Source organism: Pelecanus crispus, chromosome Z (genome assembly GCF_030463565.1).
Source record: "Pelecanus crispus isolate bPelCri1 chromosome Z, bPelCri1.pri, whole genome shotgun sequence".
NCBI classification, from domain to species: domain Eukaryota; kingdom Metazoa; phylum Chordata; class Aves; order Pelecaniformes; family Pelecanidae; genus Pelecanus; species Pelecanus crispus.
In genome coordinates this window covers 66411130-66555308 of record NC_134676.1, presented here as the reverse complement: position 1 = coordinate 66555308, position 144179 = coordinate 66411130, and the positions used below count along the sequence as shown (strand labels likewise).

Sequence of the window (144179 nt, the reverse complement as noted above, 5' to 3'; positions counted from 1 at the left end):
CCCAGACCCAGGGCACCAGTGGTGTCTTCACACTGCAAGAGTGGCATATATTTGCTGCTACAGCAGCAGGCAAAAACTTATCCAAAACAGCCCCGGGGAGACCTGGCAAGGGGCTCTGCTCAATGCTGCAGAGGAAGGAAAAAAAACCAAAACCCTGGGGACCAGTGCCAATCTGCCTGGGGCGGTGGCTGGGGGAAAATCTTTCCTGACCGGAGACCCAGGGCACCAGTGGCGTCCTGGTGCTGCAAGAGCAGCAGGCAGTCACTTACCCAAAATGTCCCAGAGGAGCCCTGGCAAGAGGCCGTGCTTAATGCTGCAGAGGAAGGCAAAAAACCCCCGGGGACCAGCGCCAATCTGCCCCGGGGGGAAAAATTCCTTCCTGACCCCAGAGCTGGCGATCGGCTGTTCCCTGAGCATGCGAGCAAGACCTGCCTCCCGGCCCCGCGGGGTGGTCACACCTACCAGGGACGCCACCGCTGCCCGACCCCTTCCCTCCCGCAGCCCAGATCCACCTCGGGGGCTTCCGAGAGTGGCCAAAAGCCCCCAGACAGATCAGCCTTGGGGGCGAGAGTCCTTCCCGTGCCCAGCAGGACACCAGCGCACGCTCCAAAGCACTGGGGAAGGTGCTGGCTCCGACACCCCTTGCAACACCTTTGCAGCCCATTCCTTAGTGCCGCTGCCACTGGCTCCGCAGGGGACGAGGACGGCGAGCTCTGCAGGGCTCCTCAAGCACCGAGAATGCATTCCCATGGTCCTGGCAGGCCACCGAGCCAACCTTTGCCACGGCTATCCAGCTGAAAAGGCCTGACAGCCGTGGGCACCTCCAGGCATTTGTGGCGCTTCTCCTCTCCCCGGGAGCTTGTCTCCATTCCCCGAAGGAAGGATGAAGCAGGATTTCCATCCAGCAGATGCAGCTTTGAACGGGGCCCTGCCAGGAGCTGGGATTGCGGCAGAGACCCTCCAGCAGCCTCGTCCAGCCTCGAGTCTTCCCCCCTCAGCCTCTCCAGTTGATCCCACTGGCCCCTCTCAGAGACACCCTCCCCCATGCCGCGGGGTGGCCCCCGGCCAGCTCTGCCCCGATGGCACGGCCTGGCAGGCTGGCAGTGGGGCGCAGGGGGATGCCCCTGTTATCCTGCCCGGCCACGTGACGCTGCGTTGCTGCGTTGCCGGGTGGAGGCTCTGTGACGTGGAGGTGGCGGGCCCCCCGTGTCACAGGGGAGGGCTGCACGGGAGGAAGGCCTTTGGGGCGCTGGCCCCGAGGCGGTCCCCGTGCCCAGGGCTGGGGGCTGTCCCTGCCCTTGGTGGCCATGCCCTGGGCACAGCTGGGACAGCCTGCTGGGCTCCCTCCCTGTGCCCCTCTGCAGCAGGCTCCCGGCGTCACCACGGCAGGGCCAAGGGTCAGGTCACGGCCTGGGCCTGGCCAGGGCACAGGGCTTGGACACTCCTGCAAGCCACGCTCCCTCCCAGGGCTGCTGTGAGCAGAGGGCCTCATCCAAGGGCTTGCTGTGACCATGAGTGCTGTTCAAAATTGTAGTGGCTGGACATGGGAGCCTGGGAAACACCCTGTCATGCCTCACCAATGCCTGTCTGCCCTGGGGGAAAAAATTCCTCCTTGACCCCAAACCCAGGGCACCTGGGGCTCTTGGGTGCTGCAAGAGCAGCGGGCAGCCACTTAGCCACCATGGCCCAGAGGACTATTCCTGTTTCTGTGTTATTATTATATAGTCCATGTATTTAGTAGCCAGGTTAGTGTTCACTACATTAATTGATTTCTTTCTACCATACTGAACAGTCTCCAAATTAGACTTTAAAGTCTAATTTTCTTTAAATGCTTTAAAGCATTTAAATGCTTTAAAGAAGTATTCCACATGTACACTATCTAACAAGAAGTTAGGTTTTTTGTAGTTCTGTCCTCAGGTTTATGATACACAATGTCTGAATCGCTCACGAAGGGATACACTCAGGAAAGGTCCTTTTCTCAACACTGGTATTTTAAAATCAAATATTAATGTTATTGTATAAAAAGTAGACAGCTAAGAGAAAGTTGTCAATATAGATATCTTTAATTTACTACTTTAGGTATTAAAGAGATCTATAAATAGTGTGAAATATGGACTGGATTTGGCATTCTTAACCAAAAGCTGTGTTAAATTATTAAGATTATTGATTAATATATTTTACAGTATATAACAGTAATTCCTCAGTCTATGATTTTGAAGAGCAGGATGAAGGTAATTAATGCGTAGTTTGCTAATGATTGAGCAAACCATAAAACATTACTGCAGCCCCATTGATTCTGACAAGGTTGAGGTGAATTTGGGGTCAGGAGTTTAAGATGAGTTCATGATAAATTCTAAAGCATTAACAGATGTTAAAGGTGAATTATTTTAAAGAGAATTGAAAAAAAAGAAGTGCTCTCTTTGCATTAACACATGCATATGTCTCAGTTCCTGGTTTTGTTTGTATGAAATTATAAAACACATATTTTGCCCTGAAGTGGCCCAACCAGTTTATTAGTATTATATTTTTGTGCTGGAAACATTTTTTTTCTGTTAGGATCTTATGCAGTTTGTTATTATACTCTTCCAAAGCCTCCTGGCATCACAAGAATGGTGTAGAGGGGAAGAATCACCACTGTCAGCCTGCTGGCCACACTTCTTTTGATGCAGCCCAGGATATGGTTGGCTTTCTGGGTGGCAAGCACACATTGCCATCTCATGTCCAATTTTTCATCCACTGGTATCCCCAAGTCTGTCCCCACACAGCTGCTCTCAATCCATTCTTTCCCCTGTCTGTAGTGATACCGGGGGTTGCCCCAACCCCGGTTCAGGACCTTGCACTTGGCCTTGCTGAACCTCATGAGGTTTACATGGGCCCACTCTTCAAGGCTGTCAGGGTCCCTCTGGATGGCATCCCTTCCCCCAGGCAAATCAGCTGCACCACTTAGCTTGGTGTGATCCACAGATTTGCTGAGGGTGCACTCAATCCCACTGTCTATGTCATTAATAGAGACTTAACAGTTCTCATCCAAATATGGACCCCTGAGGGAGACCACTTGTTCCTGATCTCCACTTGGATATGCTGCCATTGACTGCAATGCTTCGGATGTGTCCATCCAAACAATTCCTTCTCTGTTGAATAGTCCATCCATCAAACACATATCTCTCCAAATTAGTGACAAGGATGTTTTGTGGGACCGTGTCAAAGGCCTTACAGAAGTCAAGGCAGATGACATCAGTTGCTTCCCTCATCCACCAGTGCAGTCACTCCATCATAGAAGGCCAATAGATTAGTCAGGCATGATTTGCTCTTGGTGAAGCTATTGGCTGTCTCTAAGGTCCTCCTGTCATCTATATGCCTTGACATAGCTTCCAGGAGGATCAGTTCCATCTTCCCCAGGTCATCTGTTTTGCCCATGATGGTAATTGGTAAGTGATCTCCCTGTCTTTATCTCAACCCACGAGCTTTTCTGTCTTATTTTTTTCCCCTGTCCTGGTGAGAAGGGGGAGTGAGAGAGCAGCTAGGTGGGCATCTGGCAGCCAACCAAGTTTAACCCACCACAGCACCATGTTACAGAAGAATAAGGATTTTATTCATCACTTGAGAATTAAGTAATGGAGAAACGGCTGTTTATTTTTGCAACTTTTTAGCATAATGAAAGCATAGAAAATTAATGTACAAGAAATGTATTTTGTGCCATAGTTTCAGTTTGGTAATTCAGTGTCTGTGAGACAAAACCACAGGAACCCAGTACTTATTTCTATTAATGCCATCAGTACAGACTCTAGTGGTTTAAACTGGAACTGTTTCCATTTTAGCTCCAGCTTTAAGGCTGAACTTTCTGGAGCACAGCTTGCATCATATATGGACACATTTTCAGAAATGGCATACTTAGTGCATCTTGCTTTCTGGGTATCTAATTTAAAATACATTATTAATGATTTTTCAGTAGTATTGCAAACTCACAACTATCATTGATTTCAGTTGGAATTGTTCAACTATCCACAAGGCAGAAACTTTTGAAAATACATGCCTGAATTGCCTCACCTTTAAAAAGGAAACAAAATTAGGTAACTACCCACATGGTACAGGTTATTATTCATAAATTGACTAGAAGATATTATAAATATTATTTTTCACTGGTTTGGTATTGCATTTTTTCCTAACGCCCTCTTGGATTTCTCATTTTCATATTTTGTATCAAGCCATCTTGCACTACATCAGTGATATTGCTGGAAGGATCTATTCCCAGTAATCTTAAACGAAGGTTTCTAAAGTTCTGCTCTAACTTTAGTTAAATTTGTAGGAATTGTTCCAGGCCAACTGTATTCTACTCAGAATAAGACTGTCCCATAATTATTTTACACATATTTAAAAGTCATTCTGCATTTTTAAAATATTTGTGAGGTATAAATGCATTAATTTTTTTTAATGTCTGTTATTAACTTCTCCTGGATGTTTAATGATAAAAGACCAATTCAGGTTTAATGGAATCACTAATTTTGGAAAAAACAGGTATGATTTCAAGGGAAAACTGTTAAAACATTGTCAATCAGTTCTCAAGAAATACATTTTCTAAAGCAGTGGAACCATGACTTCTGCTGTTATTCCTTTATTTTTTGCAGATACTATAAAGCAAGAAAGCACAGGCTATCTTCAGGTCTGTTTGAGACTGGAAATGAAGACACACCTGTGCTTAAATGTACACTATATGGCTTGTGTGTATGATAGTCTTTTCTGATAGGCCTTACATAAATTATCACATCTGGCAGCACATTACAATGTAACACACAATTTGCATTCAGGAATCTTCACCAAGTGCTGTCATACTACTAGATGCATTGTGAAAATGAGAAGCAATTCAACAACAGTCATGAACATTACAAAACAATTTGGGATGTGAAATTAATACCTTCCTGATTAGCACTGCAGAGAGAATTTTAGTGAGCCATAAAGTTTGCAACGCAAATGACATAATAAGCCAAGCAAATGACATAATAAGTAGTATATTATAACTATTTTTTTTATTTAATAAAAAAATACTTTTCATAACTGTTTGGAAAATAATTTTTCATTTTCAGCAAAGTAGCATTTTGCTAGAAATTCCCTATTAGCTCTATAGATTTTGTGAAAGGTTCCCAAATACTATTAGTGACTACTAATAGGCTTAATTTGATTTTACATGTTATTCTAAGAACGTAACACAACATAATATCCAAATACTTTTATACTATCACCCACGCTAGGTGTTGCATCATAGCACTAGTTATAAAATCATAGAATCATAGAATCTTTTAGGTTGGAAAAGACCTTTAAGATCATCCAGTCCAACCATTAACCTAACATTACCAAGTCCACCACTAAGTCAATTAAGGGTAGAGTAGCAATTTCATGTTTCCTGGCTTGGTGGCTGGATTATTTATAATGAAAGTAAAAACTAGGAATCATTAAGGTTAGAACGGACCGCTAAGATCATCAGTCCAATCATCAACCCAACACCACCATGCCCACTAAACCATGTCCCAGAGTGCCATGTCTACCTGTTTTTTGAACACTTCCAGGGATGGTGACTCCACCACCTCTCTGGGCAGCCTGTTCCAATGCCTGACCACTCTTTCCATGAAGAAATTTTTCCTAATATCTGATCCAAACCTCCCCTGGTGCAGCTTGAGCCCATTTCCTCTCGTCCTATCGCTAACTACTTGGGAGAAGAGACCAACACCCACCTCACTACAACCTCCTTTCAGGTAGTTGTAGAGAGCGATAAGGTCTCCCCTCAGCCTCCTCTTCTCTAGGCTAAACAACCCCAGTTCCCTCAGCTGCTCCTCATAAGGCCTGTGCTCCAGACCCTTCACCAGCTTCATTGCCCTTTTCTGGACACGCTCCAGCACCTCAATTCAGAGGGGAGAGAATACCACATAATGAATAACCATTAATATATCATCTCGTGTTCACATTTTTCTGACATGTTTAAAAAAATCTGGCAATATGATCCTGCATGAGGCTGAAAACATCCATGAAAACATTCTGTGGGGGCCACTGGAAGCTGTGTGCTATGTGGGTTCTCAGCTTTATAACTCAAACTTGTGGAGAAAAAAGTATTTTATCTTGCTTGCCTCATCCATTGAGCTTTTTATATTTCTGTATGGTGTGCTCTAAAGGTATAAATCCTCTATGTGCATATTAATTTCACCACCATCCCGAGAAGTTTTGCACATCTTCCCTTACCAGTAAGGCAGAATCAGAGGCTTTCACTCCATTGAGGGACATGGATTGAAAACCCCCATGAAATACCCAAGGAGGAAAATTGATCTTGTTCCTGCCCTTGACTTTGGAGCTCAACACATTTGTGTTCAATGAAGCCAGTCGATAAGGACACAGAAACTAGAAGCTTGACTCAGTTGCCCACTTAGACATCTCTCAAAGGCTCCTTATCATATTGATGCGAATTAGAAGAAGAGTGGAAGTGCAACAGAATATATAGCAATGAAACCACTGTTTTCTTTTTAACAAGCTAAATCACTTTTGAAATTCTGTGTAGTGTGTAAAAATGAAATGCAGAAAAGGCTAAATTATGTGCTGCATTGCATGACCAGCTTTTTATCAATTTTCAGTACAGTGGTCCAAAGCTGGCTGCAGATTAGTTTGTACACTGGATGCAAGCATATGTTCCTTTTATGACACTGGAAAGTTCACCAGCTTGACAGTGCCAGAGATGCTACCGATATTTAAAGTCATTATGAAAAAGAACTGCAGACAAGACACAATGTGGACACACATTTTTTTTTTTTCCTAGGCTTGTTACAAAAAGATCCCTTTTGATTTTTCATGAGGGTGGAGTATTTTGGAAAAAAATCATAGCTGTCCCTCATGAGTTGGCAGCTATAAATTCTGCTTAGGTAAATGTGCCATATATAGCCTTCCACTTTGATTCTTCCTGAGAGTTATGCTCAGTAGTGTTCTCTGTGAAAAGCTTTTCAGCTGGCTTTAGGATTTCTGACAATGGATTACAATACTTCTCAGAAGGAAACAAAGGAGCTTATCTTTACTTTTTTACATTGTTTTTAATATTATTTCTGGTAATAATTAGAATTTCATCATCCACTCAGTCTTGGAGAAATCTTACAGGAAACAAACAAAAGAATAAAAACACAGCTCTTTATTTTCAGTGATCTTCATGCAATTGTAAAATGTGCATCTATAGTATCTTGTCTCTTAGTGTCTGTCAGATATGTTATTTCCCATATAGTTAATATAAGATGAGACAGATTTGCAGTGAAAGATTAGTTTTTACAAATATGATATCAGCTTCTGGACTTGTCAGCTACATCTGTAGTGTATACACACAAGAGATGGTGTATGTGGATGTTCAGTTGATTTAATCCTATTGATAGTTTAGGACTTCAAAAGGGATCTGGATGTATCTGGTTTTACATTTGGGCTAGAGGGTCAGAGAGGAAATGTAAACAAATTTTTCAGCATAGTTTTTAAATGGGCATAGTAAGAGTTGTACCTCCTAAGTACCAGAAGAAAACAAGCAACTTTCATAACATACGTTATAGCCTGCACTGTGTTTGAACTGTTGTTAAAATTGTTATGGGTGTGAGCGCTTTCCTCCACTCATCAGAACACTAATTTTCTTCTTTAAGTATGTATTTATAGGAACTGCAATACCATTAACAGTTGCTGAATCCAGTGGCCAATCTTCACCTGTTTCATTTCAGTAAACTAGAATTATTGTTCTCTAGACTACTAGTAGCACTCAGTGGGGTGAAAAAAGGATATATTTTAGGGATAATTAGGTTTAAATTAACTAATTTAATCTTACTTCATTATACCATGCCGATTTAAGGCAATATTATTAATTAAAAAAACCCTAATAAATAAGTTCACACTACATGTGAGCCATTCTGAGATTTTTTTCGAACAAATTCTCTAATGCATAAAGTGACACTGAACCATACTGCAAATGGCTTCTGCTAAATAGATTTTTCATATGAAAAATAAAATCCAGGTAAACTGCTTAGATTAAATGCCTGGTCTGAAAACATGGAATGTTTCTGTAGGTATAATATAATTTATCCAAAGTTTGCATTCTCTGCATATGTATTACTACAAACTACAGAGGTGCTAGTTCAATTACTTTTTTGTCTGAGGCCTCCTTCTTTCACCATTGTTAGAAAGCAAATACCATTATTATTGGAAATATATGAGATGGAAGTGTAAAATGTGGCCATTGTAATTATTATTCATTATAAAATGGCCATGAATATTAACTGTTTAAATATTTACAGTGTTGAACAGCATCTAATATAGCATGAGAATGCACAGACTCAGGCTACTGTAGAACTATTGTAAATCAACCATAGTTATTTTTTACTGGTACTATTCCTAGATGCTCCAAAGAAGGATCAAGGTTCCTTTGTACAAAATATTGAGATATATTACATGAAAAAAATGCCTCTTGCTCTCTTCTTTACTACCAAGGTAAATCAGTTATCAACTGTCTGTCAGGCATAGCACTCTTCTGACAAGAATCCTCACTTAGCCGTAAGCATACGATAAGTGTTGGAGACTACTTAATGCAAATGGCAGTGTTTAATTTTATATTATTATGGAATGTTATGTTACTGAATATCCTGCATGTTGCATATTTTTCCCCACTCTGAAGAATTTACACTTGAAAACCTAAGAAGTTTGTTTTGCTAGTGCATTCTAATGCTTTTAAAGTGATCTAGCCTAGATTCTTCCCTTCTACTCTTGCTTTCATAGCAGTATCAGAGAAACATTTTAAAGTCTTAAATCCTATACTTAAATTGGGCAGTGTCCAAAGACTAAACAAGGTATAATTTATTTTGGAATATTTTACTTTTTTTTCTGCCTCTTTAGTACACTACTGACACAAGGGATTTTAGTTTTGCCACTGCCTTCAATCTAAATGCTATTAGGTTTTAAAAGTGATGTGTAAAAATCAATAATACTCGCTTACAGTTCCAGATAAGCAGAATTTAGCAGTGCCTGTATTTTTTCATTTGTGTCCTCTAAATAACCCTGAAAAAATTAGAATGAATCAATTGGGATTATCCTGGAATGCAACCAGAATAACCACATTGCAAAGGACACTGCCCAAGACATACATTTTTAGTAATATACAGAGTTGTAAGAATACAACTTCCATATCATTCCACCTCTGGGGTGAATAAATATACTGTATAAATTCACATACCTTTTGCTGTATGTTAATATTTCCAAGCCCCAAAAGTCTCTCTGCAGAAAATCAGTAAGGCCTTAGTGTATTAAAAAAAGTATTTATCTAAGAATTTAATATATTTATTTCAAATGCTAGAAGCTTCCATTAGTTGCTAATTCAGAAAGTATTTCTAGGATATTCTGGTACTTGTCCTTTTCTTGGATAAGATTTTAATGGTAAAATGTTAATGAATGATCTAGCAGTGTAAATTCAAATAACATCTAAAAGCATGTTCTAAAGTGATTGAAAACTTTACCTGTATTACTGGATTGAGAGAGTGTTAAGTCACAGAAGCAAATGTCTTTCCAGGGGTTCTTTTTTTTAAATTGGCAGGTTTAGATTTATAGCAATCCACGGAAAACACTGAAATGGTACTAGAAATATTTTTTTAAAAAGACAGGAATTTTGCAGATTGATTTGTCTTCTTCATAGTTTATTCATCCAAAGAATGTGATGAAAACTGTTTTACTGGTGCTATGTATTATGAAGAAAAGCATGGAGCATTACAGAGTATCAGTACCATGTACTTTTGCTTTATCTGTTTTAAAATGTCAATCACCCTCACATTAAGGATGGATCTCTTGAATATAATAAATTGCCTTTTACTTGCATGTAACCAGGACTCCAAATAGGAGTTCCTGGGACTGAAGCCAAGGGCACAATTCCTATTGGCACTGATGGGTGGTGGACTCCACCTGAGGCATTATGCAAGATCACATGAACACCTCAGAATCAAAGGCTGAAGTGTATGTTAGTGAGAAGCATGCTTTGACAACGAAAGATACACTGGGAAGATCATGGAACAGATCCTCCTAGATACACTGGGAAGATCATGGAACAGATACTCCTAGAAGCTATGCTCAAGCACATGGAGGACAGGGAGGTGATTTGAGACAGCCAGCACGGCTTCACCAAGGGCAAGTCCTGCCTGACCAACCTAGTGGCTTTCTATGAAGGAGTGACTGCATCAGTGGACAAGGGAAAAGCAATGGATGTCATCTATCTGGACTTCTGTAAAGCCTTCGACACAGTGCCCCACAACATCCTTCTCTCTAAATTGGGGAGATGTGGATTTGATGGGTGGACTGTTCGGTGGATAAGGAACTGATTGGATGGTCGCATCCAGAGGGTAGTAGTCAACGGCTCGATGTCCAAATGGAGACCAGTGACAAGTGGTGTCCCTCAAGGGTCCATACTGGGACCAGTGCTGTTTAACATCTTCATCAATGATGTAGACAGTGGGATTGAGTGCACCCTCAGCAAGTTTGCAGATGACACCAAGCTGAGTGGTGCTGTTGACACACCAGGAGGACGAGATGTCATCCAAAGGGACCTGGACAAGCTGGAGAGGTGGGCCTCTGTGAACCTCATGAGGTTCAACAAGGCCAAGTGCAAGGTCCTGCACCTGGGATGGGGCAACCCCCAATATCAATACAGGCGGGGGGATGAAGGGATTGAGAGCAGCCCTGAGGAGAAGGACTTGGGGGTACTGGTGGATGAAAAGCTGGACATGAGCCAACAATGTGCGCTTGCAGCCCAGAAAGCCAACCGTATCCTGGGCTGCATCATAGGAAGCGTGGCCAGCAGGTCGAGGGAGGTGATTCTGCCCCTCTGCTCTGCTCTGGTGAGACCTCACCTGGAGCACTGCGTCCAGCTCTGGAGCCTTCAGCACAAGAAGGACACGGAACTCTTGGAGTGGGTCCAGAAGAGGGCCACAAAAATGATCCGAGGGCTGGAGCACCTCTCTTGTGAGGACAGGCTGAGGGAGTTGGGGTTGTTCAGCCTGGAGAAGGCTGCGGGGAGACCCTAGTGCAGCCTTTCCGTACTAAAAAGGGGCCTATAGGAAGGATGGGGACAATCTTTTTAGCAATGCCTATTGTGACAGGACAAGGAGTAATGGTTTTAAACTACAGGAGGGTAGATTTAGGCTGGATATAAGGAAGAAATTTTTTACAATGAGGGTGGTGAAGCACTGGACCAGGTTGCCCAGAGAGGCAATGGAGGCCCCATCCCTAGAAACCTTCAAGGTCAGGCTGGACGGGGCTCTGAGCAACCTGATCTGGTTAAAGCTGTCCCTGCTCACTGCAGGGGGATTGGGCTAGATGATCTCTAAAGGTCCCTTCCAACCCAAAGCATTCTATGATTCTGTCAAATAATTGAGAATTCACTGTATGGAAATAGAATTTATGTAGAGTATATGGAAGTTTATATAATTATACTAATAATAGCAGAAATGCTATCAGGATAAATGTAAAATATAGATTTATTAATATACAATGTAGCATATACAACGAACAGTGCTACAGCCTATGGCTTGATAGGAACATGTAATAAATTTTATATAGATTCCAAATTATATCTCTACAAGGCTCTAGTCCATGAAATTACTGTAATAGAAATAGCAGTAGAGAAATTACAGTGGAAAGATAACTCAGCACATTTAAATTGATATTGCTGAAAAATACAGCATTATTGACTGATAATTATAAATGTTACTAAAACTACAATGGGAAGGAAAATTGTGAAATTATTTCTGCAGGATTTATGTTAGGAATCAAGAGCCATAAAGAGGATCAGAATATAAAACTTGGAGGATGTCACTCCCCAGGAGAGAACTACGCAAATGCATACTGGAAAGATTAGAAAATATTAAAATAGAAGGATGTTATCTGTGACACCTTTTCAAGTCTCCAGGTGGTTCTTTAAAGTCATTCCACTCTTTTTCCTTTGACATCTGTTTTCAGCTACAGATATGTCCTGATAGAATCCAAGCCTTCTTCTTCATTACATTTCTTCTGGAGTCTGGAAGGATTGTTCAGGCATAAGGATAGTTCATTATGTTTAATTCAGGAGCGTACAGTATTCAGTCTAGCCTACGTGGTTATTCATATAGTTCCTTGATTAGATTTTGTGAACTTCAGTGATGCCTTTGGTAACTCAGAACCTTACACTTCTTTTTTTTCCCCCTTCTGGCATTTCTGATTCTTGGGGAAAGAAGTAGAATGTATACGTTTCATACTGTCAGAGCTTTTATTAACTACACTAAGAACAGATGAGCCATGCTTTTCTCACAACAAAAGTATGTTTGTCCAGACCCCTTAAAGCATTTCCTTCCTCCCCTCCCTCTCTCCTCCTAGCAGAAAATACTTCCTATATTTTCTTTGTCCTAACACTTATTTTCATTATCCCTCAAGTTCAACAACTTAAAAAACCTTAGGGAGCCACATCCTGCTAGATAGCTTCTATGTTCTACTGTCCATGAAGTGGACATTCATACTCTTGTTTGCAGCTTAAGGTGTGTAGTGGAACTGGGATTAAATGCCTTTGCACAGTGTGGATTGTATGTAAAACTACACCGTGGGGTATTCTTTTGCCACATGGAACAACAAAGATATGGACGGCCAATTTGAATGGAAAAAAAAACCTTCAGTGCTGTGTTTTGAAAAGAATGAACTGCTTACTTTTTGAAAAGGGTATATTTTTTTGAGTCCGATGCGCAGAGATATACCTTCAGTGCTATGTTGGCTTCCTGTACCAAACTTAATATGAAGGAATTTCCAATTTTCTTAAGATAAATGTCTTGTCATTCACTGTTTCATCTTATAACGACACTTTACTTTTTGAAAACAAAAGATAACTACAAACCCTAGATTGATCTGTTTTAAATGTAACTTAGAAATGTGTACCAATCTGATTTCTTAGATGATCTACTGATAAAACTTCCTGGACAACACTGCACCTTATAAGACCAAATCACATAGCAGTTGAAATGCCAGATGAACTTCAAGACAGACAAACGTAAGGTGATGGACGTGGGGAAAAACAGTCCTAGCTTCACATATAAAATAGTGGGCTGATCATAATTATGCAGCAGCTGGACCTTAGTTTATGAACATCTGTGCAGAACTTCAGCCTAATGCTCTATAGAGACCAAAAAAGAAAATCAGATGTTAGGAATTATTTGAAAAGCAGTATGAAATAAACCAGGGGGATCATTCTGATCCCCTCATCTCAGAAAAGATGTTTTGGAACTAGAAAATATTCAGAGAAGGATAACAAGGATGACCAAAGCATGGAACAGCTTCTTTACAAGAAACTGAACAAGGTAGGATTTTTCAGTTTGGAAAAAAAAGGCACTTTAGTAGGGGTTATGGCAGAGGTTGCAAAATCACTGGTGGCATAAATTCATGTCCTGGTTTCAGCTGGGATAGAGTTAATTTTCTTCCTAGTAGCAGGCACAGTGCTGTGTTTTGGATTTAATAGGAGAAGAATGTTGATATCACGCTGATGTTTTTAGTTGTTGCTGAGTACTGCTTATGCTAGTCAAGGACTTTCCAGCTTCCCATGCTCTGCCAGGTACACAAGAAACTGGGAGGGGGCACAGCCAGAATAGTTGATCCAAACTGACCAAAGGGCTATTCCATACCATATGACCTCATGCTCAGTATAGAAACTGGGAGGGTTGGCCGGGGGGCAGCAATCGCTGCTCGGGAACTGTCTGGGTATCGGTCAGCGGGTGGTGAGCAATTGCATTGTGCATCACTTGCTTTGTATATTATTATTACTATTATTATTATATTGTTATTATTATTATTTTACTTTATTTTATTTAAATTATTAAACTGTTCTTATCTCAACCCAGGAGTGTTTCTTACTCTTACTCCTCCAATTCTCTCCCCCATCCCATTGGGGTAGGGGGAGTGAGCGAGTGGCTGCGTGGTGCTGAGTTGCTGGCTGGGGCTAAACCACGACAATTCAGCAGAACTTCTAAAAAAGAGCCAAGGCCAGGAGGAGCCAAGTTCAAACCAAGCAAAACTCTTCAGACAGCAGCTAAGTCTTCTCTGAATCTCCTCACTACAGGATGTTGTCAATGCAAAAACTTGACATTAGTTCACGTGGAGCCTGGACTAGTATTGTAAAGGAAATCTATTGAGGGTTCCTAAATAGAAAAAGCAAAGGAATTCCCTGACCTGAAAGAAATCAGTGGCTAAGAAAGTACATGGGGGCAGTCTCATATGTGATTGCTATGTTCTTACTAATCCCTGCTCACTGCAGGGGGGTTGGGCTAGATGACCTCTAAAGGTCCCTTCCAACCCAAAGCATTCTATGATTCTATGATTTATGGTTCAGGTCCTTTGAACAAATATAAAGGTAGCAGTGGGATGCTGGTTGCGTTTGTTCTCATGTAAAGGCCAAGGGCCTGTTTCCAGAGATGCTGCAGGCTTCCAGTCTTGCTGGTTGCAGTGGAAATCCCTCAGTATGTCTTTAAGTCAGCCTGGTGTTACCTTTTGGTTAGTGTTTCTTCAGATGGGATTGCTATGAATACAAAGCAGTTGACATGTATCTTATCAAAGTAATTTTCCTAGCAGAATGAGGAAGTTTTTTTAAACGTGAATTTTTTTTTTTTCCGGATGAAAATGGGAAGCATGTGATGATACCTTCAGGCAGTGATACATCTTTGTCTTCAGAAAGCAAAAGGAGGGAAAATTAAGAAATATATGAGCTAGTCAATTCAGGGATCCACTAGTTGCTTCAAGCTAGTTACATTCTAATGCCTCATTTGCTCATATAGGAATATAAATCAGGATATATTTTACCTTTGCAACCTTTAGAGACAGAATATAACTAAGGATAAAATGTGATCCATAGAACTAGAAATTTGCTTATGCGATTTTGGATTCACAAAAATTTCTCTCTTTAATTGATTAAAGTAATACCTAAATTCCTGGGACACCCCCCCCCCCCATTTTTGTTTTAATAGAATGTGTAATAATTTATGTATTGCAACCTAGTTATAAAAAAAGGCTCACCTTGTATTTATCACTGTCCTGGTTTCAGACAGTGTTGGAGTTAATTTTCTTCCTAGTAGCGGGCAAAGTGCTGTGTCTTGGATTTAGGATGAGAAGAATGTTGATAACACGCTGATGTTGCAGTTGTTGCTAAGTACTGCTTATGCTAGTCAAGGACTTTGCAGCTTCCCATGCTCTGGCAGGTGCACAAGACACTGGGAGGGGGCATAGCCAGAACAGCTGACCCAAACTGGCCAAAGGGGTATTCCATACCATATGACATCATGATCAGTATATAAATTGGGAGGGATTGGCAGAGGGGCAGGGATCAGTGCTAGGGGACTGGCTGGGCATCAGTTAGCAGGTGGTGAGCAATTATATCACTTGTTTTTCCTGGGTTTTGTTTCTCTCTCTCACTCTCTCATGGTTTTCCTTTTCCTTGCCATTTTAAAAATTATTATTATTATTATCATTATATTTTATTTCAATTATTAACCTGTGTTTATCTCAACCCATGAGTTTTCTTACTTTTGCTCTTCCGATTCTCTTCCCAGTCCCACCGGGGCAGGAGGGTGAGTGAGCGGCTGTGTGGTGCTTAGTTGGCCACTGGGGCTAAACTACAATACATTCTATCCTTCCCACACAATCCAATTCTTTTATATAGCAGCTGCCAGAATTTGTAGATTACAAATGCAAGGATTTTCACAGAAAAGAAGTTCACAGAAATGTCCTTGATCTTGTCATAGTAATCATCATCCCCTGAGCTTAGCATTTTACTTACGATACTATTACTTTTCATGAATAAAAAAGACAAGTTCTGTGGAAATAGTCATGTTTTCAGCACATTATTAGTGAGTTTCAGGAGAAAATTATATAATAGTGGTAACAAAGCATAAGGAGCCCTTAAAAACAGACTTACTGAATTAATGAAAATTAATGAAAATTAATTAATGAAAAGGCAATAATGTTAAGGAAGCCAAGCAGTTAGTACCTCATCCCTTATGATCCACCTGATGGTGTAAATGGTTGCTATTTCTGGATGGAGCAGGAAATCTTATTTTGCCCTCCAAATCCATGTGAATCCAATTTCCAGAAATTTAATACCCATATCTTAAAAAGATTCATAGGGCTTTAGGGTTAATGCTCAAATGAAATAAAAGTTCAAAGCTTTCTAATTGATAACTACTGGAAGAAACTCTTAAGAAATCAACAGCATAGACAGAAACATAAATAAAGCCGAGAGAATCTCCTTTTGAATGCAAGTTAGCAGCAAAGTTATTTTTTTAGGGCCAGGTTCTGCCTTGATTTCCCATCTGTGAAATATAGCTCATTGATCTCAACTTTCAGAGAAAACATAAAATACAGTGATCAATCCAGTGCAATATTTATATCTGGAAAACCAAACAAAAGCAGTACAAATCTGAATATGAATTTTACTACTGTAAAACTCATTATTTCCAATAGGAAAGCAAGACTTAGGTGATGATGGATATGATTTGCTTCTTTTAACATTTTAATGAAAAATAATGCATTCCCAATCATTTTCTCAAGAGCCAGTGTAAATGGGACACAAATCTTCAATGAATTCTCTAACTTCTACTATACAAAAAACCGCTTGGTCTATGTAGCACAGCCATAATTCTGCCATGTAGCTCTGTCGCTGATCAATTCCTCAATTTCAGGAAAAATTTTTAGGGTCAATGGGCAGAATGCTATTGATTGGGTGGACAACTAGAAAACCAAACAAAAAGGGGAAAATGGAAAACCTGTAGAATCTGGTCTGCTTGTTTAGTACAGTGACAGACTTGAGCACCTTCATCATCTTCCATTAATCAAACAACAGGTCTGTTGGGCAACATGGAAATGTACTTACTTGCTGTAGAACAAGGTTGGAAAATGACTCCTAGAATGCAAATAAGGAAGACAAATTGCATAGGTTTTGGTATGTAAATGCAAAGGACAAAAGGGACCCTTGTGATTTTGGATAGTCAAAATTAGGGTATACACAGAATTAATGGCAGATACAGACTCCAAATGATTCCTAAAGAAAGGTGTCACGCAGGAGGCTTTTGTGTTGAAATGGAGGGAGCCCTTGACGTGTGCAAGAAATCTGGCTTAGAGAGATTACAGAATATATGATCTCCTAATAAGTAACCGGATATTCTTGATAATGTTATATGACACTGAAAGAAAAATAATTGGCTTTGGGAAAGAGCTGCAGTGATTCAGCAAGCTAATTAATGAGTCCCCTCATCTGAGCACAGTTCTGGTCCTCCCCACACTTTTCATTTAAATGATCTCCTAATACATTTGGTGACCTTTGACCATACGCAATACAATAGCACACAAATTAACTTGGTGCTATTATGAAACATTTTGTCTCATCTCTCAGGTGGAGAGTTTCATGGGAAGCGGACAGAATAGACAGTGGTGGCATTTCCTTTGGAAAACACTGAAGGCCGTCATCTGACATGTGGGAAAGAGCAACAGCTCTAAGGGATGATGGGAGGGAGGGAGGGAGAGAGGGAGAAGTGTCTACAGAAAAAAAGTTTATTCTGCATTTTTACCAGCTGCTTCTAATAAACTTTCCTTTTTTTGCTTTGTTGTTCACATAACCTACTCTGGAAATGATTAGGGGGCAGAGTGGGTGAGTCAGTTACTGGGGAACAGCAGTTAGAACAATGGTTGGAAAATGTAAATTTTGCATTGCAGAAGAATTGCCTTGTTAGTACTCTTTGTGCGCTAATAATTAGTGCTTTGTGACTAATTCACTATTGATTTTCTAAGATAGAATTTAAATAATTTATGAACTAGAGAACAGGATTTGAGGGCAGGGCATTGGGGGTAAGAAGGGTAAAAATCTAGATCCAGGCAAAGGACTATTCATTGCTCCTCTTCAAGGGAGAGGGTTAGGAAAAACTACAAATATTGGTGAAGCCAGATTGTGAATCGTTTAGCAGCTGGCATAAAAAACAAGTACAATTTATAGTGTAGTTTGTGATATATTAGCAAATACAGCATTTTAAAAACCCTGGAGCTTGACTAATTGCTGTTATGAAGGAAGTGAAAATATTGTGGAATAGCTTAAAACACATAAATACTTTATTTGTACTCCTTGACTGTTACATTAAGAGAGGAAAATAAACGCTAAGATGCAATGCTTGAAAAATATTGAAAATGTTTACATCATAGCAGTATTTCTTCTTGGTTTTTTTTTTTAATTCAACTTGTAGAGTTATGCAGACATTTCTAAAATATACTGAAACCAGAAAAAGAGAATATAAGGAAGTTTAGGCTACTGAAAAAAAAGTTACTCTAAAAAAAGCCCTTTATATTAATAAAAGAAAGCTCCATTTATAAAAGTCTGTATCTGCTTTAAATTAAATTAATTACACTTGGAATCATAGAATGAAAATAAACAAGTAGCTTTATAATAAAATCAATAATATTATTTCTAAATATTCTAACAGAAGGATCTAGTGTTATTTTCAACAGTTACTGAGAAGCTTAACTTTGAAAGTGCTTATGGGGCAGAAAACCTTTTCAAATACCTCTTAAAAATTTTGCAGAAATCTTTCTATCCATTTTTCTTCTCCCTAAACTTCAAGCTTGGACTATCACTTTTACCTAAATGAAAAAAATACTTAACTTCCGTTCAACCACTTTTATAAATGACAAAGTGATTACTATTGGTTGAAGCAGGTCTATGATTGAATGCTTAATACAAACAAAATCCTCTCTGTACATGAAACAGCCTTAGAAAAACAATCAGATCACTTTTCACTATCTCAAACTTGAGAATTCTAACATTTTGCCAAAGTGCCTGTGTTTCTGTACCTCATCACATGGTTCCCATGCATGTGGCCTTTTCAGTCCTTTCACTTGACATGCCTCATAATTTTTTCATTATACAATTTAATGGACTAATTCCTCAGCTGCACTAAAATAGATTTTGATGCAGTTGAGGCATGACACCAGTGAAGATCTTCATGTCCTCTTTCTGCTTTTTTTGTGCAACTCTGATTTCCACCAGCTTTTAAAAGCTGATTGTTGTCCATTAGTTTGGAAGGTATCAGCAGGGGCACGGTACTTTTTCACTTCTCTCCCTCCTGTAAGAGTACTCCCACCAAGGTTATAGGGAGTTCTTCTGAAGAAAAATTGAGAACAGCAAACTGCTGAGAAGTCAGCTCAATGAACAGCTTCAGGATTATGGAGAGAAAGTGTAACATTGGTATGTGGTTCAGATGACATAAACATCCGAAGCCTGGTTTTGCTTTTTTATTTAAGGGAAAAACATTCTGTCAAGTGCTTAATGTCGTATGATGTATGAGGATGATGTATTACAGGGATTCTCAAACTTGGCATGCATTTTGCCACCGTCATTAGCAATGACAGCACTGCATCAGCAATCGCACGAGTTCCTGCTTCTTTGCTGGGTCCCAGTCATGCCCAGCAGAAGGCAAGCCCCACCTTTCTCTCACATGGTGCTAACAAGCATAGGCTCCTTGCCGTGCTCTCTACATTCAGAAGAGGACTATAAAAGGCTCCCTGCGGTCCTGAAATTTTGGAACCTACAAACGTACCTCAACCCCAGTTTGCAATGCACATGCTAAGTCCAGCCAGGTAAGGCTTTCTTCTTCACAAACAGCGAGTGCTGCCAAACTGCGTGAACTTTAGAACAAATGAAAAGTACCCGGTGTTGTTTGTTTTCTCTGTTTGCAGGCACATATTTACAGCAGCCAGGAACAGATTCCCTCCACTGCCTCTCCACATGGGGCTAAAAGTTGGCTAAGTGCTGGCTCATGACTGTAGTTTACTATGTTGCAGTAATTTTTGTATCACACACCGGGAACTCAATCTAGAACAGAAAACTTAAGCTAAATGTTAGTCAAACAGAATGTAGGTGATCCATAAGAAAGAAGTAATTTACTGCAGCAGCTTACTTTACTGCCTGTTAAGCTCTATTTTTAGGTGTTGAGATCTTCTTAGGTACATGGATTAAGTTACAGGATCGTGAATGGCAGAAATTTGAAAGGACTGTGATCGAGATACCACAATGAAAGCAGTCACTCTGAATGAGCTTGACTGGCCCAAGTTGCATGACAGTGGAAAAAAGACCAATATTTAGAACTGAATACGAGCTTAAAACATTGGATGGAAGGAAGAACCATATGATTATTTCTTCCCAATGTGTGAAAAGAACAAAGATCTTAACAAACTGGAAGAGCTGTGGTTAACGGAAATCTGAACTGTAATACTTAAATGCCAGAAGTTATGCCTGTGGTTTTTTTTTTAGTGCAAGTTCTTAACTTACTAGTTATATTTATTATATTACTGTATTTATTTTAAAATATTTAATTACTAGATCAAGACCTGTCAGAAGCTTCAACACTTAACCTTTGTATCCTCTCTCCTGCATTTTTATGAGTGTAAAATAAGCTGTTAATAAACTTTTAAAGCTATTTTTAAGTTTTCAAATAAAAAAAAAATCCTTCTACTTAAAACCATAGACCTCCAGTGGCCTAAATGCTATTCTCCCCCGACTGGAGAACAAGAAGAGGGCCTAAAGATCTTTTCTTTTGCACAAGTGCTGGCATGAAGTCTATTAGATAGCATTTATAAGTCTATTATTTAACGTTTACATGGTAGTCCCTGCAGGCATCGAGAGTGGGGTTGTGATTTCCCCGTTGCCCGCACAGGGAACGCCCGAGTGAAGCTAGCAGTGCGCAACCTCACACATCGGGAACTGCAGTGCCCAACACGCGGTGTTACCCCTGTCAGACATGGGCGCTACAAGACAGGCAATAGCATTTTGGAGCAGCTAGCAAACGTGAGCAGGCCGGCGTGAAAGGATACGGGGGACCGGTGCCCAGCAGAGGCTGAAGGAGAGCTGTGCTTCCAGGCGCGCCGCAGCCGCGCCCGGCCACAGGGCAATCCCTGGAAGCCAGCCCTTTCCATTTTCAGCAGCTACCTTTGCCCCTGGCGCCTCAGCTCGCCGAGGCTGGAGGCGAGGGAGGCGAGCAGCTGAGGCGGAGCGGCTCACGGCACGCCGGGCGCAGCCCGCCGCCGCCTTTGAGCCGGATCTCTTAAGTTTTGCGGCGAAGCAGCGGCGCTGGCGCGGCCGGGGATGGGCAGCCAGGCGCTTCCCGCTGCCCAGGCGCCGACCCCAGCCGCACCCCCGGGCGCTGCCGCCCGCCCCGCCCGCCGCGGGGTGCCGGCCCTCCGAGCCTCAGCGCCGAGGCGGGACCGCGCGGCAGCCGGCCCCTCGGCCCGCGCCGCCGCTCAGCCCCGCCCCCCTTCCCCATTGGCTGGCTCCTCTGCCCACCAGCGAGCCCCGCCCCCTCCCCAGGCCTGGCGTTCGCTTCTCGTCTCCCGAGTGGCCGGCGGCGCCTGTCAATCTCCCGTGGCCGGGCGCTCCTCGTCTCCCCTCTCCGGGAGGCCCCGCCCACGCGCCCCCTCCTCATCCGGGCGGAGGCGCGGCCGGCCCGCCGCCCGGGGCGTCTGCCGCGCTGGGGAGGGGCGGGCGTGCCGTGCCGTGCCGTGCCGTGCCGTGCCGCCGCCGCCGCTTCCCCTCCGCCTCGGGGCACCTCCCCGGCTGCGCCCTCCCCGGCTTTCCCCGTCTCTCAGCTCCCGCGGCAGGGCAGGGGCAGGGAGCAGTGCCCAGAAGCGAAGGGCTCGCCGCCGACTTTGCCGGCCGGGCGCCCGGAGCCTCCCTCCCCGTCACACGGCGGAGCCGGCCCCCTTCAGCCCCTCCGCAGCGGCTCCGGCTGCTCCGCGGAGCCGGTAGGTAGCTGTCCCTCGCCGCCTCTCGGAGGGGCGGCGGCCGCAGCACCCCCTTCGGCCGAGGCCTTTGGCCGGATCCCTCCGCCTTCTCCGGTGGCCGCGGGCGGGGGCAGAGCCCCCTGCCTGCGAGCGCGCGCGGCGGCGGTTGCCGGTGGCGGTTGGGGGGCCCGGGCCGCCGGGGCCGGGGCCGGGAGGAGGCAGCGCCCGCCCGCCCGCAGCCGCGGCGCGTCCGCTCTGCGCCCCTGCCTGCAGGTGGGCGGCCGGAGGGCGCCGGCCCCTCCGCGGCGTGGGCCGGGCGGGAGTTCACGCCCCGTGGTGCGGGCCGCGGCGGTACCGGCAGCGCGGAGCCGGGGGACGCGGGGCGACCCGCGGCTGGCGGTGGAAGGGCCCCTCGCGTTCCTGTGGCTTCTCTTCTGGGTGGCAAAAGCTGTCGCTGTGAGACCTGCGGCTGATGGCTCCTTCTGAAGAAGTGTTGCTGCCGGCTTGTTTGGGTTCCTAAGTGTTCGCCGATTTCGGGGGTGCGGGCGGTGGCTAGCCCGACCGAGCACGGAGCTGGTTTTGTAGGAACAAGTGAGTAAGTTTCGTTTTCCTCTTCTATAGAAGCAGGTGGCTGGAGTGTATTTCTACTGGCTTGGTTAGCAGATTAGAGGCAAACTGAGCTGCCAGAACTTTTTTTTTTTTTTTAAAAAGTTATTTACAAACACTCTAGATATAGTGGTTTTAAGTTTGATTCATCAAAATAGACCAAGAGTGGTATTTCAGGTGATTTGCTGTGAAACTTTTCCAGAGCTTATTTTCAGGCTTCCCTGTTGACTTTGCTGACAAACCCTTAATGGGTGTTAAAGTGACATGCTGTGTCTAAAAGGAGTTAAAATATAATTAAAGACTCTTTTTCTTTTTTGTTTTGTATTTCATTTTGTATGTAAGATCTCTTGTAAGTACATACGTAGTTACATACTGTGCAAAATTATCCTTTATTTTGCATGTTCTTAAGCATGATCATAAGTGGAGCACACTGTTGAGTGTATTAAGTGTTGTTACCAGGGTTGTGACTACTTGTAGGGATAAACAACTTACCTGCACTGTACACTCACACCTTTCTGAACACTAATAAATGTCTAGCACATTCATTTTATCCTGAGCTGCACTGCGATGTTGAAATCCAAGGTGGGAGCAATGCAATTTTCCTTTCGGAGGGAAAAGTTGAGATAGAGGTTTCTTTGTTAACTATATCTTAGGAGATGTGTTCTACTGACCTCAACATCCTTTTGTCAGTTTCTTTTGAATGAAGAAGTTTCAACAAGTGAAACAGTATTGGCAATGGAAATAAGTGGTATGTTATTGTGCTAGCCTGAAGTAGAGAAATTACCTGGCAAACAACAGACTAGTTCATCAGCTGAGAATAACTTTCAGCTAATGAAATTAATGTTTTTGTCTTGCTTCTGTAGTTTTGAAACAAATAGATGTATTTGCTTATAAAGTGTAGATGAGTTTCAGAATCTAGAATACTAGTTCTGATACAATGATACATTGTGTTTTCTGTAGATTTTTTTTCTGCGTGATCAAGATAAAGATATTCAAGGTTACTTAGGAGATTGAACCTGTTAGTTTGGAAGACTTGGAGGCCCTGTCTTAACCTTTCTAAAGCTGTTCTTCCCTAAAAAAAAAAAGTCACTGAACCTGCAAAAGAGTTTTTCCTCATCCAGTTTACTTATGTACAATTAACAAGACTGAATTTACTTCCTCTGGTAATTTTTCTCTTTGTAATAGTCTCATAACTAGATTAAATACGTTTTTAAAGCTGATGGAATGTATCAAAACTTAGTGTCCCAACTGCATCCTCAAGGTGTGTCCTATGAAAATAGGATTGTTTATGCTTCAATAGTGACTATGTTAAGTTGTCCTGTGATTAGAAGTATCAAAGTTACGTGTATTTGTAATATCTTTCCTTTTGTCTAAAAATAGTGTTTTAAGAAAATATTAGGAAGTCTTCTGGAGTTTGAGATTAATTTAGTTACAACTTTGAGGCCAAAATAGATCAAATGTGAGGAATAGGGAAGTGGCAGTGGTTACTTTTCTCCAGTATCTTGTAATTACAAAAAACTTTCTAAAGAACAGGGTACTGATCAGCTGTATTAACTATCTGTAACTTTTCTTAGTAAGTCATACCAGCTAAACAGTTTTTCTCAGTTGTAAACAAAACATGTAGCTGCTACTTGTTCCCTCAGTTTTTCTTTTAACTGATTGTTTTGGAATGGCATACACAAAACTGATGATGCAATTAAAGGCAGACATGAACCACAGGAAGAATAAAGTCGTAAAGGAGTTTGGGGTGCTGCTTCTTCAGTTTTAAGGTCACTGATTCAACTGGAAACTAACTGCAAGAGTGTTCACTCAATATTACATACCCCACCCACAGCTATATAAGCAAAAGAGCTGATACAGCGGTTAGAGGAAGAGCGGGACAATGCTTTTCAGCAGCAGAGTGTGGTTAGATGATCTTAAACCGATCATACCTGGGGGTTATTTAGCAATGCAAATGTGATGGTATATTCCCAAGGAGCACCTAATGTACCCTGCAAGAGTAGGCAAAAGCATAAGAATTATAACATGTTGTTTGCTTTGCTTCTGGGCCTTCAACATTCTTTCAAAATTGTTTTCAGGCTTCTACAGAATTGTTTTCCCTGATCTATTAAAAGGTAAAAAAAGTAACTTTTCTCTAATGGTCTTATACTTTCTGGCAGTCCTTTTTTTTTTTTTTTTTTTTTTTGCTATGCAGGCATTTTAATGCTTCCTCAATGCTGCTGCAGAACCAATGCAGTGAAATCAAGCCTGCTGCTGCTGAGCTTGTTTTTCTGAGTATAGTTCTGAGTAGCCTCCTAGATGTTGTCAGTGGGGCTCTAGGGTTTTGTGGGCCACAGCCGAAATAGTTCAGTGAAGAAAAAATGTGTGTGTTTAAGCTAAATAGTTGTGTAAATAAAAGCAGACTAGTAAGAAAGTAGTTAAAAGCTAGGCTGACGATCACAGAAAAAGATAGTGACTAGAACATCTGTCTCCCTGTGACCGTAGGTAGGTCACTTATAATTTAATGTCCCCTCTTTGGCATAGGGAGAATGTAGAAGAGGAGACATTTTACACCAGTCTGTGCTGTAGAATTTGTTTGGAGTTTGCTTTAGAAGAGTTCCAGTAGCTTAAAATGAAGTAGATAATTAATTTCAGATGATATTGTTGATGTCAGTTAAATGTAGATAATGTCCATATAAATACAGATATCTTAAATTCTGCAGTAATCTTGGGAAGATGGAGAATATTGTAGAGATTGCAGTGAGGGACCTAATTGCTCTAAGGGTCATGGGAGATGTTTCACTCTAACCTCGACCAGTAGTATTTTCTTACTTATGCCTTGCAAATGCTGTCTTCTGAAAACAAAGAAGTTCAGCACAAAAAGTTCTTCCTTTCTCTTTCTGTGGAAGATTGCCTCAAACAACTGCTACTCATTCATTTCTTACACTATTCCAGGAGCAGGTTGCTCAATGTATCAGGTTATGAAAGTTTTTACTTCTGTTTAACATTTGCTGCCAGTATGCTGAGGCATCTGTAAATCTGCAGAGATAACAAACAGTGAAACTTCAATTTACAGATAACAGTAAACAGGCAGAGAAGAATTTTACCAACAGACAACAGGAAGACAGAATGGCTAAATTTACTTTTAAGCTTTTGCCAGACTGAGAGAAATGTCTTTGCCTTCCAGAAAAGGTCTTTTAATGTTTGCTTTTAATTTTCTGACTTTGAGAGCTAAGTAAAATCTGTTGATTGTACTTGGAATTTTCTTCTTCTAAAAAAAAAAAAAAGAAATATCTTTTAAGGATATAAGGTATTTTTGATCTGCAGTTCTCTTGTCTGCTGCCTATTCAAATGTGGACTTGTTGGACAGTTTTAACCAAGCATCAATTTTTATGCCTCTGAAAATACGTTCCTATAAACTTCATAAAACCCAATTTAGATGGAGTAGGTATTTGTTAACTATCCACAGTGAAGGAGGGATGTTACCTGTTCTGTGTGGTAGTAGCTTGAGAGCTGTTCAGCTTGCAACTTGTAGTACAGGGCAAGCAACAGTACATCTTTCCTCTTACCTGAGTGAGAAGTGAAGGTTAAGAGTTTTATTGTGGGAAGAAACTAGGGGTTTTGTAAAAAAGAGAGCTCAAGATGTAACAGAGGGAGGCCTGGGAATACTATGGAAACATGGAAGACATCCAACAAGCTGAAGTTACTGCAATGAGGCTGCGTGGGCGTTGAACACTAATCTGTAGAGAGCTAGTTTAGCTAACATTGCTTTTGAGGAACAATTTGCTTAGTCTGAATCTATCTCGGTCTCCCTAGGTAGTAAAATAAGAGTTTATTACACAGTGCGCCCATCAAGATACTGACATTTTCTCATTTTAGTGCATGAGAATGTTGTTTTAAGTTAAAATTGGTGTAGTTAGTTAATTGCCATCAGACCTTGGCAAAACTGATGTCCGTAGCATACAGGTTATTTTGTTCTCAGAACTTTTAATTTACACCAGATGATTTCATATTCAGTATTATCTGGTTTTGTAGAAAACTTTGTGAGACTACTTGTTTTTTCCACTGAGTTTCATAGGAAGTCATTGGTTTAAGTATGTTTTATATTAGATGACTAATAAATTTAAGATCTTTATTGGCTAATTTTTTTTCGCTAAATTCATGTCCCTGTGCATCGTATGTGTTCAATATGAAGGTGGCAAGCATGATTCTAATTGGTGTGGTGCCTGAGGCTTTCTTATCTGTAACATTTTATTCCATATTAAACTTATAAAGCAAGAAGAAAACTTTATAGAAGCTTTTTTGAGAATGTAAGGCTGTAGTTTCATTTTAATAAAGACATTTTAGATAGACATTGCAGTGCAAGCCATGCATGTGAGGGAAGAGCTGCAAGTATATTTAATAATAAAGTACTTGGAATTCATTGCTATAGAGGGTAACTGTCTAATATATGGAGACTGTTAAAACAGCAGAATCATTTGATTGCCATATCATTTGTTATCGTCAGAAAACCTTGACAGATTCATAGCTGCAAAACCTACTCTGGAGATATTTTCCTTTACTGTGGGTTATCCATTTCCTTATGTGCAGAGTTGGCAGGAATGTCTATGGTTAACATCTGTTGTAAGGTGGTGTATTTTCAGTGGCAAAAACATTGTCAAATTAAGCCTGAAGTCTTTCATACTAGTTTCTGCCTCAAACAGAAATAGGAATAGTTTGGATTAAATGACTTGGCTGGTTTAGAAAATAAACATAGGGAAAGACCTACCTTTATGGGGGGAGAAAACAAAAAAAAAACTAAAGAAAAACTCTTACCCAACTAACCAACTTGCTGACAAGTTCTGGTACTGTTAAGTTAAAGTGTATACTGGAGTTGTGATGGCGTGCTTTATCAGTTTCTTCATTGTTACTCAGGTTTTGCTGAGGTCTAAGGCTTTGGGAAATACCATTGATGACAGTCCAACAGAGCTGACAGTTTGGAAGAAATTCTACAAGAATTAATTCCTGACCATGTTAAAATCTGGGCTGCATGAATGGAATAAAACTTCTCTCGAACCTGCTCTGTTATGTTGATCGGAGCTCTCTGTGCTGCCAGGCACTGGAATTTAACACAAAGTGACTTTGCAGCTTGTGATTTCTGTGTTTTCTTTGCTTTTACCCAGGAAAAGGATGAAACACATGACTTCAACAGCAAGTGGGTGACTAGGGCTGTGACTTGGGTTTTGTCTGAGTTGGGGGATAAAGAGAGTATTTCCCACCTCCCAGATCCCAGTGCATGTGTCCATACTGGTCATGTATGGAAGAACACGCTTTGAGCTGCGGTTCAGTACGGGGGTAGTTACACTAAAGTAGAAGGAGAGCTATAGGGGAAAAAAACCCCAAGTGATTCAGGAACACTGGAGAGGGCAAATTAATTTTGTTAAGGTCAGAATGAGGAAAGGCAGAGGTACTAAAACAAATTCTCAGTAATTCTGTGTTGTCAAGTACATTACAAACTTAAGTACATGCGTCTGGAGGTCTGGCCTCATAAAAAGGAATAATGTTCAATACAATATGCACTGAACAGAAAATAGCAGTCTTCAGTTGTTCATTTTAAGTTTACAGAGATGAAGAGATTGCTTTGGGATCTTAATTATTATGTAGTTAGTCCAGTCTGTCATTTTGGGAAGAATTGTATTGAGTTAAGGTGGCCCTGAGTACTGTACGTGTCTTCTGATATGACAGTATTTTGACCAGAATTGGCAATTGAGTGGTGAAGGCTGTGTTACTGTTGGTTAGCTAGTAGGCTTTCAAGTGACAAAATTAAATGTACAGATCAGATGCTAAAGTTTGGATATTGATGGCCCTCAGATCTCTTCATGTGACTTTAAACCTTGGTCCAGGAAAAATTACAGTAGCTTAATTAGAATGGATGTTTTAAATGAGCATATCTGCTTTTACCTTTTAAAGATAAGGTATATTTTTGGTTAGTTTTTGTATGGAGGAAGATTTAGTTAAATGTGTTAATAAATAAAGCTGGTTTCTGTTAGATTTTGTGTATTAAAGAAGGATTATATGTGGCTATATGTCGTTTGCTGATGAACTTTTTCTAGGGAAATAGCTTGTATTGGGTTTGCATGGCAAGGTTTTGGTAGCAGGGGGCTATAGGGGTGGCTTCTGTGAGATGCTGCTAGAAGCTTCCCCTATGTCCAATAGAGCCAATGCCAGCCGGCTCCAAGACGGACTGACTGCTGGCCAAGGCCGAGTCCATCAGCAATGGTGGTAGCACCTCTGGGATAACATACCCTGTTGTATTAGTGGCAGGGGTGGAAACTGTGCAACACCAGCAGCAGTCAGAAGAAAGGAGTGAGAATATGCAAGAGAAACAGCCCTGCAGTCACCAAGGTCAGTGCAGAAGGAGAGGGAGGAGGTGCTGCAGGCAGGGGAGCAGAGATTCCCCTGCAGCCCGTGGTGAAGCCCATGGTGAGTCAGGCTGTCCCCCTGCAGCCCATGGAGGTCCATGGTGGAGCAGATATCCACCTGCAGCCCGGGGACAACCCCACGCCAGAGCAGGTGGATGTGCCCAAAGGAGGCTGTGACCCTGTGGGAAGCCTGTGCTGGAGCGGCTCCTGGCAGGACCTGTGGACCTGTGGAGGGGGAGGAGCCCACACTGGAGCAGTTTGCTGGCAGGGCTTGTGACCCCATGGGGGACCCACACCGGAGCAGCCTGCTCCTGAAGGACTGCACCCTGTGGAAGGGACCCACGCTGGAGCAGTTCGTGAAGAACTGCAGCCTGCGGAAAGGACCCACGTGGGAGAAGTTCATGGAGGGCTGTCTCCCATGGGAGGGACCCCATACTGGAGCAGGGGAAGAGTGTGAGGAGTCCTCCCCTGAGGAGGAAGGAGCAGCAGAGACAACGTATGATGGACTGACAGCAACCCCCATTCCCTGTGCCCCTGTGCTCCTCAGGGGGAGGAGGCAGGGAAAATCAGGGGTGAAGTTGAGCCTGGGAAGAAAGGAGGTGTGGGGGGGGGAAGGTGTTTTAAGATTTAGTTTTTATTTCTCATTACCCTACTCTGTTTTGATTGGTGATAAATTAAACTAATTTCCCCAAGTCAAGTCTGTTTTGTCCATGATAGTAATTGCTGAGTGATCTCTCCCCATCCTTATCTTGACCCACAAGCTTGTTAGATTTTCTCTCCCCTGTCCAGCTGAGGAGGGGGGTAATAGAGCAACTTTGGTGGGCACCTGGCGTTCAGCCACGGTCAACCCACCACACAGCTATATATGTGCAAATTTAAAACCTCATTCTAGAATCTGGAACTAACTATTTACTGAAAATAACGTGTGGCGTTGATACTGTAAGAGGGAAATGGAATTTTTGATTTTTTTTTATATATATATATATATGCAACTTGACAGGAAAACCTGTCTTTTTTAGAAGGCTTGACTGCAAATTTTTAGTCATGAGAACGCCACTCGGATTCACCTTGACTTTTTCAATTAGGCTGCTTATTGAGTGAATCTTGTTTGTATGTGTTTGTAGACTGAGACTGCGTTTATGTAGACTTGCATTCAGTTACATAAAACTTAATGGTATGGGGAGAATCTTAGAAATGTGTAATAGTAAACAAATAGATTTCTTAAATTCATTGTTTTCAGGAATGCTGATAATCCCATTTGCATGCCAAAATTCATAAATTCTGTTCTTGTTTTGCTTTGCAAAACTGTTCTGTTGAACTAGAGTGGGTTGATATTACAGAAGGTGGAAACAGAATATGACTGGATGCTGCCTGAACAGTACAGTTGTCTGAGGTAGACATGGAAAGTGAGCAGAAGAATCTGTGGGAAACTTAAGAGTTTTAAGTAAAAAAGACAGAAGTGGTAATGTAGAAGTTACTGGAGCTACAAACACCGCATTATTGGAAGTACTGGTAATGCAAACAAAAATTAAGTGTACTTGTGGTGTGCTAGCTGCCTTGAAGTGCTGAAGAGCACAAATCAAAATAAAAATGTTTTGAGGCTGTGTATGCTGAGAAACAAATTGCACAGCTGAGCTCCTGCATGATCTGTTTGCTATAAGGAGATTTCATTTGCCTTTGAAATTAGGGTATTATGTTTGCTTTCTTAAATAAACACATGTATCTTCTGAAGTATGAAGAGTGTGATCTGCATGTGATCAAGAAGTAGTAGTTGCTTTGCTCGTTTTCCCTCTTTACTGCTGAAACTCTAGGAAGGTTTTCCAACTCATTAATATATTGCATACTTTTTTCTTGTGGAGTAAATGTAGCAAATATGGGATCTGGTCTCAGTATTTTGAAAGGCAAGCTGGCTAGGAAGGAATGTGAACAGTGTTTTTTGGTGGCCTGAATGTGGCTGCTGCTGAAGATCTGATTCAGGTGCATCTTCACTTCTTGTGTGTTCAATATGTTTCTCATATTATTCATGTAGAGATACCAGTCCTCTTATGTGAAACTGAAAAAGTTCATCCCTGTTTCTCAGATAATGTTACAGCTGCTGCAAAATATTACTGTTTTTTTGGGAGGAGAATCGTGTTGTTTCAGTGGATTTGCATGTTCCTTTTACAGTGCTTCCAAGGTAGTTGTCTGGCTGAAGTCAGAATGATAAGTACCTAAGAAATGGGAGAGTAAAACATCTGAAAGTACGATGAATCTTGAAGTGTGCTAGAAATGGTAGAAAGGAAAGAGCAGGTAATGTGAAGCTGTATTTTGTTTTTTATGTTAAAAGATTTAAAAAACTAGAAAATTAGGCTGCATTAGGCTTGCAAAAGTTAGACTGAAATACCCCATATATAACAAGTGGATTACATTGTTGTGAACGAAATGAGCTACTGATGAATGGGTTTCATTATGTTGAGGTTACATTTAGGGAACACCTTCTAAGAAATGTAACATGAAACAGTAATGAGGAATTTCAGTACAGGTTATTGACAGCTGGAGAGAGAAATTGTGTCAGCAGAAATTTGTTTGGAAATGTTTTTTTGTTTTTCAAAGCTCGTGTCATGATTATGTAGCATCTGTGGAAGTTCTATGCACTGAATATTTCAGTGCTCTCATTTTGTCTTTAGTTTTGACTGAGATGATAATGATTTTGCCTTTTTTCTGCTTCTGAAATCTGGAAAATGATGAAATAATACTCTTAAGTCAAAATCAGATTGGTTATGTTTGAGTTATGCAATGAACCTTTTAACATCTGTTTTTATTTTGGAGTTTGTATATGAAAATATTTTTCGGGCTCAAATTAGCAATAAAAGGAAACAACCATCAAAGTGGTGTGATCCCAATACTATAAGCATCTATTTGTGCTGAAAATAAAGCTATAGACAAATTTATTTGTAATACAAATTGTTGGAATAGCAACTCTACTTTTTTGGGTCCCATGAAGATCATGTGAAGGTTTGAATTTCTCTCATTGGACTAAATTGAAAATAATTAAATATTTAACAAGTGGCTTTATTTTTCATTTTAAGTAAACAATGAATCTTACTAAATCATATATAAATTTAGAATTTAAATTAGAAAATATCTCTATCCCAAGAATTTTTCGAGGTTAGAAACTGCTGTCCTAAAGTTTCAAGGGCTCTTCAGTTGTGAACCTTTTTGCTGTGGATTTGAGAATTCACAGCTGTCCTCTGTTGCATGGAGACGTGTATAAAAATGAATGAAAATGATGCAGTCATCTTAGAGCTAGGCTAAAAAGAATAGCTTCAGCTTTCCATGAGGCATACAAACAATACCAGAATAGTTGATTAGATATTTGAATTGTGTATTGATTACCTCACACAAAGCTCTCATTCTGAGCTTGATTTCAAATTCCTAATATGAATTGCAGTTTTTCTACTGTTAAATACTTCTAAAGGAGTTTTGCTGAATAAAATTCCATGTTACTCTGTCTATGGTCCAAATGTGTTGGTAAGATTCAAATGAGTATTGGAAATTGAACGTGACTGAAATAAGGGCTACTTAGTAGGTGAATTATTCCATAAAAACTATGTGTTATGTTAGAGGAAGGCTCTTTGAAATCTGTGGCAGAGGCACTAGAAACTTTCTCTGCAATCCTCGAGAAGGTGTGAGGAGAAGCTTTGCTGCTAGATTGCCAGTGCCAAAAACCATGAGACCTTGGGAGTAGAAGTATGTGGACAAAGAAACTTGAGGGGTGAGAAAAACTGAAGATGTGTGAAAGTGGTAGGAGACTGGGTGAATTTTTAAATGCTTTGTGCTTAAACCAGAGATGTTTCTTTACCATCTTTCCTTTTGTTTCATGGAATCTTTTCTTTTCCTCCCTAGCTCTTGTGCTACTCTATGCTTTTTCTAAAACTAGAGAAAAATGTTAGTATACTGATACTAGCAGTGATATAGGATCTTGTAATTAAACTCTGAAAGGTAATGCATATGATACCAAAGGGAGGAGTTAATGGTTGCATGTTTCATTTAACTTTCTCACTTCCGGGCAGTGGAATGTTTTATTTAGCAGCTTTAATATGCTCTTAATAGGCTTATTTAAGAGTAAATCTGGAATATGAAAAAGGGATTGAAGTAGCTAGTAAGTTTTTATTTTAAAGGTGACTTGCACATTTGAATGTGAACATTGTTATGACATACACCTCGGAATATGTAAACTTGCATGTAATTACAGTGGTGCTGCTGCTGCAGGCTCAGCCATTTGAGAAATGTATAATAAAGGTGCTTAAATGAGTTAGTCTTTTACCCTGCCCTATATAGGGTCCTAGAAGGTCTCTATTGCTGCAGAGTAGGGTTCTTGTTATGTGGCATAGAGTCTTTGGTAGTGTTAATTGGGACATTTTCAACTGAGATTGAGATGTGTAGATATGTATCTCTGTAATCTAGGGATGTCTAAAATGTTTTCTAGGTGTCACTTCTTCCTGTGTGCCAGTCCCTGTATTAGAATTTGAATTGTAGTAGCCTGCCACTTTCTGGCAGTAATTTGACTTTGACCCTCAAGCAAACTTTGAATGGGATGCTCTTATGTGAGTGTGGCTGTGCAAGAAATTAGAAATACTTGTGTGATAATAAAACTCAACGGTGCTTTAAAATTGCCAGCCCAACTGGGGCTTTGAGATGTTTTTCACCAGTAGATGTGAAAGAAATTGTGTTTGAGTGGGTGTGTATGATCTTTGGTAATGAGAGTGGCAGTTGTTTCCAGGGCACTTGAAAAAGGAGAACTTTAATACAAACACGGTTAGAAGATTAGATAAAAGTTTTGTGACCTTGTGTAATTATCCTCTTATAGCTGACGTTGCACTGTTCTGTCAGGTTTTGAATACTGAATCAAGGAGGAAAAGATTTAAGAGGATTTAAAGGAAAATTTCTCCAGTATAGGTTTAGGTGAAGATTGTTTGGCTTCACAGATTTTCTGTAGCAACATATATTTGATTAATATATAATTTGTTCTTTTGGGTGATATGTGAACTTGGAACAACAACAGCAAAGCTGTTGAGTATACTGACTGTATAATGGAACAGAAGACAGAATAGAGCCTGAATATGTTTTTTCTAACTCACCCACTTACTCACCATGTATATAACATTACAGTGTTTTTCTTGAGTGCCTTTAAATAGTTTTCTTTAGATGTTTAGGCAAATATTCTTTAAGTATAAGTCATTCATAATCTGTTTGTTAGGGGAGAAAAGTACTGATGTTTTCCCACAGTGAATTGAAGGATCATTTTTGTTTACACACCTGTATAGCTCCATTAAAACTCTTCAGTTGTTCTCTGATTAGAATGCAAACCAACCATTTCAAACAAGCCGTATTTTCCAACTTGGAATCTCTTTGTCTATTAAGTAAGCAAGCTTTGTATGTGAATTATCCATGTGTAAAGCATGTTCTGTAGAGTAAAAATGTCCCTTCAAGGAAATAGTTGTCTGTCTGTCCTCTTCAAATATCCCAACATTGCTCATCTGACCTTTAGACAGTAGAGGCCTTTATGGAGTGGTCCATTTAGTCCTTGCCTTGACTTTGTTGAAGAAGTATTTAATTACCTGTTGTGATTCTGAAAGAACATTACTGAAGTCGTGAGGTCAAGTGCAGAGAAGTTTGAAAGTGATAGTGCATGTAGGTGAATTATGGCATGTTCATTTAATGGAGCAGAGAACTGAGCAAACCCTCCTGAGCTTGGAGTAACTACTGTAGTTCCAGAGTTAGCAGTTTAGCTACACTAAGGTGTTGGTGAATCCAAGCTATGAAGTTTTGCCTTTGACTTCTTACATCAAATATGGTAAATCCAGTACTGGCAGAAATAGTTAATTCTCTATGGACCCAACAAATGCAGTTGTCCTCATGTGCTGCTGCTTTGCAAATTGGGATTTTGTTTTGGGATGGTACTACTATAGTCTTGTGGCTAAGTTCATATTTATTTGGTTAATTTGACTGTATGTTCCATATTTAAGTCATGCTGACACAGACCAGTAGTCTGGCTGTCTTTTGCCATGGATTTTAATTTATGTTTCTAAAACTGATCCTGAGATTCCTTTTACTCTTCTTCAGGTGTTAGGTGTATGACTGCTGTCAGTCAACTGAAACATGTATCTAGCTATTGTCTTAACTATTCTTGCTTGCCTTTACCACTTCTCTCCTTGCTTTTCTCTAACAGTGCCTGGGAATGTCTATTAAATTCCATCAAATAAATAAAAGCTGTATTAGTTGGTGTTAGTTTTGCATCTCAGTTACTCTGACTGCTTCCTTACAGGTCTCCCAGTCTCATTTCACCTTTTATCCTCAATCTATATGGATTATAGATCTAATTTCTAATTAAGACCTAATTACTTTTCCTGCTATGTAATACATTTTGACCTTTTTTCCATAGCTTCCTTTGCCTTTTCTTCTTCGTATTTCAACATAGTCATTTCACTCCTGTGACATTGCTTTGTTAACTTGGCTTTGGTGGTGTGTTTGCTATTATACTGATATTTAACCATATATTTTTGAGCAAGAAAGCTTATTTAAATCCTAACAATATTCCCGGATGTCTGGCTGAAGCTTATGGGTCAAGTGTGCTCATTTATGTAGGCAGAGGTGAAAAGTGAAAATTAAACAGAAAATCAAGCTGTGAAATGAGGACAGCACATTTTTCACGCAGATTGCATGGGAGGAGCACATAGCCCATATAACTAGCACATAGCAAGAAAAGGGTTATGCAAATAATTTGGAATGCTTACACTGTATGTGTTGTTTTTTCCCTGTAGATGATGCACATTTTTGAATGGTGTCTGACTTCTGACTCCTACAAATTATGTTGAGTCTTCGAAAAAAAAAAAATCTGTTGGATCATCCTTAATAGTCTAGGAAAACTAATGCAATTCCCATAACTTGTAATTTACTTGCATTCTGCATCAGAAGTTTTTGCATGCTCAAGTAATTGCAAATACTACATATCTATCTTTCTATCTATCTATCTATCTTTGCCTTTTAGTGCTTTCCTCTAGAATGTGAGCATTATGGTGAAAACAAGATATTGCCATCAAACATATAACTCTGTCATAGGTAAGTGCAGTGTAAATAAACAAAACCTTTATTTTGTATTTCTAAGGTAAATACTTCATAAAATGTTGTATGGGAACTTCAATATGAAGAAAGTCTGTGCTCTCCTTATCTCGGATTAGCTGTAGATTATTTTATTAGGAAGTGTTGTAACAGCACACTTGTGTCCTGGAGAAACTCTGACAGGAATGCTTGTATGTCTTCCCTTCTGACATGGAGCATGTAGAAAAATGTGCAGGGCTTCTACTGTTTGTTTAGCAGGAATCTGATAAAAGGTGCTAATTCCAGTTTACACAAAAAAGCATACCCGTAATGTAGCTGGAATATCTGTTGGTTCAACAGCAGAAGGAGGGAAGGGCGTAAGTTACTATACAATAGATTTGTCCACATAATAGACGGATTTTTGGAAACTGAAATTTCTGTTGTTAATAATGTATTTGGTTTCATGCATTGTTGCTGTAAATTTCAGTAAAACACTCAATAAGGCATTGCTCAAACATTATGAGAAAATATTTTTTTAGGAAGGAACTCAGTAATCAGTTTATTTACTTTGCAGTATTTCATTGGGGTTTTTTTTTTCTTTGTGATTTGCTCTCAAAATGCTAGTACCATTTACAAAACTAATCTATTTGATAAATACTGAAGCTTATACTCAAGCTTATCTTTATCCTTTGAATCCATTGTAGCTTATTTTTTCTATGACTGCATTCTCAGTTTTTAAAATGACATCTGGCAGACAGCCTGTGGTGGGGTCTGTGTGTGGACACAAAAGTTTTGGATGCAGTGGTTTCTTAAATTGGAAAGTCTGTGGTAGACTGTTTCTCCTCGAAGCACTTTCTGCTTTAAAAAAAGCAGTTACTCAGCTATAGTGTTTGGAATTTCACCAATTTGAAAGAGATGAGTGTTGCTTTTGTAAGTGCACTGGGTGGCTGTGCCCACGTGCTGCCAGGGGGCCTGCAGGAGCTGCTGTGAGGAGAGGCGAGGGCTGCCCTGTGCTGGACACACCGCAGGGCACAGCTGAGCCCAGCAGTGAAGATGGTGGCGCCTCCAGGAAAATGTATTTAAGAAGGTGTTAAAAAAGCTGCACAGACGCTGTGAGAGAGGACTGAGACAGCCCTGCAGTCACCAAGGTCAGTGCAGAAGGAGGGGGAGGAGATGCTGCAGGCACGGGAGCAGAGATTCCCCTGCAGCCCGTGGTGCAGCCCATGGTGAGGCAGGCTGTGCCCTTGCAGCCCATGGAGGTCCATGCTGGAGCAGATATCCACCTGCAGCCTGTGGAGGACCCCATGCTAGAGCAGGCGGGTATGCCCTGAAGGAAGCTGCAGCCTGTGGAGAGCCCACACCACAGCAAGCTCCTGGCAGGAACTGCAGGCTGTGGAGAAGAGCCCATGCTGGAGCAGGTTTTCTGGCTGGACCTGTGACCCATGGGGGACCCATGCTGGAGCAGTCTGCTCCTGAAGGACTGCACCCTGTGGTGAGGACCCATGCTGGAGCAGTTTTTGAAGGACTGTCTCCTGTGAGAGGGACCCCACGCTGGAACAGGGGAGCAGTGTGAGGAGCAAGGAGCAGCAGAGAGGAGCTGCTATGGGCTGACCCCAGCCCCCTTTCCCTGTCTGTCCCCCTGTGCTGCTTGGGCGAGGGGACGAGGTAGAGGAGTGGGAAGTGAAGGAGTGAAGTTGAGCCCCTGAAGAAGAAGGGTGGGGGAAAGGTGTTTTTAGCTTTGTCTGTTTCTGACCATCTTACCCTATTTTAATTGGTGATAAATTAATCTTGCCCAAGTCAAGTCTGTTTTGCCTGTGACCATAATTGGTGAGTGATCTCCATGTCTTGATCTTGACCCATGAGCTTTTTCATCTTACTTTGTTCCCACTGTCCTTTTGAGGAGGGGGAGTGAAAGAGTGGCTGGGTGGGCATCTCACAGAAGACTTCTTAAAAAAAAAAAAAGGCAAAAAGATTTCTCATAAACTAGCTCAGTTTTTGAAACTAATTAAAACTTAACTGCTGTAACTTAGTGAAGACTGGAATTAAAAAATACTGGCAATAGTTTCTTTGATAGGATTCTATTCCAAATTGGCTGTCTCAACTTACAAATTGCTTAAAAGAGCATCTGATTTGATATTTGTGCTCAGTGTTGTGTAATGAGACATTTTCAGTGTCTGAGGCTGTGTTTGTATTGAGTAATCAGGAAAATGTTCTCTTGATGAAGACTGTAGTATTAGTATGAACTGACTTGAGAAAGTCTGTTGCCGTTGGTGCCTAATAAACTGGTATGTAAAATATTAGACTGTTAAATTGCGGGAAAAGGTATTTGGGTGTGCTGATACGGTATTTTTTAAAATGAAGATTGTAAATGTGTTGCAAGTCTTCATCTCTGGTAACTTAATACTCTTAAGGGGTGGGCTTGGTTATTATTTGGACTTTCCAAATTAAAGATGTGCCTATGATTATAGGTGGGTTAAAAAATGTGTTGTGCAAATTAGTTTCTCACTGACAAAGCTGCAGTGTCTTTATGAAGCTTCATCTGGACAGGCATGCACACAGAGCAGCTAATATGCTTTGCATAAATACTAAATAATCTGTCCTTGAGCTCCTAGCTTGGCTTCTCCGGTACTGTTTTATTGCTACATGAGCTGAAACAGTGTGAGACTGGAACCTTTTCTGGTGGATGGACTTTCTTTGGCTCACAACTGCTTTCTTAGATATACCCATTGCCTTAGTACTGCTACTGAATTTCTGGTGCCCTTTGTCCTCATGTTGCCTGCTTGTTATTCCATACTCCTCATGAATCACAACTTCTCAGCACCCTCAGAATCCAGTCTGTTATAGCTAAGTTTTCTGTTCAGTTAGCAAGCCTACATGCTGTGGTCAGTTGACAGGACAAGGAGTAATGGTTTTAAACTAAAGAAGAATAGATTTAGATTAGATGTAAGGAAGAAATTTTTTACAATGAGGGTGGTGAAGCACTGGACGAGGTTGCCCAGAGAGGTAGTGGAGGCCCCATCCCTAGAAACCTTCAAGGTCAGGCTGGACGGGGCTCTGAGCAACCTGATGTAGTTAAAGCTGTCCCTGCTCACTGCAGGGGGGTTGGGCTAGATGACCTCTAAAGGTCCCTTCCAACCCAAAACATTCTGTGATTCTATGATAGTTAAATACAAAGACAAAATGGGGAAATCTGAAATAAATGACAAAACCAGAACTGTTTTGTCCTTCTAAAATGAAGTAGTGTTGCATTAGAAGAATACAATTTTAAACTCCTTTGACATGTGATTAGATATTGTATATGTGTCAACAGGTAAGATACGGAAAACTTGTAAGCTAGGAATCCTATTAAGTCTCAAATCAGATTTGGATTTCTTCAGGTTTGCCTGCATACTGAGTCTGTTCTGTAGTTCTAGTGTTCTGTTGTGGAGCCCATTGGTATGAACTATTAGTGCCTTTCTAGCTTTTCTCTTTTCCAAGATAATGTCTTTCAGCACTTGGTAATATGAAGATTTTGGTATGTGGAAAATAGTACCAGGAAGTTTGGCCTTCCACTGCTACTGAGATTACCAAAGCATTGTGTTAGTAAATGTATATGCTTTTTTTATTCTCTGGTTATGGCAGTAATATGGTATGCTTAGATGCATTGCTTCTATTTGCCATGAAACCCACAGTGTATCAGCAGTAAAAATTCTAGGATTGTTTACCTTGTTATTTCTCACTGGAGAACTGGTAAGATATGGAACATTAAATCTTTTTTCTTCGGTATTTAAAATATTTATGCATTGTGCTGCATCAAATGTACTGACCTTAAGTACTAAACGGTGCCCTTGAAGTCCTACCTCAACACAGTCCATTTCTAGTTTTCTTATTTCTTCCCTAGCTTTTGTAGCACAGTGGGTGAGAAAAAATTACTTACTGCTTCCCATTGAGTCTATTCCTCTGAGACCTCTGGTTTGGAAAGTGACTTTAGGGTATCTAGTGGTGGTGCTTGAACCTGCAAGGTTATTTGTAGCCAAATGTGCTTGTATTTTTCTCTTAAATGCCTCTCTCTATAGCATATCACACCACTGCATTCATTACTCATTGCTGAAGTTCTTTTCCCTTGCATTAAGCAAGTCTACTGGGTCTGGAACCTGCATTTGCGTTTTTTGATTGTTCTCAAAACACATCTTTCATTCCCCCTTCATAGTAAGGTGGTCGTGTTTCTTTGCCAAACAAATTTCCATGTGCTTCATTGGGTGATATGTTAGTCAGCTGTTGGTTAGTGATTTTTAAATATCATCTAGTTATGACCATGCTATGAATATCCATGATTCTGCAGAGGCAATTATTTGGGTCTTTATTCATATTCTTCAGTATCTTTTCTCTACTGGCTCTTTGATTTTTAAAATGTTGTAATAAGCTATGATATGAGTAATAATTTTACTTTGTGAGAAATGGGTTTAGGAAATGAAAGTGTCTTTAGTTCAAAGTGTTTAAAATAAGCTCCTGATGACTATCTTTAAAATACACTGTAGCGTGCAAAATACAGTATTTTTTCAGAAGATGTTTTCTTTTACTGCATTGTATTCCTAACATTGAAGCAAATGTAGCAAAATCATTTTGAACAGATATTTAACTCACCCTGAAATTTTGGCTATGTGGTAGCCAACTACCTTCTGTATTTGGGGTTTTTAAACCAGTATTGTCAAACAGAAAACAGTATCTACTGTTCTTATGGGCAAGATAAAAATGAAAGCTTTCTTGGGACTCTTTACTGCAGTAGTAAGCTAACTTTGTTTTTGCTGAAATCCATGTTGGAATTAGTGTCTGGGCAGTGGTACTAAATGGTGGACAAGGCGAGTGGGGAAGCAAATTTATGACATAATTAAATGGGGCAGGGGAGAATAAGTAAATATATTTTATTTTCAGACTCTAGGAGTTACTGAAAGAACTGAAGTGTCCTTGCTATGAGTTTATAAATTGTGCATCTCAGAAATTATAATTCAGAAAAGATAATGAGATAATTTTAAGTTTGAATATCTTTCTATAACTTCAATAATTGTGCAGCTTGAGCATTTCCTTAGATCAACACATAATACTGGGGAAAAAAACCCAGAAATAAAATGCTTTCTTTTGCAGAGCTGATGTAAGATGCAGTGAGTGTCTAAATGTTGATTTTAAGTGTGTCTGCTAGTCAGGAAGTAGTTTTATAGTTGGGTTGTGTGTGGTTGGGTTTTTTTTTTTTAAATACCTGTTGCATTAAGCCTTGAGATTTTTTAGCTCACTTCAGTCACACCAATATCTCTTGTTACTACGTGCTAGAATCAGAGACTTTAACCTTACAGTAGTGCTTCTCATAGAGGATGTGTAAAGCAAATATCATTAGTTATAGCTTAATTGTATGACTAGTTGAAGGGAAAAGTAATTTAGTACAACAGTCTTACTGTATTGAATAACTTTGTTTTTCTTTAACAGAGTTCCTGTAAATACTAGTAAATATTGCTGGTGGTGTGCATTCTGGAGATATATTTTTACTACAGATACTACCAAAGCTTTGCGAATGGGATGAACACGCTGCTGTTGACTGCTTACTGACAGTAACCAGCTGGGCACTTCACTGGTGATGTTTTCATTCTCATATTGTCCAACTGGAGTTTGCTTATACTGATTTTTAAAAAGAAGAAGTCAAAGTGGAGTACCGTAAACTTAGCATGGATAATAAAAAGAAAGACAAGGACAAGCCAGATGAAAGAATGGCACGGCCTAGTGGGAGGTCAGGCCATAATCCACGTGAAACTGGTTCTTCAAATTCTGGAGTGTTAATGGTTGGACCTAACTTCAGAGTTGGCAAAAAAATCGGATGCGGTAATTTTGGAGAACTACGGTTAGGTAAGATCCTTGTTTCTTTATTTCAGTTTACATTATTGAAGGCCATTGTATGCGTTCTAGGCATGAAAATGTCAATGTGAACACACCATACAGCTCTTCAAACTACTTTCAGGCTTCAGATAGGTTAAATTTGCCATGCACATCTTTTGTGGCTTGACCCTGGCCAGTGCAAGCTCTATCACATATTAAGAATCTCTGTAGCAGGAGACTTTCTGGGACTGAAAAAGTTTCGTAACTGTGTGCCGTGCTATCCTAAATTCAGTCAGTTGTGTCTTCCAAGATGCTGGAAATTACTTCATGGTTATTGTATTTTGCTACTTTTCCTGGCTTCCCAAGGCAGTTTATTCAGATGGATTTGGGGCTAGGTGTATGTGAAACCTATTTTCCTCCTATAGGTTTGGCTTACAGTACTGTGGTCTTGGAGATATCTTGGAGACAGTGTAGCAGGCGCTACGGTGCTTTTAATAGCAGCAAAATCTTGGATTCCTTGGTTTCCTTTCCATCAGCAGCAGTGTAGTGAGGCTAAACAGTGAGCTGCTGTTAGATAGGGGCAGTGAGAATCCATCTGTAGAGAGGATTCAGTCACTTAGTTCCCTGCTGAATAGATGGATGAAAACGAAATGATTAAGAAGGGACAGATGGAGAAGGACCTCTGGAATTCTGAAGAATTTGGGCAGCAAAGCTGCAAATTTTACCACGTATTAAAATAGTAAATGATGAGTGTGTGCTTTTGGACGAGTATATAATTAGTTTTGGGGACTTAAATTTCCATGATGACAGCATGTTTAGCCAGGGTTTTCAAGATCTGGGAATTCTGTATGTGTTTATACAACTTGATACTTAATGGCAAGAATTTATTCCAGTATTCCTGGAAGGCTTGCGTTAATGCACTGCCTCAAGGTTTAAAGAGAGATAGATTTGAAGGTAGGGTATTTGAGAGTAGGGTGGGCTATGTAGGTGCTGTGTTTCTGTTGATCTTCTGCCTCTGGTAGAACTACTACTCATTGTCCTTCAGACAAGGTTTTTAATATAGTGCTTGCATAAAATATAACATGTTTATATATGCATGTTATAAACATGCATAAAATATAGCATGTTTTTAATATAGTGCTTTCTGGGGGCCTTACGTCTAGTCTGAATCAGAATGTGAACAAGCTTAGCATATTAGTACTGTAGAGGGAAGAAAGATAACATTGCTGGAGCTCTGACTGATGATACTGAATTTTAACATAGCCTCAATAAAAGGTACTCTTGTTATTCCTATTAATAGTTAAACAAGATCAATATATTATGACCTTTACAGTGTTATATGTATATGCCTCTGCAGTTCACAAGTCAAGCTGAAACTCTTGTCTTCAACTTGTCCTAAGCTTTCCTAAACTGGCTTTGAATGATAATTTTTCTTTTAAACCTTTCCATGAACTAAATCAAACCAGTATAATTAATGTCACATTTACTACTGAAGGCAACTGTAAATTAATAAATTTTTTTGCTCTGTTATCTTGGAGTGGTCACAATCTACAGAGTTGATTATCTATTTCAGATCATTATCAGATTAACTCATTTGCTTGCAGCAGATACAGAGTGAAATCACCTATTTCATTGTAAATAAAATATTAAAGTAGTTAAGACTCAAAGTTTGAAAGTACTGAAATAAAATAGGACAAACAAGTAAAAGAAATAGGAGGAAGATGATAGTGTAGTGTACTGTCCTGCAACAGCCACCAGCGCAAATGCAGGCTTTTTCTTTTCAATGTCCGCATTTTTTTGCATATATAGTAGATATTTCAGATCCTTATTTATTCTTATTTGTGGGGTAAGATGTTTTAAGTGTAAGTTACTGAAAGCAGGAGTTAAGATTGGTATTACATATTCTGATTTAAATCTGTTATCTCTGTGTTTACATTACTACAGTAGCAAGTAACTTAAAGTGGTCATCCCTCCTACAGAGACGTACACAAGCACTTAATTTGTTTTATGTACTTCTGCAAACTGGAATCTATTTTGAGCATGTCTTAAGGTCAAATCTTAAAAGACTTAAAGGAATAATAAAGTTGCTAGAGAGCCATGAAGTTACGCTTCAGGAGATGAAAATTCAGTTATAAATCATTAGCCATTGTAGTTCTTCCACCTGAGAAGAAAGGAATGGCCAGACTAGTACAGTGGCTTGTGGATCAAATGGTAGATAGGCAATGTGCAGCAAATGAGTGTCTTTGATGTGCAACCATTAACTTGCAAAGGACTAAATTGTTTTGAATATTGAGCTGTTAATCTTAAGGCTCTTCTGAGGTACAGTTAAGATAAACTGATGGGGTAGTAAAAGAAAGCTTGTTGCTTCTGTATGTGATGCGTTGCGCAATACCTGTTCTGTGCTTCAGGATACATCAATAGTGGTGTCAAGTCTGGTGTCTTCCATATTTTAAAGAGACTGTTGTCTTGAATCACCAACATGGAAAGTTATAATGTCCCTTCTGATGTTTCTTCAGAATGAGTCTGTCATTACTGCATTTGGCTACTGGAACCCAATATTCAGTCACTTAACTTTAACTGGATTTGTGGCTGATTTATGTATCTCATAGACTGAATGAGCAGGGCCCCGGCAAGAGGGGTTTTTTTAACGTTTTCTAGATTGCAGTATGCAAAGACACAGAAACAACTTGAAAGAAAGTACTCTTTTTGTCAAAAATGTAACTCAATACCGTAAGATAAGAAATAACTATTTAAGAAGCCTGGATTTCCACTCTAGTTCCTGGATAGGTCTTAGAATTATCCATTCTTTTGGTGGTCAGAGTAGAGCATGCTGCCCATACTGATTCTGTGTTTATTATTGTACAGCCTTCAAGTATCTTGCTTTTTGTAAAGTTGATCCCTTAACAGATGCATGATTTTAATACATCTTTGTAGAGTACAGCTTTGCAAGAGTACTGTATTTTTAAAAATGAGGATTAGAGCCAAGATCATAAATGTAACCGTCTTCACAGGGAACCTTTTTATCTTGATCCATGTCTTTTCCCTGTTTGATTTCTTTAACAAAACAGAGCCAAACATGGGAAATTCAGACCTGAGTAATATTACAGAGAAAAAAGTTGGATTGTTATTAAAAATAACACAGACTAAACTCATCTGAAGACACTAAAGAAACAAAGTGTTGGAAGTGACAACTTATTTTTTCCTTTATCTGCTATTTTTTAATTTTACGCCTATAAAGCTTGTTTAATAGTTTAGTCATTACATACAATTTGAAGTAATGCTTGTTGAAATATGCTTATCCAGTTACAGAATCACTTTTAAAGCAGCAGATGCATTTTCCAAATAGTATAAGCATTTTACTCAGGAATATTGCTACCTTTTTTGTCCTACCTTTAAGCTTAGTAAATTACAGAATTGAGGAAAAAAAAAATAGTCCTAGTTAATTCTAACTTTAATTAGTGTCTGGTGTTCCAAAACCATATGATAATTTTAAAATGAATTTTAAATAGTTTTCAGCAACAAATATGAATAGAATGACAAATTACTATAAATGGAATATGATAATTTGCAAGCTTTTCTAATGTATAAAAATTTTGCAAACTTGATGAAATAGCTGAAACTCACTCTCAGTGAAACTGTTACTTCTTATACTATTCAAGAACAAAGTTGTCTTTAAAGTATGGTATGAGACTAATAAAGCCACATTTTTTTAAGTCACTACCAGAACACCTGGCACCTTAGATCAAAAATGTTTCAAAGACTTTCTTGAGGTTTAAGTGTCATTTTACTTGAACAGGAAAGCCAATGGCTCACATTCTTGTTTTTGTTCTTTTTTCAAGGAAAAAATTTATACACAAATGAATATATGGCAATTAAGCTGGTAAGTTAATTTTTTTTTAAGGATTTGGGATGAGAAACTAATCAGAATTTTCCTTTCATATATAATGGTTTGATTTCCTTGAAATCCTTAATAGTATTGTACGTTTTCAACTGATTAGATGAAAGCAGTTAGTGATAGATGTAATTATATGCTTTGGCCATATTGAATAAAACCAGTGTTAATTGTTGTCACTGTTTTCAGAGCTAAATCTATGTTTGTTTGTAAAGTCAATGATGATTGCTGCTTCAAGGATATGCTCAGCAGTCTTCCTAGTAGATTCCTCTTTTTGTGCAACAAGAGGGAACACCATGTTTAATGTGAATCTGACATCAGGTGACTACAGAGAAACTCCAGAAATTTTGCAGACTGCCTGTATTTTAACACCCTTATTCCTGCCCTGAACTGTTTTTCATTTGTAGCCACTGGTATTTGTGCATCTGTTTTGGTAGACATGTTTTATTTGCAATGATGTGTAAAATGTTTCCTTCACTTACAAACATCGTAAATTTGGATATTTCATTAACATTGCATTGTTCTGCTTTTTCTGAATCTTTTGTAAGAACTACATGGTTTACTTCATGTTTTGCTTCTGGGTACTTTTAACTTCTTGGTAAATGACTGTTCTTGTAACCAAAGTATTTCAAGATGAAATTCAGTTGTTTAATTTTTGTCATTGAAGGAATTTTAGGACTCCCATTAATTTCTTGTTGCTGCAGTAGGACAGAATGTTTTTCATAGCATGGTATGGTGAATTTCTGGTTCCATAAAGTGAAAGGTAAACTGTGGAAACAGAAATACATGGCTTTAGATGGGGAATCTAAAAAGCATTACAAATGTGTGTAATAACCTCCTGAAAAATAATTTGTATTACTGTTCTTGCTTAGAAAACTATTTTCTTCAGGAGTAGTTACAGATTGAAAAACATGCAAGTTATGGTTTGAAAGAGCAACATATGATTTGGAGGGTTATCATGTTTGTGTTAAAACAGATTTAAATTAATTTTGTTTTAACATATCTTGAACTTTCTCTGTGTGTCTAGTAAAAGTTGAAAATGGTCTGATAATTCCTCTAGTTAAAGGCTGTTTACTATAAAATGCATTCAGAAATACTTTGCAAGATAGTGATTTTTTTTTTTTAAACACTACTTTATGATGTAGAACAAGAGAACTTTTTAATCTGATCAGTGGGTTTTGGAAAAACCATTTTTATTATATGTAACTATTAATATACTCAGCTACTGTTTCAACCCATTTAAACTTTCAAAGATACTGTTCAGTGGCAACTTTTGCTTTGTCTCCAAATGATTCAGTGTTACAGCTGTACATTTACAGCTGTGCAAAAAGCTCAAAGTGTCATTATTGAATAACTTTGAAGTCACTAAAGAACCAGCTTAGTAAAGTATGCCTGTAATTTACTACTAGTGCTGAAAGAACTCTGAATATGTAGTTAACTTTTTGAGTTGTCTTCTTACATTAGTGGTATGAAAAGCTATAGTGTCTTTGCAATAAGCAACAAATGGAAGGAATCGTAGTGAAAATCAACACATCATCATTGTAAGTTAAAAATACATTTATTAGCAGGTAGAACCAGTGGGTTCTTTTAATATGGTTCTTGGGGTTTTTTCTGTATCTTTCAGCTCTTCTGAATTTGTTTCCAAATTGGGAGGGATTTGGTTCACAATGTTCAGTCTGTTAAAAGCAGCTGCATTAAACTGTAGGCTTTTGTTGAATTTTGCTTTTTTGCTGTCTTTCTTCTGTTGGAGACAGTGCCAGGACTTTATTCTAACAGGTTGTACTTGCTCGTGGTACACCATCCTTTCCCTTTTAAAATGTAAGCCTAACAGTTTTTCCCTATCTCTGTCACTTACTCCCTTTGAGTTTTGAGAGCAGTCATTAGGCCTATGCTCAGTCTTTTGTTATCCTGAATGAGGCACTCTTAATTTCCTTTCTGTTTTGCACCTGTTGCAGTTCAAGTTTAGCCCTTCTGGATGGGATCACTTGAATTATTTATGTATTCTAGTTTAAGCAGTAACCCTTGGCAGGTACAGTTGTGGTAATCTCTCTCCTGCAGTACTGTAAAATTGTATTTGTATTCTTCATGGTAGCATTCCATTGTTGATGTACTGTTTTCATGTGAGCAGCAAGGCATCTCCTGTGCCAGATGTTTTGTGTATAAAAGGTAACAGTATACTCTAGGGCAGGAGAATTGTGTGGGTTTCTCTCGAGAGTATGAGTTATAATGGCTGCATTTGTACAGCAGCTTGCAGGAGTGCTTTTGATGTTAAAAGTAAATGGATTTTATAACTACTGTTTTGACTTAAACTTTTTATTGTGTTGAATTAATATTTTCCTTGTGGACAAAATTATACAAGTATGTTCCTGTTTATGATGCTTACGGCAACTTCAGGTCTTACTTGTGTAAGGAAATAGTTTAAACAATTTTTCTGTGTGAGGCCTGAGGGTCATACAATGTGTGCATTTTAATGTATAAAGTTTGTCTGTAAATACATAATTATTCTGGTAAAACAGCTACTGTTCCAGGATCTTACTCTTAATCTGGCTTCTTTCATTATGGCCTGTTCTGGTTGGGCAGATAATCAAGTTTGAGAGGTGAAATGGACTTTTTAAAGAACTGGAATGAGACTCTTAAGAGCTGGGCTTTATCAGTTGTATGCTGCCTAGCAGTGTTTGTATGTTTCTGCTGGTCTATTAGTATACAAATCGGTGTCTTGTGATCAGCAATAACCGTTTGGTATACCTGAACTGTACATGCTGTACATGTACCTGCTGGCCTGTTCATTTATTGTTAGATTTATTTCTCTTATTACATGACCCTCTACTTCACTTAAATCTCCTATTCCCTATTCAGCTCTTCCCTCTCCTTCATTCTTCTTCCCTTTCCCTTTGACAAATTTCTCTGTTGACCAAACTTACCTCCTCTGCAGTATGCTTAACTGCTAACCAAATACCAACTAAAGGAATTTCTGCTTGAGCTGCTTCTGGAAATAAGTAAATTTTTCTTTCTGTCTTTGTGTGAAAGATAGCAAGTTATGAGGTAGTCACTGCTGCTTTTAATCTGTAATCTTTAATTCATTGGTTCATTAATCATTCAACTATTAAGATTTTAATCCTTAAAATAAGTGGGGTGTGTGTGGAAAGAAGATTGTGGTTGGTTCCGAGGCTGGAATGTTTTTTCCTCCTTTTTTGGCTTTAAAGAATTATTGCAGTCTAGAATGATACCATTTCAGAACCTCTCTAGAAGGCTGTGGTAAATCCAAATCAAGTGCAACTCTGTTTAATAGACTGATCTTTTCCTGTAACAAGAGCCCTACCTCTTAAGGAACTTTTTCCTGAAAACAGCTTTTATTTGCTGTTGCTTAAGAAAATAGGAAGCAGAGACAGAAGATATACTGAGTAGGAGTTCTCACTGGATTACTAAAGAAATGAAAAGTAGGTAATTGCAGAATGTTTATATTGTGCTTTAGGTTAGCATGAGAGTCTTTTTGAAAATTTCTACCCTTATGGTTAGAGTAAGTAAACTGTTTGTTTTCTCAAAGCCCTTTAGAAGGGAGATGGCATGTCTTGAAAATTGTATAGTAGTTTATTCCCTGTATTTGGCACAAAAATAATTGCAAAAAACCCCAATTATGAACTTGAAACAGATTTCACGGTTCGGGGGTCTTTATCTTTTTGTTTGAATATATTAACATCCCACAAAAGAAAAAAGGAGTGGAAAAAACTTTGTTCAAAAGAACCTCTCTGAACTAAGGATCTGTTTCCGCTGCTCAGGTAACAGGTGCTTAGTAAACTGCACATTAATTCTTTGATGGCAGCAAGAACCTGAGTCCCTCATGAAGAGAGAGAAATGCTTTTTTTCAGGGAAAAGAAGCTAGCTATATTTTAATATAGAAGGTTTGAAATAATTAGACTTGAATGTGAAAGCAGTGTAGTGAAGGTTGTTTACAGAAATCCTGGAACAGTTCTTTCAGGATACTTTAGTGAAGACCTGAGGTTTTTTTAAGTGAACAAAATACAGTACTTTCTTTTGGTAGGAGGAAAAGTTGGCTTCAAAGCCCTCTGGGATTAACATAATGTTTGAACAGTTATGTGTTCCCAAACTTATCTTTAGATGCTGAAATGTACTGAAATACTAATGAAAATAGAAACCACCATGACTTGCCATCTCTTTTTTTATTATTGAATATGCTTTTTAGACTTATTCATAAAAATGTAGTTACAGTGGTGTATTCTTCACTCTTATGGTGGAAGGTTACATTTAACACACCTTTGTCTTGATTTATCTTTATCTATCTCTTCTCATTTGTCAGTAGTTCACTGCATACTGCAAAGTGGGATGTGTAGGAACAAAACAAATTTTATTTGAAGAGCCTATTGTTCTTGCCCTCTCACAAATTTTGTTGAACAAAAGATTGTACTTAAGCCTCCTTACAAAAATAAGGCAATTCCAGAAGACTATCAGCCAATAAATGGACTACAAGTACATGTTACCACATTTTTTTTTTTTTTTCACCATTGCTGGAGGGAGTGGAAGTATTTAATCATCTCTCTGCTAGACAGGGTTTAACTTCTGTCTTTGCCTGGTGTGCAGTTGTCAAATAGACTTGTTTGAGAACATTTGCCTTCTGGAGGCTTATAGAGCTGTTTCCCGCTGATGACTGGAGCAAGCAGCATTCATTTGAAAAAGTGTAGATGTGTATGTCAAAATTGGAAGCTGTTTCTTTTCCTTAGGAGAATTTTTTTGTCTGTTTACATAAATTTAATACATACAAGCTATTTTTCATTCTTATCATGGGAGCATCTTACAACATTGAGTGGTGATTAAGTTGTTAATGTACTATCAGTTAAGGCAAAACTGTATAATTGAACAAAATCAAACTGCCCATAAGCCAGTGTCTTGTCTTAGTATAATCAGTAGACATGCAGAGTTTAAAATATTTTCCTCTTAGCAGGCAGAATTACAATTTTTCATTAGAGACTATGTAGAGGGTGGTATATTTTGTAGCTAACAGACTTGTGTAATACTGTAGGCAAACTAGTAGCTAAATTTGTGTGGTTTGTAAAAGGTTAAAATGTTTCAGTAACATGCTTCACGTGTTTTATTTAGACCTTTGAAAGCTGAGTACTAAAGCTTGGTAGTTGCCCTGATTTGCTTATGCCCATGTTTTCCGTAGTGTTTTAAGGGATATCTGTCTTTAATATGTGACATTAAATTTCATGTGTTCTCCTCATAAACTGTGGCCCAGTTAGTCTTGCTTAGTAATTAAGTTCATGAAGGATCAACACCTTTTTGTTTTAGAAAGTTCTTGCTCACTTCTTTGCAAAGAATTCCAGTGTTCAGCTAGAATGAATGCTCTGGAGCATAAAAAGCATATATTAAATTCTATTTGATTTTTGTAGAAACCATTACATTGGCCTCTTTTTACTTTTGGTCCTCAACCTTTGGCATCCTGGCAAAATTAAATGCATAAATGTACCCTGGCAGGGATTTTGGCCGTAGCAGTAGCAGCAATTTGAAACATCTGACTGTTGGAGGGACATGGGTTGAGGAAGAGGACTAAACTTCTCATGATTGCGTATCAGCTGATGGTTTCTATGGCCTGGATGTGCCACTTGGAAACAGGTTAATAAACTGTTAGCTTCTGGAGAAGAAGTTGTGAAGAAAGAGATCAGCACCTTGCCCAAACTATTCCTGAAAACTGACATCCAGCAGTATCAGTTATTGCTGATAAATGTATTAACAATCTTACTCCTTATGTGCTGCAATTCCAGTAGGAGCAGTCTGTGTAGGACTAATGCACAGTTAATGTCCAAATTACCACTGCTGTATTAGAAGGTGTTACATATTGCAAGAAACTGGGCATATCTTCTAAAAGATGCGCTAGGAAATTACTTTAAGAATCTTATGATAAAGTACCTTTATTTTGCAAAGGGACATACTCAAGAAGTTAGGGCTTTCATTTAGGCTGCTTGTGTGTTCCTGTGCTTGATCTCATGTCACTTTAATCTATGTGACTTTGCCATATTAGTATGTAGAGCACAGAACTAAGATTTTTTTAACTTACGTAAATTATGTTGGTAAAAAGAAAGATTTAAACTACAAAGTTGTTCTGGTGCTTTCTTTTTTTGTTTTGAATTTATAGTTTAGAATGATGCTTCTTAATTTCTGCTAAGCTGTTACTGTTTGATGGAAGGATTTGGTAATTTTTGTCAAGATCCTAGGATAACACTTTTTTTGATAGATACATCTATCATGTATATGAGATGTGTGGACAGTCTTTTTGATCTGTTAAGCTGCATATCAGTGCCACCTTTTGAGAGCTGCAAGACACATCACCCACATGCTTTGGAGAGGCAAATTATTTTTTAGCTATTGCATTGTGGGTCTGTGATTGGGTTTGCATGTTGACCCCAGTCCTGTGGAGCAGTAAAAGATGTAAATGTCCCTGTATGCTCAGTCACGGGTCTGAGGTTTAGGTTTCTTAGTTTCTTAATTACGAGTCATTTTGGAAGAAACGTTTAAACTTCCCATGTGGCTTGGAAGTAGTAGGGTTAGTTTGGCTGGTAGTAGGTTAGTGTATTAGTTTTTAGGCTTTGGCAGAGAGGCTTTGTTTTAAATGTTGTTTTTGTTTTTAAATCAGGAGCCAATGAAGTCGAGAGCACCACAGCTACATTTGGAATACAGATTCTACAAGCAGCTAGGATCTGGAGGTAAAAAGCAGTGTCATGCATTTTACTGTTATGTAATCCAGGATCAATTTTTCACAGAAGTTTTCGGATTTAGGAATATAAATCTATTTAATAAAGTGTTCTTAGTTACTTAAAACAGAAAAAAGCCCCATGAGTCAGTGGATTAATGTGAAATTTTTTTTTTTGTAAAGATTTCTATTGTATTTTAAGACTTCTTCGTTTTACTCTTCAGAGTGTGTCTATGAAATCCTAAGACTTACTAAATAAAATCTTAAATATCATGGAATTTTTGCGCATATGGGTATACCTTGAACTAAGCAGTTTTAAAGTATTCCCAGTGTGTTCTCTTTGAATAAACACTATGAATGACCAAACTGCTAACCTACTAACCACATATTTTTCTTTAAAGTTGCTATGATTTTAAATAGCTTCAGTCTCAGTTTTACTTCACTTCCATTGATACAGGATATATTGCTGCTTACTAGTTTTAAGCTTCTTAAATACTTTTTTAAAAATTTTAAATGAAGTTTAAGATTTGAATTTCTCATTTTGCTCCCCTTGGTGCTTTTACACCCAGAAATACTCTTATGATGGTTCCCTCGTAAGAGAGGACCTTTTGCTTTTAAAGGTGAGCAATACCTAAAACTTTTCACGTGTTTTTCTGTGCCTTTCACAAAACTGTATATAGTCAGTTAGCAAGATGTGAATCTTCTTAAACTAAGAAAGTGAGTACAAATCTCCACTAAACCAGTTATACCCTAGGAAAAAATCTTATGATATCTTTTCCTTGAAAATGTTCCTTTAATTCCTAGAGTAGTTTTTCATAGGTCATGTAGTTACTTTTTCCATTTTTTACTAATGTAGAAGTTTATTATATAAAATGGATGACTAATAGTTGTTTCCTACATGCACACTGGGTTTTTTTTCTGTCAAAAGCAGCTTGGATTTTGTAATGGTAATTTTAAAGTTATACTTAAACTGTAATAAAATACTATTTAAGCTGAAAAGTCATCTCCAAAAGTAAGGGAATACAAAATGAACATGCCCATACCACTTTCATTTTGTTGCATTGAATGTATGTGTTGTAATGAATTTCAGTACTTTCTAAATACTACTTTGACTTTAAAAAAATTCAGGATCATATGTTCATTGATGCACAGACTGGACAGTGCTTCTCTGGTTAGGTAGCTTTCAAAATTTTGTGCTCTTTTTTAAAGACTCACTGTAGGGAAACATACTTTCCAATACTTTCAACTTATATAGAACTTTTTTTTGATGCTGTAGTATGCATGCTCTGTAACCAGGAATCTTTAGAGATAACTCTTTGCAAGACATGACGTTGTCTATTCCTGTTCAGAGATGGAAAATTAAGTTGTAGAATGTCTAGTCAAAATGTTAAGTATTACATGTTTGCTAATTGGTGGAAGTCATCAGGGTATAATGTCTTGGTTTTTGTAAGTAGTTGTAAATTGTCAGCATACCCTAGACTAGCATTGTGAAATAGCTGATAAGGGGAAAGCAGAGATCTTAATTGCTTAACTGATGAGACATGGCAACCCACAAGTTAGGGGCAGAACCCAGCTGTGAAAACCAAGGTGTAACTATCTCAAATTGCAAAGGAGCTGTGTAGTGGAGGTAAGAATAAAGCTCTAATTACTAGTTCAGACTGCAGAAAATAGGCAATGCTTCTCAGAGGTAGGAACTCTTATGGGAATATTTCTTGGGAAAAATGTCTTGGCAAATGTAACTTTGTTTACTTTTCTGTTTACTGAATAAGATTGGGGGGACTATTTAATGTAAGTATGTAGGCAAGTCAAAGTTAGTCTGCTTCAGTTATCATTCAGTCTTTGTAGCCCATTTTGTGGGTTGCAACAACTTTATCACTTTCTCTGTTGCCTTACTGAAGTACTGTAAGGGAGAATGATCTCTCTGATTCTTTGCATGAAGATGAGGAGACCTTTGGGATGAAAACAAGAAGATAAAGCTGATGAGTTACTAGCCATCTTCAGTATTTATGAAGGACCTTGTAGACCTCCTCTGTTTTTGAAGTAACCTGCTTTTATTCCAAAGTGAAAGCCTCCCCCAGCAGGTGTAGAACCCTGTAAGCTCTGTTGAGTCTTGTCTGACTTTCTCAGGCACCCCACTTGAGACTCATTTTAATGGGTGTTGTGGGAAAGACTCATCATGAAGAGGGTAATATTCATGCTCGCATCTTCTTATAGAGAAGTTGAAAAAAATTGCTCATCCCTTGTCTTTCTGCAGCACTCTCCCTTTTCCTGTCTTTGCAGGAGTTGGGCCCTGAAGCCCAGGAAGTTACACAGTCTAAGATTCTTTTTAGGAAAAAAGTTGCAGAATTATATAATTTCTGTCCTCATGTAATCTGAGGCAATTGGTTTTACTTCACTGATTTTTCGTGACATACGTGTTTACTGTTAAGTGTAGATTTAAGAAATTTTGTCACATGAACAACTGGAAAACATAGAAGTGAAAAGTTGATGGACCAAGTGATAAATTCAGGAGGCAGCTAATCCTTCCTATGTAAAACAGGAGAGAGTAAAAATCTTACGCCAGATCTATCCATATAGATAGTGTTGCTTTATGGGCAGTGGTTGTACTTTTGCCAGAGTAAATTGAAGGAAATGTATCTTCATTGTGCAAGTGGCAGAAGAGTCCATAGTAGGAGGTATAAAAATAGCTGTTATTGCTGGAAGAAATTTGAAGTATAGTAACTGTGAGCAGATAGGAGTTTCTCTGGTAAGTACTGGCAGTTCCAGATGTCTGGAGCCTTCTGGCTTCTAAGCTTCTACAGTCCACGTTTGCAGGCTTTCTTAATCATGATACAGTCTTTTCCTTAGCTGTTTTTGTTTATCTGCACAAAACTTCTTGTAATTTGGCTGTTAGCTTTATACCTGAGTGTGGACTGCTTATTTTGCATTTGATTGTATTAAATAGCCTTTCCACTTGTTCTCCTCATGTATACATGCATACATGTGTATTAATAGCAAGTGACTACTAAAAAATGGTTTCAGAAGCAGCTGGTGAAAAGGGAATAGTACTCCCTTTCTTTCAAGTTTTTGTAAGCAGAGCCATCATTTCCTATAATCAAAACTTAATTTTTCACAAATAAGAGCTACTAATTCCACAGGTTATGCAAACAGACTCATGCTTAGTGTGAAGTAACCCGAAGCTTAAGTGATAAAATACCTGTAGCCCCTGTGAAATCCCAGTTTGTTTGGGGGCTGCATGGGGAGGAGGGAGAGGCATTGATGTGTGAATGAATAGTTGTGGAAGAAAATGAGGTTATTTTCCTGAAAGCAAGTAAAGAAAATGTTATTGGGCAACAGCTTGTCTTGCCTTCTAACCGTTTTTAACAGAGCATCTTAGCGCTTCCTCTGATCTTGTGAGTGCCCTTGATAGAATGAGTAGCATTTTGACATTCTCTGTTTTCTTGGTATTCCTTTATCTCTGGCCAGTGTTTGTCTACTGTACCTACTTATTCTTACAATATCCTTTTTTCTTTCTTTTCTAGTGACCTTGTGACTTAGATTTTTTTTTTTTTTACTATTAATTTCTGTGATAAGAGTATTGCTATTGTGCTTCTTGAATGCCATGAAGATGAAAGATATGCTTGAGTGAAAAAAAAAATTGGGGGATCTTTTATAGTTCTGCTCCCTGAAAGAACAAGGGAAAAATAGACATGAAATATGATAGATGTGCAGTTTTTATACACAAGACTTTTGAACTCAGAGTATTCTTTGTATTTAATAAATAGTACTTTTGACTCACATGAAAAAGCATTAACATTGTAAAACTGTATTCTTTTGGAGAAAATCTGCTCATAAAGAAGGCTTATAATCTGTAACTTTATTCTCAAATATGCTTTTTACTGAACGTGCCTGTGAATGTGCATGTGTAGGTGTTTGTCAGGAAAAAAATTTAAAGAATCTTTCTTAAATAGGAAGTTTGTTTTATACATTTTATATATTTTGGGGTTTTTTTGGAAACATTTTTAATTATTCAGGGGAATGGATCTAAAACTTACTAAAAATAGTTCTTAAGTTAGTTTAAAGATGTGGCTTATTTTGGCCACATCATTATTTAGTTTTCATTTAGGTTTTATATATCAGTAGAGATTTTAATGAAAATTGCTGTCTCTTTTCTACCAAAATTTTGTCACTCAGTAGCTGTGAGTGTGGCCTCCTCGTGAAGTTTGAGATCATTTAGTCAGTATGCAGAAATTTGTCAACTGAGTGAGCAATGTACAGATGGAATTTAAAATACCTTTAATTCTAAAAAAAAATTACTTAAAAGTATTTTTTCTTAATATCCAAGCATGAATGATAAGAAAAACTGATACATTACTGTAAGTGCAGTACCGTACTGCAAATAAAACTATAAGTGAATTCTTAACCTGACATTACACTAAGACTTCTGGAATAAATGGAAGACAGTTTTGTATTTTTTATTGATTTTTTTATTCATCTGTTATGCTATCAGTCTTTCTTCTCATGGTAAGAAGATGAGCTGTAGATGTATTTCATGTGCTACGCCCATAATTTGACTGCACCTAAATTCAGTGTGCTTTCCTACTAGGAGGGACTGGGGGGGGGGGGGGGGTGGGGGTGGAATCAGTAACTGCTGGCTCAGTTTGAGTATTGAGCAGTAAATCTGAGAAATTTTTTAATGTGGGATTTTTCCAATTTAAAAACTGCATTGGTTTAAAAGGCTTTATTTCTTTGACAGGTAGGTATTTACAATATGGTTCAGTTCCCTTTCGCAATAATGACTTTGTGTCCATATTAAAGAAGTTATGTATTGTTATGTGTTGAAGAACATAAAAACTACTTAGTTTTTACTGTCTGGGTTTTCTAACATCTCTTAATAAATCTGTGGGTCATTAATCATAATGTCTGGGGGTCTTTACAAGTGAGTGAGGACTCTCTTGTACTTACCCATCTGACAAGTGGAACAGAAGAATGGCAGGTGGCTCCTGCTGCTTAACCTGCCTTAGTAGAGCTTGTCTGCAATGCTGCTGTTTTACTAAGAACAGACTGTTACGGTAGTACCTGTCTATAGTAACAAGGGGTATCCATTGTTAGGTTTTAGCTTTTCATTGAGGTCATTTTTGAAGGAGACAAAGATCTGTTCAGCTGTGGATTATCCTACTTCTGAAACTACTATATTAGTGTATCAGAGAAGGCAGATGCTGAATATTAATGGTATTTTATTTTTCTTAACTTTTGTACTTCTGGTCTGTTAACTGAAGTCTACTTAACACTTCAAACTGGCAGTCAGACACTTTTCTTACAGGGTGACTATTGGCCAGTGCATGTGTAAGACACATATTTGCGTAGTGTGGAAAAAGGCATTGTATTCTAAAAGGTTATGGCCAGTGTAAAATGAATGCTAAGTACTGCATTCTGTACATGAGAATCTTTTCCATGGTTTGGTACTAACAGTCATGTGGTAAATGTGCTCTCCATTGCTATCTAAAAATACATTTTTCAGGTTTGAGGTTGTGAGAGCCTGCCTTAGACATAACAGAATCATACTACTTGGACAGTGGTAATAAAAAAGTTACTGTTGTGTTAGTGGTTGAAGAAGATTACAGTGCTGGCATAATGTGATTTTTGGAAGATACTGGAATGTTACTGGATCACTTGTGTATGTGTTGGCTAGTAAATGCTGTTAGTGTAAGAACAAGTCTGTATGTAATCTTGAGAAGGTGCAATCAGGGAAGTACTAAGCATTTGTGCATGGTGGTCAACTGCTGTTGTAGAGGAGTGAGGTCTGCTCACCATTTTGGTAAGCAGGGTCAATAGAATATTTTAGCATTTTGAGCATGGCAGGATTCTCCAGATTGAAGACTGTGTTTTGGTTTGGGAATGTAGCTAAGTCAGTTTGAAATACTCTGAATTTTTCATTTTTTGGTGCAGAGTTTCATGAGGCTTGAACTGAACACTTCTTTGTTATAAGGTACATTATGCACAGTTTCATGTTGACTGGTAGGGTAGACATTGCTGTTCGTAGCTTTTTCCTTGTGCTGAAAAGGTGTTTGGGCTGAAGGCCAAGAATGAAGTTCAGTACTTCAGTGTTCAGTGCTTTTTCCTGTAGGTAAAGGAAAAAATATTTTTGGTAACAAAAATGTAGTTCTTGGTCTAATTTCAGTTCAGACCCGCTTAAGTGTGTGTGAGATTGGAATATTCAATGATACCTTTTCAATTTTTTTGTACAACTATATTCAGGATATAGAATGCATGAGGCAGATATTGGCACTGAAAGGGAGGCTTTTTGTATTTAAGTTAGTGATAGGTGATTTTTTTTTTTATCTTTCACTGTTAACCACTAAAAACACTACTTTTATTTGCGAGAAGACCATGGGGTTTCAGATTGCTATTGAGATCACTTCTAGTTCATCCCCTGGGCCATAGCCACCCTGCCTTCCACTTCAGCCTGTGGAAGAAAATGCAGGACAGCATGGTTTCATCACATTGTATCAGTGTCTGTGCTGTGCTATAACTCTTTCCAAGACAAAATTATCATTGCTTTATTATGATATCTTAATTCCTTCCTTAGTTGGTAGATTGTAAATTATTTACTAGACTGATATTCTACCAGATTATGAGGAAGTATCTCAATAACAAGTCTGATTATAGTGCTGGAAGTAAATTGTAGCTAGATTAATCTGACAAGTGATCATCTTTGTTCATGGATCTTATAGAAACAATCTAAAATAACTTATACCATTCTCCATTTTTCAAAATATTTTGGGACTGGCATCCTGCACTTGCTGTTATTGTAGGATAAAAATTACGGAAGTTACCAGGGTTTGAAGTGACTTTGAAAAGAAGATTTTTGCGAGTACTGTAATGTGATATATGTGCAAACATATTAATTAAATGAATGTCCCCAGTACTTAATTAAAGCAGTAATAATTTTCTGAAGCTTCAGGTTTAGAATATAATTTCATTTCTAAAACAAGTGCATTCTGTTTCTAACAATCAGTAACAATGAAAGGTGAAGACAAAATGCCTAGCTGTTAACTACAGAGTTAGCAAGTAACTCAGTTCAGGGTAGTCTTTAGTTTTACATATGTAAATAAAGTTTTTTGAGTTCTTATGTGTATGTCTTTGAGTTGTCTCACTTCATAATCTGTCTATATATCTTGCTAACAGTCAGTATAAATGCAAAGTGAATTTTTTTTAGTAACTTTACATGAGCATTGCTTTGATCTGTACTCTTAGGTATGTAGCTGAGAGTTTGCTCTTAAAATGAAAACTGATTTTTTCAAAAATTTTTTTAGTAATGCTGTCCTGCTTTATTCCTTCTGTTCTACTTTGACTGGGGTTATTATGTAGGAGAATAAACATAAGCAGTTAGTAGAAGTGTTTTTTAATATCTATTAAATAATAAAAATACAGGGCAGGTGAAGAAATCATGTTCTATGCTTAATTTAAAAAATTATTGTTAAAAGCACTTAGTGAATCAAATAATGAATCTCTTGACTGAAGAGGTATCTGTTCATATGCACTATTAATCTGTGTACTGATGACTGCTATGGTTTTGTTTGGGGGAAAAGCTGACTCAGTTTTGAGTTCTGATGCTGCTGATACACTTTAACAGGAAGGTTGAGCTACTCAATTATTACTGTGAATATACTAATATTTACGTTTAAGTTAATGAACAATGATGATAATTACAAATCTATTTTAAGTGTAATCCAACAAAAACTACAAGAAATGCTGCTAGCAGTTTTTCTTGTTTTGTGCCAGTTCTTTCTAGCATTTGACTTAAGGAAATGTACAGAATTTTCTCAATTTATATTTAAAGTAATTTTTTTCCCTAGAATAAGTGCAAGAGATCTGGTAAGAATGGCAGCTGCATAAATTTAAATGTACCTTACAGGTGCACATGTTAATGTTTCTGAGAAACAGTAATTACTGACCATAAGAAGATTGGTGATATACAAAAATTTGTATTATCTTGGAGTATGACATCACACACAAATTTCGGAGATTAATCGGTGGTTTTTGTATAAAATAGCTGTAATTGTGAAGGAGGCTTGATGGTACGGTTCACAGAACATTGTGAATGTTAGATAAGTAGATATTTGATTTAATAAGGCTTACAATAAAAATGTCTGGTTTAGTAATGTAAATAGTTACTAGATCTCTTTCAATGGAAAAATCTTACTGTTATATTACTATTTCTTATATTTGCAAATGTATCCTTATATTTGTAAATAAGAAGTATAGTCTAAGTGTTGTGGTGTGTGCCTCCAACATGGCATTGTAGCGGTGCTGAAGTCGTATTGCTTATATAGTGTCTCATTCCATGTTTAGAGTTCTAGAGTGCATGGATAATCATGGTTTCAGTAGCCATAAAGTGCTACACTTCTGGGGAGTGTATGGTCCTCTGTGTAGGCTGCTTTGGTTCTGTGTATGCATGGTTTTGTGTATGCTGCTTTGGTTCTAGTGAAAAACCCCATCTGGCACTATCCTCGATTTTACAGTCGCTTACTTTCAGAGGATTCAGGCCAGATGCTGTAGTCTTAGTAGGGAATACTTGTGTTTGCGGCAGATTGTTGAATTGCATCCTTGACAGAGTACCAGTACGAATGTGCCATGGAAGATGGCTGTTAATGTAAACCTTCAATCTACTCAGGGTATTTTACTTTTGTCCAATGAATTGCCACATATGAAAATTGAAATGACAAATAAAAGGTGGCGGGGTATAGGAAGCTGAATATGGAACAGCGCATTCTGCAAGTGCAATCTCGTGCATTTTACTAGCATTTGTAGATCTGATTTAACAGACAATCTAAGCAGTAATGCAGATCATATCAGTAGGTGTGATTCGTGACTGGATTGGAAACTCTAAAAGGAAACTAATATTACAAGGAAGTGAAAAGCACTGAAAAGCTGCTAACTTGCTTAATAGCTTTACAAACTTAGGTTGTATTTTATAAAGCCTTTTTGCCAAGATATGGCTCAAAATTAAATCAGTGGTAGATTGGGAACACAAGGTTAAATAGAAGTGGTATTGCAATTGACCTCTGTGTTACATATTTCTTTGACAGTCAGTCTCTGCTGCTTGTTTATCAAGTTAATTTTTTTTTCTGTATGAGGCTTAAATCAGGTTTGATGCTGAAGTTCTTGAAACAGATAGCAGCCAAGGTGGATAATGGTCAGAACCTAGTGTGGTGGGTTGACCGTGGCTGGATGTCAAGTGCCCACCAAAGCTGCTCTATCACCCCACTCCTCAGCTGGACAGGGGAGAGAAAAATCTAACAAGCTTGTGGGTCAAGATAAGGATGGGGAGAGATCACTCAGCAATTACTGTCATGGACAAAACAGACTTGACTTGGGGAAATTAGTTTAATTTATCACCAATCAAAACAGAGTAGGGTAATGAGAAATAAAAACTAAATCTTAAAACACCTTCCCCCCCCCACACCTCCTTTCTTCCCAGGCTCAACTTCACCCCTGATTTTCCCTGCCTCCTCCCCCTGAGGAGCACAGGGGCACAGGGAATGGGGGTTGCTGTCAGTCCATCATACGTTGTCTCTGCTGCTCCTTCCTCCTCAGGGGAGGACTCCTCACACTCTTCCCCTGCTCCAGTATGGGGTCCCTCCCATGGGAGACAGCCCTCCATGAACTTCTCCCACGTGGGTCCTTTCCGCAGGCTGCAGTTCTTCACGAACTGCTCCAGCGTGGGTCCCTTCCACAGGGTGCAGTCCTTCAGGAGCAGGCTGCTCCGGTGTGGGTCCCCCATGGGGTCACAAGCCCTGCCAGCAAACTGCTCCAGTGTGGGCTCCTCCCTCTCCACAGGTCCACAGGTCCTGCCAGGAGCCGCTCCAGCACAGGCTTCCCACAGGGTCACAGCCTCCTTTGGGCACATCCACCTGCTCTGGCGTGGGGTTGTCCCCGGGCTGCAGGTGGATATCTGCTCCACCATGGACCTCCATGGGCTGCAGGGGGACAGCCTGACTCACCATGGGCTTCACCACGGGCTGCAGGGGAATCTCTGCTCCAGTGCTGTCACGAATGCAGGCTTGTGAATCCTGTTGATTATGTCAATTCACTATGAATGAGTGACTTTACACAGTTTGATTTAGTAACAGTTAGAATTTACTTGTAGCAAATTGCAGAATTTGATAGTATTTTTAATAGCACTCAATCATCAATGATTAATAAAGTGATTAGGCAAAATTGATCAAAACAGTGACTTAGTTACAGATTCGAAGATGGCAAGGTTCACTCTATTACTACATAGAAGTGCATAAAAGAGACTTAAATCACACTGAGTTAGAATGATTCATAAAGGGATTGCGTATATATGGAATAAGGGGGACCCTCCCGTTGAGTCACGAGGTTTAGACTGGACCCCCTTGCTTTCTAAACTCCTTCTCAGAGAGGAGCCTAGGTGCGGCTAGGCCTAGCCTTAGTCTCAGACTTGGTCAATGGTTTTATATGGATAAGGATAATGAATATATATGTATATCTAGTACATAGGCAAAGTGTATAAAGGAAATTGGATTATATGAGAGAGAGAAGTCGTATGTAGGGGATACGGAAACCCTCCCGTTGAGTCACAAGGTTCAGAATGGACCCCCTTGCTTTCTAAACTCCTTCTCAGAGAGGAGCCGAGGTGCGGCTGGGCCCACTCTTAGTCTCAGACTTGGTCAACGGTTTAGGAGAGTAAAGCTGTAAGAATAGTACAGCAGTATAAAAGTCCCTTTAAAATTAAATCATACATCTACAAACTACTTAAATTGATTCATGCATGCACACTCACAAATATAGATGCATATATGAAAATAGTATACCTGTTAAAAATTCCCCTCGAGTTTAGTGAAATACTCACGTCTAATGCCTTGGCATTTCTCAACGGGCAAGAGCAGAGTCTCAAGGAGTGAAAAATATCAGCAGCCCCGGCTCTGTTGTCGATCTCCGGCAATGGAGTTCTGGTAGCAGCAGACTTTTGGAATCTGCTAGTTTTCACTGACTCTGAGAGACATTTTGATTAGAGGGAGATGCTGGTGCAGCCCGTGGCGGTCCGGGAGAGCTCAAAGGGCCTCTCTTAGGACTGCTGTTTATAGGGTTGTGAGATAATTGACTTTAATCACCAGTAAATTTCCATCCGAGCCACAATTCAGGTTGGCTTGTTGTTGGAATTCCAGCAGCGATGATACCACCCTGTTTCAAGGCTGTCTGGGGTAGCTGTTTGTTCTCGTTCCCCTCGTTAGCCATAATATGAATCTTGATAAGGACAGGGCCGCTCTCTGCTCCAGCCGTGTAGGAGTTTCTGGTACAATTAAGGGGCGCTTAACTGACCAACTCTCTGCGCAAAAGCTGCGGCCTGGAATTCCTGAGATTGTAAAGCAGACGAAGTGAAGGGGAAAAACAGAACAGAAAAACAGGCAGGGGAGATGTACTACCACAGGTGCCTGCAGCTCCTCCTCCTCCTCCTGCTGCACTGACCTTGGTGACTGCAGGGCTGTTTCTCTTGCATATTCTCGCTCCTTTCTTCTGACTGCTGCTGGTGTTGCACAGTTGTGGGTTTTTTGGGTTTTCTTCTCCCTCTTAAATATGTTATCCCTGAGGCACTACCACCATCGCTGATGGGCTCAGCCTTGGCCGGCAGTGGGTCCATCTTGGAGCTGGCTGGCATTGACTCTATCAGACACAGGGAAAGCTTCTAGCAGCTGCTCACAGAATCCACATCTGTAGCCCCCCTGCTACCAAAACCATGCCATGCAAACCCAGTACAACTAGAAATAACTTCTACTTGATTTTCTTTATTTTAAAGATGTTTGACAGATACAGTTGTAATCTATCAATAATGTTTTCTTTATTCTAATGTTTTGATCTCACCATTGTTGGAGGATCTCAGCCCTGTCAGCTTTAAAACCTTTCTGGACATCATGTACCTAAACATGGTGGACTAAAGCATTTGAGTGATAAGCCAGTCTTGAGAGATGGCAGAGGTCATTCTATTCAATAACTCATTACTCAGTGCTAAGAAACTGGGAACAAGAGAAAAGAAAACAACACTTGTTTTCCTTTTCTACTTTCTGAATATAAAGCAAAGTGTAAGTCTGACTTACTAATAATAACATACTGGAGGGATTGCAATGTATACAGCTATGGAAAAATGACTACCTGGAGAATATGTGCCCCTTGTTTTATATGTTGATGATGATTTTGGTGATGTTTTGATGACGCACAATTTTTATCACAGCATGATAATTTATATGGAATACTTCGTGCAGTTTTCCTGATCTGATAAACACAAGGTGGTAGTCTTCTGCAGCTAGCTTTTCAAGAAATTCTTGAAAATAAGCTTATACAAGGAGTAGAAATGTCAGCTCTGCTGTTTTCTTGTTTGCTTGTGCTGGCATTGGTAGCGTTATCTTCAGTGTGTGGTTTCTTTGTAGGAATCGTTTTATGCCTCTTGTCCGTTTTCTGAGGGGTAGTTTAGTAAACTAGACAATATAACCCATAAATCCACTTAACTGGGCACATATAAACTGCAATAAGACAAAAGTGATTGAACAAATGAGTACACTACTGTCACCCTTTCTGTATTCCCACTCTTCTGCCAGGATCTCTCCTGCGCGTACTGTATGTGACACAACCATCTGACTGAGGGCTCCAGTGTCAAGCCACGCATTTAATATTAGCAAAGCTTAGTTTCTTATTTTTACATTAAAAATAAACATAAGTTCCCTGTTTTTTTCCAGCACCCCAGTGGATAGTCTTGCGCACTTTTTGTGTGTGTGCACACTATTTTGGAGACTGCTAATGTGTACAGCAGCAATCTTTTAGGTGGCTAATGAAAACTAACATTTGTAGAAAAAGACTGGAATCCAAGCAGTAGTCAGGTAGTGAATTTCCAAGTCAAGACTTTGTTGATTTTTGCCATAAGTAAAATGGGATTGAAAGTCATATTGGTTTAAAATGGATTTACAATTTTATGACAGGGCAGTCACATAAAGCATTGTAGATGGCTTTAGTAAATTGAGTCCATTCAAATGAAAGTGTTTAACTTGTGAGCAACTGTAAATATGTGGTGATAAGCAAATATGACTCATATCTGAAAATAAGGGTATTGTATTCAGAGTTGTAAATCTAGAAAGGAATTAGATGTTTTAGTGCTAAAGTAATTTAGTAGGAGTATGTGATACTATTTTTGGCCACAGGTAAGTTTCTTCATTGGTGGAAGAATAGGAAGTTACTTGTAACTTTATATAGTGACATGAGTGTGACAGGCATTGAATTCTGCACATAATTTGGCGGGGGTGCTTCTTTTTAAAAAGGAATTTTGAGAATGGGGCAGAAGAACTGTCAAGCTACTAGAAAATGTTTTATAGTAATCAAAGTATATTATTGAGCAAGACACTTAAGAACACCAACTACTTTTCTTTCTGTGAAATTAGACTGGGATGTGTCTTACAAGTTCCTAGCATTTCCTTTTTATATTCTTACACCAAAGGGCTTCAGTGGTTGAAGTCAGACTAATTCAAAATGGAAATAAAATGCACACTCTTAACTGGTAGTGAGAGTTGGAATATCCTGTCAACAAATGGGTGAAGTCTTCAGTTCCTAGAAATAGAAGTTTCTTTGTTTTTCTAACTTACCCTATTTTTCGTAAAGATTCATATAAAATAGCTTACATTTATATCTCTATTGTGGGGAAAAAAAACCTGGATATGCTTTATTAGTAACATGTTACTTTCTGACTTTCCTTCTGGACATCTAGAGACATGAAATAATGCAAATAACAGAATGATTTTAGGTTATTGTTTTTAAGCAAGAGGAATAAGACTGTTTTGATTGAAAAACAAAACCCCCAAGTTCTCCATATTTCTAGTACTTTGAACTGTTAATATGAAATGATTTTATAAACACAGGGAATTTTAGATGTAATATTCCATACCTGTCTTGCAGAAGTTAGTAACATGTGTTAAACACAATTTTGGGGTATTCTGGAGTTTTTGTCTAATCAGCTCAAGTGTTGTAGGTAGAATAAGTAGTATTCTTGCCATGTTAAATAAAATTAAATTGATCACAGCTGAAACATTAACTCCCTGCACTGGATGTATACTTAACAGGAGTTGCTGTGGTGCTTTCACAATATGATTTGGTAGAATAAAATGTTAAAGGGTGTTTTTGATTTTTCCTATAAACACACTTGTGAAATTGGCAACTCTGCCTACAAATCTGACAATGTCACAAATTCCTTTCTACAAATGTTTCCTCTTTTACTAGCATGTAGTCATGCAAATAAGTTCTATAAATCTAGATAAGCCCCAAAAGTCTTCTGGCTTCTATATTTTTGAAGTGCATTAAATATTTTAAAATGTTGTAAGAAGACACAGAGCAGATGCAGTGGCAATAGAAGAAACTAACTTCTCTTGAGAATATTTTGGAGTTAATGTCTTTAAGCATGCAAATATAAGAACAGAGATTCTCAGAATATGTCTCAGGCCATTACAAGTGCTGTTCTTTCTTCCAAATTCACAGTGCTTTTCTTTCTGTTTACATGTTCAGGTGCTTTGGTAGGTTTTTTTTGGACTTGCATTTCTGTACATCTGTTGTATAATTTAATTTGCTGCTGCAGTTATATCCGTATTTCCATGTGTAATTCCACCATACCAGAAAGTGGAGGCAGAAAACTTGAATTCTATAGTTATGATATCCCCTTATGTACAGATATTTTTTCTGATCCATTATCTAGTAATTATGGAAGATCTTTTTAAAATTAAAAGCACTATGTGGTACCATGTTCTGGTGTAGTGTGCATTGTGGTCTATGCTCCTTCGTTAGTAGCAATAAGCTACTCTTGTGAAGTCTTTTTGAAATGGGCATGATTATGCATGTTAAGTATATTAGTATAGATATGGGTATGATTATGCATATTTAAAAAATAAATGGAAGCTCTAGTCTTCAGAAAATTGAACAGTTATACTGGACTTTTAGGGGTTATGTTTTCATTATTCTGACTTGTAGGAAAAGAGATTAGTGAAAATGCTCTTAAAAAATCCTGTGTTCATTTGCTTTTTTGTTTTGCTGAAACAGTAAGGGTTGTTTCCACCCCACCCCACCCCACCCCACCCCCCAAGCTGTAGTGGATACAATTACAAATCTGTGCCCTGGGCGTAAGTAGCACTGTAGTAAACTATGAAAGACTTGAGATTTGATGTACCTCAAAAAACACTGAGAGTTAGGGATGTTTTTCTTTTTTAAACTTACATTTGATCTACAGAGAAGGAAGGCAAAATTCAGTGTTTCATTAGGGTATTCTGAAAACAGATTCTGTAGTTCTCTATAGTACAGGACTGTAACAATGGACACCACAGAAGAAGCTCACATGAAAAGAAAAATATGTTTTCAGAGTATTCAATATTTATAGTAAATGAGACGCAGAGGATACATACTGAAGAGCAAAAAAAATCCAAAATAACTAGCTGCTTTAAGTGAACAAAATTTATTCATTCCGCTGAATGAGGAAGAGCTCCTGTGCATATGAGGAAGTACAAGATGAATAGAGGCAATGATATCAAGTTATATTTAATTATATAGTCACACAATGGATATGTACAAAAAGGCAAAAGTAAAATTGGATTATAAGGCTTTAATACTGATATTTTCCAACTTCCAGATTGCCTGGCTTGTTAAAGCAGGTGTTTATATAAAACTATATAAAGTCCAGAAGGGCAGAATATTTTGGTATTGATTTTTTGGAATATATGTGCTGTTTATCATATTCATAAGGCATGTGAGTATATATGAAGATGGAATGTGGCAGTGTTGCTAGTGTAATTGTAAATGCAGTGCTTGAGAATATTGAAGAACATTTCCAGTCGTTTGATGCCTGCGTTTATTTTGTCAACCATTCTTTCAGGAAGCAATTTCCAATGAAGTGGGTGATCTTATGTGCACTGCTGACAAACTGGAAGTTGGTTATGTCTCGACTAAAGGTTTATATACCTCTGATTTCTTAAACATACTTAACTGATTCTCCTGCTGTGCCAGGAGAAGCCTTGTTACCTGGACATGCTTATTATGCTTCCATTCAGGGAAAAGAACAGAAGTAATTTTTTCAGGTAACATGTGGTTTTGCTAGTCTAAGCTGTGCACATAGGGAGGCCTTTGTTCAAAGATTCTGGTAACATACTAGATAGCAAGGGAATCTTCTCAGTGCAATGCATGTGACTCTTAGACCTAGTTTTCAAGACATTTATGGCCTCTGTATCACCAGCCATCTGAGGAATTGTGTACTGTAAGTATGTGTTCCTGCCAGGGTTTCTGGAATGCTGCCATAGAAAACTCAACAAAAATCAATTTTTGACACAATGGTACAGTCTTCATTTTTTTTAATATTTTTTATGAACAGCAAATTAAGATACTTTTCAAGTGTTTTGTGTTGGAGAATATAACGCTTATTTTACATCAGGAAAAATGTTAGACTTGGAAATAAGGTATCAGAGTGACAGTTCACATTTCAGACTCCATGCAAGATTTGAAAACAAATGTAGGTTTAACACTAAATTTGACTTTTGCCCTCCTAGGTAGATGTATTTTATACTTGTTTACAGAGTATTTAAGAGATTGTTACCTGAACATACAGTAGGATATTTTTCTTCCCATATATTGTGTTTGGAAATGATGTATGTTTTGTTCTGGACATAATTTTTATTCTAATAATTTTCTAAGTAAAAAAAACCCAAAAAACAACAACTAAAAAATTTGTGTTTGTTAGTACAAAATTTTAAATGTGAAATTGTGTTTAATTCAAAGATCTTTTACTTCTAAATCATTTTAATTATTTTGACAGTAAGAATAGCATTTAATGGATTCTTTCTGGATATCCGGTTTTGGAAGGATTTAAGGTGGTGTCTGGTGTGGTAATTCAGAAGAGATATCAGGCTGAATCTTTATCATAGGTTCCCCTTGAGATTTCTAAAAATTCCCTTTGTCACTTACGATTACATAAAAAAAATCCGTGTCCTTCATATAGTTTGAATTAATAAATCTCAATCTGCCATACATTTTATTAGAGATGTAGATTTAAAAACACCCAAACTTCCACTCTGTGGTGTTTAGTTTTTTGATGGACTAACTCATATTTAAGAAAAATGTTTTCTTTTATGTGCTATCTAAACAGAAACCAAGAATAATGGAGGAAGAGGAGAGGAGAAGCCTTCCAGTGCAAATTTACGTAGAAAATGCTTGTATTTGGAAAAAAGTTAATAGTAACAAGTAATGACTATAATGATTTGTCATCTATAGTTTTTTATTTTGATGATGCATCTAAAACTTGACTTAATATCTCATTGAACTTGAGGATTCATTAATCTCTTTCGGATTTTGAAATTATTTCTGTAGATAAGAATGTGGTTTTATTCCTGAATGTAGGTTTGTCATAGCCTTACTTTTAAAAATTTAATTTAAATGCCTATTTTTTTTGAAATGGAGCTTATTTAAACCTCTCTTCATACCCTTTTAAAATCCTGTTTCAATTTGCTGTTACAAAACCTAACAGATATGGTCTGGTTTTTATTTTTTATAAAAAGCTTTTAATCTTTCACAAGTCAAAGATGTAATATTCATAAAATATTTAATGAAACTGGTACTACCTGCATTATTCCTGTTGTATCTTTTACCTGTAGTTTTTATGAGGTTTTATTGTTGCTTTTGTGTGAAAAATGTATTTTTAACTTCTGATCAATTTGAAATCAGGTAGGAATTTTACTGGTATGTTCATTTATCTTATTTAACCCCTTATAATTACTTTGTATCTTCATTTTACAGATGGAATACCTCAGGTTTACTATTTTGGCCCATGTGGCAAATATAATGCTATGGTGCTAGAACTACTTGGACCTAGTCTGGAAGATTTATTTGACTTGTGTGGTAGGACATTTTCTCTTAAAACCGTTCTTATGATAGCAGTACAGTTGGTAAGTAGAATAGATGTTAATTTGAATGTTCATTATAGTAACTTGAATTCAATGGATTAAATGCTCATTTCAGTTAAGAGAATTGCACTTCACATGTTTTAAATTGGTGTTGGTGGCTTCTAAAAAGCCTATGATACAGTTTTATCAGGAAGACTGTCTTGCATCACTTTCACTTGCTTTGTTCTAGTTTTTCAAGAGTCATTGCATGAAGGTAGTTTTGTTGTGTCTTCTGAGTTCTCATAATCACAACCTGAAATCATGAATTTGTTTGACATGCTGAATTAAACAGAAAACCTTCATGAAATAAAAATTTTAATCCACAGAAGCAGTTGGATGATGAGACTCCTAAATACCATAAATATTTTTCCTGGGCATTCTTAGAAAGAAAGCAAGCAAACAAACAAAATGTTCCCCAAGCCTTTCCAGAAATACTTCAGTAGCACAAAATTGTTCAGTGAAGGATTTTTCCCCTTTGTTTAAGATTTCTTGACTTGGTTCCCACCTGAGAGTGGGTAGAAGTAGAAAGAGAGAAAGAAAAATAAGGCTTTGCATGTTTACCTTGATACAGTGTGTTTTAAGTAGGCCCTTGTGAAATATTAATGATGCTGAACCTCTGCTTCCTAAGTAGATAGTGAAATTTTTACCCATGAAGGGTAAAAATAGCTGTTTAAAACATGACTGTAATTGGATAACAGGCCTGTAACTATAGACATATAGACATCTTCAGCTTATTTGCAGCCAAAATGACAAAGGTCATTTTTTAAAATGTTCAGATCATCACAGCTCCAAAAATCATCTTTATTTAATACCTGCTGTTCCTTTCTGAATATATAAATTCTGATAGAAAATAAACCAGGTAGAATGGAGGTTATATGCATATTGGTGAACTTTCAGTGCTTCTCTCATTTATACCTTTAATATGTAATAGATCTACATGGAACTTTGTGACTCACTGCTTGGTGACATAATTTCTGGTTATAGTTTTATATAATGTGTAAAAAAACATACTTGGTGTCAGCTGTTCTTAAAGAAGATAACTTCTGTTATATACTGATTCATGTCTAATGTCCAGCATGAAAGTTTCCAGTACATGATGTGGTGTATCTACTTAGAGGATGGGTACAATTTTCATTGACTTTAACTGGGAGACACCTTATTAAGAGCAATAGCACTTTGGTTTTAAGGTGATAAAGGGGTGATTTCCTCTAAATATGAAGTCAATGTAAGATATTTAGCTTCTTCCGCAATTTGACGTGGGAACCTCAAGCTTAAATTAAACTGTCATTTTTTCCTTTTATTAAGATTTCTCGTATGGAATATGTCCATTCAAAGAACTTGATATACAGAGATGTAAAACCTGAGAACTTCTTAATAGGACGACCTGGAAACAAAACCCAGCAAATTATTCATATTATAGATTTTGGTTTGGCAAAGGAGTATATAGATCCAGAAACAAAGAAGCACATACCATATCGAGAACACAAGAGCCTTACAGGAACAGCTAGATACATGAGTATAAATACACATTTAGGAAAAGGTACGTGTGCTTTTTAAGTGCAGAAAGAAGACTTCAACAGCTGTCATTTGTCTGAAATCATCTTGCTTTCAAGTTGTAATTTTTCTCAGTCTAGTTATTAAGAACTGCAAGTTTTGTGTACTGTGCAAAATTATAGTTTGTCCTCATGGAAATACTGTTTATGGGAATAAGGTTCTCTGGGTCTCTAATAATCATGGTCACGTCTCAGCAAATAATTGTTATTTTTGTTAGATATCCATAAAAGAAAGATGAGGTGAATCTTTTTTTGTATCATAACATCTTCACATTAGAAGTATACCAGGGTAGGGTGGGTGGGAAGTATATATGCTTATTAAAGATATTGAAGTTAATAGATTGCAACAACATAGTTTTCAATGCTACCTTGCCAATTTGTTGATCCCTTTGAAATGCATCATGTAGTGGAATGCAAGTAGGTTATTTGATGCCGATTTCTTGATTTTTTTTTTATGTTTATACTGTTAATGAGGCTTTTGTCAGAGTAGTTAAAGGTTATGCTAGTGTTATAAATGTGATGAACTAAAGAAGTGACAGGATATATAGAGAGAGGTAAGTTGTTAGTATTGAATGAATAAATTTAGCCAGAAAAAGATGCGTGAGCACTCAAAGCTGTCCTTGTTTATTCCAGTTATATAGAGGTTTTCTAGTGAAAACCGGTTTGACACCTTCGAATTTGTGTAAACCAGTTGCATATTGTTGCATGGTCATGACTAATTAGGTTTCTCTTTCAATTGATTTTAAAAAAAAGTTGCACAATACTTATAGTTCTGAGGTACTTCATGTTAATATGGCAAATGAGAAACCATTCACACTTTCCAGATAGTAATAAGGTGTTTTATCAATAAAATCAGACCTTAGTAGCTTGTGGTTAGCAGCCATAGCTGATGAAATCATGTTAACATGTAGAATCATAGAATCATTTAGGTTGGAAAAGACCGCTAAGATCATAGAGTCCAACCGTTAACCTAACACTGCCAAGTCCACCACTAAACCATGTCCCTAAGTGCCACATCTACATGTCTTTTAAACACCTCCAGGGATGGGGACTCAACCAGCTCCCTGGGCAGCCTGTTCCAGTGCTTGATAACCAACCTTTTCAGTGAAGAAATTTTTCCTAATATGTAACCTAAACCTCCCCTGATGCAACTTGAGGCCATTTCTCTTGTCCTATCACTTGCTACTTAGGAGAAGAGACCGACACCCACCTCACTACAACCTCCTTTCAGGTAGTTGTAGAGAGCAATAAGGTCTCCCCTCAGCCTTCTTTTCTCCAAACTGAACAAACCCAATTCCCTTGGCAACTCCTCATAAAACTTGTTCTCTGGACCCTTCACCAGCTCTGTTGCTCCTCTTTGGACATGCTCTAGCACCTCAAATGTAGTTCAATTTAATTTATTTTTTATAATAAAGTCATAATAGATTTCCTTTAAAGGATAATAACTAGGCATGTGTGTTCAGCTGTTACCTTGTCTATAGGCAAAATTTTTTTTTACTTAAGCAGTATGAGGCTCTTCTACCTATTTCTGCTTTTCTTTTGGTGCATGCCTTAGTCTCAAAATAAATTGGGATGAAAGACCTGTCTAACTTTCTTGACTACTAAACTGGCTTCAGATATGCCTTTTCTATGAAAATGTAGAGAAAGAATACATACAAATACTATTTAATTCATTCCATGGCAAGTATAGATCCATGTTTACCAAATGTCATTCAACAGCACTTCAGGACAGCAAACTTGGAAAATTTGCAGCATCTCCAGGCAAAGTAAAGAATGTGGAGCTTTTTCAAATTAAACAAAACCTGCAAATTTTCAAAACAGATAGGAGGAAGACTTAAGCAGGTATATTTAATTGATGATGAAAACACGACGTTTTTCTGTGTTGAGATTTCAGAAGGGTATTGCTTTATAGTGGCCAAATGTTACTCTGTAATTTAAAATCAGTTTTGAATTGTATTTCACCTGACTTGCATATCTGCATCCTCTGGCTTCTTTGTTTCTTCATGAGCAAAGCTGAAGCATTTAATTTCATGATGTGCAAACCTGTTCTGCCATTCATTCCACATTTTGGCATGAGTTGATCTTGCTTTGTCCGCACAGATTGCTAAAACATGCTCAGGTTTCTCCATTAAGTAGGGAGAAAAAAAGCATGTGTAACTATGGCTATATTATGTATCTGTATGTAAGATTAACAGTGCATATATAAGGTCCACATATTATTAGAAGCTTATGGTCAGAAATCAGTGAATTGGAGAATTGCTGAAAGGAGATCCCAGTCATTTGATAAGAGTTATATTTGGGTACTGTACACCTAAATTTAAATAACTTTTTACATACTTACACACTGCATATTTTCTTAGGGAAATGGAAGAAGTACTGTTTAATGGGTGTTTTGCCTTTGTATCTGATACCTGATTTTGGAGGCAGCCTGTTGAGTTTCTTTTAAAATCTCATTGGCAGTCCCACATCCTGGAAACATCTTCACAAGGTGGCTACCTTCCTTATATGCATGCTTTTAGGGGGAAGTTCTGAAAATAAGACAAAATAATAGTTTATTCCCTTTTTACAGGTGGGAGATTGGGCTCTTGTGCCTGTCTCTTCAGGGTTTTTTTGGAATTGCTTCTGTAGAAAGTGTAGAATTAAAGCAAGTAAAATATAGTTTCTGCTAAGTATGTGAAGCACCAGTGTCATTCTTTGTACTTATGCATCAGGAATGTACAAACTTCAACAACATTATTTGGCAAAGAAACACATTTAATATCTACAATATAACCAAGTCTTGTGAAAAGCAATTGAAACTCTTGGGCTCTGTGAGCATCCAGGAATACAGCTTGCTGGGCTAAGCTTAGTAAGTGGGTTTACAAGTAATGGAGCAGCTGTGAAACAGTTACCCAGTTTGCTTTTCTCTTTTTAAGACTAAAGCTTTCATACATAAAGAAGTTAATCACCATACAAAGTTTAACTATCATGTAGTTGAACAGATGAAATGAAACAGGTGACAAATGTCTTCACAAGTTGAGTCTTGGTAGTTTGAGGAAATTTTTTGTATCATTCTTACAGACTTCCTTTTCTGATAAGATAAACAAATTCTGGAAGCATCCTTCCTTCAAATAAGCAATTGGTGAACAAGGTTGACAGGGACAAAAGAGGAGTTGAAGGGCCGAAGTTTTGAACTTTGACTTAGTACTTAAATAGTCCTGGTTTCCATATTTAGATGCCAAAACATTCTGTCCTTCACCAGAACTTTTTCAATACCTGAAGTATGTCAGTGTTTTCATACACTTTTCTACTCAGCTCTTCACTGATGAGCAAGATTTTTTAAAAAGAAATAATCTTTATAAAATAATATAGATACTGATTCCTTTGAAAGATATACTAATGTGCACTTTTGCATAGTTAGTGTCTGCAGAGCAATCTACAGAGTTAAAAATGCAAATTACCATATTTGTAGTTCATATCTTTAAGGATTGTTTATTCGTATTCATTATACATAGTTTATTCTCTCTGCTTAAGTAGACTGCAGTGATAAAAAGTTCAAGAATTTCAAGGTTTTTAATAAATTGATGAAAGTAAATTTTACAAGAAATTGTGTAGCAGTTTACTGTAGGTTCTGGATTAAAACATACAGCTTGCAGTGGGGTAGCAGATTCAAAGCTGGGCGACTGAAGGTGGTGCTTACTTCTAGAAGGAAAGAATGATGATTGGTAGTAAGTTTTCATGGAAAGGAAGACCAAATGTATAATAAAGAAAATTACGAACAACTACAGGTTTCAGCATTAGGTATTAAAGCTAACAAACCTTTCAGTTTATTAAAATCTAAACTGCACTAAAAACCTGTCATATGTCAGGGGTTGATTCACGAAGTGTTCAGTTACAGGGCTGCAATTTTGGGGAGTAAGGGGAAGGCCAAACTCAATGACAGCCATCTGATATTCATATTCCACAGTCAGTGACCAGTAGCCTCCAAAGGCTGATTTTTGTTAGATATTGGCTACTTCAGAACTGACAGCTATCTTTGCTCTCAACTGTCTACCAACATGTTTTCATATGGACTGAGGAGAGGAGCAGGGAGGATCTTTCCTTATTTCAACTGATACTTCAGAGCATCAGGATATTACCTTCATTCTGTTTTGTGCATCTTCAGCTGCTGGTTTGAGTGTCAGAAAATGTCTCAATATTAGAAGGTACTGGTTATGTATTTCAGTAGTGGACAGTTTAAATATCAGCAGCACTATTTGCCATAGCATCATGGCCACTGTGGTTTCTTTCTTCATTGCAGAAGCGTCTGGTGAGCCTTGCCAAGTAAAGAAAGATTCCATTAATGGACTACTAATCACAGAACGGTTGTGGTTGGCAGGGACCTCTGGTGGTCATCTTGCTCAACCTCCCTGCTCAAGCAGGACCACCTAGAGCTGGTTGTCCAGGGCTGTGTCCAGATGGCTTTTGAATATCTCCAAGGAGGGAGACTCCACAACCTGTTTGGGCAACCTGTGCCAGTAATACATATTCCTGTAGTACATATAGAGCAGAAAACGTTCCCTACTTTCTCACCACATTAAGTTGTTACTGTTTAGTAGCTGCAGTTGGAAGTTTCAGATGGATAAAAGGTTTATTTATTTACTTTTTTATTTAACATTTATTAGAGGTAACGGTCATGAGCTTAAACTAATAATTTTTTTCTTGTTACTGTTTTACAGTTGTGTAAAAATAAGAATCCTTTTCCTTTTTCAGTTGAATTTATTTCCACAATGGTATTGAAACCATATCTGAGAACTGGCCTACTAGAACACATTTTGGCTTTTCCCCATGTTAGCAATGAAATACAGTGTGCGAGCTTTATTTCAGCTCTTCCTTTAGTGTTTGAAAGTGGAAGGGGAATCCTATCTTTATAATACAGCAGTATTTACTAGAGTGCTACAATATTTTCTAGTTATGACCACAGTGATGGCAAATTTGTCATGACCCAAGTCTTGTCATCATTGATGTCAGTGGGTTTTGAAATTCTTGGTAAGACGCAGTCTCTTAATTAAAACAGTAAATAGCATATTCCAGGTAATTTAAATATAATGAAAGACCTCCCACCCCACTTACCCATCCAAAAATGCATTGTGTATGAAGCTGGCCTTAATTACATATGCATTCACATAGTAAAAGGAAGTGTAAAAAGTAACTGAACTGTTGTAAACTTGCCATGTTCGCTAGTTTTACTGTTCTTCACCAAGTAAAGACCGAAACTGTATTGTTGTTGAGCCTTATTAGAGCCAAAGAGTGTTAAGATTAGGTTAAATGATTTTTCATTTAAAGAATAGTAGTATAAATACTAGTATTTCCTGGTAGTATCATGAATGCTTAACACTGGGAATACTTCTAAAACCTTGATAGCAGGGTTTGAGCTTCCTAAACTTAACTTTTAGAACACAAGTTCCTCAAGTAAAGGAAGCATTCTCTTTATTGTTCAGGCATGGTGTACCAAGTTGGTATCAGCATAAGCTGATACAACCACTTTTAAAATGAAATAAGCTTTTTTTAGTCCTTCTTAAATAAGAGAACACCCCCCATCATTTAAGAAAATAAACTAAAATATAAAACTGGTAATTACTTGAAGAACACAACTGAATTTTGAGGGAATTACATGTCTGGTATTAACACAGGAACATACTAATTGACACTTTCTCCTTCAAGGGAGACCTTTCCTCTCCTTAGGTAGAATCATAATGTCCAGTTGGACAGGTTTATTTTTGTGTAATGGTAACTTGTTTAATATGTGTGAAAGGTCTGCCAAATTTAGCTTGTGTATTCTGTAGTTCTGTACCCCTCAGCCTGATGCAAAGCCATGAGGAAGAGTGGAAAGATATATACTGGGTCTTCTGGCAAAGGTAGCTGTGACAAAGCTAATACTCTTCAGTAGTGTGTCTCAGTTTACTGTAGAAAGTTTCCTTCTCACAGGAGACTCTCAAATATATAGATAATTCTTAAATGTAGATGGAAAAGGTTTTGAATTCCTTCCTGCAATCTTTACAGTGATGTTTCTAAACCATGCAAAGGAGCACAACCTCATGTAATAACTCTGATTCAGTTCAAACTCAGAGCGGTGGTTCTTCTTGACATGATTATTTTGCAGGCATTTCTTGGGTGACAGAGAACTATTCATCATGATTTTTTAGGTCTAACAAACACAGAATGGTATGAATGGGTGTCTTTCATAGCCTGTCCTTTATGCAGAGTTTGTTTGGTTTTTTTTCCCCTGTATGTTCTGTGATCCCCCTCTAAAAATATAGTATTTCTTTAACTGGTGCAGTGGGACGTACAGAACACTGAAACTCTTGGAGCTCTGTTGTCCCTTTGGTTGCAGAGACATTGGCATATAGGATACATTCAGCACTGAAAATACTGGTAGTAAGAGAATTTTAGGGCAATATTTTTAGTTTGTAGGTGATTTTCCTAGCAACTTGAATGGTCTGATAGCAAAACTAATACATGTATTACTGCTTCTTGATTATCCAAGGTGTCAGCTGACCTTTGTAAAAATAAATGTGTTTTCAGTAAAGAGGGAGACTTGTCGGGTTCACATTCTCTTATAGGTTGATTTCAAGTATGCATTTATTGAACTGTAACTTGTTCTACATTAGTATGTATGAATAAGAAAGTATGTTGTCTTTCGATCAAAAGTACATTTTAGGATCCATAGTGTTTAAAATTGTTATAAAAAGTATGTAGTAACTAGAAGGACTTTAAATGTTTCCATATGTTTAGTCAAAACTTGGCAAAAATTACCAAGGCCCACTCTTTTGAGGTGTATATAGAAGCTGATGTATAGTTACTGAACATTGTGTAGCCAATTATTTCAATAATATTTTGTTCCAGAAACATATATTTGATCAAAGGTTTCTGGTAGTTTTGTGCCAAACTGGGAGTTTGTATCTGGAATAGAGACGGTATTTTGTCTGTGTGAGAAATAATGTGGCTTTATTCAGATAGCTATTTGAAGGCAGTACAGATATTCTGCAGCCCCTATCAGCCTGTGGCTGGTGCCCTTGCTTCTGTAAGGTAATTTCTCTTGGGCATAAAATGACTCCATGCTTCTTTTCCAGTCCTCTTCATTTTCAGGAAGGGAGAGAGGGATCCCAGACAATGTAGATTCTGACTGGGAGCTTAAGGAAGACAAAAATCTGAGTCTCTAAAAGTCCTACAGTTTTCTGTGTTTGCTGGAAGTCTAAATTGGTAATTGTTTTGGGATTTCCCTAAATTCAGAAAAACAGCGTACTGAATTTTAAGTTATTTGGCTACAGGAAGTGTAGTCACATGAAAATGTAATTGCTATAATATGGCTATCTCTAATGGTCTCTGGGGAAACAATCAGTATCCTTGGTTGTATTGGTCTTTTCTTGGTAGTGCTTAATTATCGAAGAGGCAGAGGTTAGTTATCTTACAATGAATGCCTGAGACTCTTTCAGGAATGAAACAACTCTGCTCTTTAATGCTAATTGAAAGGAAAAATGAAGTGAATTTTTTTACAGTATTTATCTTCAAACAAAACTAAAAAAACCCCACACCCTTACCTTTATAGTAGATCTACTCTGTTATCAGACCTGTCATATGTTCTAGCTTTAAAATCAGTTTTCTAGGGGGCAGACTTTTCTGTAATCTAAACTAGCAAAAATAATTATACATTGGATCAGTTTTAATGCATTTCTTGTTATAAGAACAATAAATGTTTGGACTTAAAACTGTACTAGCCTAAATACTGGAGTTTTTCCAGAAACTCAAACTAAAAAATGTTTTCTGCAGTTACAGGTTGTGCTTTGTGGTGATGGCCCTCCAGGAGTCCTAGCAACTTTCACTTGTCACTGAGTGGTGCAGGATAAACTTCTTTTCCAGGCTTAGGACCCCCATAGGAAGTTCACTGGTCTCCTTCTCATACCCACTAAATTATCACTGGACCTCAGGGCAGGATTGTAGCTGCTTTAGATAAATACCTTTTTCTCTTTAAACTAACCTTATAAATCCATAATTATATGAATGCTTCTAATACAAACTGAGTTAAATAAATCTTTGCTCCCTTAATTAAAGGTATATAGGATTTTTTCTGCAAAGTCCACATTGTTCTTAACACAACAGTATGGCATACAGTGTATGCTTATGATAAAATTGGCATACAACTTCATTTTTATGAACCAGAATCACTAATTCCAGGATTCATGATTTTGTTCAGGAAGGGATGCTATTCTTTCCCTTAAATTATATTATTGTATGGAATAATATCATTTTTAGTAAGACTACAAACTGGGTGATAACTTTGAAATTTATTTTTGCTAAAGTAACAAGTCTGCATATCAAACTATGTAATCATCCTGGTAGCTAATACTGTGTTTTCTGATCTAAATAGATAGTATATTTCTACTGTTTCAGCATTCCTATAGCAAGCATTAAAACTTTCTTTGGAGGGAGAAGGCAGTGTTTATAATGGATGCTTACTGAAGACTGAATGTCTGGTTTTTGACCTGTGTTATGGTTACTTTACCATATATGCTAAAAAGAGACAGTTTCTGGAGATAGCCTGCTGAATGAAGTTCTAGTTCTTACTAAAATCACCGTATTTGAATCGGGATGATTTGTCTGTAGCTTGTGAACTAAATAACAGGTATTAATTTCCTATTAATTTAGCTAGCTTCAGGTGACCTCCTTGAGAGAGTGGAGACTGTGTGCCCTAAAGATTTAGTGTGTGTGTCATCTTATGATCATGTTACCTTTTAGGCAACAGATCCTCTCAATCTCATTAAACTGTGATGCACTAGGATCAGTGTACATCAGCAGCCCTTCTTTCAGCTGATGCCTGAAATCCTTTTGTGTTCAAGCTAGTCCACTGTTAGGGGTTTGTTTTTTTTTTTTTCCAGTTTTCAGAGGCCCTTCTTCCAACAATAGCAATGTAATCTTTGGGATTCCTGTTTCTCAGCCTTATCTTGAAGAATTCCATAAGAAGGATATTTGACTACTATTTTTTAATTACTCCAGTGATCAGTGAAGAACTCAAGTGGATTCTAAACAACAATCCCCTTCCCAAAAATTAAAACAAACAAAAAAATCCTTTCCCATACCAGATTCTTGAGGGCATTGTGAATTCAAATGGTGTATCCTAGAAGTAGTTCCCATAGAACTATCCTACAGAAATATCTGCAACAGTCCAAAGCTCATTTAAAAGCAAAAATTCCTCTTAATTAGAAATCATTTCAGGGTAGAGATTGAAAGTTTCTCCTTTCATAGAAAGGACTCTCAGTGAAGGAGCAGTTGCCTCGACGAGGTGTTTGTGGGTGGTTTTTGTTTTTTTTTTTTTAAAGGAGAAAAGGTTTATTTTTCATCAGCATAATGCGCAGAAGGTAATGCAAAAGAGAGGAATTATTGTCCCTTAGTGAAGACCAAATAGAACTTTCCAGTACATTTTTGCAGGCGGTACGTTAGTGTATACATACACCTTAGTGTATGGGCCATCTGTTGTGCACTTGTAACATTTTGGTATGCTTTGCCACCATCTTACCACTGATTTGTCTTATGTAAAACAGATTGCGTTGCACAAAACATTCGTCATGAGCAGTGCTCATGAAGTACTCTTTATCTCCACATCAGTCTTATCTCATAAAGAGCACAGGATTTCTGCAGGCAACTGGAGTGAACATTTCCTTCATGTACTGAATCCTGTCAGGCACAGAACTCTTTTTCTGCTTGTTCATGCTTTCTTCCTAACCTATGTGGTTGCATCAGGATAGCATATGGTCAGGAAATGGGATGTTGCAGGGCTGGCAGAGAAATTCAAATAAGAACAGATTGTCTGGAGGGCATTCACTGAGAAAAGTGGCAGTAGTGGACAGCAAGAGTGGTGGAGTGGACACAAACAAGAAGAGTGTTGGCCAGGGAATCGGAAATGAGTGAAGGAGAAATGACTGTGAAAGACCCTCATATGGCTGGCAGATGTGTGATGAATTAGGGGGCTAGATGTAGCCCATGCTCGGAATTACCATACTTTTTTTTTTGTACGTATTGATTTGCTAGTATGTGTTTACTCAGTGTTCAAATGAAAAAATAGGGATAGAAAACAGAGTAATAAGAAAATTGTTCTTTTTACATGAAGATTAAGAATTGTTTTTCAGATGCAGTGTATTTGTGGCAATATTTTGTGTTGATCAGATCAAAGTCAGGTTGGCTTTGTTCACTTTCCTGTTCAAAATCTGAAAAAGATTTTTTTCATTTACTTTTCTGTTCCATTTCTCTTGCTGTCAAAGCATAGTGATTTTGTCTTTGTGAAAATACTGAGTAGAAATAATGTTAATATTTTGGTTGTCTGCCTTATGTCAGGGAAGAAATCAAGGTTAGACATAAATACTACCTGTTACTACAAAACATAATACACTGTGTAACAGTTGTTTTAGGAGCAGTACAGAATGACGTCAGGTGAAAATGTGAAAACCTGTGTTCTACTAGTCATTTAAAGACTTTTACTATTCTCTATTACACTGAGTTTTCCTAAGAATAATGGATTTTATTTGAAAATAATATGGAATGTACTTTGAAAACTTTGAGCTTTGAATGCACTGCATTTTGCTTGTTACTTTCCTTTAACCTTCTGTGAACTCTTTGAAGGACTGCTGCTGTGCTACTACAGATGAAAAATTGTAGGCATGCCAGACATTGTCTTCTGTAACTTAGCTTTTCAGTCAGCAAGACTTGGGAGCAGGCTGTATGTACATATATCTATATGTTCATGCTGCTTTCTGATCAAATAATAAGACTTCTGAGCCTTCTGCAATCCAACTTTGGCTTACTGAGAAATTCCATAAGGGGTCCCTGAGAAATGTACCATTTTTTCCATGATTTTGTAGAGGAAAATGAGTTCAATTACAGCTTTCTTGAATTGTTTCAAGTTCACAACTAATGGATCAAAAAATACTGGAGTTGAAATGCATTTATGTATGTAAAGGGTCAAAATGTATTTTAAAATAAGAACAATTTCTTATAGCAGAATAATTTGTTTAAAGTACTGTTGAGATTAATATACCTGCAGCCAGTATCTGCTCTTTTTTTTGTTTGTTTTAGCTGTGTTCATAATGGAGTCCAGAGTACACAAGAAGCCCCTTACATGCTCAGCTTGATTTCAAGTACTTTGTACCTTCCAATTATTTTTACATAATTTGGAAGCTAACCTTTGAAATACAATGTAAAATTATGCAGATTGAATGTTCTCATAATATTTGAATTTTGTTTCAGAGCAAAGTAGAAGAGATGATTTGGAAGCTTTAGGTCATATGTTTATGTATTTTCTCAGAGGAAGCCTTCCATGGCAAGGTTTAAAGGTAGTGGTTTTTGATATCTTCCTCTATCCTATTTTCAGATCATCAGCTTTTCTTGCCATGATCTTTTTCTTTTTGAAAGTTTGTCTGCAAGCTGTATAACTTCAGAAGCTTGTTTTATTCTTGTATCATAGGCTGATACATTAAAAGAACGTTACCAGAAAATTGGAGACACAAAACGAGCAACGCCTATAGAAGTATTGTGTGAAAACTTCCCAGGTAATGTCTGCTTCTAATAAAAATGTTGTGTATAGATTTAGAAAACGAAACTGGCATAGATAATTGCTTAATACGTGGTTTTAAAAATAAAATAATGTTTCCAAATATGCGTAGTATATGCTATGGTAATAGATACAAGAATTATCCTTTCAAGCAGCACTAAGCTAATGCTGGTGTTTGTCAAAGATAGATTCTTCTAAAGGAAACATTAGAAAAAATTATGATACATAGAGTGGTCAACTAGTCTACATTTGTATCTTCACACCTATAGTTTTGCAAGCCTTTTCAGCTCAAATCTGATATCGTATCCCTTTTTAAAAGAAGCTGCATTAGGAACAGCTTGAAATAATATTTAAAATAACTTGCAAGTAGTTTCAGGTGTTGCTTCTAGTTCTCCTTATGTGCACAGAGAATCAATAAGGTACTAGAAAATTGGAGAGAAACAAATGTCACTTTTTTAAAGTTGGACTCATTAGCTTGGGACAGGGGACACACACATGACATGAACACAATTTTGCCAAATAAAAGTAAACACCTTGAAAAAGAATCACAATATCACTTTTAAGCAAAATGGATTTACTGAGAATAGCTCATGACAAACTTGAGAGATTTGATTGCCTCTCATGAAAGGAAATCCTGTACCCAGCAGGCCTTGTGGACAGGAGGCAGATGTTTTAAGTCATGAAATCTTAGTGCTTTTGCTTTTGATGCTCTTTTTAAATATTCTCACAAGTAGTCTTAAAAGCATAATCAAGAAGAATCTACTATGGGAAGAAGAGTGTAAAACAATTTGAAGTAGTTAAGAACATTTTTGCCAAAGTTGAAACATGAAATGGTATTCCACAGAGATCTGTGCTGGATCTGGTCAGTATTTTTGAGTGCCTTGTATAATTGAGAATGTTTATTAAACTTGCAAATGGCAAGTTTTAAATTTGTAGGCTTGATAGTGGGCTAACCCACTAGAATGAAAGGATCCTGAGAGATAACAGACACAGTCTTAAAAATACAAGGTACAGTTCAATAAATCATATTCAAGGTAGTATATGAAGATAGGATCAAATCCAAATTAAGAATTACTGGGTATGGAAAGGTTTCTTAGGTAATGACTCAGTCAGTCACAAAGTAGATGCAAGTGAATGGTGTCATGCTGCTATATTTTTAAAAACAAACAACCAACCCCCCTGTACTGAATTGGATTATATAAACAGGATATAGCCTGAAAGACCCGAGTGGCTTTGTCTGTTGTACTTGATTCTGAAAAGCCTCAGCTGAAGCAGTATGTTCAATCTTGGGGACTGTACTTGAAAATGTATTGTATTTTAAGGGTACTTGTAAAGAAGTGGGAGTGCTTATATGCCATGTATGCTAGACCTATCACCAAAGACTGAAGGCATGAAGGTTGTTTTAGTTAAGATTGTGAGGGAAAGAATTTCTCCTGTACATTTCAGCTGTTACAAACATGAAAGGAATCAGTTTGCTAAAGCCACAGCAGCTAGGACAAAGTAATGGATATAATCCAAAGTAATTAAGTTTAGACTTGAACTCCTGTGTTTCAAATATACTGAAGAGCATGAAGGGATTGCCATTGCCAGGGAGACTACAGAGTTTCTTTTAAGTGGAGTTGTGTGAAAACAAACCAGGCAGACAAGACTCTAACCAATTTGCTATGGGACAGGGTGCTGTTCTAGATGGCCTTTTGAAGGTCTTCCCAACCCTGTCCATTATCAATTTTTCTTATGTTTTTCATTTCACCACCTTCTGTGTATCAAAAAAATAATAAAATCAAGTGAAATTGACTTTTGTTGCAGAACTTACCAAACATACATTCAGACATTGGCTGTGAATTGACAAAAGTTTAAATCTGGGGGAAAAAAACCCCCAACTGTTCTGGAATATGAATCTTCTGCATCCAGTAATGTGTGCATGTTGATTTTCATGTAGTTGCTAGAATTCTTTGAAAAATAAATATCTAATTTAAGGTGTATATGGTGCACTCCCTGGAAATAATTATGCATGAGTAGCTCCATATATCTAGTGGACTGTTTCCAACAGATTTAACCAAGTACATGCTTGTTGACAGGATTGGATCTGAAAATGGAATGGGGAAAAGATATTTGACCTTGGAGAACAAAAAAGACAAACTTCTTTGATAGTACCTGTGTACATTTTCGTAATAAATATACTCTTGTATGTGGAAGTTTTTGCATGTCAAATATCTGACGTTTTTCTACCTTTTCCTGTCCTTCTTGTCACTTAGGACATAGAATAGAATAAGAAGTATGTCCACCATCATTTCAATTCTTTTCAGTCAGCCTGCAGACTGAGATAGCTGACTGATGTTCCATAAGGCAAGAGAACTCTGTAGTATCAGTGAAAGATACTTTGGTCTTTGTCACATGTGAAACACTTACCTTTTTCGTCCCCTGATCTGTGGAATTGTACTGTCTTTGAGCATGCAATGCTACTGCCATTTTAAGCCTTGTATAAAATATGAGCAAGGACTTAAACTCTGGAGTTTCTGCTTCAAATGCATGATAAGGGTCGTATTTGATTTTTGGAGTCCACCAGTTGTAACAGAATCAGCTGCATTAAATGGCTCAGTTCCAGTATCCAGTGCATACCTCTGAAGACATGCCTTGCATGCTTTGGGTTCTGGTTTACATTGGGAAAGTATGGTTAAAGAAGTGCGTAGCAATGTGTCAATATTTCTCTTCACCTTCTTAAAACAATGATCTCCTTGGTTAGTATTGCTGAAGAGTCATGCTTGTCTGCTGAGCTGGACCTTAGGTACCAAGGAATTCCTTCTATCCACTGTTCCATCTGCTCATGCCTAAAACATGGTGCTTAATACTCTGGTTTTGTCAGAACTGAATGATTTGGGATGTTTCAGCACCATTGTCCTGTGGTGCATTCTTGATGGCACCAACATGATGCTGCCTCACAACTTTTTTGTAATCAAGTTGGTCTCAAACCTTAACTTCTCCCTCTTTCTACCCTGCTATCTCTGAAAGAGTTTAACTTAACATAGCTCAGTCTTAGCACTGCCTTTGCACTTCTCAGCCATCCTCTGTCAGCAGATAGGCTTCTTAGAGCACCTTGTTTGTACCACAAAATGTCAGCTTCTCCGGATTTATTTGAATGTGTTGTGTGGTCAGGGTGAATGTGCAGTGCTGCTGTTGTGTGCTGCTTCTGACATACATACCTCTTCATAGGATCAGTGATTGCTGGTGGCATCTACTTTTAACCTTATTTGTCCTCTGACTTTCTGGTCATATAGAGGTGCCTTCTCTTGTGCTTTGGGACCAGGTGAAGAGCCTTTTTGGGTTGAGAGTGAGGAGCCATTGCTTTTCTCAGAACGGCTTGCCAGTGGGTGGTTTCCCACTCTTTCATGGCCTACAAAGGTTCCTAAACAAATTAGATTTTAAGAGCTTGATCTACCTGGGACTCATGTCCCAGGACTTGGGTCAACTGCTTCACCTGATCCATATCAGGTTGTGAGAAGTTGTTGTAGTACTCTATTCCAAACCACTGCAATGTGATTTTTTTTTCTTTTTTTTTTAATTTTTTTTTTCTTTCTGTAACAGGAAGGTGTGGATGGATGCTTTCTGAATGAACCAAAATTTCAGTATGCTTAGGTTGTTGCTGTGTTCACTCTTCTGGTACTTAGTTCATTCTTATAATACCTGCTTGAATGGAAGGACCTGTAGGACTTGATCTTTTGTGAAAGCTTGTTAACATTTATCTCTTCTCACCATCTGCTGTTTTCTCAGACTGTTTTATTATCACAATGCCCCTCAATTCACTGATTCTTGAAGGAGTTATTGCAAATGTAGTCACATGTCTGAACAGTTTCTCAATGGGATTTGAAGCTTGTGCTTCATCTGTTCATGGGTCCTCCCTTCCAGCCTTGGATTCTTGTAGTGTTCTGTCCATAGGGATGCTTGTCTCTTACAGCTGTTGTCCAGGAGCCTTTCATGGCTTATACCCATTATCAAGAATGGGACTTCTGTATGCTCTGCTCACCTGCCAAGAGGTTTTGTGCTGGAACTTTTGTCTTAACCAGAAGGTTCTGGCTGCTAGTGTGCAGTCTGTACTTCATACCCTTTAATGACTAGGAAAGCTCTTTCCTTTTATCTTTACAGGTCCAGGCCCTTTCAGAAATCTCCCTGGTTGTCTCCACTACTGGGAGAATTTTGTAATTCCCATATAACACCTACCTAAATGAAACTCCATTTGTATGCTGACATGGTATTTAAACAGCGATATTAAACTGACACTGGTCAGAAGTCATTCTACAAGAGCTCAGGTAACCTTGGTACTTCTCTGCAGTGTTTCTGTTCAGGATAGTTGCCAGTTCTGCTCAACACCTTCACATAACATGATGACTGAAGCATTCAGCGCTGCTGCAGCCTTCCATAGTCATGCTACAGTTATAGCTTAACAGAGCCTATACTGAGTGTTTTTTGTCAGGGCAACTGGAGTTGCCCACTTTAGAACGTACGTGTGGATCCTCTCTTAAAGAAAGGAAGGCTACATTCCAGTAACAGGTGTTCTTTGAGACACAGTCCACCCTGTACATTCGTATACCCCCCTCTTTACCTTTTCTTAGGCTTGTCTTTGTCCAATTAACTGGAAAAAAAAAATTGAAAAGTAGAGACATTTTTCTCCCTGCTTTTTTGGCACACTGTGTATCAGGATTGGAAGGTTGAATGGAAGATCTTGACAGGTAATGCAAACAGAAAATTAGTGGGGGTGTCACTTAGTAGGATATGTTTACAATATAGCAGTATTTCTTCACGAATACTATTACTGTTAAGTAACTTTTCTGGTAATTCACAGATTCAGGTGAACAACTGTTCAGGTTTTATGGTGAGAGGTAGAAGTTTCTTTAAAATGTAATAAGTACTGTTTTTTGAGTGAAAAACAGGTTTGAGTTAAAACAGGTATGGCAATTACGTACATTTCTTATTTATATAGAGGAAATGGCTACATATCTACGTTATGTAAGAAGGCTAGATTTTTTTGAAAAGCCGGACTATGACTACTTAAGAAAGCTCTTCACAGACTTACTTGATCGGAAAGGCTATATGTTTGATTATGAATATGACTGGATTGGCAAACAGTTGGTGAGTACAATTAAGCTATTAGAAATGTCCTGGGGTTTTTTGTGTGATCAGTTTTGAGCCAGTGTTAGTCTTCAGTTTCAGAATACGTGCGCATCTCATGACAGATACTAGAGTTGTGAACAGCTGCTATTACAAATACAAACCTGTTTTCAGATGCATTTTCAAAATCTTTTGGCTTGAGATGTTTCATATTAAGTCTCTTTCCAAACACGTACTCACAATATCAAAGTAAATCTCAGCTCAATCCAAAATGAGGTTGTAGGAATTCAGACTAGTTTTTGAGTTGAAGGAGTTTAAAACTTTGCAGGTGATTATCATTATTGCATGTATTTTCTTGCTCTGGGGACTTTCTTGCTCCCAGTATTTTTTAAATATCTGGAGTGTATGATATGCAGATGCAGAGATGCAGAGAAGTGATTGCTGTACATTCTATCAGTTCATTACAAAGAAACTGTCTATACTTTATAAGCACTTCTAATGAAACATGGTGTAGGATATTAGTTTCCATCACAGTGCGTCTACATTTACAGAAAGTGCTGTGTTTATGTTGTTTAAAGAAAGGGTAGAAGATGAATTTTGCGGCACCTCACATTTTTCCTTGCTTCTTTTTAGTAAATGGGGAAGGGGTAGTGTAAGTTGGACAATTTCCAATTATACATTTTACCCTGAAGGTCCTTGTGTGACTCTGACAGAATCGTAGTATTTTATTGCTAAATCTTTTTTCAGTATTTACATTAAAAATTACTTTAAGCCTTTCTTCAGACTTTCATCAGAGTGTCCTAACTGCTAACTGCAGAAAATATCAGCCTAAAGTCTTTCAGAAAATTAATGTCTGATAATAGTCAGAACTGCTACTTCATGAAATTGTGTAAGTCTTGGTTTGACTTCTTTCTTTTTGTTATTGGTAGAGCTTTTGATTTAATTTTATATTTTTGGGTGATGGGAAACTGTCAGATTTGAAGATCAGTTTCTATTACAAACTGGTAACTTCTGGTAAGACTTAGAAGTTTATTTTTTTTACAAGTTACTACATATTATTTGTGTTTCTAGCCTACTCCAGTGGGTTCAATACATTCAGACCCTGCGCTGTCTTCAAACAGAGAAGCGTATCACCACAGAGATAAAATGCAACAATCCAAAAATCAGGTAAACTGCTCATGTAGGATTATCAGCATTACTTTGATTTTTGTCTAATGATTTGTGTTATGTTGTTACTTTTATTAGAACTCCAAAATAACATGACTCCAGGTTTTCTTTGTTTTTTCTTTGATTTAAGTAGGTCCTTGCTAATGTTTTTGTACATCTGTAGAGTTTAAAATGTCCTAAAAGGTTGCTTGTTTGATGCCATGATATAATGTACCTTATATCAGTAGTGAATTTTCTCTCTGCTGATACTTTTAATTTTTTTTAGTTCTCTGTTTTTAATCAATGTCTCTTCCCCGTATACTGTATCATCTATTGGGGTTCTAATATGTACGTATAACACTTTCACCTTTTTTTTTTTTAAACCAGGATAATGACCAAGGTGGTAAAAACTTTAGGAATTTAGATCTGTGTCCATTTACCTAAGCTAAGTTACAGGGTCTTGGTGGACTTTGTTTCTTATTAGGAATTTTGAGTGTTAGCTACTTTACTTCTTTATGAAAATGTATGTGTAGGCATATGTACATATGCAGATAATGTTGATGTAAAATCTATATAGGAATTGAGTATGTAGTACTTCTGTGCTTTTCAGAAATAATATATAATAATGCATGAATTGTTTATTTTTTTAATTTTTATTTCTTCTTTTGCATATGTTCCTAATGCATTAAAAAATGATAGTCCACAGACCATAGGGCAGCTTGGGACCCACAGCAAGCCAATCCACATCATTTGAGGGCTCACCTAGCAGCTGACAGACATGGTGGCTCTGTACAGGTATTTTCTGCTTCTTTGCATGACTTAATCAGTCATTTTGCATTATGTAACACTAGTTTCCCATAGTGCATGACATGATTCCTGTTTTCATATTAAGCTCACTTTCCAATAATGTTCAGAGTGTTCCTATTATTCCCCACTTCGCAATTGCCAAACTGAAATTAAAACAGGTGCAGAAAACTATGGATCTTTTTGTATGTGGAATTTCTGCGATGTGTTTTTTAGTGAAAACCTAAACCAATGGAACTATCTCTTTTTTGAGGGAATATACACTTACATCAGTTCAGGCAACTGAAGTTTATACATTTGATGTATCATTTACTTGTATTAGCAACTACAACACTGTTGACTGAATTCAGTGTTGTTCAAGTCATGGTTCTTGTTCCTTAAGCAAACTTCAAATGAAAGTCTTAAGTAGTGATTTTTGCTTAAACTTTACTACTTTTGTTCAAACAATAGTTGGCTAGAAGAATGTTTCCCAGGGCAGTACTTCACACTTCTCAGTGGAAAAGTGAATAGAAAACAACAATTTTTCCTTTATTATTACTTTATTTCGTCTTCAAAGAGCTTTCTTTTTACTGGTTTGCTCTTGATTTTGCTTTTTAGTGTCTTGCTCTTTCACTATATGTAGGGGTGAGATGGTTGGGATAACACATAAGGAAGTCTAAATTTAATGTAGAAGGTTGCGAAGTCTATATGAAGTTTTGAGCATTCAGTCCGAAATGAAAATAATTTACCTTTGTAAAGTGTTATCTGGGGAAAAAAGCTATTTTTTTTGTCTGCTGCACTTTTGATTCTGACAACCTAAGTTACGTATATTTCTTCTGAAGTTTTCTTTTGGAAAAAATTTGTCAATGCCTGAAAAAAAGTGAGAAGTTCAGGGTAAAGAAAACAGTGCTGTAGTTTCACCAGTGTGATAATTCCATACGTTCTTCAAATGCTTTGAAACTCGATTCAAACTTAACGTTCTCTAAATTCTGCTGCTTTAGAAACTACTGTCCTGTATCATGTAAGAAAAGCTAGTAGGTGATAATTATCACTATGCATCAAGAAAAGATATTAACAAATACTTTGAAAACTTTACCTGTATACTTAACTTGAATTGCAATAGCTCAATAACTCATTAACATCAGTTTTAAAGGTAGTAATTTATCTTTTGAGAACAGCATAGTAATGTGGAATTAAAATTGGATTTGAAATTGTATCTTCCAAAATTATTACATTCTTAAATATGTATTTTTCTAACCTAAAAAATAAATTAAAAAAAACTTGTTAAATTCTGGTTAGCAGAATTTTGAAGTTCTATATCATATCACTCTTTTGGCAATCATAGCTCTTAAGAAACCTTTTATTCTTTCTCAGGTAAAATGTAACATTTGCAAGAGATTTTATTTCACTGTAAATGTTAGATACACTTTGTGGGCAGGGAGAACATTTTGTAGGAAATATCAGTAGTATTCCTTTCTGTTAATATAATGTTCTTTCTTTTTTTCTCAAAGGATACGGACATTCTGAGTTCAGATCACTTAGATCAGTTGAGACTAAACAGCTGTCATGTAAAAAGAGCAGTGTGCAAAACTGCAGCCATTTGGTCTGTGTCTTTGAAGATAGTGTTGTACAGAGGGGTGTTTTCAAGCCAGCTTAATTTGGTTGCTTTTTAGTGTGGAGTGGTCATGCTTCCTCAGTAAGAGCACTTCTAAAACTACATAATATCTTGAGCTTTGTTTTGAAGTTTGTGCCCTTGACGGTTGTCAAATACCCCTTTGTTGTAGTGATACTAACTGAATCATGCTATTAAGTTGGACGATTAGCTAACTAGTTGTCGTGGTTTAGCCCCAGCCAGCAACTAAGCACCACTCAGCCGCTTGCTCACTCCCCCTACCCCGATGGGATGGGGGAGAGAATCAGAGGAGTAAGAGTAAAAAAACCACTCCTGGGTTGAGATAAGAACAGTTTAATAATTGAAATAAGGTAAAACGATAATAATAATATAATGATAATAATAACAATGATATACAAAGCAAGTGATGCACAATGCAATTGCTCACCACCCGCCGACCGATACCCAGACAGTTCCTGAGCAGTGATCGCTGCTCCCCGGCCAACCCCCGCCCCCCCCCCATTTATATACTGAGCATGACGTCATATGGTATGGAATAGCCCTTTGGTCAGTTTGGATCAACTATTCTGGCTGTGCCCCCTCCCAGTTTCTTGTGTACCTGGCAGAGCATGGGAAGCTGAAAAGTCCTTGACTAGCATAAGCAGTACTTAGCAACAACTAAAAACATCAGTGTGTTATCAACATTCTCCTACTAAATCCAAAACACAGCACTGTGCCTGCTACTAGGAAGAAAATTAACTCTATCCCAGCCGAAACCAGGACACTAGTTTAGCTGGATTCCTAGCTGCCCCCAAGAAGACAGGTTCTAGAAGTGCCACAGATAATTGTTCAGAGGAAGGTTGAGTCTAGGGTATGACATTAGAGTGGATTTATTTTTTCTATGACATCAGTCATTGCCAATCTTAGAGATGAGTTTTATGCTGAATTATCCATTTCTGCAAGGTATGAAAATCTGGCAGATAATTTTATTTTAAAGTCACAACAGAACGTTTTTTAGGTCATTGTTATTACAGTCATCTGTAATATTACTGCTGATGTCATCTCTGAGATCCTTTTGTAGAAGATTATTAAAATGCGTTACTGATTCTTCACTGTGACATTAAATTCAAGTGGACTGAATGTTGGTATGTGTGTATACGTATGTTAGTACATATTTTTATGCTCTTAGTAACAATGTTCAAGTGGGAAGTACTCAGGTTCTAAATAGTCTGTTCATTAATAGTAATCATTCTGTTTTCTGTATTAATTTAAGTTATCCCAGACCCTCTAGGCCTCTGTTAGGGATATGTTAATGTGTTTATTTATGTCTAATTTACTTGTAGCATCAGTTCATATTTAAAGTTCAAAAGCTATTAGCAAATTGAGTTGTAAAGGAAAGACCTCCAGAAATAGTTCACATACCTTCTTCCACTTTTCTCTATTCAGAATAAGATAAAAATGCTGTAGTATGGCAGTCCATCATTCTAGTTTGTGTAGCCTTATTAATGAGAGCAACTTGTAGCTCCCAACAATTCATTCAGCAACTTCCTGTGTCTTTATTTTTTCCAAAAGTCAGTTGTACAACACTGAATTGTTTCCTTCTCTGCATGAACTGCAAACTGCTTATGCACTCATAAAGACTGTACTGATCTGTTTATTACTTTTTCTCATCACTTACTAGCTGGTCTCCTTCCTCTTACTCTTTCGTTTTCCCATTTGGAAGTTCTTTAAAAGGAAGTTAGATTAAAAGATCGGGTTAAAGAGTTCCCAATGAAGTGCCATAGGTCTTGAAAGGTGCTTAGGAAATGCTTGGAAGGTTAGATGTTTGACGTAAGTAGTTTTGAGTTGCAAGACACTTCTCCTTCAAGAAGTCAAGATAGCAATGTGTTAGATGAAACAAATCAATTTCCTTAAGCTTTTGTGAATTTTTTTCATTCTTTTCTCTTAACTGGAAGCTTTTTGAAGGTAAAATACAGCATTCTGTAGTATCACTAGTGAATTGCTTAGGCATGAAGGCTGGCTTTGTTTTTTGGAAGAGTGGAGAATACAGTTACTGACATGACTAATGAAATGAAGGATTATTTTCTGTGTCTTTTTCAAATTTTTGCAATTCCTTATTGTGATTATAAGCATGAAAATCAGCAAAATATTTTGAGAGACTTTCTGACTGATTTTTTTGAACATAGCAAAGTTATTAAGCAAACTAAAAAGATTAGTTTACATACTAATCTGAAACAAAGCATGGGGCTATCCTTGAATATTTACTGTTACCATTTGGCGAATTGGTATTCAGGCTTAACTTTGTCTTAATACAACTGGTCCTTATCAAGCTTTTAAAGGACCGTGTATCTAAAACTAATGTTGTTCCACAATTAATATGTCTCATTATTAGGCAGTGGGTCTAGTATTTTAAGTTTGTTTGCCTTATGCCGCAGAGGGTAGCAAGAAACAGCCAATGTGACGGATATGCTTCTTTAGATATGTGCTCTTCAAATTAAACTTTTAAAGAACTGATTAAATTTGAAGGAACTACATTTAAGCCAGGGTAAGATCTGTTAACAAAATGCTTAGTTGTTTCAGGTTTTCAATTTAGTGGTTAATCTCCCACTTGTATATAGGTGAGTTAAACTTAGTTTAAAACATCAGTTTTCAGAAACATGATTCTGTAACCATTCATGGAAAAATGTTCATGTACTTCTTGTTAAATGAATTTTTAGGTGCTGCAAGACTGACTTCAATATCCGCATTTTTTCACTACAATCGTATACAGTTCTATTAAGAGATGAATTGTGCCTCCCATCTTTCATCGGGCTACTGAGGAAGTCCAGTCTAACTCCAGTCATAAGCAGAGAAATGAAATTAAAAGTTTCTCTTTCAGCACTGTTAGTTTTGTGTATAGGTTCTTCTCTCTCCTTTCCTAAAGTTTTAGCTTTCTGTGTGGATCCACTATGATGAATCTTCTATGCCTTATTTGTGGTACATCCTGGCTGCAGAATTTGTTGTACCACATCTTCAGTGCATAAGCTGTCTTCCAGGTGACGACTTCTTGTTCAATTTTGTTACATTGCCATATCTTTCTACCTGTGTTTTGATGATTTTTTAGATGATTGGCATGTAGTCTGAGAGAGAAAAGTCTTATGGTTGGTCTAACTTAAGCCTATATGCTCCAGGATCAGGAGTATACAAGTGTTAACACTGCTTCATTTACCCTGCATTATGTCTTTTACCAAATGTACTTTTTTGTCAGACTGAAAAATATTTTACTGATGTTACAGGGAATTAACTTCTGGCATTTTAAGTTATTTTAGCAAGGTACAGAACTTATGATTGTAAGATCATACAGTTGTAGTGTTACTGATAGTGGAACTGAAGCACTCTTGCCTGCCTCTTGCACTCCTTTAAATGAATCTTTGTTAGTTTTTTTGAAAAGATAAATATTTTTCTCTGTTGCAGGTGTATTAATTCTTGGTTCTTCATCTTACTGAGACTGTTCCTAGAGCTGTGTCCAGCAGTAGTAGAGTGAAAATCAGGGCATTTGTGATTCTGGAGAAGCATGACTGATGCTGGTTTTCGGACTACTAATATCCTTTGGTTCACTTATGCTTTCAGAGGTCACAACTCTTTCCAGAAAGATAACCTTCATTTTCCTCCCATCTAAACTAAGCCATGCAACACGCAGTTATACTTGATTGTATTTAGTTGTGTATTGTACATGTATATGGGAAGGACTGAGGTCTCTTTCTCCTTGATCTCTGTCTCTTTGATAGAGACCAACCAGATCGAGGCAGGACAGTCTTCTGCTATCTGGTGCAAAGGTTTCTACAAAGTTTGTGTTGAAGTTTCTTAGAGAAAACAGTTGTCTTAATAAAAAACACCCCTAGGACAAATGCTGTCTTGAAAAGAAAGACTTGTCCCATTAAAGGAAACCACGGTCAAGAAATACTATTCAGTTTTGAAGTCAGTTTGAAGAATTTCAAGAAAAGAATCGCCAAACAGCTTGTTACAGCTTCTCTGCTTCCTTTTTTATAAGTATATAAAGTGTTGGGAAACCCTGAAATAAGCTTTGTTCTTTGTTACCACATGGCAGTTCACTGACCCAGGCAGAAGACTGTTACTGCTTGTTTAAAGCTGAAGTCAGGTTAGTATGACTTTAACTGTGATTTAAAACAAACCTTTCATAAGCCAGGAGGTTTTTTGTTTTTGAGTTGCTCAAATCTTGCAGATATTCTTTCAAGAATTGCTAGAAGAGGTTCCAAAGAGACCAAAAGAGGGTTGTTGACAAAGACTGATAGGAACCATCCATGAATCTTGAACCAGAGTAGCAAACCTTTTCTTGCTGGTCTGCCTGCCTCTCCAAAATAGACTTCCTCTAGTGGTGATAGAAGGACAGACTACAAAAACATGCTTAGATACAGTTTTGTTCCTGTCAAAATGTTTTCACTTTCTCCTAACTTTTTTATCCATCAGAAGGGGAAGATGGATTTTCAACCTATTGTTGAAAAATAATATTCGTAACTTGATTATTAATGAAGGAAGGATTTTTAGATACCTACTTTGATATTTTCCAGTTCAAATGAAGAATGTGTATATGCTTGAGTTTGATCCCTTTTTTGAATCTGATGTCTGAGAAGACAGGGTGAACGATTGAATCGGCACTGCTGGGAAAGAAGTGTGAAGGAGAATGCCACATGAAAGCTCCATAAATGCTGGAGTTGGACAATGTGTTTGATATTTAAGTAAAAGTAATAAATGTTTTCTTTTGCTTTTTGTAGGAAAAGAGAGGAAAATAGGAGTTCATGCAAATACATGTGCAAACTGTCACCTGTTCTTTACAGCAGTCAGGAATCCTAAGGTGTATGGGTTTGCTTCCCATCCAGAATGGGGCATATACCAGTCATCTTGTTGCTTGATGTACCCTACCCTTACTTGAGTAAACTGAAGACAAAGGCTTCTGTTTCTGGTCAACTGTTGTTACTAAACCATGAGAACATATCTAAGGATCTCTTTAAAGTTATTTTTAAGTCTAGATCATGGAGCAGAAATCCTGAATGATTAGGACTGCAGGCAAGGTTGACTACAATCTTAACTGGGTGGCATTGCTTTCTATGGATTAGTGCAGCCTGTAGTTGTGATTACGTAGTTATGATTTGGATCCTGTGGATTCAAAACTCATTTGGTGGACAAATTGAGCCAATTTTTTGACCCTTAGATTTTCATGAATGATCCTGTCTTACTTAGCAAGTACTTCCCATGCAAACACCATATGTTTCTGCTCTGCTTATCACTGTTACAACTGGATATTTCACAAGAAGCAATGAAATTATGTGCACAGTAAGATACCTGGTGAGATGGTTGGGATCATACTACTTCCCCTTACCACTAAATATGGCAACAAATATTAAGATACTTGTAAAAAAAAATCTACTAACCCAGGGTGTTTAGCTTAAGATGCCTGACCCACCATCTTGTGATTTGCTAAAGCACAGTTCCTACCTATTTCCGTCACTGAATGTTTGGTGCTTCTCCCATACCCAATTATATGAAGCTAAGCTTAAACCACCTGGTTGAAAATCCACTGACTTACCTGTCAACACAGAATCAAGTCCAATCTCCCAGAATTCCTTCAGTTATATTGACCAAAATTTAAGTAGACTCTTGCAATCTCAGACATCTTTCCTTTTGTTTTGTTTTTGGGCTGCAGGATTTTTTGGCAGTTTGGTTCCTATTTTAGTGAAACTCAATAAATAGATGAGCTATAATTCCTACATTAAGAGGAGAGCTTGGAAGGCTGAGGGGAATAGTAACATTATAATGATGACTTTCCTTCCTTCTGCTTTCTTCTACTTGAATCTCTGACCTTCAGGCAACAGCTAGTAAGAATCTTGAACTATGAACTACTGTTGGTCCACTTTCCTGTAGCTGATCATGTTTTACAGATGCTTTCTGCAGGCTCTGATATTATTTGGCCAGAACCATATTTTTGTGCAGTGTTGCTTGGCCAAACATTTGCTGGTGCTTTGTAGCTAGTAGACCTCTTGATACTTTAATGGTGGGTCAGTTAGCGCTGTCAGCTGCCCTGACCAGATAGGCTCCTGTCTATATCCAGTTAACCATCTTCCTGGTAGATTTTGTGAGGTGAATAAGGAAGAGGCCTGCTGGAATAGCTCCATTTGTCACGCAGGAAAGCTGACAGGAACTGAGAGAGAAAATAGTGGATTCCATTTGGTTTAAAGTCAAAACAAACATTCCCAGAGAACCAGAGCAGTCCCGGTGGCTCAAGAATTTACAAAGGAATTTAGGAGTAAATTAATGGGAATGAAGATGAATCTTATTTTATTTTTTGACGGCGGTGTTCTTGTGCTCTAACAGTGTAAACCAAACACTACCTACACTCTTAGGTCTAGAGAATGTCTTCAGTTTTCCCCTCTTCTGGTGAGTACTCTTTGAGATAGAAATGAAGCAAACTAAGGAGCTTAAAACCCCTTAGTTTAATACACTGAAGTAGTAGATAGGATAAGACTGACTGAATTGATATCAGGAAATGGATTAGTGCCTTCCCTTAAGGCTCTGAAGAGACATGAGGCAGATCAAACCTGATCAACAGAATTGCTTTGGTTAGTCCACTCACTTTGACTCTGTCATGTAGATGTCAGTTCCTCTAGTAGATAGGAAAGAAAAATGACAGGAGCGCAGGGATGCAGGAGTAAAACCTGGAAAAGATACTGTTATTGGAATAAAAAGAATTATGGAATTAACAAAAATTACTGATTTTTGAAGATGTATTGTAACTTTAGGAATTGACAAATATATGTCTGGCATTAGCATAATTTCAGGTATTTCTGGTGATTTCAGGTAGTAAGCTCAACAAATGGAGAACTGAACACAGATGACCCAACTGCAGGCCGTTCAAATGCACCCATCACAGCTCCTGCAGAAGTAGAAGTAATGGATGAAACTAAGTATGTCCATATTCTTATGTTCTCTGGATCTTGTGTGCTCAGCTGCTTCAACTTTTTTCTTGTATAACTATTAAAAAAATACTGTCTAAACTGAATAGTCACTGTTGAGGGGCAAAACTATAGTGCTATACTTAATTTTGGCTTTAAATATTTAAATAATAGATTTTCTAAAGCTTGTGCTTTTTAGGCTAAGCTCTCAATAACACATCTCTCTATACTACAGAAGTGCATGCATTTTTGATATTTCAACTAATTTTGAAATATTTATTTTAAGATAGTGTTCTGACTACCAAAAATTGTATATGAAAGATGTAAAATTCTTCCTCGGTGTGGCATTCTGATTCTCTTTTCCCTTACTCTCTTTCTGTATAGCTGCCAGAAAGTGTTGAACATGTGGTGAGTTCTTCAGCTCAGACAGGCAGAAATAGCCCTAAGGGTTTTGTTTGTATTATATGGTTTAAAACTAATTTCAGAGAACTTTAAAATAACAAGTCCATTTGGAAATCACAAAATATGTTTTAATATTGTGAAACAATTTACTGTTTTTACAAACAGCCACCTTCAGGAGCTATTTTGCCTGCTTTAAAGCTTGCTTGCTTTTAAGTTGTGTAGTCTGTGGTGTACTTTATTTAATCCTTCTTAGTGGGTAGCAGAATTTTTTTTTTTATTAATTGCTATCCTGGTTTTGGGGGGGGAAACATTCTTTTCAGATGTTGTAGCATTCAGTTAGTATTTTAACATCTAGAAAATAACTCACTTGTATGAACAAGTAATAAATGCTAGCAAATGTTTGAACTTTGCCCATTATCTCTGTAAATGTAGTATTTACCAGAGTATTAGTCGTTGACAGCCTGCTAACTGATTACTAAAACATAACTTCAGAGTTTCTTAAAGTTACAGTGTAATGAAATGGGAAAATATTAAGGTCTGTTAATATGGGATGGACAACTAATGTATATATATTTGAGTAGTAAAGTCAGACTTCCACAACAGTACAGAAAAATATTCTTGATAGCTAAAGGCAGTATAACTTTCAACATGTTTTCTTTAATAATTGTGCTTGGAATAGGATTTTACAAGGGTATGGATCTAGTTTATTATCAAATAGAGGCACTCAAGTGTGAAGGATACATTAGTAGCAGAAAAATCTAGTAAGCATTCCTTAATAGCAAGAAGTTTTCTAGGGGCCATTTTCCTAACTTTTAGGTAAGGGGAAATTTCTCAAAGTACAAATTTTTCTTGAAGTGATCATTCCACAGGTTCTGGTTTTGGTATGTAAGATTTATGTGCATGTGTAGTTAAAAATTGTGAACGGAGGTTTCTGTTGTGCTGCACTTGTGCACTGGCTTTCTGTGAGCACTGAGAAGACCAGTTCTTTATCTGCCATCTTTGCAGCATACTATATCATTATTTTTCTGGCAAGAATTCAATTTTCTTATATATACTTAAAAAAAAACCACAAAAAACCCCACACCCTAAAGAGCAAGGATGTTGATAGGCTACAGATAGAGAAATTCCCTATTCCCTCCCTTTGGATAAGTGCAGTGATAACCTTCCTTATGTCCAGTTTATGCACACACAGGAAAAGATTACATTTCTAAAGTTTTTGGATAGTGCTTAGCCCAATTAAACCTATGCTTAGTTATCTACAGAAAGAGAATTCTCAGAAGCCAAGGCACTGCAGCTGCTTTAAAAGTGTAGAAGTTAATTTCCTCTGATACCAGTAATTGATGGACAAAAACACTATCCTTGACCTTTTTGGCCAAGTCTTTACTGGTTTTGTTACAGGCAGAATATCTAGTCTCAATATTCTACTCCTTAGATTAATCTTCTTTTTCAATATGAAACCCACAAAAGAGTTTTCCAGCGGTGTCGATTTAAACTGCAGTTTTCTTGCTTACTTTTTTGGGGGGTAGAAGTTGTTTTATATTTTGGCAGTAATTAAAGCAACACACATGCACACACCCCTTCCCCCCACCCCCCCAGCATTGCTATCAGACATCAATGTGTAGGTATACATCTTTTCTCAGTAACAATACTTTAGAAGGTTTAGGTGATTTTACATTTTAATACGTTAGTTATGAGCTTAATATCAACAGGTGTTGAGATGTTTAAACGCCCATTTATAGATTTTACACTGCTGAAGGGTGTAAGGAAATGCAAGTATCAGTATCTTTCATGTCTGTGATGTAGACATTTTTGTTTTTAAGGAGGCATTGTTTTATCAAAAGACTCTCACTTTGTGCGTCTTTGATAATCTTTTCTTCATCTGAAAATGTGAACAAAGTTAACATCTCTTGCTGATATCTTCTGTTTGTAACATTTCCCCATACTCTGAGGAGACAAACTTGAATATTTTTTACAAACACTTCATTCTTTGTTCTGCATGTTGTCATAGTTTTTGAAGTTTAGCATGACTATATCTTGGTTTAAAAGATTGAAGAAAGGGTGCCCTATCTTGTGTGATTTTAACTATGAACACAAATATTGTTTAGCTGAATAATAGATCTTCTGTTACCATTTCAGTGGGATGCTGTAAATCAGAAAGGATAAGGATTTTTTTTCAGGAAGCAGTTTATTGTTTTAGGATGTTCATCCAACACTTCTGTTGTTTATGTTTATGTACTCACATGCAGTATATATTCTAAATCTTATGCCTTGTCATCTTCATGCTCCTCAGCTGTTGCTGTGCAGCAAGCATGACTTAGCAGTGGGTATTGGGTTTTGGGTGGGTTTTTTGTTTTTTGGGGGGGTTGTTATGGTGTTTTTTTTGTTTGGGTGTTTTTATTTTGTTTGTGTTTTGCGTTTGGGGTGGGGTTTTTTTGGTGGGGTTTTTGGGGTTTTTTTTTTTTTTTTTTTTTTGAGAAGTAGCTTTCAGCCCTATTTTAGTTGTTACTGGAGTTGTAAAGCAGGGAGAAAACTAAACTGATCGCTGTTCTGCCCTGGCACTTGTAGATCTTATCTTCTACAGATGGTCCTCCAGTTATCACTGAGTAATTAGCCTTTCTTTTCTTAACTCTGCTAGCCATCAGAAGAGTTGCTTCTATGAAGCGTGTGTAATTTGCATAACCAAAAGACTCTGCCACAGGAGGACAGAGAAGGACAAATAGGAAAAGATGATGTGATCTGTCCTTTTTGCATCTTGCATTCCTTTTGCCACTTTAAACACCTGTTACTAATCCTGTGGTAAAGTGCTGCCACATGCTGGATGACAAGTATAAAAACACAGCTATCTAAACACAAATGACAAGTGAAGTTGCTTTGGCATGTTGTGCCAAGGGACTGCTCAAGTGGCACAGGGAAGGGTATTTAACAGAAAAAAGGTATCATAATGTTTTAAGTGGGACAAGAAATGTTCGTAGGCATAATACTGAGATTACTACCTTAGGTAATATCTCAAAGGTCACTTCAGGTTGTACAGGAAAAGTTGTTTCTTGAGTTTCATAAAACAGTATTATACTGCCTGATATAGAGATGTTTTATATGCTACAGAGAAAGAGGTTAGCAGTGATTAAATGCTTTCTTTAAAAAGAAAAAAGTTCCTTTCCTAGAATTAGAAATTTTCAAAGCATATCTATTCTTATGCATTTTGCAAGTGTATTGAATTATACGATGAATTTGTGGTTTAATACTCATTAATAATGTCCCTATCTGTAGCTTTAAATATGGCTTCAAGCAGTGGTTTATATATATATAAAAAAGTGATAATGACACCCTCTAGTGACAATATGCTTAAGAACATGTCTGCATTTCTATTATAAATTATACTCTTCAAGAGACTATGCACTATGGATCTCTAATTTCAGGGTTGCATTTCTTTCATAAAGTTTATTATCAGGCAATGTAGTCTGACCTGTCTTACTCCCATGTAAATATGCATATATTTTAAAATGACATTTATTTGGCCTTAGAAGGTTTAACAGGTCTAGCATTTCTAGACTGATAAATATACATTTCAGTAAGTTTCCAAGCCAGTCCTGTCATTTACAATGCTCTGTGGAATTTCATTCCTTTAATACTTTTTAGATATATTATATATTAATACGGGATTTATTTTCCAAAACCAAGTAAGTCTTCAACATTTTGTGAAATTCCCTGAACTAGAACACAGTTGAGTCATTCTTATAATAAAGCTCTTATAAAAGAGCTAAAAATAGAAATAATACTCTTTGTAATAGTGTTAGGCAACCTCCAGAAGACCATTAAAAAAAGTGGTTTACGCTGGTTAAAGATAGAACTCTTGAATTCCGCATTGCATGGTGCCTTTCCTTGGTTGACAGAGAAGTAGCAAACCAAATAGGCTATGGAGAAGGAATAAAAGACAGTGCAATTTGCAGCAAGGATGGGTTAAAATTTTCTGAGAAGGAAAGCACAAAAAGTATCCTTGAATTACACAGAGGATCCAAGCAGTCTTAAACATTTAGGAAGTGTGATCTGCTGTTCCTTGAGACATAAGCAAAACCTAGTTAAACAGTGAAGAGTTAAAATTCTAGATTGTTTTTCTAGAATGTAAGTCATCTGCCACACTTTCATCTTCCTACAGTTACTTATGTAACCTGTGTTCTGTATATACTAAAATTATGAATCGAGACAGAATTTTTCTGTAAGCTTTCTTTGAGGCCTTCTAGTCTGAAACAGGTATGAAAGTGATTTACCATCTCAGTCCAAGGTAGCATTTCATCATTTAGAGATTCATAGGATAATTCATGTTGAAAGGGAAGGACTACTGTAAAATGCTTTGTTTTGATATGATGATTGTTGTATATACATACATAAAATACTTGGGAAAAGATTGGGGTGAAAGAAGGATTAAACTAAATTGGACTCCATCCCTCTGCATATGAATTCAAAGCTTAAGTGATAATGGATGTTAGTGGTTGTAGACAGATGCTAAGAAAAAGGATCGTAGTTACAGGGAAATTTCAGTTGCAATTGGTGGCTACTAGCCTTCAAAACCAATTATGTCTCTTTTAGAAGTACTTTAAAATTAATAAACACAGTATGATATTTCTGCTAGCTTTAAAAATATTTATCTGTGTAGTTTGCCCTATTGAATTTTAATTTTGGGCTTCTGGTCCATCAATAACCAGTGGGTTTTTTCTACTGAAACTTATGTAACTCTCAGAGTAGCTCTGGTCTGCCTCTGCCCAGTGCTACTTTTTCAGTGACTGAGCGACAGGGTGCCCTTGGATATTTTGAGAAGGTAACTTATGTCTCCCCTTACTTTCGATGGCGTTCTCACCCCTTGTAGAACCTTATTTTTAGACCCTTATTCTCTCTGGTTTTCAAATGCTTTCCCCATTTCCCATATTCCAAACTAAATCAGCAGGATTCCTTTTGAATTTTAGTGACATAAAATGCTTGGTGAACTTAAGGGCTTACTGATAGGCTATTGATGCAGTACACTTATATTTTCACTTCTGTTTTACTTCATAGTTTAAGAAAAACTCTTGAGTATATAGCATTGCAAGTGAGAATCAATAACCAAACTGCAGAACTCCAAGCTCTGTTAAGGTAGACAGCTTGTATGTTCACTTTTGATTGCAAATTGTGAATACTTTATTAAGTGGAAGCTTTAATTTTAAAGGTGGTGGTCAGGAGCTGGGAGTTGCTTAAATAAGGCTAACATTACATGCAAACAAAAAAGTTTTCTTCGTGTATTTGTTGCTTTCCTCTTTGGTTTATTTTCAAAAATACTTCCTGGACTTCTGCAGTCCTCCTCTGTATTATGTATCCAACTCACTCCAATTCTTTTTCCTTTTGCAGTGTTTTTTCAGCTACTTCCAGATTGTCTCTGTTTGTTAAGTGAAATTTTCAGTATTTGTCAATTTTAGTTTCCTTCATGTAGTATGCAGTAAAGCAGAAGAAGGCTGTCAGTATACTTTGATATACTTAAAGCTGTAATTTTTCTGTGTAGTCATCATCACAGCACTGAATCAGAACATTCATTATATTGTTCATGAACATTTTCTTCTGAAATATTTTGAGAATAGCCTTGGGGAAGGTCTTTCCAAATTCTGGTTGGCAAAGGAAGCTCAAATTGTTTTCTTGTATTTGCAACAGTAGTGTCTTAACTGCACAGTTCAGGTGACACAGTCTTAAGCTCAAACTTGTATTTCGCCTATTACCAGTTATTGTGAAAGAGTACTCAGATAACGGAACATTCCTTATTCTTACAGATGCATTTTTAAGCCATCCTATAATGCCCATGCTGTTGATACCCTCACACAATACCTCTAAACTGAATAGCTATTTTTATTAGAGCTTTTTTCATTTGATAGTTTTTCAAAAGAAAGGTGAAATGTGTCAAAAATATCTCTACTTCACTTTCTTTCACTAATAAATCAATCACCTGCAATACAGCTTAATGAGTTCCTTGGGGTGCTGACTATACCTGAACTATGTATTTCAAGTAAAACAAATACAGTAAGCAGAGTTTAGTTTGGTGATTTTATATCATATGTAATTCATGTTACACCTGCAGGTGCTGCTGTTTTTTCAAGCGGAGGAAAAGGAAAACCATTCAGCGCCACAAATGACTAGAACCAAGCAGAACATGGGAAATTGCTTATTTGTTCAACTGCTGTCTTGGGATCGTAAAAAAACCAAAAAAAAACCCACCCAAACAAAAAACAAAAATCCAAACCCCAAAACTCTGTAATGACTACACATTTTCCAAGGACTTCCTTAAAAACAGTGTCATGCCTGTGTGCTTTGATTTGGTTCTCCTGCATCCATCATTTATTTCTTCAATTCATCTATTGTGAAAGCTTTAAGGTTTTGTTAAGTACGAGTGCTTCTTTGACTGTCAACAAATGGACCAATGAAATGGTACAAATGAAGAGTATCTTCAGCAAACCTGAACTTGAAAAGTAGTTCTCCTGTCTTAGCAAGTACTAGCAGTGTCTTAGCTGAAGACAGATGTCATAAATCTGTTATTTGAGTTCGTAACAGCATATCAAAAGCAGTTTTGTTCAAAAATGCAGAAGAAAAATACAGATGCACAACCATATAGAAAAATAATAATAAAATCTTAAGATTTCTTTTCTTTCCTGACACCTGCATTGATTTTTTTTTTCCCTCCCTTATCTCCCAGTATTACTGGTGATACTGGAGTCAAATTGTATCAGCATTAACCCTGTCTGTGATATCATGGTACAGTCACTTTCTAGAAATACTGAGGCAGCTGATATAACTGTTGACAGTTGTCTAAATGCTGGTGATAGCAATGAACAGAAAGTATTTCCAGTAGCCACTGGGTTTTAAAACCTGCTTTCGTTATGCCTACAATGGAAATGTAGAAATGACAAGAGTGTTTGTACAAAGAATGCAGAAGTTTGTATAATTTAAGTTGTGCTTCTAGTAATGTTAGTAAGATTGAAATACCTTCAAAAGCAGATCTGCAGAGGAATTATAAAAGAAGAAATAAATGTAAATCTGGGTAAAGTGGGATAAGTATTAAAGCCTATATGTTCACTAAAGTAATTGATGATTTTCAACATCTTTAACTTGAAAATATGGATGTGCCATGTAATGTTAGAGATCTGTTTGTAAATTATTTTACTCTTTAATTTAGAAAACAAATGCAATGGAAGTGAGTTAGACTTCTCCCTTCTCTGTGTATTAGCCCATAGCACCCAAAATTTCCTGAGTGTTGTTTTTTTCCTGGAAATTTCGTGTCTTTCAGTGTAACGTCACTACTATAGTAGGATAGCAATGATATGTCAGGCGCTTCCCCACAGTCTAATGAAGTGCCTGCAATATGAGCAAACTGGCAGTTTTGTAGACAAGGCAGCCCATTTTATATTTTGTTCTTCAGAAAATATATGCTTCTTTTAAAGCCATAATGACAGAGGTGTGCTTTTGTCATTTTTAGCTGCCAGTTATTGAGGAAGAGGTGTGAAAGATGGAAGTGACTACACAGATTTGTTGACCAAAACTCAGATTATCTCAATTTTTTATAATTCTTCTAGACCTAATTAGCAATTTTTTCTATCTACATATGCCTTTTGGCATACTTATTTATTTTTAATCTGTTTTGTGGTAGCATTTAAAATGTGTATTAAAATAAATGCACACCTTTGAATTCATTATTGCATTTAGAAGGATTTTAATTGTATTTTGTAATTTATTTTTCCTTAACAGTCAAAAGTGTATTTTATTGTTTGGATTATGTGCTCATATGTATACTTTCATCTTTGTCATTATTACTGTTCATGATCTTAAGTTTGTTTTTTTTAAAAAAAACCTGAACTTGGCCTACAGAAGCATACTGTATAACAGGTCCTAAGTTTCTGCTCCACCAGTTTCTGTTATTGATTATCTCAAACTCATGAAGTTACTTCTTTGTTTTTATTTGAGCTGAAAAGGTAGGAGGTTACTTGACCATTCTCATATGAAGACACATCCTTCTTTGTAGTACTTGACCAAATTTCTGGCTTTGTAAGATTTGTAAGTACATATGGTATGTTTATTTCTCACACACCTGATGAGTTTTACTCTCAGAGGTTTTTGACCTGTACCGTGTTTGTATGATCTGAACTCTGTAGGCATAACAAGCAAGTGTGTATATTATGGACTTAAAATATTTCAATATATATAAAAGCTGTTTATTTGCTGAAATGACCAGTATCTAGGCACTTGCTTTTCAGCAATATTTCAAGTGCTTGATTTTAATGCTGAAGAAGATTTTCTTCTAGCAAAGCAAAGTGGTCAGTACTAATGCAGGTATGTTCAGGTTATGTCAATATGATTTGCATTTATATCCTTTTTTGTCCTGTCTAAACTAATGAAGTCAATATTGGCTGAATGTCTAAAAATGAAGTACATCCTTGTTTAAATATAAGACAAAAAAATAAAGATAGTTTTTTAAAACTGGCCTTTTTTCCCCTTTTCCTACAGTCTTGGATGAAATAGTGGAAGCTGTTACTTAGAATTGCTGAATAGTTTTAATCTTTTTGGACAGCAAGGAATTTGAAAGCATGTTACTCAAAATGCTACCTGAACATATCAGTTATAATTATGTTTGCTTAGTTAACAGGTCTTATTGTTACATGCTTTAATACACCTAATGATAGCAACAGAGTGAAGAGATTTCAATGTGCAATGTAACTAGGAAATCTGCTTGAGGTCTCCATGGATTAAAGCCTATGCTGTCTCTGCCACCTAGAATAAAAGCCATTACAGATACGGTGACATGCAACAAATATGTCTTTAATTTTGCCAGGTAGGTATCTAGAAAAGGAAGATTTACAGTTAGTTCTTCAGGCACAACCTTTTATTTGGTGGAGATGATTGTTCCTAGCTGTAGAGCATTTGATATGATATAAAAAAAGGGCATATTTACTTGAGAACAATGTTAATAGGCAAAAGTGGTTGTTGGACTTTTAGTTAAGATTCCTAGCACTTTGCTTCATAAGCAGATTTTTCATTTGCTTGTGGTCTTACAGATCTATAGAACTATTGCAAGTACATTTTTTTCAGGTTCATGTTTTCTTTTTATTCAAACTAAAGTTTTCCTCAACTTCTTTTTAAGACTTGGAATTTTAACACCTGAGTGCTTGAAAGTACACCCCCATGTATATTTCAGTAGCTTTTTAGGAGCTTTTAGTAGCTTTTTTGAAGGATATTTCAAATGTGAAGATTGCAGAATCGATTATGTCAGAATTAAGCCACTGTACAGCTTCATTGATTGTCTTTTCAAATTAAATAGTATATTTTCTGAGAATATCTTCCTCTCTAAGTTTTCAGGATGAGTGATAGTAACTGAGGTAGTATAGTTTTAAGGATGTATTCAGTTCTCAGATGCTCAATTTTTATTTTTCTTGTAAGATAGGCTGTTCCATATCTTATTACTGCATCTGTTTGAACCTTACTCAAAATACAGCTTTACTGAATATTTGTGGGGCTTCCTGTGGTGACACATACTGTAATATGGGGTATTTAAGATGCTTATTTATGTCTTCATACAACTTGCCTCTGAAATACTATCCTGCTGTCATTAAAGGCTACTGAATCTAAAAGTACTGTTTAAAAAAAAACCAGAACAAAACCAATCCACCAACTTCATTGACTAGTTTGAGATGCAAGTTATGTTTCAGATTACACTTCTATCTTCTTGTGTACTGAAGAGCACTTGAGTGTTTAGCTAGCCCTGCGTGTTTACCTAACCCTTAGGTTTTGAAATGGATGACCAAGAATATGGAACACAAAGAAACTGCTTTGTGAAGATTTGAGTGGTTAGGCTACTGTCATGTTTGTGGCAGAGACTAGTATTTAATTTTTTAGAAGGGTGTTTTGTACACTGCAGATCTCTATCTCAATGCTCTGAGCTTTTTGTATTGCCTGGAACAAGGAAGTCATTGATACATGACCTCTGGTGATAATCAAATGCAATTTAATGAAAACTTAAAGCACTTGATGGACAGAGCAAATGATAAGGAAGCAAGAATCACATGAGTTGTGATCATTGTATCTGACCATTTTTTATTTTGATCCCTAAACTACCTTTTTTTTCCTTCTGAAAAAGCTTGAGAATTTAAGAGTTGATTGAGGATTTGTTAAATCCTGGACCGTGCTCTAAATACTTTTTATTCCAGGCTTTGGAAAATCACCTTAGGTTCATGACACTGAACTGAAAATACAGTGCTGAAAATAGAGGTCTGTCTTTTTATTAGTGAATAGAGGGCTGAGCCTTCTAGATCTTTCAAGAGTGTTCAAGAACATTGAATATAAGTGCTGCAATGGATGCCGATAAACTCTTCAGAATGGTAGGCAAGGAAGGAGTGGTGGTGGGGTAGCCCTTTATGTTAGGGAATGTTTTGACTGTCTAGAGCTTGATGGTGGTGATGAAAGGGTGGAGTATTTATGGGTAAGAATCAGGGGAAAGGCCAACAAGGCAGATATCATGGTGGGAAACTGTTGTAGGCCACTGAGGCAGGTGAAATGATTTGTGAGCAGCTGGGAGAAGTCTCATGATCACTAGCCCTTGCTCTCATAGGGGACTTAAACTTGCCAGATGTCTGCTGGAAATGCAATACAGTGGAGAGGAAACAGTCTAGGAGGTTCCTGGAGTGTGTGGCTTGCAGGAGCAGTACCCGAGCCCTGGTCTGAAGGGGGGCTCGCTAGATCCTAGTGGGGAAGGGCTCTGCTGGGTTCCTCCAGGCTGAGAGCGCAGGCAACGTTGCCCTCAGCTAACGAGCCACCTGGCTGCTTGTGGCGCAGCAGGAGAAGGCCCTGGCCAGGCCCAGGCTGTGACCTGACCCTTGGCCCTGCCGTGGTGACGCCGGGAGCCTGCTGCAGAGGGGCACAGGGAGGGAGCCCAGCAGGCTGTCCCAGCTGTGCCCAGGGCATGGCCACCAAGGGCAGGGACAGCCCCCAGCCCTGGGCACGGGGACCGCCTCGGGGCCAGCGCCCCAAAGGCCTTCCTCCCGTGCAGCCCTCCCCTGTGACACGGGGGGCCCGCCACCTCCACGTCACAGAGCCTCCACCCGGCAACGCAGCAACGCAGCGTCACGTGGCCGGGCAGGATAACAGGGGCATCCCCCCGCGCCCCACTGCCAGCCTGCCAGGCCGTGCCATCGGGGCAGAGCTGGCCGGGGGCCACCCCGCGGCATGGGGGAGGGTGTCTCTGAGAGGGGCCAGTGGGATCAACTGGAGAGGCTGAGGGGGGAAGACTCGAGGCTGGACGAGGCTGCTGGAGGGTCTCTGCCGCAATCCCAGCTCCTGGCAGGGCCCCGTTCAAAGCTGCATCTGCTGGATGGAAATCCTGCTTCATCCTTCCTTCGGGGAATGGAGACAAGCTCCCGGGGAGAGGAGAAGCGCCACAAATGCCTGGAGGTGCCCATGGCTGTCAGGCCTTTTCAGCTGGATAGCCGTGGCAAAGGTTGGCTCGGTGGCCTGCCAGGACCATGGGAATGCATTCTCGGTGCTTGAGGAGCCCTGCAGAGCTCGCCGTCCTCGTCCCCTGCGGAGCCAGTGGCAGCGGCACTAAGGAATGGGCTGCAAAGGTGTTGCAAGGGGTGTCGGAGCCAGCACCTTCCCCAGTGCTTTGGAGCGCGCGCTGGTGTCCTGCTGGGCACGGGAAGGACTCTCGCCCCCAAGGCTGATCTGTCTGGGGGCTTTTGGCCACTCTCGGAAGCCCCCGAGGTGGATCTGGGCTGCGGGAGGGAAGGGGTCGGGCAGCGGTGGTGTCCCTGGTAGGTGTGACCACCCCGCGGGGCCGGGAGGCAGGTCTTGCTCGCATGCTCAGGGAACAGCCGATCGCCAGCTCTGGGGTCAGGAAGGAATTTTCCCCCCCGGGGCAGATTGGCACTGGACCCTAGGGGTTTTTTGCCTTCCTCTGCAGCATTGAGCACGGCCTCTTGCCAGGGCTCCTCTGGGACATTTTGGGTTAGTGCCTGCCTGCTGCTCTTGCAGCACCAGGACGCCACTGGTGCCCTGGGTCTCTCTGGTCAGGAAGGATTTTCCCCTAGCCGCCACCCTGGGCAGATTGGCACTGGTCCCCAGGGTTTTGGTTTTTTTTCCTTCCTCTGCAGCACTGAGCAGAGCCCCTTGCCAGGTCTCCCCGGGGCTGTTTTGGATAAGTTTGTGCCTGCTGCTTGCCTGCTGAGTGGCAAATAGATGCCACTCTTGCAGCATGAAGACACCACTGGTGCCCTGGGTCTGGGGTCAGGAAGGAATTTTTCCCTCTGGGGAGACTGGTACTGGTCCCTGAGGATTTTTTGCTTTTGGCTGTATTGAGCATGGCCCCTTGCCAGGGCTTCTGTGGGCCATTTTGGGTAAGTGCCTGCCTGCTTTCTTGCAGCATGAAGACACCTCAGATGCCCCGGATCTCTCAGGAGCTGCCACTTTTCACCTGTCCCTAAATGCAATAAATGTGAAGTTTTCTCCTTGTTCTGTGTTCGTGTCATGTGCTTGCTGGTCCTAGCTGTTCTGCAGGCTGCCTAGGTTCCTGTCCACCAGCAAGGCTGGTGAACCCACCTCTTGGGTTAAGGTGTCTGAGGAGCCAGAGTGCAAGGCATGTTCAGTTGCTGCTTCCTGGCCAGTCAAGCTCGGCCTCAGGGATGCACTGAGAACTTCCTCCAGCAACTGGTGGTCCTCACACCCACGTTTTCTTCCCACCCAGGTCTGCTTAGACACTTGCATGGTGTACCAGAGGTGTGGGCAAAGCCCTGCTCTGCATCACATACTTGCCCCACTTTCTGCCCTAAGATGCTCCCATCCTGTGCCACTCACAGCTTGCAGGGGAGTAGAGAGGCAAACAAGAAGGAGGCATCCCCACAGCTTCTCCATCCTGGAGAGCTCAATACAGTGTTTGTGCAATAGGGACAAGGGGGAGTTCCCGTGAACATGAGCCTGTCCCAATCTTTGCAGCATGGTGCAGGGTGACGGTTGGCAAAGGGGCTGGCCTGCCGTCTCAGGCTGGCCTTTTGGTTCCAAGGAGCAAGGTCTCAGCTGGGGCCACAGCATGAAGCTTCAGTGCAGTGGCGCATGCTGTGGTCTGTTGCCTGAAGGGTTGCAGTGATGTGTAGCAGCCCTCCATGTGCCAGAGGTGCTGGCTGCCCTCTCCTGCAGAAACGCGGGCCATGGCTGTTGCTCGGGAAGCTGACTCTGCAGGGGTGTGAGGCAGGATAGGGTTACTAGTGATAAGCTCTGGGACAGCATGAGGAGGTTTGAGTGACGGTGTGCTAGGGAGGGCTTTTGTGGTCTGTTCCACAATGTACCAAATACAGGGGAGCACATTTCAAATGTTTGTACACTAATGCCCGCAGTATGAGGAATAGACAAGGAACTGGAAGCTTTGGCTCAGTCCCAGATCTACAACAGCGTTGGCCTAAGTGAGACTTGGTGGGAAGAGTGCTGTGACTGGAGTGCTGTGATGGACGGTTCTAGGCTTTTCAGGAGAGACAGGCAGGGCAGGTGTGGCAGAGGGGTAGTGCTGTGTGTAAAGGAGGGGTTGGACTGAACAGTGCTTGCAGGTGGGGGTGATGTGGTTGAGAGCTTCTGGGTGACAATTAAGGGAAAAGCTAATAAAGCAGGTGCTGTTGTGGAAGTCTGCTGTAGATCACCCAGCCAGGATGATGGCACTGATGTATTAGTCCGTAAGGAATTAACCCCTGACTCTAAATCAGTTGCCCTTGTCCTTATGGGTGACTTCAACTTTCCAGATGTTAACTGGCACTGTCATATAACAGATCTGAAGAGGTCTAGGAAATACATAGAAACACAGAATGGTTTAGGTTGGAAGGGACCTTTAAAGAACGTCTAGTCCAACCCCCCTGACATGGTCATGGAAATCTTTCACTAGATCAGGGTGCTCAAAGCCCTGTCCAACCTGACTTTGAACACCTCCAGCAATGGGGCATCCACAAGTTCTCTGGGCAACCTGTTGCAGTGTCTCACTACCCTCATCATAAAGAAAGTCTTCCTTATAGCCGATCTAAATCTACCCTCTTTCTGTTTCAAACTGTTGTGCCTTGTCCTGTCACTGTAGGCCTTGGTAAAAAGTCTCTCTCCATCTTTCTTATAAGCCCCCTTTAAGTATTGAAAGGCCGCAATAAGGTCTCCCTGGAGTCTTCTCTTTTCTGGGCTGAACAACCCCAAGTCTCTCAGCCTTTCTTCATAGCAGAGGTGTTCCAGCCCTCTGATCATTTTCATGGCCCTCCTCTAACAGGTCCAAGTGTTTCTTGTCCTGGGGACCCCAGAGCTGGATGCAGTACTCCAGGTAGGGTGTCAAAAGAGCAGAGTAGAGGGGGGAATCGCCTCCCTCGACCTGCTGGCCACACTTCTTTTGATGCAGCCCAGGATACAGTTGGCTTTCTGGCCTGCAAGCCCACGTTGCCGGCTTACGTCCAGTTTGTCATCCACCAGTATGCCCAAGTCCTTCTCCTTCTCTGCTCTCAGTTCCTTCATTCCCCAGCCTGTACTGATACTGGGGATTGCCCCAACCCAGGTGCAGGATGTTGAACTTGTCCTTGTTGGACTTCATGAGGTTTGCATGGGCCCGCTCCACAGCCTGTCAAGGTCCTGAAGCACATTGAAGATTACATTTTGATAAAGGTGCTAAGGGAGCTGACTAGGAAAGGTGCCTTCCTGTATCTGTTGTTTGTAAATAGAGGTGGTCTCGTTGGTGAAGTGGCAACTGGTAGGTGTCTTGGCCACAGTGATCATGAAATTGTTGAGTTTAAAATCTTTGGCAATATGAGAAAAACTGTCAGCAGAGATGCTACCCTGGATTTTGGAAGAGCAGGCTTTAGGCTGCTCAAGGAACGAGTTAGTAAGGTCCCCTGGGAATCTGCTTTCAAGGCTATTTGGGTACAGGCACCCCACTGGACAAGTTGTGTACAGAGAAGGACTTGTGGGTGATGTGATGGTTGCCTGTCTTGGGCATAGCGATCCTGAAAAGACAGAATTTTTGATTCTCGGAGAAGTAAGGAGGGGGGTCAGCAGAACTGCTACCTCAGATTTCCAGAGGGCAGACCTTGGCCTGTTTAGGGGTCTGGTTGACAGAGTCCTTGGGAGGCAGTCCTGAAGGGCAAAGGATTCCAGGAAGGCTGGACATTCTTCAAGAAGGAAATCTTACAGTTGCGGGAGCACGCTGTCCCCATGTGCCGAAAGATGAGCCAGTGGGGAATAAGACTGGCATGGCTGAAGAGAGCTATGGTTGGAAGTCCGGGGAAAAAAAAGGGAGTTTATGACCTTTGGAAGAAGGGTCAGGCAACTCAGGAGGACTACAAAGATGCCATGAGGCTATGCAGGGAGAAAATTAGAAGTGCCAAAGCCCAACTAGACCTTAATCTGGCTACTGCCATAAAAGACAATTGAAAATGTTTCTATACATACATTAGCAACAAAAGGAAGGCTAAGGAGAATCTCCATACTTTACTGGATGTAGGGGGAAACATAGTAACAAAGGGTGAGGAAAAGGCTGAGGTGCTTAATGCCTTCTTTGCCTCAGTCTTTAATAGTAAGACCAGTTGTTCCTGGGGTACCCAGCCCCTGAGCTGGAAGACAGGCATGAGGAGCAGAAAGAAGCCCCCATAATCCACGGGAAATGGATAGTGACCTGCTGCATCACTTAGACACACACAAGTCTATGGGGTCAGGTGGGATCCACCCAAGAGTACTGAGGGAGCTGGCAGAAGTGCTCACCAAACCACTTTCCATGGTTTATCAGCAGTCCTGGCTAAGAGCAGGGTGTCCCCATTGACCGGAAGTTAGCAAATGTGATGCTCATCTATAAGAAGGGCTGGAAGGAGGCTCTGGGGAACTACAGGCCTGTCAGTCTGACCTCAGTGCTAGGGAAGGTCATGGAGCAGATCATCCTGAGTGCCATCATGTGGCACGTACAGGACAACCAGGTGACATGGCCCAGTCAGCATGGGTTTAGGAAAGGCAAGTCCTGCTTGACTAACCGGATCTCCTTCTATGACAAGGTGAGCCACTTAGTGGATGAGGGAAAGGCTGTGGATGTTGTCTACCTGGACTTTAGTAAAGCCTTTGACACCGTATCCCACAGCATTCTCCTGGAGAAACTGGCTGCTCATGGCTTGGACGGGCATACTCTTCACTGGGTGAAAAACTGGCTGGATAGCCAGGCCCAAAGAGTTGTGGTGAATGGAGTTAAATCCGGTTGGTGGCTGGTCACAAGTGGTGTTCCCCAGGGCTCAGTATTGGGGCCAGTTCTGTTTCATGTCTTTATGAATGATCCGGAGGAGGGGATTGAGTGCGCCCTCAGTAAGTTTGCAGATGACACGAAGTTGGGTGGGAGTGTTGATCTGCTTGAGGGTAGAAAGGCTTTACAGAGGGATCTGGACAGGCTAGATTGATGGGTTGAGGCCAATTGTATGAGGTTCAACAAGGCCAAGTGCAGGGTCCTGCACTTCGGTCACCACAACCTCGTGCAATGCTACAGGCTTGGGGAAGAGTGGCTGGAAAGCTGCCTGGCCAAAAAGGACCTGGGGGTGTTGGTCGACAGCCAGCTGAACATGAGCCAGCAGTGTGCCCAGGTAGCCAAGAAGGCCAACAGCATCCTGGCTTCTATCAGGTATGGTGTGGCCAGCAGGAGCAGGGAAGTGATTGTCCCTTTGTACTCAGCACTGGTGAGGCCACACCTGGAATACTGTGTCCAGTTTTGGGCCACTCACTACAAGAAAGGCTTTGAGGTGCTGGAATGCATCCAAAGAAGAGCAATGAAACTGGTGAAGGGTCTAGAGAAAGAGTCCTATGAGGAGCGGCTGGGGGAACTGAAGTTTTTTATTCTGGAGAAAAGGAGTTTGAGGGGAGACTTTGTCACTCGCTTTAACTACCTGAAAGGAGTTGTAGTGAGGTGGGTGTCGGTCTCTTCTCCTAAGTAACAAGTGATAGGACAAGAGGAAATGGACTCAAGTTGCACCAGGAGAGGCTTAGATTGGATATTACGAAAAGTGTCTTCACCAAAAGGGTTGTCAAGCACTGGAACAGGCTGCCCAGGGAAGTGGTTGAGTCAGCATCCCTGGAGGTATTTAAAAGATGTGTAGATGTGGTGCTTAGGGACATGGTTCATGGTGGACTTGGCAGCGTTACGTTAATGGTTGGACTCAATGATCTTAGGGGTTTTTTTCAACTTAAATGAGTTTATGATGCTATTCTAATATATGCTATTGCTGCAATATTTGAAGGAAATGATGAAGATCTGAAGTAATGAAGATCCAAAGTAATGAGGTGTGTACTACATGCACCTATGTGTAGTGATGAGAAACTAGAAGGCTATGAAAGACACACTATCACAGAATCTCTTAGTCATATTTGAGATTATCTATAACTAGATAGATTGGTCAGTCAACATGAACTCAGATGTTAGGAATGTAATATTGCACTGTTTTTCAAATACCCGAAGTGCTGGCACTGAGTGTCCATTACTTGGGCATGAAGATGATGATAGATGAACAGCCACCTTTCTGGGGCTGAGCTTGAGACACAGCATAGCTGCAAAATATTCATTCTGGTTTTGATGCAGGCATCTTTGTTCAACAGTATAAACCCACATTTGGTTTAGCCATTTAGCCATTTAGCTTGGGCATGGGTTTCTGAATGGGTCTTAATTTCTCACATATTAATTTAGTATTTTCTTTATTATTAATTTCTTGAATTGACTAGAGAGAACCTAGACAAAACAGCATGAATTCTTCAATGCTTCAGATATCTAAATTCTTACAAAATGTTGCCATACATCTTGTTGGCTTCAGTAGGTTTGATGGACCCATTGATCCTACTTTCTATACTTTATGCTGACTTGCATAGTATATCAAACAAAATTTCAGATCATGGTTCTTTTTTCAAACAACTTGTTTTCTGGGCTGTAAAGAAACATCTACAATTCTAAGTTGTATTTATTCACTTACGTATGAGAGAGAACTTTCATACTTCAGCTGAAGAATATGGGAAGAGTCTAGATCTGTAACAAACCACTACTTGCACTTTGTATAAGGTATGCTTTTCTCCCATTAGCTTTCCATGGAAACAACCTGTGTCTGTAAAAAGAATGAATCATGTTCCTGGGGGTAGGGGTAGGACTGAGGTAGAGAGCAAAACCTGTGAGATGCTAAATGTAGCTTAAATCTTTTACTGGAAAGGTGTTCTGGGTACTATACTTAGAATCTATACAGAGCTTCCTTAAATGTTGCATATTCTGATTTCTACAATTAGGGAGGCATGAGTTCTGCAGGTGACTACTTTCACCATTGCAGAACTTTCTGTCTTTGGAGCAGATGCATGAAATAGAGATTGGTAGGTGCTGTATAATTAAATATCTGTTATAATATATATGGTAAGCAAAATAAAAATTGTACTTAATGTTAACTTTAGCATTTCAGTGCTTGACTTGGCAGCTTTGACAGGTGCTCTTTCTAGGGTATGGTTATGTGTCATTTTGTAAACACATACAGTTGTTTCAGAACCTCTAGATTCATTGCTTAGATCCACCTCTAAATGAAATCAGAATTAGGAGGATATCAGTTTGCTACTGAGCTTTCAGGAGTTAATTGAAAGCTAAGAAAGAGGCATGGAAATAATTGGACACTAATTTTCTGTCTGTTCAGCATTCTTTCACCAGATTGTCATTTTAGTTTCCCTATCTCTTCCCCAGCTCCTTATTTTGGGTTTTGTGGATATGTAGGTTCTGAACTTGTGCATCCACCTCAGTCTGAATTTATCTTTGAGGGGTAAATCAGTTTGTCTCATTGGCTGAGAGTGTACTATCTGCATTCAGCCATGTAGGGTTGCCCTGAATCCCTGCTGTTGACTTGTTTTCAGCATTAGTGCCCTCTGTCAGTGAACAAGAGGAATTGTAGGCAAAGTTCTTTATGTAGTTAGATGATCGTTAAGTATGCATAAAGTACTCTGATTTGATTGATAAACCTCCCTGCATGGACTGAAATCACAGCTGGATTAAGCAATCTAAATTCACTAAGGCAAAGCTAAACTTGAACAGTTTCTCACATGCAGGACAAAATGAATATATTCCTATAATAAAGATTTTTTTTCTTAAATTTAAAAATCATATTCTATAGCATGATTGTGCTATACTGCTTTATAAAATAGTTACAGAAAATACCCTTTCTGGAAAAAACAAGGTAAACTTTTACAGGCTTCTCAGAAATACCCAAATGTGCCAGGTGAAATGAGGCATGTGTGTCAATGACCAGTATGGGGAATTTCAGTATCCGTTAATTCTGCCTCCAGGTTGAAGTTTAGTGGAGGCCCCACCCCTGGAAACATTCAAGGTCAGGTTGGATGGGGCTCTGAGCAACCTGATGTAGTTAAAGCTGTCCCTGCTCACTGCAGGGGGGTTGGGCTAGATGACCTCTAAAGGTCCCTTCCAACCCAAAGCATTCTATGATTCTATGATTCTATGAATGTCAGCTTTGTGTAGTACATCGTTAAGCAACCTACAACACCTAAATGTCGAATGGTTTACTGTGATTAAATAGTATAATTTTATTTAGCATATTCCTTTAACTCAGCAAAAGTAATTAATTTGTCTCCTGACTTTGGCTAGGCTTTGGCTAAAGCTTCTCCTGTGTGCAACAGGAAAAGCATCAGCTCTGCCGTGTTCTTGATCGCTTGCATTATCAGGATTATCTTCCATCTGCAGTGGAACTTCTTGCAGGAAGTTCTCTAAGGTCTGTGTTCATTTTGTGGGGGATAGTTTAGTTAAAATGAGACCACAGAATCCGTAAATCCACTTAAGTGGGTGCACATGAACTGCACTATGTGGCAATACACGGAAAGTGAGCAAATGAGGGATGGCACCCCTGTGAACACCTCTGTGTTGTGGACACCCTCTCTTCCCCAGATGACCTCAGTACCATGCGTGACATGGGATGCTCTGATGTACAAAGTGAGTGGGAACACTGGTGTCAATTTGTATGTTAAATGTTAGTAAAGCTTAATTTCTTTCTTGGCCTTTTTGGATATAAACTAAATATAAAGAGGAGTTCTACTAGTTCCTCCCCACACCCCAGGGGATATTATTGTCCGCTCCTGGGGTTTGTGCACCCTGGGTTGGAGCCCATGGGCTGAGAAAACTGGAGTGAGGCACAATCTGTGTGTCCTCTGCAGGAGACCACATTACAAGGCCAGAAGTCTTCAACACCTGGCTCAGTACGAATGACGTCCCCAGCTCTGTCTTGGCCTTTTTAACAATAATGATTTTGTTGGGTACGTTTTGTGTGTTTCCACCTCTGAACCTTACTTGAATTCATGTTCCCACTTTGGTTTGCTTTTATATGACTTTATGGAATATTGGAGGTCTCTCAAATTAGATTAAAGATGTGGGATTTCTCAGAATCTGAGCTTGATTGTTACAAGAAATCATGAAATTGTGGATCAGTTGCTCCTGCTTTGACTGGTGGAATATAAACTCAATCTGGGATTTGGCTGTGAAAACAAGACAACTGGAAAGGGTTTCTCATTGAGGCAGTTTATGCCCAGATGTCTGACACTCTACTGGCTGGGTACCTACTGTGTCTACTTGATCTAGTGTAATGGGCAGTGGGGGCCCAGATGGACACCTGCACCGACAGAGTTTGGGCTGCAGGTGCAAGTCAGGGAATGAGGGAGTGGCTAGGATTTGGGTGTATGGCAGCCCTGGCATGGCCAGAGCAGAGGCTGCTGCTAGTGTGGACAACCATGGGAAACCATGGGTGCCAGAAGGGAGGCAGGGCAGCCCCGGGGCCCTACAGAGCTGCTGTGCCTGGCTGCATGGGTGGAAAGGTGGGAAGCCCCACCCCTGGTGCACAAGGTGTCCTGTTGTTCATGGGAGGTATGCCATGGCTTGGTGAAGGAGCAGGTGCAGCAGAAGCAGCCTGCTGGAGGCCAGGCAGGGCCTGGCTGTGCTGTGGTGGTAAAAGGGAGGGGATGCGAGGCTTGACAGCGATGGCTGCACCCCTGGCTGCACATCTGGGCTTCTTGCAGGGCAGTTTTCCTTCCAAGCCAAACATAGTGAAAATGTAGCTTTTGCTCTCCTCTTGCGGCCAACTCTTTTCTTGCACCTCTTGAGCAGATGGGGATCATCTCTCTGGAAGTTGGGGTTGTAGTGGAAGAGTAACTAAAACATACAAAAGAAGAAGAGTTAGTTGCCAGCCTTTGGAGGCAGGAAAACACAAAGATAGGAGAACTGAGCCTTGTAATGGCAAAATACCAACATGAGTCCTGAAAAGGTCTGTTGGGTATTTGAAATCTAAAGGTTAGGCTGACCAACAGGTTATGCTCTGGTTCTGTTAAGTAATGGCCACCCTTCTGTTTTCACCTGAGAAATGACCTGAGAAAGAACTGAATCTCAGAACGTTTCCTGTCCTCCTCCTCCTCTCCTGCATTGCCAAGGCTTATGTTACTGGAAGGTGAAGGTCTTGTGCTGGAATCATTCTGAGAACTGATTCATGTGCAGGCGAAGTGATGTACCTTGGTGCGAGCAGGAGGTGCTGCTGCTTCCTCTGCCAGAAATTCATCAAGAGAGTCAGATATTTTGGAGTCGCATTGCTCGTTGGTGAATCTGTAGAGGTGGAGCTGACAAAGGAAGCTTTTCATGCTGTCAGTTTCAAAAAACTCTGCAAGGTCCTCTCTATGTCAGCATTTCCTTTTGGAAGGCTTCTTCATTGATCGCAACACAGATGACATCATCAGCCCACTGAATGGACAGAAACAGGTGGCTCTGGACAATTTTCCAGAGCTGCTTTGGAAAGGCAAGGGGTGCGAAGTCATCAGCTTCACCAGAGGTCTCCTCTGAAGAAATAGGATGGACTCTATTGGTCCTGTGGTTATTGCTGCATGCTTGGAATTTTTCTTCCTTTATGGATGCTAGATCAGCATCACAAGGCGCTCTTTTGTCCCATCCTGGAGAGACGGGAGAAGTTCAGTCTGCTGACTCAGTAAGCTTGTCTGGAGCAGAAGCAGATGATGTTTCCCCTGGCGACAGCTCCCTTTCAAACTCTCTTGTCAGGGTTAGACCAAAGCAGTGCCTAGCTGCAGGCATTTCCCTGGGCAGCTGGGCTTGGTCCTGCCAGACAGCAAGCACCAAAAAACTGGCCCTGGCTGGCTGCGGGTGCCGAGGGGAAGTTCTCAAACATCACTGTGACACCTGTGCTGCATGGCAGTAACATCACAGCCTGGCACCGGTGTCCTGGCATGCTGGGGCAGCAGGAGAAGCAGCTGCTGATTAGTGGTTGTTGCTTGTCATTTCCAGAGCTGCAGGTGTTTGGGCTAAGAGTCAAGCAGTAAATTCAACTGTCTTGAAATGTTTTAGGCAATGCCAGTGCAGTGCTGTGTCCCATTGGCGGTAGGAGCTGGTGGCCAGGGAGGAAGAGGGAAGGCTGCAGCATTAGGCATCAAAGTGCCCGCCGTGGAAGTTACCCAGTTGGGCACCTCTCCCACACGCAGAAATGTCCTTGCCCTCTTTGCTGTAGTGGTGGCCTTGGAGCTCGTGCTTGAGAGCCTGCCTGAGCAAGAGTTGTGATGGGCAGGGTTGTGGCTGCAGGGTTTGTGGGATGTCTCCTCCTCTGGACATTGCTTGGCCTTGCCCATGTGGTGCCCTGAATAGCTGCCTTCTGACCACCTATATTTCCTTCTGGGTTCTCCAGCTGTGCATGGAAATGCATTTCCCAAGCAGCGTGGGTCAAACGAGATCAAAATCTCCACTCAGTTCCTCCTCATTTCTTCTCTAGCCTAAGAAGCAGTTTGTGATTTCAGTAGCACTCCTTCTGTCCTGGGCAGTCCCTGTACCCAGGTGATGCTCCCAGGGTGAGGAAGGCAGGAGACCAGCATGGCTCAGGAAGGACCTCTTGGTCAAACTGAAGTGTAAGAATGAAATTCATAGGCAGTGGAACCAGACGTGTATCCTGGGAAGAATATAGGGCCCCTGCCCAGATGTGTAGGGGTGGGATCAGGAAAGCTAAAGCACAGCTGGAGCTGAATTTGGCAAAGGATGTAAAGAAGAAGGGCTTTTACAAGTACATTGACCAGAAAAGGAAGATTAAAGAAAATGTACAGACAGAGCAGCCCTGCAGAGAAGGACTTGGGGATACTGGTGGATGACATATTGGACATAAGCCAGCAATGTGCGCTTGCAGCCCAGAAAGCCACTGGCATCCTGGGCTGCATAAAAAGAAGGGTGGCTAGCAGGTGGAGAGAGGTGATTCTCCCCCTCTACTCCACTTTTGTGAGACCCCACCTGGAGAACTGCATCCAGCTCTGGGGCCCCCAGCACAGGAAAGACATGGACCCAATAAAGTGGATTCAGAGGAGGGCCATGAAAATGATCAGAGGGCTGGAACACCTCTGCTATGAAGAAAGGCTGCAAGCTGGAGTTGTTCAGCCTGGAGAAGAGAAGGCTCTAGGGAGACCTTATTGCAGCCTTGCATTATATAAAGTGGGCTTATAAGAAAGATGGACAGAGACTTCTCACCAGGCCTCTAGCGACAGGACAAGGGGCAATGGTTTTGAACGGAAGGAGGGTAGGTTTAGATTGACTGTAAGGAAGACATTTTTTTGGTGAGCATAGTGAGACATTGCAACAGGTTGCTCAGAGAACTTGTGGATGTCCCATTGCTGGAGGTGTTCAAAGCCAGGTTGGACGGGGCTTTAGAGTAACCTGATCTGTTGAGACATCCCTGCCCATGTCAGGGGAGCTGGACTAGATGGTGTTTAAAGGTCCCTTCCAACCCAAACTACTCCATGGTTCTCTGAAAGTTAGGGCTCCAACTTCTATTTCACAGCTGATGGTAGTTCAGAGTCTGGGCTGCTGGGATTCTTCCTTTCCAGTTTGCAATAGCAGTTAGCTTGGTCTTCCAGAGAAAGAAGTAGAAAATTTCAGTCTAAATCCTGGGGTGTTTATATTTATGATAAACTACTTTTAGATATTGTTTTTTTCAGGTATCTTGTAGTTATTCTTTTGGGAGCTATGTATATCTTTTTTGTTTATTTGCTTGATGCTTTTATTTTTTGTGTCTTTTGTTGCTTTAGTTCACGTTTTAAGAATATATGCTATAACTTTTGAAACAATTGCAATAGCTATTGAGAAAGACTATTTTGATATCAAAATGACAGGTGAGATTTCAGATTTTGTAAAAGCTGTATTGTTTTACAAAGCAATTACCAACTGCTTTTTAGAAAAACAGCTGCCAATTTTGAGGAAATTGTCAATACGCCAGATAGTTCCTCTGAGCAGATGTATTAACACAGGGTGAAATTCGCTGTACAGATGGGCAATGCAAAGCTTTTTCTTTAGTGTCACAGAGGCTGGATTCATACTGTGTCTCATTTTGACTACAAGACAATCTGTGGAGGTTTTTTGTCAGTGCTTACAAATCTGATGTATTACAGGGACAATACAGAGTAACTGATCTCAGTTGGTTTGTTTTGTGGATAGGTGTAAGAACTAACAAGCTAGAACTTCCAAAAAGATAAATGCAGCAATTGATACCAAGTCTTGCTATAAATGTCTAATTTACTCAGAGGACCATTGTATATACAATTGTTCTAAAAAATATGTTTTAAATCAAATATTTCTGACTAACACATTTTATATTAACACTTGATAGCTATGGATAATTAAATAAAATAAAATTCAATGGACACAAACTTATCTGACTTGACTTAAAACAATTCCAAGAAAAGATAATACCAAAAATGCAAATTCAGCATTGATATTTGGACATTTTTAGCTATTTTTTTTATATAACTTAAGAAATATGCTATTAAAATGTGTGGTTATTTTCCTTCAGTGTCACTTTGAATTGTTTATATCTGTATTAAAGAAAAATAGATTTTTTTTAGAGAAATTGTGTGCAGTAATTTTTGCTTTCTTTTGCTGTTACTCTGATTTGCCTCATTGATCAGCTTGGTCAGTCCCAAAGTTAGCAATTGCTTAGGTGAGGTTAGTTTGATCAGTGTGGAAGTGACCCATTTCATCTTTGAGCTGTTAGAGAGTGGTAGTGAATAATTGATTGAACAGTAAATACAACAGACCTTTTTAGAATTATTTGTCCTGTTATTAGAGAAACTCAGATTAATAGTTTTATTCCAAAGATTGCTAGAGTGCTAGATTCTTTCTCCTAACAGAGATATGCGCTCCTCACTTTTTATGAAAAATAATATTTATAAAATCCAATAAACAAATTTAGACTACATGGATTAGTCTGAAGACTGTTCCCAGTCAAGACAGCATTCTGGAGAAGAGCTGAGTCTCTGCAAGGAAGCCATATTCTTGAATTAGTACTTAACCACATGTGCGCTGTATTGCATTACACACCCTACATGCACTGCACAAAATTACAGTTGAAAGTACAGTCTGAACTTTAACCTGATGAGAATGTTTAATAATGAATTAAGATAATTGTAGTAAATCTGATAGTCTAAAATTTTTATTCATCATAAGCATACAAAATTTATATCTGAAAGTTCTGTCTAGTTAAGAAGTGCATCTTGTCTGCATAGCAGATGAATTGGTAGCCATACTGTTTGTCAGTTCTGAGATTTGAATTATATTTCATAATTCCAGTACTGTATAAATTTATGACTTCATAATATGGACTTTAATACAAGAAGGCAATTAATTCCTCTCCTACATTGCTGTCATACTTCAGAGATGAATGCATCAAACACTTCTTGGTTTGTGATTGAAGCCAGATTTTAAAATCCATATAAGTATGTACACATAACACAAACAGTTATTGGTGCTTCAAGGGCAAAACCCCTGCACTAAGCTTGAGTGTGATTGTTGTATAAAACTTGTTGAGTTAATCATACTGTGTGTAAAGTAATATGAGGGGAAAAATTAAGAGGCAGTAGGTTAAAAGCCTACTAGACTTTGAGATATTTAAAAGAAGAAAAAATCCAATCCTTATGTATGTAGTTTTCAAAAACCACATGATACTTTCTAGTGTTCATTTGAATGATCCAGAAAATTAAGCCAATTCAATACCATATTTTTAGGACTAGTATTGAAGGCCAACCATTTTAGAGTGATTTCTATTGATAGGTAATTTTGTGTTCTGTTGAAGATAATTTTATTCAGGCTTTTGGCTGCAAAGATTTTCTTTATGGTATGCCTATCACAAATGAACTTGGATGAGTTATTGGCACACTAATCAAGTACAATCCATGCAACTGTAACAGTTGATGTAGAAGTTGTTCTGAGAGTCATACACAACTGCTGTATTTTTAATACAGAAAGCACATTAGAGGTACTTCACAATGATACTTAATTTCATGTTGGAATTGCTATCTAGCAGGTCATCCATGCAAGTGATAGCATATAGAAGAACTCAGTGGCATGCATTATTCTACAGTAAAATCATTTTGGAGGGACATATTCTACAGAAGGGTTATTACATTAATGCCTGTGTTGAATTCGTTCCATGAGGCAGAATTTAACCTTGCCAAGAAGCATGTCAGTAGCAGCCAAACTGTTTTGTCATGTGGCTGTTTGTCTAGTCCTGTGTAGTAGCACACTGTAACCATTCTATAATACTGCTTCTCAATATTGAAGTCTACAAATAACATATAAAACAGTGAATATCCACATCTTGGATGTATGACATTCAGTATTAGCATTGGGTTCCACAGTTAGTATGCTAGCAGGTTTTCAGATGCAACTTTTGAGGCACTTAGTAACAGAGCTGATGGCTCAAAACTGGATTATGGGCTGCAAGTACTATGCATTCAGTAGTTTGAGCTATATACCTTACATTTTGACCTACCATAATTATGGATTGCATATGAGTGCAATAATGGGCAATGGTGTTCTGCAACTAGTTGCAATTTGTGTATTTCCTGTCAAAATAGTAGTAATGACCCCACCCCCATCTCCATATAATGTCTTTTTTTGGTCAGTGTACTACAGTGTATTAAGTTGACATTGCTGGAGTTCATTGAATACAGATGTCATGCTTTGGTTGGATTGCTGTTAGTTGTTTCTATCAAGTTCCATATTTTCACAAATACAATATTTATCTCAGCTGATCTCTATCTTTGTATGAGTGTAACACCTTGACAGTAAACATATGTATAACCACCCTCACCAGACACTCACATGTTACCCTCTCTTTCCCAAGATAACTGCATAGCAGGTAGATTTTCAGTCTCTTGACAGAGTTAAATCCCTGTGGGAAGGGAGCAGTACAGAGGTAAGGATTGTTGTGAGACAGGAGCTGGGCTGTCTAGGATCACTGGCATGGAGCTACTGAGGTAGGGGAGGAACCCGGGACCAAAACATTTTGTACTATTTGTGCAGACACAAAACTAACATTGCTGCTGAATTAGTTTTTCCATGGTGTTGTGTTTCTTGTTTTGGTTTCCCCCCTACCCGCCCCCCCCCTCCCCCCCCCCCCCGAGTTCCTCCTATGGGTGCTAAAATACTTTATTTCAGCTGTGCTGCAATGCTGCCACATAGAGCGGACATTTGAAAGTTCTTATTATATGTGCTTTGTAACTGAAATAATTAGTTATTTCCAAATAAAATATGATTTATCAGGAACTGTATCCAGAAGTGGGATAAGTGCTTCAGAAAATGCTCCATTTTTGTAGCTAAAATGCGTTGCTTAAAAAAACCCCAAACAACACACACACACAAAACCCCAACCCAACTACTGGTCTTGTGTTCAATATGTTAAACTGCTGTAAATGTTGACATCCTAAGAATGTTCAATAGGTGTCTCACGTAACTAGTCTACAAAAAAGACTGTAAATTTGGTTTTTAAGAACTATTTTGTAAATATTTTTATGTTTTACAACTTGTTGAAATTGTATTGTTTTAAATTGTACAATAGAGCATTTTCTGTGAGCATGGAAGCATACTTAGCACAAATAATGCTATCTGCATATTTCTAAATGCATTTATCTGCTTGAAGAAAAAGCAACTGATGTTTTTAACTAGAAAAATGTGCTCAAAATTTCAGTAGCTGTCTTTTCATGATAGCAACATCTACTGTTCTGAGCCTTCCAATGACTTTGGAAGTCTGATGTATGAATGTGTAATGCAGAAATTAGCACAGCAGCTATACTTAATGTGTACTGATGATCAGCTAGGAACTGAGGCGCTAGTGTCCAGATAAAACTGAATTGGAAATCAACAACATCTTTCATCATGGAACTAGACTTGTGCAGTTATTCTTATTGATCTGGTTTAATAAGAATATGAAGCTTAACAGCTTATAGATCTCTTTGGGATCCTTTCTTTGAATGCACACTCCAGAAAGGTAAAATTGTTTTGCTAATGGGATAAGAATGCATGAATAAAACTCAGGCACAGACAGGCCTGAGCCTGGTTGTTTTGGTTTGGGGTTTTTTCAGCTGTATTGCTCAGTAAGTTTTGAATCTGTGTATTTGGTATTTTTATCCTGTAGGCGGGGCAGTGCTAATGATAAGCTATATGCCTGCCTTAAAAGAGAAAAAAGGTAGCTGGGGAAAAAAAGCAATTTCAGCAAACAGTCTATTATACGTCATTATAACAAGGAATTTAAAATGTATGCCACAATTGAAAAACATGAAAAATTACGTTTCCTTTTATGTGAAGCTGGTATGACCTTCATTGTCTGAAATAGCAGGAAATATTATTTCTACACTAACTATACTACACTTTTAGCCTGATGGTTGTTAAGCAGAAAGCTTAGCATGAGTAAATATAGATAGAAATTGTCAGGTCACATTTCAGTGAGAGTTCATGTTAAGCAGTAATATAAATGTAAGAGCTTACAATGAAATCAAATTCATAATGTAAAGGTCAAACCTGCCTATAAGAGTCTTTTAAGGAAAGCTGTTGGACTGAAAAGATTCCAATTTTGTTTTAATAGATGGTAACGTAGTACAACAAAACTGGGGCATTTCTGCTGGATAAAATGTGATATAAATTAGGGCCTGATTCAGTAGAAAAACTGCATCTGCTTGCATGTGGATGATCTTACCATACAACAAAAACTGTCTTTCTCTTTAAAAATGAATGCTGCTCTTAGATCAAAACAAAATAAAACAAAAGCATAGATAAATAGCCAACTGTTATAATTTTTTAGTTTAAAATACTCACACACTGGGCTATATGGTTGCTGAAGTGTTTAACTGATTTAAATTCAAACATTCCCAATTCAAACATTCCCATTAGCATAAGTAAAATGCTAGTTTATCGTCATCACTGATGCTGTGCTTGTTTCTACCTTACCTTCAGCAAGCACAGTAACGTAAGAGCAGTGTAGCAGTGAGCCATCATAACCTATGAAATAAGGTGCAGAGCTAAAGGCACAAAATCAATTTGCATTGAAACTCAACCAGATCACTTCTAGTCAGTGTTTCATGTGAAGATATGAGATTGTCTGTCTCAACAGCTGTGAAGCTTTTAATGAAGTATATTTAAACTAAGATGGCTTATCAGAAACCAGAAGCAGTCTCAGCATAGACAGGTGATTACAAGGACATTTCTAATGAATTTTTGTGACTTTTTCCAAATGCAGTTTTTCCATATATGCTTAATTCAAATTAAGAGTGAAAACAGATAAGGTTTTGAAAGTCACAGTACAAGAACAGCCATATTGCAGGAGATTGAATGTGTATTTAGCAGAGTTAGTCTGTCACCATCAGTGATCACCTTCAGATACCTAAGAAAGAATACGATGAAATGAAAGCTTATAGTAATACTCCCCCCAGTAGTCACTTCTTTCCGCATTCCACAGTTCAGGAACTTTCTCAGTCACAAGCAGTATTTATCAGTTTAATTACCTCAGTGAATTTTATCTTTTCTTCCATTAAGTTGAGTGATTGCTTTCTGAACTTGAACTTCTACATGTATCCAGAGCATCTTTGACACCAACTTTCATGTTCTACACTGGGTTAACTGTCATGTACCTCTTTTAGACACTAGATGCTTGGAAAATCTTGCTGTTAACCTTCCTACATTAGTTCAGCAGAGCTTATCCAAAACCTACTCTTTTCTTTTTTAACTTCTGAAAATGTGCATTAGCCTTACTGTATGAAAGAACTGGTAGTTCTGTGCAATAATGGTAGAAATTCAGAGGCTGATACTCAGAATGCAAGATCATAAAATGCTACCACTTGACTGGGATAGTTTTGTTTCCTGTAAAACATCCAACTCTGCTTATCACAGGTTCACTTCCTGCATAGTGACAGTGAAAGCTCTAAGGTACACTAGTGTGCTGATGCTACTAGGATTTTAGAAACGTGCCTTAGACTGGCACTGAACAACCTTAGCAATGACTGGTCACAGTGCTAGAGCCTGATTTCACACATCTCCCCTCTATTGCTGTGGCACGGCAATGGTAAGGAAATTCAGAAACAGCTGCAACATTAATTGAATTGGCAGGTTCTGACTGTAGTCTTGGTTGCACTGGCACATTAACTAGCCCTAATATATAGTGCTGCATCCTCTTTCATGTTTATTTTTGTTCTTTTTGTTGTTGTTGTTGTTGATAATGCATTGCAGAATTTCATGATGTCAAGGAAAATAATCTGGAATGGACAATTGCTATGATTTTTCTATTTGGAATGCCTGTTTCGACATCTTGCATATTTTGTCTGTACTTATCTTCTCATTTTTCACACCTGCTTACCCTATGCAAACCAGTTAGATTTGTCCTCAGCTGGTCGTGTTTTGGAACTTTCAATAAACAGTGAAGGTCTCGATTTCTGACCAATTAATAAAAGCAAAGATGTAGTCTGTTCAGTTGTCTTCTAATTATATACATCTCTGTTTAAAAGCACTTGAGGCAGAAATGAAAAATGTCAGTGTGACACCAGTTGTGATCTTGGGACACATGAAAGGAGCAATACTAATGCTGCAGCATATGCACCACATTTGAGGGGAGTTTGGTTTTGTTTGTAATGTTCATTCCCTATTTAGCCACAGGCCTCCTAAATTGAACTTTTATTCTGGACTCTTTCTTTTCTTTCAATGTGAATTCTTGGCTTAAGTCTTGAGGAAGCTTTTTAAACATATTTTTTTCTGACCATCTGACAAGTATATCCCCTCATTCCTTTTAAACAACAGTGTATATTTTACACTGTAGTTAGAGAAAGTGCTATTAAATACCATTATGCATATGTGTAACTGATTCTAACTTTATTTTGTTCATTTTGTCTGTGTTCATGATGCTGTTTTCCCTTAGGCTTCCACATCTATTTCAGTACTCATTTTGGCTTGTGTATTCATTGACACAAAGGCTTGTCTTTACTTTCAATGTGAAGTACCATGCTACAGCATTAATATTTACAGAGGAAATACTGTCTTCTGACACTATACGTACAACCACTCAATAATAACGGACAGAATACAGGTTTCTTGCCCGCTGCCTTAACATCATAACTTATGGTTTATGAACTGTTTACTGCAACATTAGGCACATGAAAGCAAAATTCTAGAATCATAATAGCTGGCTTCAGTAAACCCAGTCTTCTATCATATCAGCAATTGGCTACTCTAAGTTTCTGGTTGTAAAACTCTAGAGAGCAACTAGTAATGCTGTAACTTCAAAAAGGTTGTATTGGCTGCTTGCTTATTATATATTTGACATTCACTATGTGTGATCCTTCCACGGATAATGCTTGTAACAGTCTGGCTGGTGATGGGTAAAAGTTGCAGGTGTAGGCAAAATAATCGGTTTAGATCATCCTTTCTTCAAGAGGAAGATACATTTCATTGCAAGCTGCCCATGCAGAAATGATACATGGAGGAAAGAGTCACTGAGCTCACTTACATAACCTGTTTCACAGGCAAACCAAGTAAATAAAACAGCTGTTTCCCCAAATAACTTTTCTCATAGAAAAACAGCTGTTTTCTTTCCCATACCCCTATATTTCTCATTAGGCAAAAGCTGCCAAAAATGTTTTTTAACATGCTTCAGCCCAAAAATCTTAATTTAAGTTTATTGTCTAAGGAGAGCCTTATCACCTGTTTCAAACAAATTCAGGTTTTTTTGGGAAGGTAAACTGAACATCTCTATTTTGGATATCCTGTTCTACTTAGCTCACAGGAATATTGTGAACACCCTTGCCTGTGAATTTTTTGGAGATGGTCACATGATGAGCATTGTGGGTTCTTGTCTCTCTCTGACACCTGGAACTTGTGGAGTATATGCAACACTTTAAATTATGTGCCAAATATAACTCCAAAGTGTTTGCCTTTTTTTTCTGGGTTGCCTGTGTGAGCAAGCTTATTTCAGAAAGTGACAAGGGACTCTTCGTTGGACAGGAGAATGAAAAATACTTATAGATGTTTTGAGTGACTTAGAATGTATGGACGTAGACTATGGTCCAAGATACACTGAAGGAATCAATACCCTTTTCTGGTCTGTCTAGTCCTTGAGGTGAGGCTTTTCTGTTTTTAAACCGTCATGGGGTATTTGCTGCTTTTTGTTACACCCCTGACTGTGGCAGATGGCAATGGGTTGAGTTTCAGGAGCTTGGGCAACAGCATCTACATGCTGGAAGAGCTGCTGGGACGCTGGAAGCCACAGGACAAATACGGACTTGAGCAAAAGAGTCTTGCATCCCTGCCATCTCTTCCTGGTGCTCCTCCTCCTGAGTGTGTGCTCCCTGGGAAGGAAATGGGTCCGAGGAAGTCTGAGCTGGGCGCTGACGAGTATTGCAAGTGCTAGTTTTGCCACTTGATGGCAGCATTGACTACGTGTTTGAATCGGGTTTTGCCGTGCTGCGGCTCGACTGAGCTCTTGTTCAGCCTCGTTAAACATCGGTCGTGTAAAAGATTGATAGCAATGCAAATGTATTTATAACCACTAGAGATAGTCACCTTCCACCCCAATTAGCCTTTGAATTGATTTAGTGAGAAAAACATCTATTATGGAATAAAAGTCTTAGAGATTAGTGTTGCATTATTTCACTACATTTGAAATAGCTGTAGGTAAAAGGGCCTTACAGGCATCAATAAGCTTTAATATAATAAAGTGCTTTTAGGCTCCATCAGAAGCAAATTATAAGTCGAAGGTTTGTTTGCTGAGCAAAATATAACTACAGGTATGTTGGGTTATGCTGGGCCTCTGTGGCATTTACAAAATCTAGCTTATAAAATTTTTCTTCTCATTCTTTTACTTTTAAAAGGAATTAATTCATGACAAGTTTCTTACAAGAAAATCATTGATTACAAAAATGTGCTTCTTTTAGTAAGCTAACAGCAATAAATTATGTTTTGAAGTTGTCTGATTTTTTTCTGTTTTCGTTTCTTCCCAAATGCAGTTTGCTGAAAAGAGCCTGGAGTGAGAGGGGTGGTAATGGTTCTCACTGTGGAGTGCAAGTCCTAGGTACATCCTGATGACTGACTAGTACTGCTAGGAAAGGATCCAGGAAAGAGGAGAGTTCTCTACTTGACACGGAACAGAAAGAAATTATTATAAAGGGCTGGTATGGTTTCTGATTTAAAGACCTAATTTAGGTCGTGTTCAGTTTTTGTTACAAGTGAGAAATGCTATTTCTTTGAAAGGCAAAATTTCCCTAGTATTTTTAATATTGTACTGGTTTTGCTGCTTTGCAGCTATGATGTAAATTAGCTTTCTTGCTAAGGAGTACAATGTGAACAAACAGCTTTTGAAAACAGAACTGGAGCTCTAGCTGGGTGCTTCCACTCCCCCCCCCCCCCCCCCGCCTTTTCTAGTGTAAAATCTGTGCAACCCTTTGCTTTCTATTTATGTATTCATTTGTGTTTATATAAAGGATGAAGCTTAATGAAGTCTATGCAGTCACAGCAGGATAAAACACTGTGAGATCAGATGTGGTCCTGTGCTGTGTGTGAGAGCAAGACCTTTGAGCTGTGAGTGTTCTTATTCTCTTCATTGTTCCTCAATCCATCTTCATTTAGTATGTAGCTATTATGTTTAACACCATTTAACCATAAGAGGTAATTTCAAAATAAACTTCTATCCTTTTTAGTTTTAGGGAAAAATTGTAAGTTATTCTGGTTTTTATGACAATAGAAAAATATCTTATGCAATTCAGCATGCTGGTTTTGAGGGCTGAAACTACAAAGATCACCTTCCACTCCCCACAGCAGCTATTGTGACTATTTCAAAGCCTAGTCTGAAATTTACCTGAATACGTAAAGAACACCTGTTTCCAGATGGCAAAATATTTTTATTGATGCCAAATAAAAACACCCTCCTTGATATGAAGTTGTAACTTCACTTTAGATACTTGTATTTGTAGATTGCTTTCCGACATTTAATCAATGAGTGTGGGGACAAAGAAAAATGATAAGAAAGAAACAAGTTATCAGTGTATGTTTGCCAAGTATTTCTTTGAAAGCAAAACAGGGCTGAAAGGTTTCCTAAATCTAGATTGCCCTATAAAAATTGGAAAAATATAAGTAAAGTGAATAACTCTACTTTCAGTTTCTTTTGTAACCCTGTTTTGCGTATCTACAGTGCACTGCAGCACTGATACCAGATAATACAATGATATCCCACTTAGTCATTGTGAAGCATGCTTGACAATCAGTCAAAAATCAGCTGGAAGCAAAATCTCCTGAAGGCAGCCTAGATCTGATGGGATTTGTCTTTATGTGTGTGTGTGTAAGTGTGAGATACGCAAGCTTTAAACATAAATGGCATACATGCAAACAGCAGTGGGATTTAAAACATATATTGTACATTCTGCAAAATATTTGCTTCTGCATATCTCCAATTCCAAAGAAATAACCAGTTTGATAAAAATAGTATCCAGGGAGCTAAAATTGGCATTGATTTTTAATTTACACAGAAGTTATTACAAATATATATCAGTGTCAATTAAAGCAGTTTCATTGCTTATAACATATAGGAAATCAAATTCCATAATTACATTTGCCATGCGGATGGTAGCACTACTTCCAAGGTTCAAAGGTCACTGACAATTAGCATAAGATTTGAAATTAAATTACACTAAATATTGTTCACTTTCATTGCTTGAAAATTTGACAGGAGAATATGAATGTTAAATATAAATAATATATTCTGGCAGAAAGAGGCCTTTTTCCCTAAGGTCTGCATTTTTAGATGTTTAATTTTTTATTCAGTTCATAGAAAATGCTTTGTGTTGTGCCTAGGTAACCAGATAGATCTTATTTACCATATAGACAAGGCTTTATGCAATGTTTGTTGTAGCCTGGGAACACAACAATGCAGATAAGATTAATAAAAAGGCAAAGGTAATAGTCTGGCACTGGTTAAACATTTCACAGGATAGCAACAAAAAAAGTTCAACCTATAACTGTAGGGTATTTATATTTGTATTTATATTTGTTATATCTTGTTTATCTGATTTTTCCCTAGAGATTTTTTTTGTTCAATTTCTTCTCAAATTGTATTATACTTTTAGTGATTACAATATATGTGTATTCTAAGTCTATCAGATGCTTTTCCAAGGAAGGAAATACTAAATAGTGGAAGGCATTTCTGCAAGGGCATAATTTTAAAGCAGGTATTCTGACACTAGAGAGTGGATTCAAAGAAGAGACACTACTTCAGTTTTCTCTGTAGATACAATTGGAGTGGTTATAGAATGGTTTCCCCAGCAATTTAATGATATGGAAGTAGGAACATGTCAACATAGAACCTACCCTGATTGAGTTTTGTCTTGATTGGCAATATCTCAGATGTGCTAAGAAGATCTGCACAGCCAGCTGAATATGAGATCTATGCCCTTTATATAGCTGTGGAAAAGAAGTGGAATAGACTTGGGCCTATTGTTGGAAGGCATCGCTAATGCTTCTTTAACTGAGTGCAAGCTGTCAGCTGTTCTTAGAGACGTGATGGCTCAGTCTCTCATTGTCTGTGAAACTGTTGCTTGATGCTAATGTCCTCTTTAATTGTTGTCTGGCTTCTGAGAGATTGGAAGATGTTATAGTCTATGGCATGCCCCACATGTTGGTGAAAGTTATTTATGTCTAGTGAAAACAGGGATATGGCTGGAAGTTAGTTGGCTTAAGATAAGCCTGACTAAAAAGACAGATTTCAGAAGATGGAAATCTACAGCAGTTCACTTGAGTGAACATGTTCTCAAACTGTACATGAGACCACAAAAAGTATCTCTCATGTCCAAACCTTCGAGAGAGGGAGAAGTGTCACAAAACACGAAAACCGTAAATTCCTCAAAAAGTTTTCCCATTCTTAACAGATGAGAATGGTATGACAGATGTGCAATATTTTACGTATGCAAGGTGTTAGAACATCTTGGTTTAAACTTAAAAATGCATAGGAATTTTCTGGGTTAAAGACTGTAATCAATCAAGCCTTGAAATAAGGAACCAAGGCAACTCACTATTATCTGGGTTAGTGTACTACAGATTTCTAGGGGTATACATAAGGAGAGTATTAATGAATTTTGTAAGGACTAATCTACACCTTGCAAACAGCGTTAGTGTGCAAAGGTCTGTGTGAAGAATACCTGTCACAGGAAGAAAACATAGATCAAAAAGTATCATGCTTTCAGTCCAAGTGAATACATTAATAAGAAACCAAGCTATTTTGCAAGTTTTGTTTAAAGATAAAATGTGCATTATTTAGGGAGTAAGGTGTTTTTGTATTTCCTATATAGCAAAGAAAAATTATTTGTAGAAAGTGTTCAAGGGTCAGCAGTGAACTAATGCTGTAGTATCCTAAATGGAAACTTTATTTTTTAACTCCTTGTGCATCAGTGCATGTCTTGTAATTGGCTACTTGAAATCACTGTGAAGTATTTCTGGATAAAATCTGTTGTAAAAGTAACATGTTAATCTTAGTGGAGACATGATTTCTACTGGGAAAGAAAATGAGTTTGAAGCAAAGGTGAAGCAAACTCTCAAGAAACACCATAAAGTTGCAGACTGATGATGATATATACGAAGATCCATTTGAGGTAACTTCAGGACTGTAGTCCAAAAGTGGCAAAGATTTGTTAGAAAAATCAAAGGCTAGGTTGACTTGAGATGATTATTCTAAAATTACAAAAATAGCATTGTAAACTTGTATGTATACTGATTGCTAGACAGTGCATCAATTGCAGATAAGGGGGCACAATACAAATGACTTGAAATGAGTTGCTGAAGCATATGACTTTTAATGTTGTGTCTGTATGCACCCTATTGCTGTGTGAAAAAACAGTTTCAAAAAGCAATAATGCTTTCAAAGTTGTACAGTAGCCACTTTATAAAAGCAAAGATCATTGAAGATTTTCCTATTTCTTTTCTGTCAGACAGAGGATGTAGGAAAAAACAGATGTTGAGCCACCAGCCTCAGAGGGAGGACAGGGTTACAGGTGATCAAACTGTATCAGGAGAATGGACTTGACAAGAGCAATAGAGAGGTTATTTAAAGATTTATAAAACAGAGAAGATTGAATCAGAGACTGATTTTTTTAATGATGATTACTGTATACTTTTTTAACAGAGAAGGAAGTAAAGTTATTTTGCTCCTTAAAGCTTTGGCTGACATGCAACACCCTCAGAATATTCTGGTTTAGATGGTATTTGTTAATCAGTGTCCTCTGTGACGTATGTCTTGAGAAACAGGCAATTCTTTCTTGCTGTCTCTCCCCTCTTTCCTTTAGTATCTATTACTTTTTCATTTTATTGTGCTAAAAGGCTTTTACTTTTCTTCAGTGACCAGAGACAGTAGCTAGTCTGAAACTGGGTGAATGTCTTAAAGCCACATGAACACGTAATTGGTCTCATCTGAAAATGTTGAAACATACCTCTAAGTGAGAGCAGTGAATGTTTATCCTGTCCAGACTGTGCTAGGAAATCTGATGACATTTGTGATTATAGTTGGTCTTTAAAAGGCCAAAATCAACATGTAGCATTTTTGCAAATTTTCATTTTTATAGCAAAAATAGCACATACCTTCTTGGTTTTCAGGGGAAAGTTTTTTAGGACAAAAGAAGAATAAAACTGTATTTAACAATAGGTTTGGTTTTACTAACTGCCACTTACAAGAGTGGTTTGAATTTCTAGAAATAGTTTCACTGTTTGCACTAAAACAACATGGAGGAATAATACTGAGGATTTAGACCTTCCATTGTAGCCATATTTCTTTTTGAGGAGAACTGGAAAAAGTTAGTCTGCCTCTAATGCACAATTTCAAGTAAACAAATTCAATCCCCATAATATTTATTACATTTTATTTTAAGTAAATGTACAGATTCTTTAGATATTTGCTGTCTTTTTGTAGCTTTACTGTTTTACAATGGAGGCTGAAGAAAAAGCACTTGTTTTATAAGAAACTTTCTAAAGTATGAGAATTAAAGAACAGTAAAAAAAAATGAAGCAGCAATGAGATGACGTTTTGTTCATATATTTTTTCAGATACAGTCAGGATAGGGCTGTAATGCATTCCAAAGACCTGTTGACTACTAGTCAAACCCTACTTTTAAACTTCTTCAGTTTATGTGACTCTGTACAAGTTCAAAACTCCTGATGAATGGCTTGCCACCTTTCAAAGATCTCTTAAAAATACCTACTGAGAAAAAGGTGAAAAACCTGAATACAACTGTTCTACATTGTGTTTTCAAATCTTGTTTAGGTTAAGAACAATTACTATCTGATGTACTTCAGTGTCATTAGTGCTTTGAAACTGGTTTATAGTTGACAGGGGTTCACATGACATAAGCCATTATCAGGACTGTCACATTCGTTGGCATTCTCAGAAGACACAATGTTTAAGATCAATATAATGATTAAACAAGGTTAAAATGAATGATGAGTATTTAGAGGATAAATTAGATGTCAAACTGAACAGGAGGATGACGTTCCCCCAACCTTAGTTATTTTGAGAATAATATCACCCAGAATCAGGAGACTGCAAACAAATTCCCATATCAGAACCATTTCTGATTATTTTTATGTCCTATGGATAAGAAAAGGACTTCTGGAGTAACAAGAATTCCAGATTCCAGTCCTAATTCATCCAATAGTAGAAATTCCATGGACTTAGGTCAAACAAGGATAGCTGATCCCCAGTTGTGCATGTTCTTGGTTTTTAGCCCTTGTGTTTTGATTTTTCATATGCTTTTAGGTCATGTATAATCTGAAATGTATCAGACCTTGGTATAAAATAAGTATCAGGAGACACATCTGTTCACCTCTATAGACATAAGAGACAACCTTGGGAGTTACAGCTTCTTTGTATTACTCAAGGTCACAGATAAACATCATGGAATATAAATAGAGCACAATATGGCAATTGCATGGTGTTGCATGATTAGGTAGCCATGCAGATAAACATAAGCAGTACCTTTCCCAAGTATTATCTGCTGTTACAAGCATTGCCATCCCCATTTTATAGATAGGAAACCAAAGCTGTGAGAGATTAAATCTCTCTGTAATTCTCTGATGTAGGCAACACTTTGTGTATACGCTACTTGAATTTAAATCTTCAGCCAGCAGTTCTGCCTCCACTTAGGTCACAGGATAATTTGTGGTTTAGTGGAAGTCTTATCACACATTAACAGTTACAATGGCATGTTGTAAATACACTGTAAAAATGCTTCTTTGGAAGAAACAGTGTGGTTTGGTTTTTTTTTTTTTTTCTTTTAAGAAGGTCTGATGAGAGCCATGCTACTTTGGATCACTGATTAATTTATTAATTAATTAATGACAGTGTCACTCTCATTATTCCTGACTGCTTACAAGCTGGTTAGCCATTGCCATCTTTATACCTTGAATAAGGCATAGTTAGCAATGAGTTAATCTTTTTTTAGTTTTGTTTTGTTTTTAACTGGCTCTTCCAATTTGTGGAAATGTAGAATTTGTTTCCATGGTAACTTTTAGGCTTCAAGGCTTGTGGGAAAAAGGTTGGTAAGTGTATGATTTAGATTACAGTTGCTGAGTTTTATTGTGTTTAAAATGTGGTTAGGTTGGAGCAATTTAGAGTAGTGAGATTTGGAAGGTCTGACTGACATATTTTGCTAACATCTTTGTTATTCTGAGGTATAAATAATTCCAATGAAAATTTGACTCAGACCAGTTTTCTTTTTTTTTTTATGCAGTGAGCTTATTATGCAATAGTTGCATTTGTGGACTGAAATGGTATTTGCATGCTGCTATTTCAGCAGAAACACTTTATTTTGGGAAAACTAAACTTTTAATGGGTAAATATTGAACTTGAAGGCCTAATTAAATTTCTTGTATTTATGGTTGGTACTTTGATATATAAGGTGTTTATTTCTTTATTATTAATTCAGTTGCCAAAAATGACCAGAAAAAAACAAATATTCTTATACCATTTCAACTCAAGGTGAAAGTAGTCAAAAGGAAGCTCTTGGAATCTGAATAGTTCTGCTGCTTTGACTTACAGTATTGTGATTTCAGTATTACCAAATCCAAATGTGAACATATTTTTGATTCAGCTTCAATCCATGGTCTGTATCTAATGTGAGTATGGTTACTGTCTTCATAGAATCATAGAATGCTTTGGGTCGGAAGGGACCTTTAGAGGTCATCTAGCCCAACCCCCGTGCTGTGAGCAGGGACAGCTTTAACTACCTCAGGTTGCTCAGACCCTCTTCTTAAACTTGATTTTCTTTTCTTACAGGCATTGTTAATACAGAAAACACTAGTGGTCTTCAAGGTCATGTATGTACAGCTGGACTTCAAGGTAGGCTTCAGTTCATCCTAGGAGACATCTTGCATCTCTAATCTTTTCATGTAAAAAAAAAAAAAAAAAAAGAAATTTTGAGAGCTGAGAAGGGTCTAGGGTCCAAAATGTTAAGGAACTCATGATATATGTTGAGTATTGGTTATTTTTAATGTCTTCAATGTAAGAGATTATCTGTGACCATGCAACTTGATCGGACCCAAACACAGCATCTCAACTGTCATAGCAAAAGAAATGTTTGGTTTTCTTTAGCTTACTTTTCTTTGGTTAGGCTAATTTTTAACAGTTTTCTTTAGCTTTCATAATAAAAAACTTGCACTTAGATTCATCTGTTCATGGTATGGAAAACATTTATTGTTCACAAAACTGAAGTTCTTTCTTATAAAGAGTAAGTAACCATAACACAGTAAGACCTTGAAAGATAAATCATTCTGCTGAGAAGGATTTGGCACTGCCTGAAGGTGATGAGTCAATATCATTCAATTTTACTTGTCAATTTATTTGGATTGTCTCCACAGAATCCCTTTGCTTTCCCAGTTTTTTGTGGGTGTGAATATGCATTTAGATCTACAGAATGGATAGCAAATTAGTCCACTTGCTACTGTAATGTACAAGATTAAAAGTACTACTTAGATGGGATTAAGTATGCTTAATGGTATGTACTTGAAAATGTGACGCTTTTTTTCCTCAGCTTTGCCAATTTAGAGAGAGATTAAACTGAGATACATTTGTCATATCTTTCCTTTGACAATTTTTTGTTGGAGTTGTCCTGCTTCCTTTCCAGCTTAAATACATGATCTATGTCTGTTAACAGTTCTTCGGGTAGTGCTACTCTTGAGACTTTCTTCTCTGAAATATGGTCTTTGAATTCATCAACTATGTCAAGAACACCTGAACATGTAGTAGTATGTGCATATTTTGAAACCTAAAAACATGAACTGAACACTATTATGCAAACTAGTCAATTTTTTAATTGTTTTTAGTGCACATAATGCAGTTGGACTGTGCTCTTTGTGTATCTGTATGCAGTTATGGTGGTGCTGTTGCTCATAAATAAATTTTTTAAATAGAATGTCTGATTTTGAATTAAAAGTCAGGACAAATTAAATACCCCTTCAAGTAAAGGTAGCAAAAGTTGTATCTTAGAGTAGGTGCCATCCTAGGTACTCTGAGCACTCTAACAAACTGGGAAACCAGGAACAGATGAGCAAAAAACCTAATACCCATACTTCTCCATCATTTCATTATGTACATGAGTGACTGTTAAAAGACCTAGAAGTAGAACGAAGCCATCTGTTTATCTATTCCCTTCATCCCCTCCAAAAATTGGTCAGTTTGAAACAAATTTGGAAGAAAGTTGGATTTCCCAAGGATAATTACATTCTTTCAAGATTCATGAAAATAAATGGAAAGAGAGCAGTGCCAGGAACAGCAGGCAGAGCTCAACCATTAGCCATCCATTTGGCACCAGCCTCAGCCAGCACATGTTCCTCACTACTGCAGATAAAACATAGGGACTTGAAGGAAGATCAGGGGTGTTGGTAAAGAAAGGTCAGAGAAAGCTGTAGGAAACAAAGTCTCAAGAGTTTTGGTCCTTACAGGGCTTTTTGTTGGTTTTCAGCTTAAGGTTAACCAATGGCCATTTAAAAGTACTCTTTGCACACCAAAAAAAGTTGTCACATGCAAGTAGTATACCCATCTTTCCCCTCTTTACCACGTCCCCTCCATTTGATCCAAGATTTGGAGTTTTAAATTTATAGAGTTACCAAGAAAAACTCTCTTTGCAGTTTGTCATTTGCATCTATATCTAAGGTATTTGCATCTATCATTAAGTAAAGAGCCACCTCTTGTTCTGTTTGCATTTCAATCTGGTTGAAAAATAATATGGTCTAATCTGAAGGCTCTATGCTCTATTATGTTTTAAGGTCTTCTGACATCCTACCTGATATACCCAGATGTGTATCTAAAAAAAGTCCTGCAGATAATTCTCACATTGTTAGAGACAGAAGCTTGAATAAAGGCTGTGTCCTGGCTGGACAGAATAAACTGTAGAGTCAGTATTTAGGAATTCACGGGCAGATATAGACCCTGTCCAGAAGAAAAACCAAACTATATCCTTATACCTTACTGGCTTGATGCACAGTCGTGATTTTAACCTGATTTTGAATGTTTAGTTAATAGTAAGTTCTTAAATATTTTATAGTATAGTCACAGGTAGTGAAGAGAAATTGAGGAAGAGATTAGGTAGGGAAGGGAAATTTTACATGCTGTAATATGAAGTGCAATGTAGTATATCTTTAATTGTTTGTTTTTTTTTTCTGTACAAATCAGAAACATAGATGGTGTTCAAGTTCTGTTCAAATTCTTTAGACTTGAGGAATAATTATTATTGTAAATATGTGCTTTGCTGTCCTCTGTTATATGAGTAGCTTTTCATGGTTTATTGCTCTTATGTATCATAAACATGGATATTAATCATAAAGGAAGGGGAATAAAGGTAATGCGCCAGAGTAGCACAGATAGGAGTATGTCACCATTTGCAGGTCTCTGAACCAGGTCTCTGAATTTTCAGGTCTCTCCTGAACCAGTGCTATTTCTTTTCTACCCCTTTCATCTTTTTACTATCACCTCAGTATAACATTAACTTTTAAGGTGCTACTTTTCATTTTACAGTTCAAGGAGATGGAAAGCAGCTGGAAACAATGAATGGTTAACTATGCCTACATAACAATAACATAACTGTCAAAGTGAGTTCCATTGTGTCATTTGCTTAATCCAGAAGCAAATATACACATGCAATTAGGAGAAGGAGGCTGTGACATGATGGCTAGCACAGCTATGGCTAGTTACAGAGGCTTCCAACTTAGTTTCACATCAGTGAATAGTATTATTTTATGGTTATGGACAATACTGTTGTATAAAGATTTTGAGGTGGATAGTCATATATTAATTTATTGAACACTTAAGGGAAAATCAGAGGCAAACATCAGTTCTTCAGGGGTTTTTTGTGCTGATATTACATTTTTATTGATGGATTACATTTCTGGGAAAAAGGAGGTTTCAAGATAAGTAGTGCATTCTTTCAAATTGAAAAATATGAAATGTGGTAAGAGTTCCTGGGGACCTGACTGTGAATAATCAGTACTAGGAGCTTTGCCTGTCTGTAAGACCCAGATTTGCTTCCCTGTAAGAGTCTATTGGTCCTTAGGGTCTAAAAGAAGCAAATGTTGACAGCAGTGCTTAAATCAGTGTGGTGTTTTTTACTGCAGGCATTTTTTTGCTTTGCAGACACATAACGGTCATGCTGTTGTATGGGTTTTTTTTCTTATCATACATTAGATTTTCCAAGTGAATAGGACTTCAAATACTCAGTTGACACAGCAATCCTCCAAGAAATTATGTAAGCACATTAGAATCTTCTTTGAGCAATCGCAAAATAAACCCACTTTCTGAACAAAAGAACTTGCTACCAGTAAACACCTTCATGCTATTGTTGCACAAATAGTAATGGATCATGCTGTCGAAGTTTATGTCATGTTAGTGGACATGGACATATTTTGTCATGGCACAAAATAAACAACCCGCTGTTTTGATTTCTACATTCTTTGATTTTTTGCCCAAATGAGCAATAGGCGCAGCTTATGTTTAGGACCCAAAGTATCCTGGATTGTGAGTGGAGAAGGCTGCACTTGTTCTGCTGAAGTGACTATTCTGGATGCTAGTTTTCCTATCAGAATCCACAAAACAGCTATGCCCCTGGCTTAGCTGTGTTATTTGGCTCTCTGACCACTAGACAGTATATTTTGGTATGTGCTGATAAAACATTCAGCATCATCTGTTGCAAGGAGACTTATTTTGCTTAGTCTGCTATTTCACTCTGTTCTCCTCCTTCTTGCTTCTCCCACCAATCAGGAAAAAAAAATTAAATTACCTTTTATTCTTGTTCTTTCTAAAATAATAACCAAATCTATATTTTAAAATGTCTTTGGATCATCCTGTTCCATTATTGTTCTCTTTCTTCTGCTTTATTCCAAAATCAACTCACAGGGAAATTTAATTGTACTTTTATTTCACTGCAGGATAAAAAATTACTTTGCAAAAAACGATTCC

General features: G+C 38.5%; 1 protein-coding gene across 2 annotated transcripts; it reads left to right on the top strand.

The window, feature by feature from the left end:
* Positions 1-35866: 35866 nt before the first annotated feature.
* CSNK1G3 (casein kinase 1 gamma 3) lies at positions 35867-105531 on the top strand. Of its 2 annotated transcripts, XM_075727040.1 has the most exons (14): positions 35867-35888; positions 41325-41738; positions 45548-45588; positions 52247-52316; positions 70115-70263; positions 71566-71800; positions 83070-83155; positions 83287-83371; positions 88349-88497; positions 89548-89643; positions 90322-90417; positions 98870-98976; positions 99349-99372; positions 105461-105531. In XM_075727040.1, exons 2-14 carry the CDS (start codon positions 41561-41563, stop codon positions 105513-105515), a joined length of 1371 nt encoding a protein of 456 aa, XP_075583155.1. In that variant the 5' UTR covers positions 35867-35888; positions 41325-41560; the 3' UTR covers positions 105516-105531. The 2 variants fall into 2 exon arrangements, with proteins under 2 accessions (XP_075583155.1, XP_075583156.1); XM_075727041.1 differs by lacking the exons at positions 45548-45588; positions 52247-52316.
* Positions 105532-144179: the final 38648 nt, after the last annotated feature.

Bases quoted from the DNA above. Each gene is read 5' to 3' on its own strand.
- CSNK1G3 (XM_075727040.1), top strand. From the start codon at position 41,561: ATGGATAATAAAAAGAAAGACAAGGACAAGCCAGATGAAAGAATGGCA. The intron at 52,317-70,114 runs GTAAAAAGCAGT...TTCATTTTACAG, and splicing joins CAAGCAGCTAGGATCTGGAG to ATGGAATACCTCAGGTTTAC. The intron at 90,418-98,869 runs GTATTTTCTGCT...TGGTGATTTCAG, and splicing joins GACATGGTGGCTCTGTACAG to GTAGTAAGCTCAACAAATGG.